Source organism: Schistocerca piceifrons, chromosome 8 (genome assembly GCF_021461385.2).
Source record: "Schistocerca piceifrons isolate TAMUIC-IGC-003096 chromosome 8, iqSchPice1.1, whole genome shotgun sequence".
Taxonomy (NCBI): Eukaryota; Metazoa; Arthropoda; class Insecta; order Orthoptera; family Acrididae; genus Schistocerca; species Schistocerca piceifrons.
Window position 1 is genome coordinate 129,919,270 of NC_060145.1, and position 144,179 is coordinate 130,063,448.

Below are 144,179 nucleotides of genomic sequence, written 5' to 3' on the forward strand. Positions count from 1 at the left end.
ATTGTTGTCAATGAGAAACATCGCGTCTATGTTTTATTTCTACCAACCTGTGCTGTGGTGGCTGTATAGTTTATGCCATGCGATGTTCAGTTTTCTGTGAGAGCCAGAGGATCGAAACATGTTAATGTCGGTTTAGCAGCAGCTGACACAGGTCTCTAAGTCGTGGTAGGAAAAACAAAGTGTATGACGGTGTACACTGATTGGGTGTGTTACAAACAACAATGTATTAAACTGCTTATGAAGGAGCAATACAGGAACCTCTTGTGTGATTGATAGTCTGTTGGATATGGTTATCCTACAGTACAGGTGATGAAACTTTACACTGGTTTTTGGAAGCGACTTCGATCACCTGCTCCAATGATCCAATACCTGTATATTTAATAGATTCGATAGGATCGCCACATATGTTTGGGTGATAGACATGAATGCACCATGAGAGACACAGGTCTCCTTCGGACTACCTGTATATGGTTTGGAGATGTGTCACAAAATCTTTGCCCTTCCTCTATGCTATGTATGATGTATAGTCTTCCTAATTTTCCCAACAAGAAACACCACCGTAACTGCTCATACTAGCTTTTCTACTACCTCGTGTTGCAGGGGAATGCTTCGTTTGGCGCTGGCCTTACACACTGTACACGGTTGGCGGAGCTATGACACCATGTTCCCATTTCCACCAAGTGGTGAAAACGCGCTCCTGTTGCATTAACTCAGTTCTTCCTGTTTCCCCACAGGATGCAGAAGGTCTTAGATATAGCGCTCTCGGACTTCTGTACAGGTCAGACTTAAATTGGGACGATCACATTGACTAAACTTCAGGGAGGGTGAGGCAGAGATTTAGGAGCAGTTACAAGATGCAGAGGGACTGTCCAAAAAAAGCGCTGGAGTTCTTGGTGTATGGGATCCTTAGCAGATAGGTTAAAAAAAAGTGAGTCGTTGTGAGATACGAACACGATTCACCAGTGGCTGTAATCATTAAATGACATCTCTATAGGATCCAACACAAATACGTGGTTCAACAGATAGACTTGATTCCAAATTGCGGACAGCATTTCGAACAGTATTTCTACCTGAAAGCATAACACTATCAGCGACCGTGTGTACCTGTAGACTCAAGACCGCTTTTTATGCAGGGTGATGGTAACATACGCGTTATGATCGTGTTTTTTAATAGCGCGGCCCTTACGCGAAATGTATGTTGTGGGTTGTATAATCCCTCTGTGGTCAGATTCAGATGTCATTTCTCGAAAAGAAAAATGTGTTCCCTCCATGGATTCTCAGTTCTCCTACTTGGCGAGTGTAATCCGACTGCTGAAAAAAAAATTACTGGTCATACAAAGTGACTCTCATGATCAATTTAATTAATTAGCCTATCAAATTGATATCAATGACGTGTCGAATGGCGGATGGAAGAGATGGCTAGGGCAGTACGGAATGATTCTTGGCAAGCGCTTCTTTTTTCTATTTTTCGTTGCGGCGATATCTTTTAACGAAATTTAAATCTCCCACCTACACAGGGTGACATTAGCTCTCACGATTTGTTTTGTAAACACTAGTATGATACAGCATTGCATTGGTAAAAGGGGAACTATCACAGTGTACAAAACAGTTACGTTCTCTTGAATTATAGCTTCTTCTTATCTAATGTTAAAGGACTGTGTTTTTTTCCGACATGTGTGCCAATGACGTGAAAGATTGTCTGAAATGTTTGTAATACACATGTGCATGAGAGTTTATTTGCAGACATTGAAAGCAAGAGACACTCTCAAGTCGTGTAATATGTTCAACAAGCTGGAAGAAATTGCCAAATATAGATTTTTTTCGTTGGAGTTTAAATTCTCGCTTTTCTTTACTCTGATGACGGTTTCGAATTAACGAGGACATTCTGCGGTGATCCGTAGTTCTTGCATCAAAAAAATAGTAAAAGTTTTTTTCCTGATTTTTATGCAGGGTGGGCCTGTCTCTGCTTGTCATTTGTGATCGGTGGCAGAACACTTCTCTGTAGCCACAAAATAATGAGATGCGACTGCAGACGAACGTAAAAAGTATACGGATTTGCTCATAAAATTAAAAGAAAATGGACTTTACCTATTTTCGTGGAAAGAAGACATTTATTGTGGTCGCAATGTGTTTTGCTTTTTTTTTAAATAGATGCTTTATTATAAATGCGTTGATGTCAAATACAGTTCTTCTCCATCGCTGAATTGTGGGCTGCAGCGGAAGAGGGGGTGGGGGGGGGCAGGGCGTGTCTGCTGTGGTGGTTGCTGGACACAGCTGCTCTCTGTCCTGGGGGCAGCGTTTGGGGGCTCTGTCACTAAATTTTAGACAAACAAGTTGCACTTGAATCGGCCATCCTTTTGTCTCCTATTGTTTGGTTGACTATACATGCTACTGTGTTCACATCTTAAGGCAGCGGCCAGATGATGGAAAGCCAAGTGCTGATCTGGACCATTCTCCAGATGGGCCGGGTTGTGCCTGTAAATTTCCTTTTGTGCTAAGTGGCGCCATATCAAAGGCATACCGCATATCTTGAGGGCCTGTCGGGTCTATAGCCATATGCGGGTCATCAGAAAAACAGAAAAAGGGCATGACTTTTGAAATAGCCATCTGGAGTGTCCTCGGTATGGGTAGGGTTATGATACTTAATGCTTTAAGGTGGCGGCCAGATAGTGGAAAGCCGAGTGCGGCGAGCAACTGCAGATGGTGGCAGCAAAGTGTGGACAACGGCCTGCCCACGCCGCGAGGTGGTCGGTGGAGCAGCTGGCCATTTGAAGGAGCATGTGTCGTCCCCCCCCCCCCTTCCGATGGAGGGAGGGAAGGGTGGAGTGAGGGAGGAAGGGGGCTTCGATTTTCGGCAGATTATGGACGCCAATCAGGGAGAAAACATGTAACAACCACCGCCTCCTCTGCAGTCTTTTAGGGTGACGATTTTCCCCAATACATGTGCTGCATTGTGACCCGTTCATTACAGGTGCTGGTTTGTTCACATTTTCGTAGTGTAATTAGAACTGTGACGAATTTTTTTTCCATCAGTTGTGGTAGCGGGTATTGGCTTCGATTACCTGGGCTGCAGGATGGATTTTTAGCAGACATCTGTAGTGAACTCTGACGTCAAACAATGACAGATACTGTATGCTTACAGGTAATACACTTCTTAAACTCCTCTCTGTCCAACACCAGCATCTCGTCAGCTCAACGTATTTTCTGCCAAAAAGGATGAAGATAGTACCTTACACCTCAGTCTTTTTCCTCCAGCTTGTAGGTGTAGGGTAGAGTTTGAGTGTGTCTGTCACTACTTTCGAGTGGTATTGCGAAATTATTTCCCAGCAGGATAACACCAGTTGTATGGTATTGTTAGTTTTTGAGTTTTATTGCGATTATGTGCCGTCCTAGTGTAGCACTCTGCATATGGTTATGTAATTAGGCCCAATCTTTGTGATTAATTATGAAATTAGGATCGATATTTGCGTCAGTTTCCCGACCAAAATAAATAAAGTGCACTAACTTAACCTTCCTCTCCAACATCTGGACAGTTTCCATGTGTTAGGGGGTGCACTTGGGCTTTCCATCCACAAGAATCAGGGTTCGAGTCCCAGAAAGGGCACAGCCATTTTTAATTTTCTGTCAGTTCCAAGCGCGTCTTGTGATTTAATTGTGTTACGGGGGCACACTTGGGCTTTCCACCCAGGAGGACCAGGGTTCAAGTCCCAGACAGGGTACTGTCGATTTTTATTTCCCATTAATTCCCTGATGGGGTGTGGGGTGGGATGTCAGCACAGGCCTGGGACAAAGAAGTTCTCGTCAAAATTAGAAATACCCACCAAAATTCGAAATATCCCACCAAAATTCGAAATTCCGACCAATATTCGAAATTCCCGCCAAAATTCGAAATTCCTGCTAGAAGGATAGGTTGGAGGAGTGAGGTGGTGGAGTGAGGAAGGGGAGGGGGAGGAGATGCTGGGGCACACGTGCAGCTGAAAAAACACATCATGTCATCTGGAGGTGGAGGTGGGTGTGGTTGGGAGCGGGGATGAGCGTGGTTGGGGGCGGAGGTGGTCGGGGTGGGGGTGATTAATTCATGACATTCATTAATTTGCATGTCAATTTGATAACAAAATTATGCTGCAAACCCCACTATACTACTACTACCGAAATGTGACCAATGAGCTAGATAACAGCCCAGTTACCTTCTGCAGGTATATATGAGTTTTCCTCGACGAGAGATTAGGCTTTTCAGCACCCTTATATACATTCTTTTTTTACATACAGTGTATCTGATGTCTGTTCTTTCGCACATATCCGAAGGAGAAGACACCACACAGACTGATCACCCAGAATATTATCACCACCGACCTGATATCGATATAAACCCACCCAGGCGATTGCAGCTTCACCTAGCGAGGAATGACTGCTAGTCAGACACACACGTGGTACATTTAGTATTTGTGAGTGTGCTCTCTGGTTGTAGAATGGGAAAGGCATATAATATACCTGAGTTTGTGGTGAAACCATGTCCAGTCGTTGTGGAGTTGAGTGGCCACCCCGCATTACTGATGTTGGACGTTGTAGGCTGGCAGACTGGTAAAACAGTACAGGTGTCGAACTGTGGTGGAACTAACATCATACTTTAATGTTGGGCAGAGTATCATAGTATCTGAACACATAGTGCACTGAACGCTCCTAACGATGGGCCTCCGCAGCCAACAACCCATGCATATACCAATATTAACACCACGACATCTGCAATTACAACTGAAATGGCCATGTGATTTTTGGCACTGGACGTTGATGCAGTGAAAGAGAGGTGCATGGTGTGATGAACATTGATACCTTCTTCATCAGGAGGATGGGAGGGCGCGAATCAGTCGTCTTCCAGGAGAACAGCTCCTTGACACCTGTACTGCAGGATGGAACAAGCTGTTGGCGGCTCCACTATGCACTGGGGAACATTCACGTGGGAATCCTTGGGTCCAGTGGAGCTCGTGCAAGGCACTGTGGCGGCCAAGGCGTATCGTACACTGGTTTGAAGTCCACGTGCAGCCGTTGTTGATGGGTTTCCCAATGGCAGTGGCATTTTTCCACAGGATAATCCGCCATGTCAAAAAGCCAGGAGTGGTGGTTCTAGGAACACATTGGCGGATTACAATTGATGTGCTGGCCCCCCAACTTGCCAGATCTGGATCCAGTCGAGCACATGTGTGATGTGATTAAAAGCGGCGTCAGAACTCCTCGTCGCCCTCCCCGGAATTTACGCGAGCGGGTTGACTTGTGTGTGCAGATGTGATGCCAACTCCCTCCAGGGATGCCTCATTGCTTCCATGCTACGACCTGTCGCCCCTGTTATCCATGCCAGTGGTGGACGTACCGGCTATTAGGTAGTTGGTAATAATATTCTGGTTGACCACTGTACATAAATACATAACTCTTGACGACCATTAAGAATATATCCGTGTGGATGCACCCTCATGCGCTCGCTCTCCCCCCCCCCCCCCCCCCCCCCCTCGCTCTCTCGCTCCCGAACTCTTGTGGAAATCAGTGTGAGGCTGCCAGCAATGAGTCTAACGAACAGGGGGCGGTACGTAAGTAATGTGCGACGATTTCGGAATTTGGGTTGTCTGGAAAGCGTGCTCGGATAAGGAAGTGGTTAAGGTGACCGCTCGCATAAAAAAGGAAATCCGGGTTCAAATCCCAGTCCTGCACAAATTTTCACTTGTCGCCATTTAATTCATACCAATGCTAAATTGTGACCAATGTCAGAACTTCTATTTCATTTCATCATAGATACATCCTATCAGAAGCCAGCTAATATGATTGACCACACTGACAGTGCAGGCATTGCCAGCCTCATCTTAATGCTAGAGGCTATAAAACTAGACCACAGTGCAATATTAACTGCTATTGTGGATTTTCCAGCAAGGGATTAGGATCGTCTGCACCGTCTGGTACAATATACAGCTACACTAAGCAAAAGCAGAGGCAGATTCTCCTAAAGATGACGAGAGCCGTCAGCATTACACCAGGAAAACCTAGTCTCGTTATTCTGGGACTGTGCTGTATGACCAAATGCATCCGGACACGCCTATGTAATGCGGAATTGACTACCACATGTTACGAGAGACGGACCCGCCAGTATAAAAGGAGGACTAACAGCAGGTCAGGACAGCTCAGCGACAACAAACGGAGAGTAGTCATGGATGTCATCTGACTAACAGATCCGTCAGGGAGGTTTTAACCCCTCTAAAGCTGCCCATGTCCACTGTTGGTGGTGCGACTTGAATTGAAAACGCTAAAGAACAACGAAAGCTACACAAGGACAAGCAGACTTGGGCAGAAATTACCGAGCACTGCGGACGCTGGTTGCAAAAATTTACTTGACATCAGCGGCAGGAATCGCTGGTGAGTTCCGAATTACTTGCTGTACTTTGGAAGTTAACCAGAATGGAGTACAATGGTCGAGCAGCTCCTGATGAGCCACAAATTTCTGTAGTCAATACTTGCTACTGGACAGTGGATGACTAGAAACGATTTACACTACTGGCCATTAAATTTGCTACACCAAGAATAAATGTAGATGATAAACGGATATTCATTGGACAAATACATAATACTAGAATTGACATGTGATTACATTTTCACGCAATTTGGGTGCATAGATCCTGAGAAATCAGTACCCAGAACAACCACCTCCGGCCGTAATAACGGCCTTGATACGCCTGGGCATTGAGTCAAACACAGCTTGGATGGCGTGTACAGGTACAGCTGTCCATGCAGCTTCAACACTATACCACAGTTCATCAAGAGTAGTGACTGGCGTATTGTGACGAGCCAGTTGCTCGGCCACCATTGACCAGACGTTTTCAATTGGTCAGAGATCTGGAGAATGTGCTGGCCAGGGCAGAAGCCGAACATTTTCTGTATCCAGAAAGACCCGTGCAGGACCTGCAACATGCGGTCGTGCATTATCCTGCTGAAATGTAGGATTTCGCAGGGATCGAATGATGGGTAGAGCCACGGGTCATAACACATCTGAAATGTAACGTCCACTGTAAAAAGTGCTGTCAAAGAGAACAAGAGGTGACCGAGACGTGTAACCAATGGCACCCCATACCATCACGCCGGGTGATACGCCACTATGGCGATGACGAATAAACGGTTCCAATGTGCGTTCACCGCGATGTCGCCAAACACGGATGCGACCATCATGATGCTGTAAACAGAACCTGGATTCATCCGAAACAATGACGTTTTGCCATTCGTGCACCCAGGTTCGTCGTTGAGTACACCATCGCAGGTGCCCCTGTCTGTGATGCAGCGTTAAGGGTAACCGCAGCCATGGTGTCCTAGCTGATAGTCCATGCTGCTCCAAACGTCGCTGAACTGTTCGGGGAGATGGTTGTTGTCTTGCAAACGTCCCCATCTGTTGACTCAGGGATCGAGACGTGGCTGCACGATCCGTTACAGTCATGCGGATAAGATGCCTGTCATATCGACTGCTAGTGATACGAGGCCGGTGGGATCCAGCACGGCGTTCCGTATTACTCTCCTGAACCCACCGATTCCATATTCTGCTAACAGTCATTGGATCTCGACCAACGCGAACAGCAATGTCGCGATACGATAAACCACAATCGCGATAGGCTACAATCCGACCTTTATCAAAGTCGGAAACGTGATGGTACGCATTTCTCCTCCTTACACGAGGCATCACAACAACGTTTCAGCAGGCAACGCCGGTCAACAGCTGTTTGTGTGAGATTGTAAACTAAGCTCAGTATGTTTCCCTTCGCTTTCTGGCTGACCACTAAATTACTTGCCAGGCTCGCGTGAATAAGACGGCATTAATTATTTTTTTTGACCCGCCGCCCCACAACTGCAGTGCCTCTTTCTTCGGACATGCATGCACTACAATATCGCGCAAACAAAGTTGTTTTATGTTTGTGTACGGGCACCCCGAGACCCACGGGAAAGCGACAGACGAGACACACTACAGGCACTTCCCAGAAAGAAGGTGTGACTGCAGGTCCGTAGCTTGTTGTTCTCCCTGCACGTCAGTGATTATGTGTGATGGGGGAGCCTGGCAATAAACAGATATACAACGAACAAGGAGGTTTGCAGATTTTTAGAGATATCAACTGACTGAAGATTACACAGACCGGTTTACTTTTATAACGGTGATTTTATGTGGTTAAATATAATCAGGTTTACGAGCTGAAGAATCTAAGCTGACAAATCAAATGAAAGGGAACACCCAGGGCAAGAGAGAAGTCAGTGATGCTTCTCCACTCTTGCCGTCAGGCGTGATACGAGGTGGTTCAGTGTCTGCTGGGACGTCGTTCAACGAGATGTAAGCAAGGACTGTCAGCCAGAACCATTGCTGATGAATTAGACCACAGTCTGGGCACCGCCTTGACGCATTTGCATCAGTCGCTGTTCAGGTATCTAGTCACATCGGACAACCAATGCTCGATGTCATACGAGGGCTGTTCGGAAAGTCGCGAAATGGAAACCACAGTGAACATCAAAACTGTTTATTCGCAACAGTTAGCCACACGTTCCGGCTGCCACTCTAAATAATGTAGTGGTGTTGTACAAACTTTCCAGTGCCCTCGTCACAGAAAGCAGCCGTCTGCACTTTCCGCAAATTCTCTACACTAGTCTGCCTTTCGTTGCTTGTGACAAAATGTAGTCTTCGTAGCTAGTGGTTCAAGAACGGAGGCATCCAATTAAGGTCTATATTGCGGTTGATCAAACACTTCGCATTGAGAACATTGTAGGATCGGCTGAAAATTATATTGAAGAAAGAAACGCGTGGCATTTATGTTATGTGGACTGCATAGCATCAGGTAAAATCTCTCCCCAGATCCACATACACTCCTGAAAATGGAAAAAAGAACACATTGACACCGGTGTGTCAGACCCACCATACTTGCTCCGGACACTGCGAGAGGGCTGTACAAGCAATGATCACACGCACGGCACAGCGGACACACCAGGAACCGCGGTGTTGGCCGTCGAATGGCGCTAGCTGCGCAGCATTTGTGCACCGCCGCCGTCAGTGTCAGCCAGTTTGCCGTGGCATACGGAGCTCCATCGCAGTCTTTAACACTGGTAGCATGCCGCGACTCCGTGGATGTGAACCCTATGTGCAGTTGACGGACTTTGAGCGAGGGCGTATAGTGGGCATGCGGGAGGCCGGGTGGACGTACCGCCGAATTGCTCAACACGTGGGGCGTGAGGTCTCCACAGTACATCGATGTTGTCGCCAGTGGTCGGCGGAAGGTGCACGTGCCCGTCGACCTGGGACCGGACCGCAGCGATGCACGGATGCACGCCAAGACCGTAGGATCCTACGCAGTGCCGTAGGGGACCGCACCGCCACTTCCCAGCAAATTAGGGACACTGTTGCTCCTGGGGTATCTGCGAGGACCACTCGCAACCGTCTCCATGAAGCTGGGCTACGGTCCCGCACACCGTTAGGCCGTCTTCCGCTCACGCCCCAACATCGTGCAGCCCGCCCCCAGTGGTGTCGCGACAGGCGTGAATGGAGGGACGAATGGAGACGTGTCGTCTTCAGCGATGAGAGTCGCTTCTGCCTTGGTGCCAATGATGGTCGTATGCGTGTTTGGCGCCGTGCAGGTGAGCGCCACAATCAAGACTGCATACGACCGAGGCACACAGGGCCAACACCCGGCATCATGGTGTGGGGAGCGATCTCCTACACTGGCCGTACACCACTGGTGATCGTCGAGGGGACACTGAATAGTGCACGGTACATCCAAACCGTCATCGAACCCATCGTTCTACCATTCCTAGACCGGCAAGGGAACTTGCTGTTCCAACAGGACAATGCACGTCCGCATGTATCCCGTGCCACCCAACGTGCTCTAGAAGGTGTAAGTCAACTACCCTGGCCAGCAATATCTCGGGATCTGTCCCCCATTGAGCATGTTTGGAACTGGATGAAGCGTCGTCTCACGCGGTCTGCACGTCCAGCACGAACGCTGGTCCAACTGAGGCGCCAGGTGGAAATGGCATGGCAAGCCGTTCCACAGGACTACATCCAGCATCTCTACGATCGTCTCCATGGGAGAATAGCAGCCTGCATTGCTGCGAAAGGTGGATATACACTGTACTAGTGCCGACATTGTGCATGCTCTGTTGCCTGTGTCTATGTGCCTGTGGTTCTGTCAGTGTGATCATGTGATGTATCTGACCCCAGGAATGTGTCAATAAAGTTTCCCCTTCCTGGGACAATGAATTCACGGTGTTCTTATTTCAATTTCCAGGAGTGTACTTGGTGGGAGACACCGTTGTTTTAAAAATTTCTACGTGATCACTTTGCGCTCTGGAGTGAAAGAGCGACGTGAAGAGATCAATAAGCACACTAAAGACACTGACCAACAATCTCTGCAAATTTCCATCGGATCTTCACAGTGGCTTCCATTTCGCGCCTAATCGGACCTTACTTTCCAAATACGCTTCGTATATTGCTGCCCAGCATCTGACAATGGAATGCACTACACCTTGAGACCATTTTAAATATAAGAGGCGATCAAAAAGTTCTCGTTCGAAGGCCATACAGCCCAGAATCGGTAAGCCAGTAACGCACCAGTGCCTGTCGGAGCTCCTGAAGTGTCGTAGGGGTTTGAAGACGTGCAGCGATACGTCGACCGAGAGCATCCCATACGTGCTCGATGGGGTTTAGGTCTGGAGAACAGGCAGGCCACTCCATTCGCCTGATATCTTCTGTTTCAAGGTACTCCTCCGCGATGGCAGCTCGGTGGGGCCGTGCGTTATCATCCATCAGGAAGAAGGTGGGACCCACTGCACCCCTGAAAACGCGGACACACTGGTGCAAAATGACGTCCCGATACACCTGACCTGTTACAGTTCCTCTGTCAAAGACATGCAGGTGTGTACATGCACCAATCATAATCCCAACTCACACCATCAAATCACGACCTCTATACAGCTCCCTTTCAAGGACATTAAGGGCATGGTATCTGGATCTTGGTTCACGCCAAATGAAAACCCGGCGGGAATCACTGTTCATACTATACGTGGACTCGTCTGTGAACATAACCTGAAACCACTGTTCCAATGAAATGTACTGTGTCTTGACACCAGGCTTTACGGGCTCTCCCGTGACCAGGGGTCAGTGGAATGCACCTTGCAGGTCTCCGTGGACCATGTCTGTTCAGTCAAATGGCTCAAATGGCTCTGAGCACTATGGGACTCAACATCTTAGGTCATAAGTCCCCTAGAACGTAGAACTACTTAAATCTAACTAACCTAAGGACATCACACACACCCATGCCCGAGGCAGGATTCGAACCTGCGACCGTAGCAGTCCCGCGGCCTGTTCAGTCGTCTGTAGACTGTCCGTCTGGAGACAACTGTTCCAGTGCCTGCGGTAAGCTCCCAAGCAAGGCTACCTGCAGTACTCCGTGGCCGTTTGCGGGCACTGACGGTGATATATCGGTCTTCTTGTGATGTACACTGTGGACGTCCCGTACTGTAGCGCCTGGGCACGTTTTCTGTCTGCCGGATCGTTGCCATAATCTTGAGGTCACACTTTGTGGCACACGGAGGGCCCATGCTATCACCTTCTGTGTTTGACCAGCCTCCAGTCGCCCTAGTGTTCTACCCCTCATAAAGTCATCAATATGTGTTCTTTGAGCCATTTTCAACACACAGTCACCATTATCACGTCTGAAAACGTCTGCACACTTTCTCTCTGCATCGTACTCTAACATGCACCAACACACCTCTGCGTATGTGGACTGCTGCCAGTGCCACCGTGCGACGACCGCAGGTCAGATGCATCGCATGGTCATACCCCGAGGTGATTTAAACCCGCAAACCGCCCTCCAGAGTGTTGTTTCACCATGCATCAACATTACCCTTAATTTATGAGCATGAGTGTAGGTTGAAGATATATATTTGGCAAAACATCGTGTCCTGCTGCGTGAAGAAATCCTGTAACAGCCTGCTGCACATCCTCGTACGACAGATGTTTAGGACGGGTGGTAGGGACAGAGCATCGAGTGACATTATACTGAGTGCACTATCCGAAAATTACCTCCAGCAATTAAACAGAGAACCGACTCGTGGAGATAACATCTTGGACCTACTGATAACAAACAGACCCGAACTTTTCGACTCTGTATGTACAGAACAGGGAATCAGTGATCATAAGGCCGTTGCAGCATCCCTGAATATGGAAGTTAATAGGAATATAAAAAAAGGGAGGAAGGTTTATCTGTTTAGCAAAAGTAATAGAAAGCAGATTTCAGACTACCTAACAGATCAAAACGAAAATTTCTGTTCGACACTGACAATGTTGAGTGTTTATGGAAAAAGTTCAAGGCAATCGTAAAATGCGTTTTAGACAGGTACGTGCCGAGTAAAACTGTGAGGGACGGGAAAAACCCACCGTGGTACAACAACAAAGTTAGGAAACTACTGCGAAAGCAAAGAGAGCTCCACTCCAAGTTTAAACGCAGCCAAAACCTCTCAGACAAACAGAAGCTAAACGATGTCAACGTTAGCGTAAGGAGGACTATGCGTGAAGCGTTCATTGAATTCGAAACTAAAATTCTATGTACCGACTTGACAGAAAATCCTAGGAAGTTCTGGTCTTACGTTAAATCAGTAAGTGGCTCGAAACAGCATATCCAGACACTACGGGATGATGATGGCATTGAAACAGAGGATGACACGCGTAAAGCTGAAATACTAAACACCTTTTTCCAAAGCTGTTTCACAGAGGAAGACCGCACTGCAGTTCCTTCTCTAAATCCTCGCACAAACGAAAAAATGGCTGACATCGAAATAAGTGTCCAAGGAATAGAAAAGCAACTGGAATCACTCAACAGAGGAAAGTCCACTGGACCTGACGGGATACCAATTCGATTCTACACAGAGTACGCGAAAGAACTTGCCCCCCTTCTAACAGCCGTGTACCGCAAGTCTCTAGAGGAACGTAGGGTTCCAAATGATTGGAAAAGAGCACAGATAGTCCCAGTCTTCAAGAAGGATCGTCGAGCAGATGCGCAAAACTATAGACCTATATCTCTGACGTCGATCTGTTGTAGAATTTTAGAACATGTTTTTTGCTCGAGTATCATGTCATTTCTGGAAACCCAGAATCTACTATGTAGGAATCAACATGGATTCCGGAAACAGCGATCGTGTGAGACCCAACTCGCTTTATTTGTTCATGAGACCTAGAAAATATTAGATACAGGCTCCCAGGTAGATGCTATTTTTCTTGACTTCCGGAAGGCGTTCGATACAGTTCCGCACTGTCGCCTGATAAACAAAGTAAGAGCCTACGGAATATCAGACCAGCTGTGTGGCTGGATTGAAGAGTTTTTAGCAAACAGAACACAGCATGTTGTTATCAACGGAGAGACGTCTACAGACGTTAAAGTAACCTCTGGCGTGCCACAGGGGAGTGTTATGGGACCATTGCTTTTCACAATATATATAAATGACCTAGTAGATAGTGTCGGAAGTTCCATGCGGCTTTTCGCGGATGATGCTGTAGTATACAGAGAAGTTGCAGCATTAGAAAATTGTAGCGAAATGCAGGAAGATCTGCAGCGGATAGGCACTTGGTGCAGGGAGTGGCAACTTACCCTTAACATAGACAAATGTAATGTATTGCGAATACATAGAAAGAAGGATCCTTTATTGTATGATTATATGATAGCGGAACAAACACTGGTAGCAGTTACTTCTGTAAAATATCTAGGAGTATGCGTGCGGAACGATTTGAAGTGGAATGATCATATAAAATTAATTGTTGGTAAGGCGGGTACCAGGTTGAGATTCATTGGGAGAGTGCTTAGAAAATGTAGTCCATCAACAAAGGAGGTGGCTTACAAGACACTCGTTCGACCTATACTTGAGTATTGCTCATCAGTGTGGGATCCGTACCAGATCGGTCTGACGGAGGAGATAGAGAAGATCCAAAGAAGAGCGGCGCGTTTCGTCACAGGGTTATTTGGTAACCGTGATAGCGTTACGGAGATGTTTAATAAACTCAAGTGGCAGACTCTGCAAGAGAGGCGCTCTGCATCGCGGTGTAGCTTGCTCGCCAGGTTTCGAGAGGGTGCGTTTCTGGATGAGGTATCAAATATATTGCTTCCCCCTACTTATACCTCCCGAGGAGATCACGAATGTAAAATTAGAGAGATTAGAACGCGCACGGAGGCTTTCAGACAGTCGTTCTTCCCGCGAACCATACGCGACTGGAACAGGAAAGGGAGGTAATGAGAGTGGCACGTAAAGTGCCCTCCGCCACACACCGTTGGGTGGCTTGCGGAGTATCAATGTAGATGTAGATGTAGATGTAGACAGGAACCGTCGACGCTTCAAGCCCTTTTTTAAGGGACTGAAAATCGCATGGGGGGAAATCAGGAATACAGGGCGGCTGCTCGAGTGTCTCCTATTTGTGGTGGCGTAACTTCTACGATACATTTGCGGCGTGGGCACGTGGGTTATCATGAAGAAGCCCACCATTCACAACGGTGCATTATCTCGGAACAGGTTTTTTGAGTGGTAACTGCCACTAATTTAGTCATGATCCCAGTTAAGATCATTTTTGACGAAACAAAACCAATTATAAAATACTGTAATAACAATCCTTCAGCATGCATACCAACACTTATTTCGTGTAGACAGCAAATGCTGCAGTCAAGTGTAATTTACAGAATAAATAAATATGATTACACATAACAGATATTATCCCAGAATACAATGACAATGATACCAAAGAAGAACAAACTAGTTAAACGTGAATATCAATGGATTTTGAGCATTGTAACTCGCTCTTAGAAAGTGCCAACAAAAGTAATACACACATGAAGAAGAAAATTTAAGCCAGTTTAGCTGAATACCATTTAGACTTTCCAGAAGGCATAGGCTCAAAGAAGCTATTTTAAGCCTATGCTGTACAACTGGAAAGGGTTTAGGGTCAACAAAAAAATGTAGCTTTCGAAAGTATTCGACACTGTCTCAAGGAAAAACTAATGCAAATTCTTTACATGATTAAACTAGACTGTAAGACAGAGGAATAATTAAATAACTATACAAAAAAACAAATAGTGACAATAACGATAAGAAATTCACAGAGAGAAACAATGATTATTGAAGGCGTTAGAGAAGGATACAGTCTGTACCAACCCCTTATCAATATCTACGTAAGACAGGCAGTAAACGAGTGCAAATAATATGCATAGGTATAAGAATAAACTGAGAGAAAGCACAGATGTTTAGGTTTACGGAAGGACGTAGCTGTGACAGCTTCACATGACGAATCTCAAATAATATTAGCAATTATAGATACAGCACTAAGGGATGAGTGCAAAATTGAAATTAAGTCAAAAGACAAAAATACTCATGTGTTTCAAGAAGCCTGAAAAAGTTAACAAAAACAGAGAAAATAAAGTAAAACAAACAAAATCATGCTAAGGTTTAGGAAGATAACTGAATACAGAAGAAGCTATTAGAGGAGGAAATGCTGTGTTCATGAACAAAAGAAAAACGCTATGTTCGAAGAAACATAAATTTTGAAGAGAGGTAAAAGGCGATTAACATGGTGACTATCACAAGACCGCCAGCGTGTGTGTGGCGGTCAACGCGTTAAAGGCTGCAGATGGAGCACAGCAATTTATGTCTGTGGAACACAAACGCTAGCCAAAACTGAAGCATTTCTGGTTCGGTGCTGGAGATGGCTGTTAGAGATAAATTGGACAGATAAAGTCACCGACATGGAAATCGTGCAAAGATCTGGTGAAGAATTATCATTTAGGAGAACCACGGGGCGAGGAAGACTAGAGCTGAATGTCCAAGGAAGAAGATTACATGAAAAGAAAGCCCAAGGAAGACTGCGACTGACAGTTACACATAACAGAGAGGTCTCTACATATATAGGAATGAAGCAGTTGACTTTTAATAGATCCACATAGAGAGTTGTCTGCAAATAGAAAGACTAATGTTGAAAAATAACTTCCATTAACAGAGATAAGTTTTTCAAACTGAGTAAAAGAATTACTCCATCATCACAAAGAAAGAGCTTACCAAAGTGTGAGGTTAACGACAAGGTTTCATACAAAATTCTAGTTCCATCGATTTATTGACTTGCGTTGGTCTGTGTAGGAAGATTGTCAAGCTGAATTATCGAAAATGAAGACACGATTCAATCATGAGCCTTGTGATCCATGCCTCAAATTTTTTAGATATGCAAGTGTGCTACGGAAACTCCCAACAAATTTCAGAAAAAGGCTCCACGAGGCAGTTGTCGGGCATCACAGATACAACAACTTGAGTAATGATATTTTGTACCATATTACTTCGCCGTACTGAGTATACTGTAAATAAGGAAAAACACAGCGCTTCGCTTACTTTGCTGCTCCAAAGATATTTCAAAAATCACATATTTCAGCCAACTTTTTATTAATAAACCAGCTGTTACCCGAGCTGGACTCACATGTTAGTAGCTTTGTTACAAGTGATTGTAAGCTACGTTACATGCAGTAATACCAGCTGCCCTTATGCCTTTGCTTGTTTGACTAAGCAAAGCACATGATGTGTGCCCCACTCTCTCCCCTCCCAAGCTGTCCCAATGCGCACTGCATCGGCATGTGCTGCATCAGTGCCAAGCAGCGCTTACAGAGGGGCATGGGCAGGAGTGTGCATCTTTGAATTGTGGTGTTGAAATAGCTGTACGTTATACAACATATCTTGTGAAAGTATAGATTAAACACACTGAAGACTGTGGAAGTATTGTATTCACTATTCTGAACCATATCAATTAGCATATGTCACCCAATAAAAGCATTTTCACAAATATGATAATGGCAAAAGCCAAAGTCTAAATAGCTTTTTCAAAGAGTAAATATTTTTCCCTAACTTGTGTAATATTCTTCAAATCAGTATCGTGTACTAAAAAATTTCTAAAATAGCCCACATTCCTCCTCATCAGGGTTCAACCTATCTCTATACAAAATGTCACAAAAATTCGTTTGGTGGATTAGGCATGAAAACGTAACAGGCAGAGTTAGTTACCCACTTATAATATTATTATCGATATTGATAAAACCTTCAGTTACAATATTTTGTCAGTGATCTGGCTTTGAAGGAGTACCGCGTATATGGTGCCCAAGCTATGCTCATGTTAGCTGTGGATGTCCCGTGAAAATTCATGTAGGAGTTTCAGAGCTTCGCATGTGCAAACAGGGAAACAGACAAATACGATGGTTTTTGAAAAAAACTTTAAATCACGAGATCTTTTTATGTCTGTTTGATGAAATAAAGCCTATACAGCGCCCTAAGCTATATTCAAGTTACCTGTGAAAACCTCATGAAAATTCGTTTAGTAGTTTTGGAGAGTCTTGTTCAGACAAACAAACTGTTTTACAGATTTATTATTAGCATATATATTTTGGTTTATATAAGTGTCAATATTGTTTATAGACTTTGCTTGTGTCATCATAAAAATAGGGCTGGTACAAAATGACCTTGATATTGATAGATGTGGTAATATCCCCGTTCCTTCCCATCCACAACATGTGGAAACGTCATCAAACCACCGTGCAGGTGCTAGATGACCATTACGTACATGAGACTCTCTTCCCTCTCCCCCTACCTATGCCAAATCATGTTCCCCCATCAATCGCCCTCTTTTATTACTCTAATTTTGTGAGTTTAATCATACATTTGATGTCTGTAATCCGCAGTGAATTGGTAACCATGAAACATCAGCAGTAGCAGAGGTCTCATAATAAGAAGAGGAATAATAAACTGTCCATTCTTTATTAGTATAACAGAAATTATTGTTAGCAACCTATCCATTAAATGTATGTATTGTTTTTCCAACATCATGACGGTTATCTGATGGGGTACTAACAGAAATTTTGACTTACAAATGCCAGTGCTACAACAGCAGTCAACAGATGGTCTTCCAGATTTATGGGACTATTCTGTACCATCGTAGCAGCAGCGGCTGTGGGAACTACAACAACTCACTGGTTGTCAGTCAAGTGGCTCCAATATACTGCTGTTCGCCAATTTCACTGATTAGCAGACTTAAAAGTGTGAATGTAGGCCTGGTACCTGATAATGACTTTGACATATTAATTGAAGTGGAGAATGTCCAATGGCTTGATACTAGAGAATATGTGGTACGATTTCAGCTACCTCTGCAGTAAGATTGAGAGGAAGGTGACAACTGAGTACAACCCATCGCATACTTGTATTAATGTCCATATGTTCCGAAGGAAGGTATCCATAATCGATATGTATGGAGAAGCAAAGCTCAAAATACTTTCAGGAGACACCTGCACATACATTAAACTTGCTAGTGTCATCGGTTAGTGTGAAGTTGCTGTGTGTTAGATATTGTGACAGATTATATCACTTCTGCCGTTACGTCAGAGCTGTGTATTATGATTTTATAGACTATTTATTCAATCGTAGTGTAACAGTGATTCAGTTATAAGAAAGCATAAATACTGGTACCCTTACATTAGAGCTGTGTATTACGATTTTATAGACTATTTATTCGATCATAGTATAAAAATGAGTCAATTATAAGAATACATAAATACCTGTATTCATCCAGCACCAAAGGCTACAACTTCACCCCACATGCAGTGAGCTTTGGAAGCAGAATATGCAGATACTGTACTCATGTATGTTGTCACTTGTAAAGGATTGACCTTAATTCAGGCCGAATTTAAGATCTATATAAACCGCTTACATGAAAAATACTGTAAAGAAGAATATCTGAAAATAATTTGTGATGGTGTATATATGAAAATAAAAAAATATTTGGTACAAAATTGATCTTATTTCCCTCATCCCAATTATATCACACAAATGTTTTATAGCTTGTATGGAGAGACTTGAGTTTGTCCAAGCATGTTAAGAACAATTATAATAAAAATTATTGTTATTTACCGAGTATCACTATCTCCCATCGTTGCCTCCAACAGTGTCAGCGGGCTGTGCAGAGCAGTGAGGTCTAGGCATCTCAATGCTTGGGGTGCTACTGAACAGTACTTGGACTCAGTGCCATGCAGTGCTGCTCCTGTGAAAACCTGTCCCACTCCACCAGCCCGCATACTGCATCTGTCGTTACATGCACTGCAGCCAAAGCTGGTGGGAGCAATCCAAGGCAGGAGAGCCAGCACGGATGGAAGTGTTGCACCCAACTATCTATCTATCTATCAAGCTTATCTATGAAGGAATTTGAAATAATGAATATTTCTCGAAGTCGGGTGCCAGCTTTATGTGACTTGGAATGCGTGTTCCTAGCTTGTAGCACAACTCACAGAGTAAACATGGTGATACGCACGCTGTTGCTAGTGAAGCCATGCAAACCTGATCACATGTATTGATATCCAAACTGCTTGGCAGAGCAATATTCATTCAGGATATGGTTAATGATGGCAAAGTATAATGGTGACCCTAGCGGTGCACAAATATAATCATGATCGTAATAGAGGTGGAATGGTGAATATGACTATGGGACCATACGGAATCGCTGGTAGTAACTAAAAGTCGCAGAGACGGAGAAAGAAGGAGAGAAGTAAATGGAAGGATGGTGTGAGGTGGAACATTGTCACTAGAGCTCGAAAGAAGGGTATATCTCGGGAGCCATTTCATCGTTGCATAGTGGAAGTTGCTTGAAGTTCTTACAAGAGAGGATTGCTAAGGTATGAAGGCGCATAAGAAGGTGGGCTGTGGATGTAGTAGTGTGCTGGGGTATTTGTATTGGTGATTAGCAGGTAGGATATTCGGTGCAGGGAGTGCATTTTGTGTGCAGATGTGCCAAGAAGAGAAGATGTGTGAAGTAAACGATATGTCAAGTCATCCCTAAAAAGAGTTTCACACAGCCACAGTAGGTATGGGCACAACCTGTATATATATCAATATTTCACATCAAAACGTCAAAGTAGTCCCATAATCACATGGGAGCAGATGCAGGAGTCCTGCATCGCCCCTCATGGCAAGGTCCTATTCGAAATGTATTGCTATTTCCTTCTTCCGATCTGTTAAGAAGCGGCAAGTGTGTGTCTGTGTGGTGTGGCTGACTGTAATGAGTACTTCTACAGTGTAGTGTTGGTTTTAAGTTGTTATGGCTTAAAGGAAAGGAGAAGATCATACATGCTGTCGGCAATTAGCCTAATGTTCTCGAAGAGCACCCAGGCTGTTGTCGAGCTTAACGTAGAGCGAGGTGGTGCAGTGGCTGGCACACTGGAAGCGCATTCAGGAAATGACGGTACAAATCCACGCCTAAGCATACTGAATGAGATTTCCCGTGATTTCACAAAATCGCTCCAGGCAAATATCAAGAAAGGGCACAGCCAATTCCCTTCCCCATCCTTGAGACAAGCCGAACGTGTGAAGCATCTGATATCGATCTCGAAGGTATATTAAATCCTAATTCTCCTTCTGAACTCAACGTCCTCATCTGATGGGCAGATCACCATCAACATTGACCTATGCCCATACTTCATGAGGCCGTGAGGACATGTTTGGAATTTAATACGGGACAACTACTTAAACCTAACTAACCTAAGGACACCACACACATCCATGCCTGAGGCAGGATTCGAACCTGGGACCGTAGTAGCATCGCGGTTCCGGTCTGAAGCGTCTACAACGGCTAGGTCACAGCGGCCAACTGATACAAGACATTGGCACAAAAACGTGATCAAGAGCCACAATGAGATTTTCACTCTGCAGCGGAGTTTGCGCTGGTATGAAACTTCCTGACAGATTAAAACTGTGTGCCCGACGAGACTCGAACTCGGGACCTTTGCCTTTCGCGGGCAAGTGCTCTACCAACTGAGCTACCCAAGCACGACTCACGCCGCGTCCTCACAGCTTTACTTCTGCCAGTACCTCGTCTCCTACCTTCCAAACTTTACAGAAGCTCTCCTGCGAACCTTGCAGAACTAGCACTCCTGAAAGAAAGGATATTGCGGAGACATGGTCCCGAGTTCGAATCTCGGTCCGGCACGTAGTTTTAATCTGCCAGGAAGTTTCATATCAGCGCACACTCCGCTGCAGAGTGAAAATCTCATTCTGGAAATATCCCCCAGGCTGTGGCTAAGCCATGTCTCCGCAATATCCTTTCTTTCAGGAGTACTAGTTCTGTAAGGTTCGCAGGAGGGCTTCTGTAAAGTTTGGAAGGTAGAAGACGAGGTACTGGCAGAAGTAAAGCTATGAGGACGGGGCGTGAGTCGTGCTTGGGTAGCTCCGTTGGTAGAGCACTTGCCCGCGAAAGGCAAAGGTCCCGAGTTCGAGTCTCGGTCGGGCACACAGTTTTAATCTGCCAGGAAGTTTCACATGATCAAGAAGTTTACGACACCTTCTTTGCTTCCCTTACCGACCAAATACCTGCAGTCAAAATTATCCATTACCAGGTTTTGAATTAGCTTACCTCTGAGTCGAGTGCTGCCGCACAGGCGTACGTTAGTGACCTCAGGTCTTTTTTTAGTGGGGGGGGGGGGGGAAGAGACCAAACAGCGAGGTCATCGGTCTCATCGGATTAGGAAAAGAAGTCGGCCGTGCCCTTTCAAAGGAACCATCCCAGCATTTGCCTGGAGTGATTTAGGGAAATCACGGAAAACCTAGATCAGGATGGCCGGACGCGGGATTGAACCGTCGTCCTCCCGAATGCGAGTCCAGTGTGCTACCACTGCGCCACCTCGCTCGGTTGACCTCAGTTATCGAGGCAACTTTCAGCAAAGTTTTGGGAACCTGGGTGAGGGAACCCACATGCGGCTGGGTAATGCGTAACTCCTATGGCTGTGGGTTTGCCGGTTCATCTTCCCGAACGGGTAGTGAAAATGTCACCATGGACCAACATAATATAATGAGATATTACTTGCCAATCTAAAAAGGCACTTGCACATACGACAGGTTGCTGCAACGTAACCTGTTGCCGTGGTACATTCGTACAAATTTGTCCATCACATTCAGATACTGTTTGCACACATGGGAACATCGAGCGTGATTTTCTGGTTACCTGTAAGCATGATCTTTCCAAATATGATGAGTTTAAAATCAATTATGGAAAACAAATTTCCTAAAAATAAATTGATTGTGATCTATTTTTGTAATTTTTATATAAATCAAGTCTGAACCGATTTTGTAGAAATTTGGAAATCAGTAGGTGAAGGATATTTTATATTGGAAAACGTTATGTGGCTAAGAAATTGTGCAAAGTTTCAAGTTTATCGTGCTTTTAATCAAACATATATGAAACGCCGAAGTTAAATCTTTACTTGCAGCGCAATTTTTCCAGCTACTTTGCCTCAATTTATCTCGGACTCTTAGTCCTTGTTGGAAATTAATCACGCTGACTTGGGGAGAGGGGGCTTAAAACACATTGTTTCGTATGAAACTGGTTTTGACGCTTTAATAGCGTTCTCTTTTGACAAAACTTACTTTGTATGACGCGCACATTCATAATTTTAGAAGTGTTGTATTGTTGAATACTCTCGGCGAATTTCACTAAAATGGTTAAGGTTTCTGAAGCCACAGCCCAAGAGACATGAATTGTATGTCTTTTCTTCAGAAGCGTTGTATTGCTTGCTACTCTCCGCGAATTTCGTTAAAGTGTTAAAGGCTTCTGAAGACTCAGCCCATGAGATACAGCGATTCTTCTTCGTCATACTATTTCTAGTACCTCCTGTTAGGTTGAAAACGCTTTGTAATCGTCACATCGTCATTCAGTTCTTCTTCGAGAGCTAAATTTCTGTGAATATAAATCTGTTTCTCAACTTCTGCTGAAAACGCAATGTTCATTGGTGGATTTCAGAGCGGTCTGTTGTCGACTTATCTTTGCTTTCCATCTCTGCTTCTTCGACCAGTCTTGGTCCTGTAAGATACTCTATTTTTTACAGAGGTTGCAAGATCCCCTCGCTTCTAAACTGATACTATTATTATTCAGCTTAGCCGCGAGTCCGTAGACGGTGGTATATGTGACGTACAGTATAACTGGTCAGCATTTCCACCCGGAATTTGCGAGTGTTAAGTCGGACCTTCCTTGATCCGCCTTGGTGGGTCGTGTCGTCGGATTTCCTCCTACCTGTGCGCTGTGCAGCTCTCGTAAATGTCGTCCCGTGCAGATTCTTCGTTGGCGCATTGGATGTCTCTGTCGGTGGAAGCTAATTATCAGAAATTGCTGGCGATCAACTTTGGGGTATCTGTTTACTCGAAATTAACATTCAGAATGCCATAATATCACTTTTATTCCTATTAGATCAATAATAATGTCACAAACTACTCGTAACCGAGAGCATGGCTATCATCGAACAAGATAGGAAGAGCTCTTAAGGCCGACTGCCTTTAACATTTTAATGTTCGGATAATAAGTGGCCGTCTCTTTAATCTAAGAATAGATGATCAATGCAGCTAGCCGCTATCTCTGTGTAATGTCTTGTCTGTATAGACGTGTATCTGTTGTCTTTAAGATACCTTCACCTTCACACATAAGTCTATACAGTAAAGTAAGGCCCTCCCAGTTCTTGGCTGATCCGTGATAAGACAGGCGAAAAATTAGACTAATGGAGGATTATTAGTATTATCTCTATTTTCATTCGCTCTCTCTCTTTCTCTCCTTTATCTATGTACAGTTTTTAACATTATATTTCATTACGTGATATAGCGATAAAAGAAATCAGCCAAATAGAATATTTGGTGGAGTCCTTCGTCTTGGTAATCAGCGGCTGGCTTGCTGTAAGAGATCTTTACATTTATTATTACTATTAAACACTGCAGTCAGTCGGGAGAATCAATCGTTTGGACAATTTGTTCCTTTTACGAAAGATTGCGAATTCCAGATGTGTACGAAGCCTTTTTGGACGATTTAACACAGACTCAGTGATTGCAGGCTCTCTTCGACACAGCTGAAACTTCCCCACTAATTACAGGGTCAACGTGATCAACAAATGATTCAGAAAAAAAACTCATTCGTTCATTCACTCCAGAATAAAAAAGTCACAAACCTTATTTATGGAGGAAATCGTGTATTAAATCCATCTCCATTATATGTCCAGATCTCCGGTGATTCCACGCCTTAATTATTTTCCTTTTACAACCTCTTTCTCTTCAAAACACACCGCTAGCGACGGAAATGTTAATTGGCTCGCTTTAGCGAGAAGAAAAGCAGAATATGTATCTCTCAGAAACACGTCAATCCTTCAACAGATACTCAAGAAGCTGTCCTAGTTACCACTCCAACAACCATGAAGAATGCATATATGAATCACTGTTATTTCAAAGAATAAATGCACTAGAAAATACACTCCTGGAAATTGAAATAAGAACACCGTGAATTCATTGTCCCAGGAAGGGGAAACTTTATTGACACATTCCTGGGGTCAGATACATCACATGATCACACTGACAGACCCACAGGCACATAGACACAGGCAACAGAGCATGCACAATGTCGGCACTAGTACAGTGTATATCCACCTTTTGCAGCAATGCAGGCTGCTATTCTCCCATGGAGACGATCGTAGAGATGCTGGATGTAGTCCTGTGGAACGGCTTGCCATGCCATTTCCACCTGGCGCCTCAGTTGGACCAGCGTTCGTGCTGGACGTGCAGACCGCGTGAGACGACGCTTCATCCAGTCCCAAACATGCTCAATGGGGGACAGATCCGGAGATCTTGCTGGCCAGGGTAGTTGACTTACACCTTCTAGAGCACGTTGGGTGGCGCGGGATACATGCGGACGTGCATTGTCTTGTTGGAACAGCAAGTTCCCTTGCCGGTCTAGGAATGGTAGAACGATGGGTTTGATGACGGTTTGGATGTACCGTGCACTATTCAGTGTCCCCTCGACGATCACCAGTGGTGTACGGCCAGTGTAGGAGATCGCTCCCCACACCATGATGCCGGGTGTTGGCCCTGTGTGCCTCGGTCGTATGCAGTCCTGATTGTGGCGCTCACCTGCACGGCGCCAAACACGCATACGACCATCATTGGCACCAAGGCAGAAGCGACTCTCATCGCTGAAGACGACACGTCTCCATTCGTCCCTCCATTCACGCCTGTGCGACACCACTGGAGGCGGGCTGCACGATGTTGGGGCGTGAGCGGAAGACGGCCTAACGGTGTGCGGGACCGTAGCCCAGCTTCATGGAGACGGTTGCGAATGGTCCTCGCCGATACCCCAGGAGCAACAGTGTCCCTAATTTGCTGGGAAGTGGCGGTGCGGTCCCCTACGGCACTGCGTAGGATCCTGCGGTCTTGGCGTGCATCCGTGCGTCGCTGCGGTCCGGTCCCAGGTCGACGGGCACGTGCACCTTCCGCCGACCACTGGCGACAACATCGATGTACTGTGGAGACCTCACGCCCCACGTGTTGAGCAATTCGGCGGTACGTCCACCCGGCCTCCCGCATGCCCACTATACGCCCTCGCTCAAAGTCCGTCAACTGCACATACGGTTCACGTCCACGCTGTCGCGGCATGCTACCAGTGTTAAAGACTGCGATGGAGCTCCGTATGCCACGGCAAACTGGCTGACACTGACGGCGGCGGTGCACAAATGCTGCGCAGCTAGCGCCATTCGACGGCCAACACCGCGGTTCCTGGTGTGTCCGCTGTGCCGTGCGTGTGATCATTGCTTGTACAGCCCTCTCGCAGTGTCCGGAGCAAGTATGGTGGGTCTGACACACCGGTGTCAATGTGTTCTTTTTTCCATTTCCAGGAGTGTATTTTGGCGTCGACGAGCTGTCACAGCATATATTACGAGAAAATCAGATCAGATAACTTTTCCAAAGTGAATGAATGTGGATGGTTTTATTGAAAATGATTAATTGGTGCGTGGTACAGGGTATTTGCTGTGGGGACATTACAATGCCCCTCGCAGCGAGCGAAGTTTGTGAGGATAATTTCGATTTACCGAACACACTTCGCGAGCTATCTATTAGTGTGGGTAACCCGGAAGTGAAGAGTGTCAGTCCTCCGACTGAAAAAAAAATTATGTATAAGACAGACGAAGAAAAGAAACATTGAAAACAGAAGAAATGAAGAGACAGGTACCGCGGCTGTATTGCTTTTACGTGCATCAAGGTGTTATGTCTGCTGTGCACAACCAAGGAAGATGATCTTTCATGAAACTATTTTCAGGGTCTACCCATTCGGGAACTTTCTTAAGCAGGGAAACCTTGGAAAACCTCTTAAGCCTAGACCCCCAGCCTACGGTACATAGAAGATAGGAAAGCCTACAGAAGAGAAAAAATAATTTTGAAAATGATCTCTAAAGGAAAGAGAGGGATAGATTTATATAACGATTTGGAGGAGAGTGATTTGTGCCTCTAGCTAAAAAAAAATTACAACCAATAACTCAAGTTTTTTTTTCTTTTTTTTCTTTTTTTTTTTTTTTTTTTACAATCTTTTTCCCAGGACAATATCTTGCGTTGCTGAAACTCCCCCCGGATCTTGCATGTCCCCGACGTCCAAATTTGTAGTCCGTCTTCTACGCGGCCCACAATGGGAAGAATAGAAGGGACAGGGATGCCAGATTTTACATGCAACATTCATTCCAAAAGAATTAGCAATGACCGAAAGGGAAACTCTTCCTGTAAAAGAACTGGTTAGGTTGCACCGTCCAAGATTCTCCTTTTTGAAAACAAAATCCCTATGGCTTCATGCATCCTTTTTCTTACTATGTACTGCAAGGAATTTAGCCATTGACTTAAGGTCCCATTTATCCATTGACTAATGCTGTTGCCGAAAACATCATAATATTTACTCTAGTTTGAATTTTCTTTTGGACTTCGCATATCAGTTAGTCACCACTTGTGCTTATAAGTCCAAAAATTCTGACACATTTTCTGTCAATGATTTACTCTTCGTAATTTAAAGGATTCATGCAACTTGCAGTAGATTTTGGATACACATCATCGAATAATGGAAAGTGTGGTTCATTTTATACAAAGACATAATCCATCATTTCCTTGAAAACTCATATCATTTACCTATACTCATAAAAAATTTAATCTAAATACATATATTTCTCCGCTTGATTGCTGTAATCTAAAAGTTATTAGTGGCGAGGAATGTGGATTCACTCCTTTCATTTATTCTCTGATTCATCCGGCATTCATACATGCACATATATGGAAACGGATTTTCAAACAAAATTCCAAAGTGAACAAGACCCATTAAATAATTACTAATTCTATGAATATTAACTTCTTTTGACATTCAACAATAAATCAAGAACTCTTAACCTCTAATTATGACACTTTTTTGAAGATGAACATCAATCAGTTTCCCCTCGCGTTTGATGCGAGTCTCTTACAAAGCATATCTGTGTCGTCTATATCGATTCTAACTCTCGCGCCGACGTCAATTGTTTTGCGCGGGAAATTATCTTTGCGGCGTTAACCGTCACTCATGATTCACTGCCTAAACGCATCACTTCACTTCACACGTTTACACATCTCAGCGTGCACTTGACATTATATATGAACATTCACTGGGAACCTCTTTTGATTATGCAGCGTCATTTTCGGGAAATATTTCTTTCTTCTTGAAGGTCATTCAGATCCTTTATAATTCTTGATGACATTAGCAATGCTAAAGTTCTATGTTTACCCAAACACAGGTGAAGCCTATCTCCACTATCTTCTTTACAGCACTCGATAGTTATAGTTATTCACTATTTCTACAATCTGTGTCACTGATTAATTATTTCAGTTTAAAGTTTTCTAACACTAAACACACACAATTTATTGTTATGTTTTTACGAGCGTTCATCTCTGTCACTCGCAACACCATTCATCCCAATCTTCTAACCTTCACTAAATTTTTTCAAGTCGTTACGGGAAAATAACCCTTTAATTTTGTTAGATCCCGGGTATGCTAACAGATAAGCCCCAGGGTTCGGAATTTGTAGAATGATGTATGGGCCAGTATATAATAACTCCCATCTCTTTTACTCTTCTTTATTAAGGATGATTTGGTACGTCTTTTGACTAGTACCTTCTCTCCGACGTGGTACGCCTGTACCCTCTTGATTAATTTGTCATATTGTTGTTTTCCCTGATCAGCCCTTTGCGTCATATTTATGATGGCTTGTCTTATTTTTTCTTCCCAAGGCATCTCAGTTTCCTGAGTTTTGGGCATATGTTCAGTCCAGAAGTTTTCTTCTTTTGCCTCGAACATCAATTCATGAGGTGTATAACCAGTGGAGGAGTGGGGCATGTTGTTGTATATCTGCTCAAATTCTTCTACCTAATTTGCCCACGCAGTCTGCTTATTATGGCAATAGGTCCTCATAAAGCGATTGAACTCTCTAAAAATTCTCTCAACCAAATTGCCTTGTGGGTGGTAAAATGATGTTAGTATGTGTTTCACACCGACTTGAGACAAAGCCTGTTTCCATCGGAGTCCCGTGAATATCTTAGCATTGTCTGTTATTATCGCCTTAGGTATACCAATATGTGGAAGATAATCCCCTGTCAATCTTATTACAATTACTTTGGCTGTAGCCGCCTTTAACGGGTATAGCTTTACGTATTTCGTACACACATCAAGAAATGCCAACACATATCTAACACCTCCTCTCGAAGTAGGTAACGGTCCACACAGATCGCACGAAATTAATTCTTTTGGTTCTCGGACTAATATAGAGCATAATGGGTGCTTACTCCCTTTTGAATCCGGCTTTGTTTTTTGACAGATTATGCATCTCTTTAAGACCTCATGCACTCTGCCCTTTATGTTGGGAAAATAACAGTACCCACTTATCTTGTCTGCACATTTTGTCGCACCGAAATGTCCCCAGGTTAAATGGGTGAACCATACGAGTTTCTCTATTTGCGCCTCAGGTATACAAACACACCAACGGACTTTGGCCTTCCACAGCGGAAAAATAATACGCCATTTACCAACTTGCAATAATTTGCCATCTGATCCGAAGGTTTCTGTTGTAACCTTTGAATGACACTTCCCCATCGAGCATCTCTTTTCTGTAACTGTGCCATATGCGCACACAAATTGACGTAGTACGTCTTATATGGATTTTCCTGCAGCAGCAATACAGGGAATAATGAGTTATTATTTACTTCAATCTCTTTAGTCAAACCCTGTGATGACCTTGATAGAGCGTCAGCAATAATGTTTTGCTGTACTGAGACATGCACGATCCTAAATTGGTATTGTTGCAGAGCGAGAGTCCATCTAGCCAGTCTGGGGTGTAACAGTTTACACATTTGTAAAAACGTTAATGATTGATGATCGCAATATACGACAGTCTTTGACCCATATAGATAATAATGACATTTTTTAAATCCCCAAATGACCGCAAGAGCCTCTAATTCTGTCGTCGGTAAATTCGTTCACTGTTGGACAAAACACGACTAGCAAACGCAATAGGACAGAAGGTGAGTTGTCCATTTATCTTGCGTACTTGGAAAAGCCACGCTCCAATACCCACATTCGAAGAATCTGTTGACAAGTAAAATTCTTCTTGCATGTCCGGATGGTACAAAAGCGGTGCATTGACTAATTGCTTCTTTATCTCTTCGAATGCTTCTTGACACTCTAATGTCCAGAGCCAGGGCACATCCTTCTTCAACAGACTATTTAGAGCTCCTGCGTTCATCGCCTGATTTGTTATGAATCTTATAAAAAATGAGGCAAGGCCCATAAATCCTTTTAATTGCCTCCTATTCCTGGGTGTTGGAAACTTACTAATTGCAATTAGCTTCTCCTTGGTTGGCAAAATTCCCTTTGCGTCATTTATATGCCCCAGGGACTTGATTCTGTTTACTGCAAAATGGGATTTCCGTAGGTTAGCAGTTATTCCCGTGGTTTTGAACACGTCCAACACTTGGTTCAGTAAGGTAATATGCTCCTCCCAAGTTTTCGATGCAATAAGCAAATCATCAACAAACACTGTTATCCTGCTTCTGAGTTCTGGGGTTAGTGCATAATCTAGAGCTGCTATAAAGATTCCAGCACTAATGTTGAGTCCGAAAGGATCTACAGTAAATTGGTAACTTCTTCCGGAATAAATGAAAGCTGTATACTTCCTTGATGACTCATCCAGCTTGACTTGCCAATAAGAGCTCCGCAAACCAATGCTCGTCAAATATTTGACATCCTGGAACCGTTGTATAAGTTCGTCTACGTTTTCCGGATGTGTTCTCACTGGAATTATGATTTTATTTATTTCTCTGGCGTCGAGTACCAGTCTAACAGTCCCATTTGCTTTTGGCACGACTAACAATGGGGAGCAGTATGGGCTTGTAGAGGGTTCGATCAAACCCCATTTCAACATGCGATCTATTTCCTTTTGAACTTGAGCCTTTAACCTCCAGGGAACAGGATAGAAAGTTCTACAATACGTTTCGTGCGGCTTAACGTAGAGATGGCATATGTATCCCTTAATAACTCCTGGCCTTTCATCAAAAACGTTTTCGTACGTTAATAATAATTCATTGAGCTGCTTCTTCTGATCTTCGATAATGCAGTCGGATCCATCTAACTTTTCAAATACTAATTGACCGAAATCTTCTTTGACTTGGAACTCATTAATTACGTGCTGTTTAGAATTTTGGGCCGTCCTGATTACTTGCACACTGATCCCACAATTATATTTTCTCGTAAGGCTTTTTTTTTTCAACAACTCCAACTCAATTTCTTGTTTATTAACATTCAACCAAATGTTAACTGTTTTGAAATCTATTCTGCATCCATATTGACGTAGGCTGTCGACTCCGATAATGCAATCTACCACCAAATTTTTCACAACAAGGAATGTGCTTAATATTGCTACATTTCCGAATTCCACACCAAGTAGTGACTGCGCCTTTACATTAGCCGATCGAGCCCCGACGGCGCCTATTATTCTGCAATTTTTAACTGGAAAAACTTGTACTCGTCTTATATTTCTGATCCTGTTGAATAGTGCCTCCGAAATAACATTTGTGGTTGCAGCTGTGTCTAAAACCGCCACTATAGGTACGGTCTCCATAATGACTTGCACTTCGGCTACTGCCGCCTGTTCCTTATCCTCATCTTGTGGTTCTAAGTCCTCGGTCAGTTCAACTGCCAGTAATCGTCCATCATTATACATTAGCATGGGTACACATATCCTGTTGCCCCTCAACCAATTGTTGACCGATCCTCTGGGGCACGAATGGGTCCTTACGAGTTTGTTGGATTTTGATTTGTCTGCTGGTTGACATCATCCGTCACTTCGGTAATTACCGGTTGATTCGGAGATGTCCGTCCCCACTGATGTTGGCTATTTGAATTCATTCCTCCCGGTTGATTCCAAAAAAAATGTGTGTGAAATCTTATGGGACTTAACTGCTAAGGTCATCAGTCCCTAAGCTTACACACTACTTAACCTAAATTATCCTAAGGACAAACACACACACCCATGCCCGAGGGAGGACTCGAACCTCCGCCGGGACCAGCCGCACAGTCCATGACTGCAGCGCCTAGACCGCTCGGCTAATCCCACGCGGCCGGTTGATTCCACTTTCTATTATTGTTATTATTCCAGGCTTGGGGTCTGAAATTTCTTTCGTTATCCCACACGGGATTGTATCTTTTCCCGTTCCTGTTGTTCCTTGAATAGCCCCTCGCAAGACCATTGTCGGGATTACTATTGAGATTTTGAGCGGTTCCTCCATTATTTAACGATCTCTGTTCAATCCTTCTAAGTGTCGATTGATCGCCATTGGTATAACCCATACTTCCACCTTGCCTACCGTTTGGCGGAGGTTCTATCGCCCTATATTGAAATCTCTTATTACGGGCTTTCTGGTTGTTCTCTTCGATAATATCTATATGGTCTAACGTCGTGATGAACGACTCCAAGTCTTTGTCGTTGCCGTAAATCAATTGATTCCGGATGCTAGTTGGTAGTCTTGCCTTAAGTATGTTTATTATGTCTGGCAAGGGCATAGGTCTGTCCCAGTGTCTCGTTTTATTTATACATTTTTCGAAATACCTTCTAAGGCTTCCTTTCGAAAAGGAGAAAGGCTCTGGGTAGAGCACCTCCTGCCTTAGGCGTTCCTGTACCCCTTCTGACCAGAACTTTACTAAAAACGCCTTCTCAAAATCGTCATATGTCGGGCAAACAGAAGTCATGTCCGAGGCCCAGATCGCCCCCGAACCTTGTATATATCCTGTAACAAAACTGATCTTCTGCCACTTCGACCAATTTCTGGGTAGCACTCCTCTGAAACTTCGAATAAAAACAATTGGATGAACAATTGGAATTGCCGATGCTTTATCATTTTTTCTTCGGTATGGCAAAGGCTTTCGTAATCTCCGGTAGATAAGAATTCACGCGAACAACCAGCTTGTGGCAATTTAATGTTTGAATTACTTGCACAAATCGGTATTGTGTGCGAATGGGCAGTAACTGGCTCTATAGTCGTTGCCAACTTCTGCTGCTGCCCTGTATTCATTTGTTCTGAGCTTTGTTGAGAAGCGCGCATCGACTCTTCTATCGTTTGTTTCCAATGCTCATAATCAGCACCTAACTGCTGTCGCACCTCCTCAAGTCCTTTCGCAAACAAATTCTCTTCCTGTTTGCCAGATAAATTCTGGAATGCTGCCTTAACATTTTGCTCAACTTTTTCACACATTAGCCCTTTGTTTTCTAATGTGATTTTGGATAATTTACCCGTTAATACGTTAATTTGGTGGTCTATAACGTCTTGACGCTCTGTCAGATGTTCAACGCTTTCCTTTAGGTTAGTCTGTGTACGTGCCAATTCAGGAAGTTGCGTAATTGCACATGCCATGGCGTCTTGCTTTTGTACTAATTGCGGAACCATTTCGACTTGTTCCCGTACGGTATCTATCTTAATAGCCACATACTCCTTCATTTCGACACGTACGCGCTGAGTAGATTCCTCACATTGTGCTTTCACCAATTCTATTTGTGCAGTTAATTTTCGTTCCGTCTCTTCGGCCTAATCTTTGAGTTCCTTGGTCTTCGCCTCTATCCGCTGCTCTAATTCGGAAAAACTGTCATGTAACTGCTGCTTAATCTCAGTGTGGACTAATTTCATCTCTTCTTGAGTTTGAGTGACTGTCACTAATTGTGCTTTAATATCGGTTTTCAGATTTTCCTGCCCTTCAGTAACTGAGGCTAATTTCGTATTCAAATCATTTTGCCCTTCAGTAACTGAGGCTAATTTCGCATTCAAATCAATTTGCCCTTCAGTAACTGAGGCTAATTTCGTATTCAAATCACTTTGCCCTTCAGTAACAGAGGCAAATTTCGCATTAATGTCTGTTTTCAAAGTATTCTTGCTCTCGGTTATTATCTGCATCTGTCTCATTATAATTACCAATGGATCTAATCCCTGCTGCGTACTCGCTGTTACACCAGCAGCCGTGTCTACAGGGCGTTCTGTTGCGCTATCTGTAGCCATCGGTCCTACAACACTTCTTACTACTTCGTTATTATCAGTGCTAACAGCTGAAGGCTGATGCGTGCTGCTTTGCTCTGCTTGACTCATCCTAAACATTGCCCTAGTTAAAACCATATAAATGTTCTACTGTCACTAAACGTAACTTCCTTCACACGAGAGTACTTCTGTGTCTAAATACTTAAAGTACACATACAGATAAATGCAACTGGGACAGGTCAGTCAAAACACTTCCTATATCTAACACGAACACAAATATTCAATGTTCAAATTAGACTTGGCCACTGTTTCTATGTGTTCGATACAGTGTATCGATACGTGGAACTGTTACAGTGTTTCGGAACAGTTGTGGTTCACTGTTTCGAAACAGTGGTGTTTCATTCCGCCCCTGTCTCGGATAACAGGACCAGATTCGATCTCGAGCCAGACACAGAAACTGTATCGTTGTTTCAAAATAAGGATGTTTCAGTCCGCCTGTGCTTGGAACGGACTAATTGTATCGAAACAGTGATGTTTCATTCCGCTCTGTGTCGGACGAGATTCGGGCCGGCACAGGTACTGAAACATAACACACCACTTCATGAAATACTTTCAAGAGTGTCGAAATCTTTTTGACAGGCAATAGCATGAAGCTTAAGATATCCGAAAATAAAGCTTCGTTTCTAGCTGACTGTCCTATTCCGAAATGGCATAACATCTGATTTATAAACACTAACCAAACAATAAAACAACGCATACTATTCACATTCAAAATAATAAATATGTGAAAATCATTCAGTTAAATTACACTTTTTTTACAACATACGCTTCTCTGTTCATGTACAGTAATCATATTAAGAAACACAAGCAAACCTACAACATTCTGAATAAAAAAGGCGTAGAGTGACAGTTATTAGAGACATACATAAATTTGATGTAGGTATAATTGCAATCAATCTGTTTGACATATCACTTATAGTGTAATGGTGAACGGGAAGGGCTGGGGAACATGGTGAATTTATAGTAGCGGTTCGAGACACCTTGAAAGACAAAATTTTTTACTGTTATATTTTGTTATTTATTCGAATTATTTGTGAGTCTATAGACAAGGTGCCTATTATCCACAATGATTTTCTTTGTGTGCATGTAAATTAGCAGGATGGGTATATTACCCATACTAACGGAATGTGGGAATCCCAGTAGCATATCCGCAGTTTCTGCAGTTTGCTCCCACCTCCAGTTCCGTTATTGGTGGTTCTTCTGTCTTCAGCTGTGGCTGTCCTCAGCCAATTGAAAAGTATGAAAGTCACACGACACGAAAGCAGTGGATTTGCTGCAGGAAATACGAAATGCCTATACGCCTAAGTGATAGTTTCATACTTTCTGCAATATGATTAGCGCTCTCGCTCCTCATTTGTGTTTATATGGACATACTTATACAGTAGACATTCAAGATGATAAAATGTGTAGGATTATTAGATTACTAAACACAAACTGTTTCACTGTTTCGAAACAGCGTATCGAACATTACATTGTACTGTTCCATTTGTTTCGAAACAGTTACGTGTTTCAGTTTGCCCAACTCTAGTTCAAATATCAATTAACACTAACTAATAAAGCATGTACAACTGTACTAGGAAGCTTTGATATTATACAGTAGACATTCAAGATGATAAAATGTGTAGGATTATTAGATTACTAAACACAAACTGTTTCACTGTTTCGAAACAGCGTATCGAACATTACATTGTACTGTTCCAATTGTTTCTAAACAGTTACGTGTCTCAGTTCGCCCAACTCTAGTTCAAATATTAATAAACACTAAATAATAAAGCATGTACAACTGTACTGGGAAGCTTTGATATATATTTGGACTTTTCTGTGCGCCCAGCGTGCTGTCGTTCGACTTTATTTGTGGATCCCATTATATCACCTGCGAGTCTTTCCTCTCTTTTCGAAGCGTCAGTTAAGTTAGCTCGTCGTAGTTCACATGAAACAGAGAACAAAATTATTTTAGCAACGTCCAAAAACGTGTCCTGTCACGGATTGGCCATTTTAACATTTTAATGTTCGGATAATAAGTTGCCGTCTCTTTAATCTTAGAATAGATGATCAATGCAGCTAGCCGCTATCTCTGTGTAATGTCTTGTCTGTATAGACGTGTATCTGTTGTCTTTAAGATCCCTTCACCTTCACACATAAGTCTATACAGTAAAGCAAGGCCTCCCAGTTCTTGGCTGATCCGTGATAAGACAGGCGAAAAATTAGACTAATGGAGGATTATTAGTATTATCTCTATTTTCATTCGCTCTCTCTCTTCCTCTCCTTTATCTATGTACAGTTTTTAACATAATATTTCATTACGTGATATAGTGATAAAAGAAATCAGCCAAATAGAATCTTTGGTGGAGTCCTTCGTCTTGGTAATCAGCGGCTGGCTTGCTGTAAGAGATCTTTACATTTATTATTACTGTTAAACACTGCAGTCAGTCGGGAGATTCAATCGTTTGGACAATTTGTTCCTTTTACGAAAGATTGCGAATTCCAGATGTGTACGAAGCCTTTTTGGACGATTTAACACAGACTCAGTGATTGCAGGCTCTCTTCGACACAGCTGAAACTTCCCCACTAATTACAGGGTCAACGTGATCAACAAATGATTCAGAAAAAAAACTCATTCGTTCATTCACTCCAGAATAAATAGTCACAAACCTTATTTATGGAGGAAATCGTGTATTAAATCCATCTCCATTATATGTCCAGATCTCCGGTGATTCCACGCCTTAATTATTTTCCTTTTACAACCTCTTTCTCTTCAAAACACACCGCTAGCGACGCAAATGTTAATTGGCTCGCTTTAGCGAGAAGAAAAGCAGAATATGTATCTCTCAGAAACACGTCAATCCTTCAACAGATACTCAAGTTGCCACTCTAACAACCATGGAGAATGCATATATGCATCTCTGTTATTTCAAAGAATAAATGCACTAGAAAATACTTTGGCGTCGACGAGCTCTCACAGCATATATTACGGGAAAATCAGATCAGATAACTTTTCCAAAGTGAATGAATGTGGATGGTTTGATTGAAAATGATTAATTGGTGCGTGGTACAGGGTATTTGCTGTGCGGACATTACATGCCGACTTTGGCGAGCAGTCCGTATCTCTTACTAATTTCGTCATAGTTCGTGGATTTCCGATCAAGTTCGTACTTACTAATATATGCATTTGTTAATGAACGGGTGTGAATTTTAACGAGGCAAAATTATGATAAATAGTTTCAAATATCCAGAGGCTCCTCCTAGTATTCATGTTGTCATAAATGACTTTAATTATTAAATATAAATAAACAAAATCGGTGACTTTGACTCCAAGATGGCGGTACTTCCCGTCATGTATATTTCCCAGGCTAAGGCCCGTTTCACACTTACGCGGATGGTCCGCGCTCCGCGTTCCGCGCGTTTGGCGGATCCGCGTGATGGTTCACACAGTCGGGCGGATGCGCGCGGATCTGCGCAGTCGAGTGGACGCGGTCTTCCCTGCGCTGGGCTGGATCTCATCTGTGGTGTAACACATCGTTCTGTTTGATCGCATGTATAGAGATGAGCTCGCTGCAAGTAAAAGTCATTTTAGTCTATATGATATACAAAAAGAGAAATTCCACGCGCGAGAGACGGTTTTGGGTGCATCCTATGGTGGAACAAAGATGTACGAAAGGAGCGTTCGTCACATTGTATTCCGAATTGCGCAAAGACGAAGACAAATTTAATACATATTTTCGTATGTCTATTCGTTGCTTTGACGAGCTTGTCGGCAAAATACAAGAAGGATACCTATTACTCTGACAGAGCGAGTAGCAGTAGCCTTACGGTAAGAATACGAATATGTATACGGATGACGATTAATTTTAATAATATATTTAATCATCCAAAGCTTTGCTACAACTATGTATTACATTCGTTTGGCAATAGACAATTTTACATTTGTACTGTATTACTACTGAATTCCAATAATTTTTATAACATCTCCCAAGATGATGATGACGTTGATTGGGCTGGAGGGGGATGGGGAGTCGCACCTTGTGTCTGTACGGACGAATCCTCGCGGTACTGCATTGATTGGTTAGGATGCTGTTGGGATATTGAAGGTGGGGCGTAGGTAAAAGAGGTCGGTGGATAGTGGAGAGAGCTGATGGGAGCTGGGGAGGGGAGGGGGGGGGGGTTGTATGTTTAAATTAGCCCGATTTGTTTGCTTAATCGACATAAGCAGTTGAAGTACCTGAGTACGAAATAATAGCTTCTGATCAACATTTAATGTCTTCACAGAGGGCAACAGCGAAACAAAGAATGCTCGGTCGTCGTCTTCCTCCTTTTCCTTACCATCTTTTAATAATGTGAGTGAATTATCTTCAAATGTTGTGTTCTTGATAGGCCTCTTCCTCTTGAAGGATTGTTTTTCGGTGTTGACATTCAGTCGGACATCATCGGTTTGTTCTTCAGAGGGTTCGTCTCGACTGTTTTCTCCGAGTGCATTGTTGTTATACACATTATCTTGCACGACCGATGCTGAGTCAAAGTTACTGTCTGCTGGTGCATCTCGGAGACGGTCAAGAAAGTGTAACCGCTCATGGTAGATGAATTTTGGTATCTTAGTTGCTGCTGATCAGGAACTCGTTTGCTTTTAAAATAGGCATCCCGTGCAGTTTTCCATCTCGTCTGGACCTTGTCAACTGAAATAACAAGGCCGACAAGTCTTTTATTACTGAGGACGCGTACATATATTATTTTAAGAAGAAATACATGTAAGGTTTTATGTCAGCGTACGGCTACGCTGACATAAAACCTTACATGTATTTCTTCTTAAAATACCTAGAAGTAAGTCTACTTTCCTCTGTGAATGTACATATGTATCAAATATATGCTTTACACGTTACAGGTATCTTGGAAGCGGAAACACATTTACAGATCTGCATTACTCTTATTTAATGGGTGCATCAACAATTGGACAGATTACAAGCCAGGTCACGCCACTATTTGGACTACATTAAGAGAAGAATGCATGCCTGAGCCCCCAACAGACAAATGGAACGAAATTAGCCATGGTTTCCAAAATGTCGCCAATTTTCCTCATTGCATCGGAGCCCTGGATGGAAAAAAAATTCGTCTAGTAAAACCTATCAAAAGTAGATCACTTTTCTTCAATTACAAGAATTATTTCTCCATTATTCTTATGGCCATCTGTGATACTAACTATTGTTTCACATTCATTGATGTCGGAGGATACGGAAGGAACTGTGATTCAAATATTTTTAAAAACAGCGTCTTTTGGGGGAAAATGGAAAAAGGAAAATTAGCGTTACCCCCACCAAAGCCACTGCCAGGTACACACGACTCTCCAGTTCCATATGTTCCTGTGGCAGACAAAGGCTTCGCATTAACACAACATGTGTTAAGGCCGTATGCGCGAAAAAACATGACTCACAAAAAGAAGATTTTCAATTACCGTCTTACCCGAGCCCGGAGGTTTATTGAATGTATTTTCGGAATATTAAGCCACAAGTGGAGGGTTTTTCACCGGCCCCTGAACGTCAATCTTGATCTAGCAGTATCTATTGCCAAAACGTGCTGCATATTGCATAATATTGTTCGAGTAAGAGACGGATACAACTTTGAAGATACCCTGTATGTTACAGGCTTCGAAGATGTGGCAGAAACTACACCTGTCAGTAAATCGGGTAATACTGTACGAGATAATTTGCGGAATATTTTGTCGGTAAAGGAGCTGTGCCCTGGCAGGAATCAAAAATTCACTGAACACAGGCCACTTATCTCAATGACAGACATTTGCGGTTGTGTACAGTTTTTCTACATAATCAATGTTTGTACTGTGCATAAACTGAACTTGTGAATGTCTATAATTCTATAATTGTAAATCATTGTATTTTGTATTGAACTGCAATAAAAACACACGGAAAATATACGCTTTTTGCTACCGTCCAGCGCCAAGCCCCACCCCACTACGCGCGACATGTGGTCGCTTCGTCACCTAGCCACCCGCGTGGGAAACGCTCTCCGACTCATGGCCGGCTACGGACTACAGCACTTCCTAACTATCGCGAATACATCAATAAGAGACAATAATTTATTAAAACTGATAAAAATGTCTTCCTCACGTAAGAGGCACCTTCCAAGGTCCAAGCTACTAAACAAAACCGCGCAGCACCAATGAAAATGTAAGAACAGCAAATTCGTTAATACTAGCATAAAGCTAACAACGCAACTGCTCTACCTTGGCAAGGATATAAGCTCTCAGGGAGCTCTGAGGGAGGCAGGCCACTGATAATGACGAGATGCAGCGCCGAACGGGTCCCTTCTATCTCGAAGGCGTCCATCTGTACAGCCAACCCTGCCGAGCGCAAAATATTGGAAAGATGCCTTCCGGACTATCGAGTGTGCCGGATTATCGGGTCCCGGATTACTGCGGTCTTACTTTATACGTGATAGAACCAGAAAATTTGTAGATGAGAAACTCATATTATGTACCATAATGGATTTAAGCTACGTTTCACAATGTTTGCAGCACATAACCTGGAAGAGTGAGCGAGCTGCTGGTGCAGTAGCTGTATGGCAGATGTGCGTTCGTTTGCCGGGACGAGGTTAGAGCAGCCCTCGCCCCCCGTTCTTCGCTCCCTGGCCCCAGGAGACGCGCCAGCGCCGGCGGTAACCCGAGACGCAAACCCGGGCCCAGAGCGGAACGCGGCGACAGCGCCAGCCGCCCTAATGAGGCGGTCAATCCTCGCTAATTGAGCGGCCAGCGACCGGCAGCGCCACCGCTAAATACCACCGCCCACCGCCTCGCTGCCTCAGAGCCACGCGCACCTCCGCCACCTCCCCCCCCCCCCCCGGTCGCACCCAACATTACTGTGACAGCCATTAGAGCGAAGCAAGGAATGGACAGGAGGGGGGGGCGAGCAAGTGAGCGGCAGCAGAATAACGGTCGTAATTGTTGCACTCCACTGATTACTTCCACCCATCTGCTCCGTCCTAATCCACGAAGAAATTTTCCCCGACGTTTTCTCCGTCACCAAAACTAGCTACCTTCGTTCACTGACCCAGAACGCAAATACACTACTGGCCATTAAAATTGCTGCACCACGAAGATGACGTGCTACAGACGCGAAATTTAACCGACAGGAAGAAAAAGCTCTGATAAGCAAATGATTAGCTTTTCAGAGCATTCACACAAGGTTGGCACCGGTGGCGACGCCGACAATATGCTGACATGAGAAAAGGTTCCAACCGATTTCTCATACACAAACAGCAGTTGATCGGCGTTTCCTGGTGAAACGTTGTTGTGATGCCTCGTGTAAGGAGGAGAAATGCCTACCATCACGTTTCCGACTTACATAAATCTCGGACTGTAGCCTATAGCGATTGCGGTTTATCGAATCGCGACATTGCTGCTCGCATTGGTCGAGATCCAATGACTGTTAGCAGAATATGGAATCGGTGGGTTCAGGAGGGTAATACGGAACGCCGTGCTGGATCCCAACGGCCTCGTATCACTAGCAGTCGAGATGACAGGCATCTTATCCGCATGGCTGTAACGGATCGTGCAGCCATGTCTCGATCCCTGAGAGAACAGATGGGGACGTTTGCAAGACAACAACCATCTGCACGAACAGTTCGTCGACGTTTGGAGCAACATGGACTATGGCTGCGGTTACCCTTGACGCTGCATCACAGACAGGAGAGCCTGCGATGGTGTACTCGACGACGAACCTCGGTGAACGAATGGCAAAACGTCATTTTTTGGGATGCATCCAGGTTCTGTTTACAGCATCATGATGGTCGCATCTGTGTTTGACGACATCGCGGTGAACGCGCATTGGAAGCGTGTATTCGTCATCGCCATACTGGCGTATCACCTGGCGTGATGGTATGGGGTGCCATTGGTTGCAAGTCTCGGTCACCTCTTGCTCGCATTGACGGCACTTTGAACAGTGGATGTTACATTTCAGTTGTGTTACGAACCGTGGCTCTACCATTCATTCGATCCCTGCGAAACTCTACATTTCAGCAGGATAATGCACGACGGCATGTTGCAGGTCCTGGACGGGCCTTTCTGGATACAGAAAATGTTCGACTGCTGCCCTGGCCAGCACATTCTCCAGATCTCTCACCAATTGAAAGCGTCTGGTCAATGGTGGCCGAGCAACTGGCTTGTCACAATACACCAGTCACTACTCTTGATGAACTGTGGTATCGTGTTGAAGCTGCATGGACAGCTGTACCTGCATACGCCATCCAAGCTGTGTTTGACTCAATGCCCAGGCGTATCAAGGCCGTTATTATTGCCAGAGGTGGTTGTTCTGGGTACTGATTTCTCAGGATCTATGCACCCAAATCGCGTGAAAATGTAATCACGTGTCAGTTCTAGTGTAATATATTTGTCCAATAAATACCCGTTTTATCATCTGCATTTCTTCTTGGTGTAGCAATTTTAATGGCCAGTAGTGTATATGGACATCACACGCTCAATGCTTATTGCAAAATACAGGGTGTACCAAAAAGAATCATCCGATTTTTAAAAAATCGTAACTATCATGATATTTGAAATTATGGGTGAACAACGTACTGTTGGAAATGGCAAACTTTAGAGTTTTACATGGTTCCCGCTAGGTAGCAGCACTGTGCACCGATTTCAGTTCCAGTAAGAATGGTGTGGGGACAACAGAAAGCGTTTTGTGTTCTATATTTTGCGCAGTGCGGGTCATAATAACTGTGCAGCGTGACTTTCGTACTAGGTATGATGTGTATCCTCCTACAGCACAGAAAAAAATGTTCAAAAGTGTGTGAAATCTTATGGGACTTAACTGCTTATGTCATGAGTCCCTAAGCTTACACACTACTTAACCTAAATTATCCTAAGGACGAACACACACACCCACGCCCGAGGGAGGACTCGAACCTCCGCCGGGATCAGCCGTACAGTCCAAGCATGCAGCGCCTTACACCACTCGGCTAATCCCACGCGGCTACAGTACAGAGCATTAGAGGATGGCTTGAACAATTCCGAGAAATAGGTTGTTTGTGCAAAGGCAAATTGCAGAACCTTCCCCGAGTGTCTGACACAGACGTCGAACTGATCCGCCATACTTTCGCAATGAGTCTTCAGAAATCCGTTCGCCCTCCAGCTCGACAGCTCAACATGCCCCCGATGTCCGTCTGGCGTGGTGTTGCGTCGATGTTTACAAATGAAACCGTACAAAATACAGCTACTGCAGGCTCTTCGTGAAGGCGACAAACAAGAACGTGTGGAGTTCCGTAATTTCATTCTTGGCAAGATGGAGAATGATTGTTTTCTTCCACACTTAGTGTTAAGTGACGATGCAACACTCCATTTAAATGGAAACGTAAAGCGTCATAATGTGAAATATTAGAAACAGACAGAAACAAACAAGCCGCGCTGGATTAGCCGAGCGGTCTGAGGCGCTGTAGTCATGGACTGTGCGGCTGGTCCCAACGGAGGTTCGAGTCCTCCCTCGGGCATGTGTGTGTGTGTATGTTTGTCCTTAGGACAATTTAGGTTAAGTAGTGTGTAAGTCCCATAAGATTTCACACACATTTGAACATTTTTTTGAAACAAACAAAGTAATTTAACTAAAAGGTCAATTTAACTAAAAGGTCAAAATAATTTTTCTCACTCATCATTCTAAATTAAGTTGCAAACACTTTAAATAAACGATTGTCTTCGAGTGTAAAGCACATCTTCTCGAAAAATGAACATTCCTTTCTTCTCAACTGGTATGGGAAGTATTCTCGAAATTTGTAGTTTTTGTATTGTGTCTTCATAGGGGACATTAGGAAACGTAAATATGTTTTTACTGTTCTCGTGTGGGCGCAAGAGTTTCACACTTACTTCCGTAGCACCAACATTTGTGGCCACTCCAACATACTACCTTGTTTGCTCCATGTTTCCACGTTTATATTTGTACTCTGCAACAAGAAAAGCCTCTTCTTTCAGCAGTAAAATTTCATTGGATGATGCGTCGTTTCCACTTTCACTACCGCTAGAAGCACTGTCACTTGTTTGAGCACTGTTTTCGTTTCCTTGAAAATCTCGGCCAGTGACTGATTTTCCAGGTTGAACGTCTAGTTTGCGGCGGGAGGAGCTACCAAGCTTATTTGGAGGATAACGAATTTCTCTGAACATTTCTTCAAAAGTGGAAGACCATGCGTCTGCGTTGCTTTGCTGGCTCTCCTCATTATCAGGCAATTTTCGTAAGACATGATCTGGATCACAAGTGATTAGGCCCGTGGCGCGAAATCCACCCTTTCTGTTTTTCTTGGAGTCAGTGACTGCTTCAGAAGAGATGGGAAGGCATCCTTGGAAATGGTCCCACGAGTGTGTTTCTCCCAATCAGTTAATACAGCTCGCCAAGCAACTTTCATTGGCCTGAAGAAGCTTACATCGAGCGGTTGGCGGAGGTGCGTGCTATTGGGGGGAAGGAGAATAAATGAAATATTGTTCCGCTCACACTCTTCAATAACACGTAAAGACACGTGACTCGATAAGTTGTCTCCAATCATGACTGTTGGCCCGTTTTGCCTCTTCAAATAGGGCAAAGCGATTGTAAAGAACCAGTCTTCAAATACTGGCAGGTCTAACCATCCACTTTTGTTCTTATTGAAACGGGTTCCTTGTGGTCCACCTTCTTGCCACGTGTCCCACAAATGCTCTGATTTTTAAAGGACGTACGGAGGAAGCAGTTTACCATCAGCACTAGCTGCCATCATTACTGAGACACTAGGTTTTGATGAGTCCATCACTTTTTCAGTATGCTTACTCCCTCGTTTCGTAATTATCTGCTGCTTGCCTGGATCATCTGACATGTTGGATTCATATAGTTGGTCATGTTGATAGATGGGAGATTTTCCAGATTTGCCTTGATATTGGAGAAAAACATCTTAACAGTCTCGTTGTTCACTTGTGCACGAGCTCGTTTAATATTTTCGCTTAAGCGAACAGAAAGATCTTCTGAGTGTCGTCTGAGGAATAAATGCACCCATTCTTCTCCTGGCAAATTATTACGAAATTTATTCTCTTTTCGGCCAGAATTATCAAGGTAGCCTTTAACTAAATATCTAATATCCAATTTAGTGAAGGGCAATCCCCAATGTGCAGGCCTCAAGATACCTTGCTCCAAAATTTCTTCTTCTTCTTTATTTAGCACTGGCTGTCCTCCCATTTTTTCGGATGCGTTTCCTGCACTTTATTTTGTAGGATTGATTTAGGTATACCACACAAATCACACGCTTTTCTGTGCGATAATTTACCATTCTGAATATCACGAACAGCTTTATCTAAAAGTCACGGGTCACAATTACACCGTACTGTAGCACCTCTCCTGCTCTTATACGTTCTTGGCATTGTCCGAAATCACCCCACACAGTACACAGTTTTACAAAAACCGTCGTTATTTTACAACCTTGCACGAGAAACTCGACAAACTTGTACAGAAATTGTCTCAATGCTGTTAGCTACTGAGCGCGTCGACAATTACGGTTACAATAACTTCCCGCTCGGCGTAACAATAGAAAGTTTCCACTTTACGACAATGCATGGATTTTTAACACTGAGACTGTTCGTCAATTATTCACCTAGGGAAACAATTGACGCAAAATAAAAGTTGTGGAAATCGATAAATGCAATCTTGCGCTTAAAATAACTGGCGCACGGACTTTAAAATAAGTAACTCTTTGTTTCTATGCAGTAGCAAAGAGCAAATAAGCCATACTGTCCTAATTCGCCCCGGTGTCCGAAATTACCCCGTTTGACGGTACGGAACAATCGCATGAAGTTGTACAACATAAGAGCGACTCTCCAAAATTTAATGCGTTTGATTAGGGTGACCATACGTCCCGATTAATCGGGATTGTCCCGTTTTTTGAGGCTCAAAAATTTGTCCCGACTTTTTTTTTAAACAAGCAATTTGTCCCGATTTTCAAGGATTATTTGCAGATCTTTACAAAGGAGTTAAAATATTTTCTGAGTGTCGATTTTATAAACTATCAATTGAAACCGACATTCCGTACGTTGGTACCCCCTGATAATGTACAGCTTAAGCACTATAATTGTTGTGTACTCTTATTTTCTTTGCTTTTGCTTGCCATTGTTGTCAGCACTCAATATCAGTTTCGTGAAGTGCTAGTACGTCGTGGCGATGCCGAAACGAAAATCAATGTTTTCGGAAGAGCTTCAGAGGAAATTTCCTTGCTTCACTGCTACAGACAATGACTGTTCAGCAAAATGTAACGTATGTAACTGTGCTGTATCCGTCTCTCACGGTGGCGCTGCAGATCTCAAGCATCATATGGAATCAGAGAAACACAGGAAGAATCTTCGATCGGCAGGTTCCTCGAAAAAAAATGACGAGATATTTTGTAACTTCAAATACACAGGAACAGAAAAACGTAGCTGCAGCAGAAGGAACCCTGTCATTCCATGTTGTTAAACACCACCAAAGCTATCGTTCTAATGACTGCAGTGTTCAACTAAACAAAAAAAATTTTTCCTAATTCTAAGATTGCAGAAAATGTTTCGTGTGGAAGAACAAAGTGTGAAGCAATTATTAACAATGTCATAGCTCCGCATTCCCAGAAACAGGTAATAGCTGCTGTAAACAGTGCAAAATACTTTTCAATATCTACTGATGCTAGCAACCATGGGCATCAGAAAATTTTTCCTGTGATAGTTCAGTATTTTTCTGTAAGTGAGGGTGGACTGCAGACTAAATTGCTTGATCTTGATGAATTGCAGAACGAAAAGTCCGAAACAATTTCCAATTATCTTTCTCATGCTATACAGTCACTCAGTATCATCTCAAAGTGTGTTGCATTTGGTGCAGACAATACTAACTGTAATTTTGGGGGGTTAATGAAGAAAGAGGGTAAAAATGTTTTCACACATCTGAAAGAAAAATTAAAAAAACTCTAACATTGTTGGCATAGGTTGTCCAGCACATGTTGTTAATAACACAATTTAAAGTGCTTGTGATGTTTTACCTGTTGACATTGACTGCATTGTCATGAAGTTGTACAACCATTTTCAAATTTTTCTATTCGTGTTGCTGAACTCACTGAATTCTGTGAATTTGTTGGTGTCACTTACAAAAATTTACTTTCCTTTTCCAAAACAAGGTGGCTTGCATTGTTGCCAGCCATAGAAAGGATCTTGAAAATGTATGAACCTTTGAAATCTTACTTTTTGTCACAGTCTAACTCAAAGTGCCCTGCAATCTTAAAGAGTTTTTTCAGTGATGCTATAAATGAATGTTATTTACTTTTTGTACATTCACAAATGAGTGTTTTCCAAGAATCCATTCTGAGCATTGAGAAACAGAATAATTCCATATGTGAAGTATCAGCAGTCTTAAATAAAGCTTTGACAAGTCTAAAATCAAGTAAACATGAACATTTTGTACCACTAAGTGCAAAAAAAACTGCTGAATGATTGTGATGACCAGTCTGTTAAGAAATTTGATATAGCAGTATCAACGTTTTATGATGCTTCAGTAGACTATTTATCCTCCTGCTTACAGGGAATAGCTGAGTTTTCTGTATTCTCATGGATGATGCTCACAGAACCACCAGAATGGTCAGTAGTTGAAAATACTTTAATGTGGCTATATGAAAAGGGCATTCTAGTAAATGACAGCCTCTTATTTGATGAAATAGTTCATGTACAGTCATTTGTAAAACAACAAGTGGAACCAGACAGTGAAAAATGGAATCAGTTGATGGCACATGAAAAATGGTGTAGGCTTTTCAGATCTTGCCAGTGTAATGAACAGTTCAGAGAATAGCTTAATATAGCACAGTACTTCTTTTCACTCCCTGCCCACAGCGCAAATGTTGAAAGAGTTTTCAGCTTACTATCGTCACAGTGGACAGATGAGAGGAATAGATTTACGGTGAGGAGCGTTAAGTGTATTTTACTGACCTGTTTAAACTTCAGTAAATACAGTTGTACTGACTTCTATTCATACCTATTAGGCAAACCTGAGTTGCTGAATGAAATTTCATCTTCGAAGAAATATGATTGCAGTGTGGAATCCACATAACCATAAATTCCTTGTGTTCACTAAGAACTTTTTTTGTAGTGATTGTTACTGTATGTCTTTCTACATTCTGTGTTATAAATGTTACATTTCTTAATAAGTAAATTTCTGAAAACTTGAAATGTACTTCTTTCCAGTCTTTCCATTCCTTGTTTGGTTTTGTACACACACACACACACACACACACACACACACACACACACACACACAAATATCAGTGAAGGCTATATTTGCAGAGGAAGGAGAAATGTTAGCATTAAAAGTGATATTAACGAGAAATAAAAATTGTCCCACTTTTTGGCCAAGAAAATGTGTGAAAGTCCCACTTTTGTCCGAAGAAAATGTGGTTACCCTATGTTTGGTGCAGTTTCACGGGAAAAGGTGTATGGTCCATTTTCTTCGCTGAGAAAACTGTTACAGAAACACATGTCTTGATATGCTTGAAGACTTTCTTTTCCCATAGTGGGAGACTGATTCGAACAGCTTCGTTTACCAACAGGATGGGGCACCGCCACACTGGCATCTGGAAGTGTAGGAATTTTTAAATCAAAGGATTACTGAACGATGGATCGGTCGCACTCGACCAAATTTTTCAGCCTCCAACGTCACCAGACCTGGCTGTATGTGATTATTTCTGAATGTGGTTTATAAAAGACTGTTGATGTGCATCCGTTACCAACAACAGTGAATGAACTGAGGCATCCCATAACAGCAGTTGCGGAAGTTGTCACTCAAGACATGCTCGCTGCAGTGTGGGAAGAATTTGAACACCGCATTGACATATTCCGCGCATCACAAGGGAGGCATATTGAGCACCTATGAAAAGGTATGAAAATAAAAAAAAGGTTTTGAGTTTCCTATTCACCAAAAACAGAATTCATGGTATACGTTCATTAGGTTCAGAAATATAGAACTGCCAAATCAGATTTTTTTTAATACAGCTTGTATATTGCGCGAAAATGCGACGTCAATATTGGCACAATATACTGAGATGACAAACGTAATGGGATGTGTTGTGTCTAGACAAGACAGCCTAGACACAATGAGAGGAAGCCGAAAGGCACGCGCTTAAACTCATGCAGGCTGGCGTGAGGTCTGAAACAGGATACCTAATGAATGCTATAAAGAAAAGTACGTAGCTTCTGGAATACTTAACTTTAATCCACGTTTGTAGAACATCGCTCTTGATGATACATGTTATAACCACAATATATATAGCAAAGGATTATGGCGCCTTGCTAGGTCGTAGCAATTGTAGCTGAAGGCTATGCCAACTATCGTCTCGGCAAATGAGAGCGTAGTTATCAGTGAACCATTGCTATGAACGTCGGCTGTACAACTGGGGCGAGTGCCAGTACGTCTCTCTAGACCTGCCGTGTGGTGGCGCTCGGTCTGCTATCACTGACAGTGGCGACACGCGGGTCCGGCGTATACTAATGGACCGCGGCCGATTTAAAGGCTATCACCTAGCAAGTGTGGTGTCTGGCGGTGGCACCACAGGATGGACGTTATGCACATTAACAAATGGCGTAAGTACACCGTAGACAATGTATAAAAGGGCAGTGCATTGGCGGAGATGTCATTTGTACTCAGATGATTCACGTAAAAGGACTTTCGACGTGATTACGGCCGCACGATGGTAATTCAACGCGAAATAGTAGTTGCAGCTTGACACATGGGACATTCAATTTCGGAAATCGTTAGGGAATTCAATATTCCGAGATCCAAAGTGTCAAGAGCATGCCAAGAATACCATATTTCACGTATTACCTCTCTCCACGGACAACGCAGTAGCCGACGGACTCCACTTAACGACCGAGTACAGCGGCGTTAGCGTAGAGTTGTCAGAGCGAACAGACAAGCAACACCGCCTGATGTGGGACGTACGACGAACGCATCTGCTAGGGTAGTGCGGCGAAATTTGGCATTAATAGGCTATGGAAGTGGATGAGCTACTCGATTGGCCGCCCAGTGTGGCAGAGCGGTTCTAGGCGCTTCTGTCTGGAACCACGCAACCGCTGCGGTCGCAGGTTCGAATCCTGCCTCGGACATGGATGTGTCTGATGTCCTTAGGTTACTTAGGTTTAAGTAGTTGTAAGTTCTGGTGGACTGATGACCTCAGAAATTAAGTCCCGTAGTGCTCAGAGCCATTTGACCTACTCGATTGCGTTTGTTAACAGCACGAAATTGTCTGTTGCGACTCTCCTGGGCTCGTGAATATGTCGGTTGGACGCTAGACGACTGGAAAACAGTGACTTAGTCAGACGAGTCCTGATTTCATTTGGTGAGAGCTGAAGGCAGGGTTCGAGTGTGCCGTGGATCCAAGTTGTTAACAAGGCAACATGCATGCTGCTCGTGGCTCTATAATGATGTGGGCTGTGTTTACATGGACTATACTGGGTCTTCTGGTCCAACATAACCGATCACTGCCTGGAGATGGTTATGTTCCGCCACTCGGAGACCATTTGCCGCGATTCGTGAACTTAATGTTCCCAAACAACGTTCCAACTTTTATGGATGACAATGCGCCGCATCGCCGGGCCACAATTGTTCGCGAGTGATTTGAAGAACATTCTGGATAGTTCTAGGGAATGATTTGGTCATCCAGATCACCTGACATGAATCTATCGAACATTTATGGGGTGTTTCCGAGAGGTCAGTTCGTGCACAAAACCCTGCACCGGCAATACTTTTGCGATTATGGACGGCTGTAGACGCAGCATGGCTCGATATTTCTGCAAGGGACTTTCAACGACTATTGAGTCCATGCCACGTCGAGTTACTCCACTAATCCAGCCAAAAGCAGAGCCGACACGGTATCAGAAGGTATCCCATGGCTTTTGTTGGTTGGTTGGTTGTTTCGGGGAAGGAGACCAGACAGCGAGGTCATCGGTCTCATCGGATTAGGGAAGGACGGGGAAGGAAATCGGCCGTGCCCTTAGAAAGGAACCATCCCGGCATTTGCCTGGAGCGATTTAGGGAAATCACGGAAAACCTAAATCAGGATGGTCGGACGCGGGACTGAACCGTCGTCCTCCCGAATGCGAGTCCAGTGTCTAACCACTGCGCCACCTCGCTCGGTTGGCTTTTGTCACCTCAGTGTGTTATTGAGCAGTATTTACGTCCGGGCCGCGTCAGTTATACCTCAGTCTTCTTAACGAAAATGTCGGACCCGAAGATGTAGACCTCGCATGTAACGCAACTGCAGTCGCTGCACTCTGCAAAGAGGAAAACAAGAGGATTTTAAGCATGAACTAGGAATCTATCTAGGAACAGGCGAACCTTATGCGCGCAGAAAAGATACTATTCGCATAATCATTATATTTGACTTTTAACAACGCTGGAAATCATCTATAAACCCGAAACGAATAAGAAACATTTTTGTAGAAGGTAGGTAGATACAACTTTTACGTATGCCGCAACAAAACATTCAATTTTCTGAAATGAACAAATAAGCAGATGCGGTGTTATTTCCTTGCATTTAAACAATTTTCAGGAATACTTCTACAGTTAATTACTGAAAAAGTATTAAATATCTTATCAAACTACTCAACTGAATGCACTTCAACAGATGATTCCCTTCATCTGTCTTTACTGGTGTACTCATATTCATCTCATATTCATATTCCGCCACTGTATCAGTCCTTTACACATCCGCAACTCACAGTCTCAGCAGAAACAGCCGTGTTTTGCGCAGTATCACCGTACGCGGGACAGTATTGAGTGAGCGTCAATATTTTTAAAGCTCTGTACTCTCTTTCAACATATTTCGCGAACCGTCAATACTGCTCTCAGACGGTCAGTATTATTGTGCAATACTCCCTTTTTTTTTATTCATCAGTCTGGTCACGGGTCTGTTGCGTAGCAACTACAATCTACGTCCTCAGTTATTTGCTGAATGTTTTCCAATTTCTGTCATCCTCTCAGTTCCCTTTAGTACAGTGGAAGTTATTTCCTGAGCTCTTAGCAGATGTCATATCATCCTCTACCTCCTTCTTGTTAGTGTTTTCCACACACTTCTTCCCTCACCGATTCTTCTGCGAACCTCCCCATTCCTTATCCACCTAATTTTCAACATTCCTCTGTAGCAACACATCTCAAATGCTTCGATTTTCTTCTGTTCAGTTTCCTCACTGCCCATGTTTAGCAAGGTTTGGGCGTGGTTAAAGTAATTGTCTAGCGTGGCCAGACTGTCTGTATAACAGACTTACGGGTGCGGTAAGTCAGATTTTTGAGAAGAAACTACCGTGCATTGCCGTAGCTGCGAGAGTTGTTGCCCCGTCCCCCCACCAAAGGCCCATTTTGGAGTATTTAGTATCTTATGAGTTTTCTTAATAGCAGTTGAGCCACTAAGTTGGTGAAAAAAGGCAGGGGTAATCTTTTCATAGACTTTTAGTGCTGTGGGCGATTATAATGAATTGTGGTAAATTTACGCCGCGGAAGGCAGAGCTGGAGCAGAGTTTGATGCGATAATCGTAACTGACTTCTGTGGTGACAACGGAGGCATCAGAATTTTTGGCCCACGACGTATTGTTAGTGGCTTACAGCTCGACAAGAGGTAACTGCGTTGTTTGCTAGTCTGTCAGTGACGGATTAGGCTGTTTGAAGCGCATCGAGCGAGGTAACGACTCGAGTGCGTTTTGGTGGAATTTTGAGTCCTAACGTATGAGGCGGATATCATTTGGATCGTTAGTTTGAATTTTCCCACAAATACATCGTACCCTTAGTACGTTTGGTGTGCAAGTGGAATCATTACAGAACCACACTTAACTAAAGTGAGGCTTGGAGAACGAAAAGTGACGCGCGGCCTGTTTTCAAATAGGGAATTGTAGCGGGCTGCGTCACGCCCATGTCTGAAGAGGGAGAGGTTTGCTTTGATTCCTAATTGTAGAGGTCAAACAGGCGGTCGCATTTAGGGTTTTGTTTTATTTTTGTTGATTGTGTTATTACCGATTTTCCCGTTCCTCCACCTGCGTCGTGTTGCGGACCGATCCCCATTTGGCGCTGTTACGCCGGTCACACGCCATGTGACGTAAAAATTTTCGTATACGACTGGATGATGACTGGTAGCATGATCTCGCAGTTTCATTTATTTCCACCTACTTGCGTTACTTTAGCTAGCTCGTCCTTTTCTTTCCAGGGAAGTGTAATTTACTACTCTTTGGTCGAATTGTTTGCAACGTAAGACGTGTGCCCTTTCTGTTATAAACTGTTATATTTTCTACTCCGTGACGAACAAAAAGTAAGATAATACGGACGAACGAGGGTAACTGTGGCTATCGAAGCAAACGTAGAGGAACCTCGTCTCGAGCAGCGAGAGTCCTCAGCTACGCCGCGCTGACATATTGGCTCTTATTTGCTGCGTCTCCGATCGGAAGAGAAGCATCCCTTCTCCCAGCGGGCCCCTAACCGTGTTCCGTTCGCCTCGAGGCAATCGCCTTTGAGCTTAAGCCTGTCTGCGCCGACGCAGTATTAAAACTAATTTGGAGGAGCTTACACGGGATAAAATTAGAACGCGGACAGCAGTTTTGTGCTTTGCTCGTACAGAGGCCACTGAACGCGGTATCATGGAAACCGTAAATGAGGACGTACAGTGCCGTGCCTAATCCAAAAGCCAATTCTCTACGAGTATAGAGTTTTAGCGCTGTGCAATTCCAGCGAGGTTGTGACCGAAGACACAGGACTGTTGTTCTCTCTGTTAGTTGTTTCTCGTTGCAAGACTTCGTCAGCGAACAATGCACGAGGACCGACAAAATAAAGCTTGTTATGTATATAAAGTACAAAAATACACTCCTGGAAATTGAAATAAGAACACCGTGAATTCATTGTCCCAGGAAGGGGAAACTTTATTGACACATTCCTGGGGTCAGATACATCACATGATCACACTGACAGAACCACAGGCACATAGACAAAGGCAACAGAGCATGCACAATGTCGGCACTAGTACAGTGTATATCCACCTTTCGCAGCAATGCAGGCTGCTATTCTCCCATGGAGACGATCGTAGAGATGCTGGATGTAGTCCTGTGGAACGGCTTGCCATGCCATTTCCACCTGGCGCCTCAGTTGGACCAGCGTTCGTGCTGGACGTGCAGACCGCGTGAGACGACGCTTCATCCAGTCCCAAACATGCTCAATGGGGGACAGATCCGGAGATCTTGCTGGCCAGGGTAGTTGACTTACACCTTCTAGAGCACGTTGGGTGGCACGGGATACATGCGGACGTGCATTGTCCTGTTGGAACAGCAAGTTCCCTTGCCGGTCTAGGAATGGTAGAACGATGGGTTCGATGACGGTTTGGATGTACCGTGCACTATTCAGTGTCCCCTCGACGATCACCAGTGGTGTACGGCCAGTGTAGGAGATCGCTCCCCACACCATGATGCAGGGTGCTGGCCCTGTGTGCCTCGGTCGTATGCAGTCCTGATTGCGACGCTCACCTGCACGGTGCCAAACACGCATACGACCATCATTGGCACCAAGGCAGAAGCGACTCTCATCGCTGAAGACGACACGTCTCCATTCGTCCCTCCATTCACGCCTGTCGCGACACCACTGGAGGCGGGCTGCACGATGTTGGGGCGTGAGCGGAAGACGGCCTAACGGTGTGCGGGACCGTAGCCCAGCTTCATGGAGACGGTTGCGAATGGTCCTCGCCGATACCCCAGGAGCAACAGTGTCCCTAATTTGCTGAGAAGTGAAGGTGCGGTCCCCTACGGCACTGCGTAGGATCCTACGGTCTTGGCGTGCATCCGTGCGTCGCTGCGGTCCGGTCCCAGGTCGACGGGCACGTGCACCTTCCGCCGACCACTGGCGACAACATTGATGTACTGTGGGGACCTCACGCCCCACGTGTTGAGCAATTCGGCGGTACGTCCACCCGTCCTCCCGCATGCCCACTATACGCCCTCGCTCAAAGTCCGTCAACTGCACATACGGTTCACGTCCACGCTGTCGCGGCATGCTACCAGTGTTAAAGACTGCGATGGAGCTCCGTATGCCACGGCAAACTGGCTGACACTGACGGCGGCGGTGCACAAATGCTGCGCAGCTAGCGCCATTCGACGGCCAACACCGCGGTTCCTGGCGTGTCCGCTGTGCCGTGCGTGTGATCATTGCTTGTACAGCCCTCTCGCAGTGTCCGGAGCAAGTATGGTGGGTCTGACACACCGGTGTCAATGTGTTCGTTTTTCCATTTCCAGGAGTGTATTTCCCAATGATGTCTACTGGACAGCAGGAGAGTAATCAACGAATTTACTGCCTGGGCCACGTTGGGGTGCCAGGCTGTACACCAGGACTAGAGTTGTAAAACCACCGTAGACTATTGTAGACTGTTGTAGGTGAGTATAGACTACGAAGTTTTCCTCGTAGCTTTGGTCAATTAAAATCGCAACGACGTCACCTGTGTGTTAAGTGTGTTGTATACCTATCGGGCGTTAACTCATTTCGATCACTTTGTACATGCGGTCAGTGTCTTACTAGATACCTATAGACGTCGGAAGTTGTGCACCGTCTAGAAACTGAGTGAGGATACATATTAAGGGCAGCATAATCTACGGAACATTTTTGTTCCACACAGTTATCCTCCTTCCTGTTACTTATAAATAAATGATATTTCTAGAAAAACTGGAATTGTCAAAGTGTAATTCAGGTTTGACTCCAAAACTGTAGATTTGTAAAGTGAAACAGAGCGACGTTGTAAAAATAAAAAAAAAACCTACCGATTTATCTTATAGCTCTAGAAGACAATTTCGTAAAAAAATCCAAAATTAAAAAAAGAAAGATGCAAAACAAAAACATATCAAACATCGCTTCATTACTTCGTCGAGCTTGTATAAAACACGTTTCTGTTATTCCTAAAAAAACTTTCGTAATTGTTCGTATTCATATCTGGTCTCCAGCCGGAACATCTCGTCATCTGGACACAATATTTCGGCGGTTCACCTGGCCCCCATCTTCAGGTGAGTAAGCCTTCGCACTATCTCGCCGGAACTGAAATGAAACACACCGCAACAGCTCCTTTTATACACCAACTGCAGGTCCACAGCGCGTGTGCGAACATAACTGCCCACTAGCGACAGGCATAACAGCGCACTGGTGGTGAAAGCTCACGGAAATGATAAATCGATATCAAACACTACTGACAATTTTGCAAGACCGAGACAAGGACCGGTGTTTCTAAATGTCAAACAGAAACTCTTACTTAAAGCACACCCCTTATCTCTGTTTATAATATTGTCAGATTGACGGATTTCAATGGCTTCTTTTACTACACGGTCCCAATACCGCGACGCGGGGGCAACCACATGTGTCTCATCGTACAACATTTTATATCCTTCAGTAAGACAATGTACCGCTACTGCAGATTATTGTGCGATTCAGTTGAATACAAAATAACAAAAATAAATTATATAGATTTTGTTATGTCTGTGCGCCTAAACTATACTTGGATCAAAAGTAATTGCTTTGGTAACATAAAATAAATTACGCGAGCAGCTAATTTTTATTACTTATAAAATGCAATTTATATTTTGTAAGGATATAAAATGCATAATGGACTTACAGTGAACGATGTGGGGTTCTAATTACGTGAAAAACAAACGAAGAAAGAACAAACAGAAGCCGTTGGTTCTCCCACTCGTTCATTAATGTTTCCTTTCCTACCAATGCTACCAACCGAACCGTAGTTTTGGTAGAGCACAACTCTAACCAAGAGACGCCCCTCACTGAATTGTGGTCTTGTAGCGTAATACCACAATATTTTGTACACTGAAGGACCAAAGAAACTGGTACACCTGCCTAATATCGCGTAGGGATCCTTCGAGCATGCAGAAGTGCTGCAACACGACGTGGGGTGGACTTGACTATTGTGTGAAGTAGTGCTGGAGGGAATTACACCCTGAATGCTGCATAGCTGTCCATAACTACGTAAGAATGCGAGGAGGTGGAGATCTCTTCCGGAAAGCACGTTGCAAGACACCCAAGACGTGCTCAATAATGTTAATGTTCACGTCTGGAGAGTTTGGCGGCCAGCGGAAGTGCTCAAACTCAGAAGAGTGTTTCTGGAGCCACTAAGTAGCAATTCTGGATGTGTGGGGTGTCACATTGTCCTGCTGGAATTGCACAAGTCCGTCGCAATGCACAATCAACATGAATGGATGCAGGTCAGCAGATAGGATACTTACGTACGTGTCAGCTGTCAGAGTCGTATCTAGACGTATCAGAGGTCCCATCTCAATCCAACTGCACACGTCCCACACCATTACAGAGCCTCCACCAGCTTGAACAGTCCTCTGCTCACATGCAGGGTCCATGGATTCATGAGGTTGTTTCCATACCCGTACACATCCATCCGCCCGATACAATTTGAAACGAGACTCGTCCGACCAGGCAACATGCTTCCAGTCATGAACAGTCTGATGTCGGTGTTGACGGTCAAGACGAGGCGTAAAGCTTTGTGCCGTGAAGTCATCAAAGCTACATGAGTGGGCCTTCGGCTCCGAAAGCACATATCTGTGATGTTTCGTTGAATGGTGCGCACGCTGACACTTTTTGATGGCCCACCATTAAAATCTGAAGCAATTTGCGGAATGGCTGCACTTCTGTTACGTTGAACGATTCTCTTAATTCGTCGTTGGTCCCATTCTTGCAGGATCTTTTTCCCGCCACAGCGATGTCGAAGATTTGATGTTTTTACCGGATTCCTAATATTATGGTACACTCGGAAATGGTCGTACAGGAAAATCCCTTCTTCATCGCTAACTCGCAGATGTTGTGTCCCATTGCTTGTGCCCAGACTATAACACCACGTTCAAACCCACTTAAATATTGATCACCTGCCATTGTACCAGCAGTAACCGATCTAATAACTGCGCGACACTTGTGTTATAGAGGCGTTGCCGACCACAGCGTCGTATTCTGCCTATTTACATATCTCTGTATTCAGTGCGCTTGCCTATATCTTTTTTTTTTCTTTGGTGCTTCAGTGTGTTAGATATCTTTTTCACTGAATTATCATATAGGTTACGTCCTATACAGGGTGGTCATAAACAGTCAGAGAAACTTGTACGGTTCTAGGCGCTACAGTTTGGAACCGCGCGACCGCTACGGTCGCAGGTTCGAATTCTCCCTCGGGCATGGATGTTTGTGATGTCCTTAGGTTAGTTAGGTTTAAGTAGTTCTAAGTTTTAGGGGATTGATGACCTCAGAAGTTAAGTCCCATAGTGCTCAGAGCCATTTGAACCATTTTTGAAACTTGTAACAGTCAACATTTTGAATGTCCTTACAAGACTTGTAAGGGTGTTGCAGGATAGGTTGCGCTCGGAAATAACTGTTAAGAAAAAAGCTTGATTCCCTGCGCCATTTGCTAATTAATTAGCACTGAAATTAGCCCATCAGGCCGTTGCGCATGCAAATTCACGCCGCGCGCCAGATACAATCAGAGTCAGTTGTTCTCATAGCGTAGACGGTAACGCACAGGACTGCTCAGCCTTTGGCTCAGGTTCGATCCTTACAACCGCCCCATGTATAATTTTTGTATTGCTCCCTTGTTCGGTTTTAGGAGATCAAACGAGGTACACGTTTGGCGACATCGTCTTTGGCAGACCGCTTGAATCTGCGCGCGCAACGGCCTGTTTGGGTAACTTCAGTGCTAATTAACTCATAATTGCCGCAACGTATCGAATTTTTTCTTCCTCACCACAACCTAACCTGCAACGCCTTCACAAGGTTTTCAAACTGTTGTGTCGGTATCTGGGCCGACACCGTGAAGTGGAGATGGCTGAAAATGCACGCTAGACTAACGCAGACGGGCGTGATGTACTGGAACAGGATACGTAATTAATGTTAGGAAGAAAAGTACGGAGCAGGATTAATACTTATCTTTAATATCATTGTGGTACATCGATCTTGACGATATTAGCTGATGGCTATTCTGTCTCTCGGCTAATGAGAGAGAAAGGCTTCGTACATCTGGTCGGTAGCTAGGTTCTCGTACAACTGGGGCGAGTGCTCTCTCGTATCACGAGACCTGCCTTGGTGGTGGCGCTAGGTCTGCGATTACACAGTGGCGACACGCGGGTCCGACATGTACTAAATGGACCGCGGCCGATTTAAGCTATCACCTAGCAAGTGTGGTGTCTGACGGTGACACCACACAAACTATTTGTCATCACTCTGTGTAAAAGCATCTTCTACAGTAACTGTACAAATGATGTTGTACTCTTATAAGTCATGTGTGTATAATATGTTTAACGATAACTATTTCTTTTTCAAGGTCCTGTTGATCACGAAGTAGAAACCACAACGAAAATAAAAATTCTTTTATTTACAACATTTAGCTACATCTTCCTGATAGTTCTCTACATAGTCGCACTGCCACACTTTGCTGTCACGAATTACAGTTGCGTCATGTGGGGTGCATGAAATGAGGATGAACATCACAGCATGAACAAATCGAATGACGACGCTTGCTCTAGGCCTCTTTTCGTGCTCATTGTGAGCTCAGAATCGATAAGTGCGACGTGACGCGATCGACGGAGGCAGTAGAGGCACTGCACAACACATCAGCGCAAAGCTTCATCGGATTCTCACTGTGGTTTTAATTTCGCGACCGAGTGGACCTTTACCTCAAGGTTCATAATACTAATTCTGGAACGTGGTCTTACGTAATTCGAGTAGGATAAGTACAATGCGTTTTACTTTCGAGTCTTTTCATGTCTAGTCAGGGCGTTCAATGTTAAGGGAATACTTGTAAGCCAATAGTGATCAGACAGTAATGAAGTCAAGTCGCTGGCAGGCGTCCATAACAAGCGGTACTGGTGTTTGTCTGGCTGTACTATGCACTAAAAAGTATTTAGGATAGTCAAATTTTCGGTTTAGAGATTTGTACTCATATTTTGGTAGGGATGCAAATCTTCAAATGTCGCATATCTTTGGAAGTAACTGTCTTTGTACGGCTACAAGCTCTGATGTATGAACTGTCTGCTCAGTTAAGTAGCCTTATGATGGCCGAAAGAGGTCAGCCGCGAAATATAAATATTATCGTGCAATTTTAATAACTGTATGTTTTAGTTTTTAATAAAATAACATCCTTTGTTTTCTGTGAATGAAGATTTTTTCTAGTGACGTAATAGTGATTACCTGATTTACAATTCAGCATTGCGAAGTAGTAGTCCTGACACTGTACTTCAAATATTATTAAAATCTTCTTTTTCTTTCTTTTTTTTCCTCGATTGTTGCTGTAGCTTAATGATATTCTGGCACAGCCCATTAACTCCTAATGCAGAAATGGTAATAAACTGGTAAACCCGGAGTACTGTAAACGGGACATTCATAGAGGCAGTCCCTTTGTTGTACAAAAATTCATTAAAAAGCGAAATCGGGAGACGACGGCGAATGGTGTCCCTAGAACTACACTGATGAAATCGCTTAGTGGTTGCTTTACAGTCAGACTTATAGCATTCTCAGAATACAGCTGCAGAGTATAGTGTTGTTACGATTTCCCATCTCCATTATGAACGCGAAACTTTTGAATGAATTTTTGCTAATACCCATAATAATGCGGTACTTTTCGAACGGCCTTCTACGTCGATATGTTCATGACTACTCTGTAATTCACACTTACGTGCCTGGCAGAGGATTCTTCGAACCATCTTCTATTTGTCTACCACATTGCAGAGCCTCTGTTGGCTTAATGTACTCAGCAATGTCATGCATTTCTGAAGGAACAGGCATTGCTGCAATCGCCAACTGTATGACATACAAGAATTATACTCATGTTCAGAAAAAAAACCGAATACCCTGAACGACTAGAGACAGGACATTCATATTCACGGGATAAGTATATTGATACACTACTGGCAATTAAAATTGCTACACCACGAAGATGACGTGCTACAGACGCGAAATTTAACCGATAGGAAGAAGATGCTGTGATATGCAAATGATTAGCTTTTCAGAGCATTCACACAAGGTTGGCGCCGGTGGCGACATCTACAACGTGCTGACATGAGGAAAGTTTCCAACCGATTTCTTATACACAAACAGCAGTTGACCGGCGTTGCCTGGTGAAACGTTGTTGTGATGCCTCGTGTAAGGAGGAGAAATGCCTACCATCACGTTTCCGACTTTGATAAAGGTCGGATTGTTCAAAAATGGCTCTGAGCACTATGGGATTCAACTGCTGTGGTTATCAGTCCCCTAGAACTTAGAACTACTTAAACCTAACTAACCTAAGGACATCACACACATCCATACCCGAGGCAGGATTCGAACCTGCGACCGTAGCAGTCGCACGGTTCCGGACTGCGCGCCTAGAACCGCGAGACCACCGCGGCCGGCAAGGTCGGATTGTAGTCTATCGCGATTGCGGTTTATCGTATCGCGACATTGCCTCTAGCGTTGATCGAGATCCAATGACTGTTAGCCGAATATGGAATCGGTGGGTTCAGGAGGGTCATACGGAACGCCGTGCTGGATCCGAACGGCCTCGTATCACTAGCAGTCGAGGTGACAGGCATCTTATTCGCATGGCTGTAACGATCGTACAGCCACGTCTCGATCCCTGAGTCAGCAGATAGAGACGTTTGCGAGACAACATTCATCTGCACGAACAGTTCGACGACGTTTGCAGCAGCATGGACTATCAGCTCGGAGACCATGGCTGCTGTTACCCTTGACGCTGCATCACAGACAGGAGCGCCTGCGATGGAGTGCTCAACGACGAACCTAGGTGCACGAATGACAAAACGTCATTTTTTCGGATGAATCCACGTTCTGTTTACAGCATCATTATGGTCGCATCCGTGTTTGGCGATATCGCGATGAACGCACATTGGAAGCGTGTATTCGTCATCGCCATACTGGCATATCACCCGGCGTGATGGTATGAGGTGCCATTGGTTACACGTCTCGGTCACACCTTGTTCGCATTGACGTTACATTTCAGATGTGTTACGACCCGTGGTTCTACCCTTCGTTCGATCCCTGCGAAACCCCACATTTCAGCAGGATAATGCACGACCGCATATTGCAGATCCTGTACGGGCCTTTCTGGATACAGAAAATGTTCGTCTGCTGCCCTGGCCAGCACATTCTCCAGATCTCTCACCAATTGAAAACGTCTGGTCAATGGTGGCCGAGCAACTGGCTCGTCACAATACGCCAGTCACTATTCTTGATGAAATGTGGTATCACGTTGAAGCTGCATGGTGCAGCTGTACCTGGACACGCCATCCTAGCTCTGTTTGACTCAATGCCCAGGCGTATCAAGGCCGTTATTACGGCCAGAGTTGGTTGTTCTGGGTACTGATTTCTCAGGATCTATGCACCCAAATTCCGTGAAAATGTAATCACATGTCAGTTCTAGTATAATATGTTTGTCCAATGAATACCCGTTTATCATCTGAATTTCTTCTTGGGGTAGCAATTTTGATGGCCAGTAGTGTATGTTCTGGAGAAATGATTAGCATTCGAACCGTGTTGGCCCACGGGTTCAAGGTCAACATCGGTAACGCGGCGCAACACCACCTACAGGTAAAATGTGGCTGCGGCTCTCAGTGTAGCTATAAACCGAAGATAATGGATCAGTGTCACTTGAGTAGACGTGCAGGATGCCTCGCAGACGTATGCGCGAACCCTATATTCAAATGAGTGCGTCTGAAAGAGGGCGCATAACTGGCATGAGAGAATGTGATGCATCCATTCGGTAAACTGCTCCTCGTGTTTCGGCAGAGCAATGGGCGTGTGCGCGATGGTACACGGAAGACCGCAGAACACGACGAGATGGGTCAGGTTGCAGCAAGATCAACGCCACATACGAATGGCATTGCAGGACAGTTCTGCGTCATCGTCGGCTCTGGCACCACAATGGAACAGTGTAACACACCGTACTATATCAGGGGTGACCGTCCACCGCCGTTTATTATGGCCCACCTTTGATGAGAGTGCGTAAACATGCTAGACGGCAATGGTGTATGCAACGACTTCTCTGGGGACAGGAATGGCATCAGATCATATTTTTGGAAGAATACAGGTTATGTTTGTTTGAAAATGATGGCCGCATTTTGGTTCGCCACAGACAGGGAGAGCGACATTACAGTGACTGCATTTCCACAAGATATGCAACCACAAATCACAGCTGGTGGGTGTCAATGGCCGCTGTGACCAGTGTTACCAACGTGAACAACGTCCTGCGACCCATAGCCATACCCTTTCTGCCCAACACCCTAGTCACTATTTTTCAGCAAGGCAATACACGACCACATGTTGCTGCACAAACACATGCCGTCTTGGTGTGACAGGATGTCAGCCTCTTTCACTAGCCCGTCAGATCACCAAACTTGTCTCCAATCGAAAATGTGTGCGATATGGCGAAACGACGGATGCTACGCTGTGAACCAATGCCAACCACCATAGATGAACTTTGGAACCACGTGAATGCAGCGTGGATGACTGTACCACAGGACGTCATTTGTGCCTTATACGCGTCGGTGCCATCATGCATGGGACAAGGTATCAGGGTCCATGGCAGATTCTATGCCCACTAGGCAACAGGACTCATGCTGAACGGAGGTGATTGAAATGCTAATCATTTTTCGTAGAACGTACTAATGTACACTACTGGCCATTAAAATTGCTACACCACGAAGAAATGCAGATGATAAACGTGTATTCATTGGACAAACATATTATACTAGAACTGACATGTGGTTATATTTTCACGCAATTTGGGTGCATAGATCCTGAGAAATCAGTACCCAGAACAACCACCTCTGGCCGTAATAACGGCCTTGGTACGCCTGGGCATTGAGTCAAACAGAGCTTGGATGGCGTGTACAGGTACAGCTGCCCATGCAGCTTCAACACGATACCACTGTTCATCAAGAGTAGTGACTGGCGTATTGTAACGAGCCGGTTCCTCAGCCACCATTGACCAGACGTTTTCAATTGGTGTGAGATCTGGAGAATGTGCTGGCCAGGGCAGCAGTCGAACATTTTCTGTATCCAGAAAGGCCCGTACAGGACCTGCAACATACGGTCGTGCATTATCCTGCTGAAATGTACGATTTCGCAGGGATCGAATGAATGGTAGAGCCACGGGTCGTAACACATCTGAAATGTAACGTCCACTGTTCAAAGTGCCGTCAACGCGAACAAGAGGTGACCGAGACGTGTAACCAATGGCACCCCATACCATCACGCCGGGTGATACTCCAGTATGGCGATGACGAATACACGCTTCCAATGTGAGTTCACCGCGATGTCGCCAAACACAAATGCGACCATCATGATGCTGTAAACAGAACGTGGATTCATCCGAAAAAATTACGTTTTCCCATTCGTTCACCCAGGTTCGTCGTTGAGTACACCATCGCAGGCGCTCCTGTCTGTGATGCAGCGTCAAGGGTAACTGCAGCCATGATCTCTGAGCTGATAGCCCATGCTGCTGCAAACGTCGTCGAACTGTTCGTGCAGATGATTGTTGTCTCGCAAACGTCCCCATCTGTTGACTTAGGGATCGAGACGTGGCTGCACGATCCGTTACAATCATGCGGGTAAGATGCCTGTCATGTCGACTGCTAGTGATACGAGGCCGTTGGGATCCAGCACGGCGTTCCGTATTACCCTCCTGAACCCGATTCCATACTCTGCTAACAGTCATTGGATCTTGACCAACGCGAGCAGCAATGTCGCGATACGATAAACCGCAATCGCGATAGACTACAATCCGACCTTTATCAAAGTCGGAAACGTGATGGTACGCATTTCTCCTCCTTAAACGAGGCATCACAACAATGTTTCACCAGGCAACGCCGGTCAACTGCTGTTTGTGTATGAGAAATTGGTTGGAAACTTTCCTCATGTCAGCACGTTGTAGGTGTCGTCACTGGCGCCAACCTTGTGTGAATGCTCTGAAAAGCTAATCATTTGCATATCACAGCATCTTCTTCCTGTCGGTAAATTTCGCGTCTGTTGCACGTCATTTTCGTGGTGTAGCAATTTTAATGGCCAGTAGTGTACATGTCCTGTGAATTTAAAAGTCCTATCTCTTGTCGTTGAATGTGTCCTGTTTTCTCTGAACATGAGTACATATTCGCATTTGCGAGTATAGTGTAATTCGAGATACACTTTATTGGTGGCGATGAAAATTTGTGCCTGATCGGGACTCGAACTCGAATTTCCCTCTCCACGCGAGCGGTCGCCTTAACAGCTTCGGCTGTCAGAGCTCGCTCCCTAGACAGAGCCAGACTTCCATTTTTCAACGTCTTGTCTACATCCTGCTCTCGCACAGATACAGTGAATCTTGCACGGGGAGAACAGTGTGATGAAAGGCAGCTGCCTTGTTATTGGACATGAAATATCATATTGCTGTGCCTTTGTATTGCTGTGCAATGTCCTTCAGATATTTCCAATAAAAAGAAGGAAACTGATTAGTGAATACAAAAAGGTACTTCCTAATGTCCAACAATGAAAATGAATATTATACTTGCTTATCTACTACTTACAATATGTACATCTTGGAATACAAACATAAAAAAATTGCGGGTGTGAGATTAGGGTGTGTGTGCCTGCCCGCGGTGTAATTTGCACTTAGAAAACTTCCAGGTCCCGCTATTTACATTACGGCAGCACGTGTACATACTATTAATTTGCATCACCCATAACACATTGCTCCTTAGATTAATGCTCTTCCCTCCACTACTAAGCTACAGTCGTCTTTTTCCAACGTGCACGTAACAATAACTTTGAACTTCCCTCCACTACTAAGCTACAGTCGTCTTATTCCAACATGCACGTGACAATAGCTTTGGCGTTAAATTACAAATTACGACGTACCTACGCAAAACCTCTTCTGGCTGATTCAATAAATTGATTTGAACGTCCGCTTTTGTGGTGTACACGGTCGGACAGCAGCAGTGCAACCTGTGGACATATTCACACACACAGACAACAAACAATGGTAACAAAATTTTATAATTTAGTTTCAAACTGACGTAACCATACAACTTGTGGCCTTAGTCACACCAAAGTAATGATAGGGGCTAAAGGCTTACGATAAGCTATGTGTTCTCATAGCTTCTAACAACAGATATGCCGGCCGGTGTGGCCGAGCGGTTCTAGGCGCTTCAGTCTGGAACCGCGCGACCGCTACGGTGGCAGTTTCGAATCCTGCCTCGGGCATGGATGTGTGTAATGTCCCTAGATTAGTTAGGTTTAAGTAGTTCTAAGTTCTAGGGGACTGATGACCTCAGATGTTAAAGTCCCATAGTGCTCAGAGCCATTTGGCCATTTGAACCATCTCGAACGTGTATTGCGACGAGGGGGGGGGGGGGTGGTTCTCAAGAAACACTTAACGATGGGGACCCTTCGTTACCAAGCTCAATAGTTGAGATTGTGTCAGACACCCGTCCAAGGTTTGTACACACAACGAAATGCAGCGAAAACGTAGGCACACACGCATCTCTGGCGTGGCCAATTACAGCAACACAAACAAATGGCAACACCAAGAGAATGGATGACAAAGTTTATGAAATACTCTGAAGTTGGTGTAGGACAATAAAGAATCTGGTTCTGTCAGACAAAGGAGATCTACAGAACACACGGGAGCACACCTCTGTATAATCTTGTGACTTAAAACAAGCAAGTATGAAGACATGCACCACACTTCGGTTCTTTCAATCTGAATCAGACCACAATAACTATTGCAACCCTGCGACGATTCAAACTGCTAGTGAAAGGTAACCGTCCACTAATACTAATTTCTTACACAGGGTGTCCCACATAAAACGGGTAAGATTCATGTACCCGTTAAGCATCTCTAGTCGAATTGCTTGTGAAGTGGCAATGCTGTCTCGAAAGTTGGCTACACTCAATTTTATCGAAAAGTTGAGTGCAACTGTGTGTTTTCGTGCATCAGTTGTTGTGAGAAGCTCGTATTGTTGAGCTGTTCCGGAATTGGGGTAGTCTGCCTTAGAACAGCGAATTGATATCGTGGAGTGTTGCATAAAGACATGCTCCATCAAGGAATGTAAGGAAATGTTTAAAGCGAAGTATTCTGGTAGGAAACTCCCCACGACCAGAACTGTTCAAGATCTGCACAAGAAATGGAGGGCTGTAGGTTCTATTTAGAGTTTACAGAGGAATATGCGACGGACAGTGAGGACCCGTGAAAAAAATGGTTCAAATGGCTCTAAGCACAGTGGGACTTAAGATCTGAGGTCATCAGTCCCTTAGACTTAGAACTACTTAAACCTAACTAACCTAAGGACATCACACACATCCATGCCCGAGGCAGGATTCGAACCTGCGACCGTGGCAACAGCGCGGTTCCGGACTGAAGTGCCTAGAACCGCTCGACCACAGCGGCCGGCTGAGGACCCCTGAAACTACAGACATAATTCTCATGGACATTACGAGAAGCTCTCACAACTCAACAGGGAGATTATCGCAGCAGGTAGGTGTATCTCGGACATCGTGTCATCATCTACTAAAAGATATGAATTTAAAAGCCTATCGCGTGAGTGTGATGCAAAAGTTGAAATTTGAGGATCAGAAAGAGAGAGCTCATTATTATAACAGGCTGTTAACACCAATTGCTAATGCTTACTTGGGTGCCTTTCTTTACTTCATGTCAGATGGGGCTCCCCACATATTCTACATGAAGAACCTCTCCGCTCAGAAAAGATAGGTGTTTGGTGTGCGCTGCCCCGCATGCGCATTATTGGCTCCATATTTTTCACTTACACCTTAGACAGTGTCGGATATCTAGAGATCTTTGAGTATGTATCAAGTACTGCAATAAGATGGAGCAACTTGTCGCATATACAGCCAAAGTATGGCCCACATCAACAATGTGTTCCCTGAGGACAGACTTGTCAGCGAAGGCCTCTGGCTCCCAAGATCCCTGACTTGACATTCTGTGATTTTTATTTATGGGCACACTAAAAACCAAAGTCTATATTGACATTCCTCACTCGCTGCACACGATCTTAAACGGAATATTGCTAGAGAAATAAAGAAACTTATAGACTTCTGAGCAGCGCGGCGTAGCTGTGTTGTCACGGTTCACGCGGCTCCCCCGTCAGAGGTTCGAGTCCTCCCTCGGGCATGGGTGTGTGTGTTGTCCTTAGCATAAATTAAAGTTAGAGTAAATATGTGTAAGCCTACGGACCGATGACCTCAGCAGGTTGGTCCCATAGTCCTAACCACAAATTTCCAATTTTCGACTGCAGAATAACAGCGTGTTGCTAGTAACGTCATTACATGAAATCAGCGATCCCTGGATGCCGATGACCACGGCTTCCAGCTTCTCTTGTAAATAAGCAACTAAATGCTGTTAACGATGCTATTATCTATTTTTTCAGTCAGTTAATTGTTACTTGAATCTGAGTAATGGGGCGTGCTAGTTTTATGTGGGAAACCCTGTACAAAAGCAATATAAACTTAAACGAAATACTCCTGAACTAATTTGAATCTCTATCATCTTACTCTGTTAATCACAGAAAGGGTGTTCATTACCATGTTCGACTGCTGGATTCGGAAGCCACAGTTCCACAATTTCGACTTGTTGCCTTCTGTCTGGTTCTCCCCAGTTTCGTCCGAAATACCAATCAGTATTTCCTCCACGAAAGTTGTTCACGGTATTCTATCTATCTGCAGGGAGTATCTCTGTTTATTGTCGCCCATGACTTTGTACTCCCGACAATTTGTGTCTGTTATTATTATTCCTTCTCTTGTCATTCCTATTCTCCAGACAGCGTAAGTTTGCATCATAGTTCTTCCTGTTCTCTCGTGCATTGTAACTTTCGTTTGCGAACTTCAGTTCTCGGAGAATGTTTTTAAATGCTTCAGTATTGTTTCCGCACCTTCCTGTGAGTACCTGTTGCTAACTCAATGCCACTTTCATGTGGCAGAAACGAATAATTTAACTGTTTCTGCAGTGCTCGTCAAAAAATTCGTTCTTCTTGACAAGCGATTCGAAAAGTTTCAGAGGACTCTTGAATCCTCATGATTCTAGGCCCCAACACATCATTATTTCCTGTTTTATCCTGTCTTGTGTCTCCCATCACCAATATCTGGCGAGGAATGCGTCTCTGAATTCTTTGTAAGTCCTGCAGGTGGCGGCAATACGATGCATCTTTTCCGCTACCGAATCTTCCGTACGTCCAGAGACAAATTCAAGTTCAGATGCTAATGGCCAAGAACGGGGCATCGACCTATGAAATGGCGCAATCCAACGCTTAGGGTCCAATGTATCTCCACTCTCCTGATAGTTCTGAAAATTTTGAACAGAGGTGAAATGTTTATAGTCAAATCCCGCATCGTTATTTTCGTTAGTCCATTCTCTTGCTTCAGAGATGCGAATTTTTTTTCTGTAGTGTGTGACATCATTATACAAGTGGTTGCTATATTCCTGCACTATTTTCCTCTCCAATGTGTGATGCACGTGTCTGTATTGGTATAAAGTTATGCGATGGTTCGGACCCTTAGTCGCGCCTTCTGACTGGTAGTGGGCTCATTTGTACGCAACATCCTAGAAACACACCAGTGATTCTGTTGCATGCAAAGATACCGTGCTATCGGAACGTGGTACTTCTCTTTTCTCTTCAAGTCTCATTTGCTTCCGGCGGTCATGTCCCCCATCAGTGTCTTGACGTATCGATCAATGCGTTTTATGTGATCGTTTGTCTCTTTAGCATCTTTAATAATTTCGCCCTGCCTGTGTTTGTGAGTGATCCGCACGTTCTTCCATTAATCTTTCCTGCTGTTGTTCCAGTTGATTTACCAGCTCCGAATTTTTCGACATTTCTTTCTGCGTTTCTGTGGCTATTTTCTTTCCACGTTCCTGTAGTGTAGCTACCACCTTCTTCATTTGACAAACTGCAATTTTTGCTTGTTTCGGGCGTTTCTTCGCGACTAGTACCTCTTTTCTTGCTCCTCATGCGTCATTATGAGCTACCCTTGTGCCTTTCTTCGTGTCAGTTGCTGTACCTTTGGATTCCCTTGCCCTCGGTTGAATTTTCGTCATTTAGCTTCTGATTTCGCCTGTCTGTCTTTAATTCTTTCTCCTGATTTTTCTTTTCTGCTTGTCTTAAAAATTCAGTATTTTCTTTAGTTTCCTTCTGCCTCCTCTCTTCCTTCTTCTGTTTTTTCTCTTCCGTCTTCTGCCTTCTCTCTTACGCCTGCTTCAAGAATTCGAAAACTGCGTCGACCCGCATCCTCTTCCCTTTCACTAATTCCGGAGTAGGTGCATGTGAACTCACTGCACTACACCACTTCGGTGACGAAACCGATCTCTCACTGTCTCACGCTGTTGCATTTTGGATGATGACTACTACCTCTACATGTTGGGAACTTATTCTTCCTTCATGCTCACTGTCATCGAATACACTGGTCAGTCGCTCAAAGCCTGATCCTACCGTCTCCATACATTCATCTGCCGTGTCATACTGTTCTGCGCCGGCGGGAGTGGCCGAGCGGTTCTAGGCGCTACGATTTGGAACAGCGCGACCGCTACGGTCGCAGGTTCGAATCCTCCCTCGGGCATGGATGTGTGTGATGTCCATAGGTTACTTAGGTTTAAGTAGTTCTAAGTTCTAGGGGACTGATGACCTCAGAAGTTAAGTCCCATAGTGCTCAGAGCCATTTGAACCATACTGTTCTGCACGAAAATTGATCACTTCCTCACCGGACTCGTCTGCATCCCCATTTGGACTTTATGCGTACGGATATCTCTATTTATATTCTCCTCGCACTCTAACTTCGCTTTAGTCCTTGTATGATTCGTTTATTCCTCTAATATATCATTATTATCAACCGCAATGAAATTTCCTTCCAACCGAAAAAAAATTCCCCTATACAACAGATAATCCTTCCAAAAGAACAAAGCTGGTACCGATACCGTAAACACCGAACACATGGTGCAGAAACTACAAACAACTATAGACAAAAATTATTCACCTAATAAAAAAACCACGTGGGTTAGTAAAACTCGAGCCAGCCACTTATAGTTACCACAGATCTAACGGCTTACTGTGCTGTAGCATGAAACTAACTGATAATCCAAAAGGAAATTACCAGTCTGAAAATTAAATTTGTCAAACAGAACTCGGTCCTTCTAGGCAATGACTTCTATGCAAGATTACTTCATCAATAACGGTCTGAGTACATCACAAAAGTTCTGAAAAGTTCTAAACCCTTTCAGGATCGCTGATTTATGCGGAATGCCCTGTTTGGTGAGCAGGTATTTGGGTATTTCTGATGAACTACTGCATTTGAATATCTGTAAGACACAGAACCACGCTTTAGTTACACTACTGTAAAATTTACCCGCAATGGAAATTAAACGTGACTGAAACGATATTTGGCTCGGTGCAGAAAAACTGAAGATGACATAATGTATTTTATACGTAATCCTATTACATCCCACACAGATAAAGGTGATCAAGGAATCCTACCTACCTGAATGACAAATAGAATTCAATGTAATTACCAATTTATTTCCAAAAGACAAGAATGACATGAAACATAGCTCATCATAACATATTAATTATGTTTAATATTTTATTTGTTAAATGGAGTGTACTGATGTACATTGACTCTAATTCTGACTATAAAGCAATGGATAACGTGATCTGACTTCAACCAATACGACTGACAGTGATTGGTCACTGTTGACTAGAATAAACTACCACAATGCACTTAAATCGGATAGCGACTGCTGCTGCTTTGAGCTCACACTGCAGTGAGTGAAATTCACTCTAAAGGTTCCTACCGCCGGTGCTGCAAAATGCCCTCGATGCGCATGTAGAGATCCCGAATGTGATGGCCAGAAGACCTCTGTGTCAATTGAATAGTGGATCTCTCTCTTCTCCTATCCTATCCTTATCCTATGTAGTTCCTGCGAATTATTATGGGTGGAGGTTACACTCAACAACCGAGCTAGGTTAATAATTGGCTCCTTTTACCGACCTCCCGACTCAGCAGCATTAGTGGCAGAACAACTGAGAGAAAATTTGGAATACATTTCACATAAATTTTCTCAGCATGTTATAGTCTTAGGTGGAGATTTCAATTTACCAGATATAGACTGGGACACTCAGATGTTTAGGACGGGTGGTAGGGACAGAGCATCGAGTGACATTATACTGAGTGCACTATCCGAAAATTACCTCGAGCAATTAAACAGAGAACCGACTCGTGGAGATAACATCTTGGACCTACTGATAACAAACAGACCCGAACTTTTCGACTCTGTATGTGCAGAACAGGGAATCAGTGACCATAAGGCCGTTGCAGCATCCCTGAATATGGAAGTTAATAGGAATATAAAAAAAAGGGAGGAAGGTTTATCTGTTTCGCAGGAGTAATAGAAGGCAGATTTCAGACTACCTAACAGATCAAAACGAAAATTTCTGTTCCGACACTGACAATGTTGAGTGTTTATGGAAAAAGTTCAAGGCAATCGTAAAATGCGTTTTAGACAGGTACGTGCCGAGCAAAACTGTGAGGGACGGGAAAAACCCACCGTGGTACAACAACAAAGTTAGGAAACTACTGCGAAAGCAAAGAGAGCTTCACTCACAGTTTAAACGCAGCCAAAACCTCTCAGACAAACAGAAGCTAAACGATGTCAAAGTCAGCGTAAGGGTGGGCTATGCGTGAAGCGTTCAGTGAATTCGAAAGTAAAATTCTATGTACCAACTTGACAGAAAATCCTCGGAAGTTCTGGTCTTACGTTAAATCAGTAAGTGGCTCGAAACAGCATATCCAGACACTCCGGGATGATGATGGCATTGAAACAGAGGATGACACGCGTAAAGCTGAAATACTAAACACCATTTTCCATAGCTGTTTCACAGAGGAAGACCGCACTGCAGTTCCTTCTCTAAATCCTCGCACAAACGAAAAAATGGCTGACATCGAAATAAGTGTCCAAGGAATAGAAAAGCAACTGGAATCACTCAACAGAGGAAAGTCCACTGGACCTGACGGGATACCAATTCGATTCTACACAGAGTATGCGAAAGAACTTGCCCCCCTTCTAACAGCCGTGTACCGCAAGTCTCTAGAGGAACGGAAGGTTCCAAATGATTAGAAAAGAGCACAGGTAGTCCCAGTCTTCAAGAAGGGTCGTCGAGCAGATGCGCAAAACTATAGACCTATATCTCTGACGTCGATCTGTTGTAGAATTTTAGAACATGTTTTTTGCTCGATTATCATGTCGTTTTTGGAAACCCAGAATCTACTATGTAGGAATCAACATGGATTCCGGAAACAGCGATCGTGTGAGACCCAACTCGCTTTATTTGTTCATGAGACCCACAAAATATTAGATACAGGCTCCCAGGTAGATGCTATTTTTCTTGACTTCCGGAAGGCGTTCGATACAGTTCCGCACTGTCGCCTGATAAACAAGGTAAGAGCCTACGGAATATCAGACCAGCTGTGTGGCTGGATTGAAGAGTTTTTAGCAAACAGAACACAGAATGTTGTTATCAATGGAGAGACGTCTACAGACGTTAAAGTAACCTCTGGCGTGCCACAGGGGAGTGTTATGGGACCATTGCTTTTCACAATATATATAAATGACCTAGTAGATAGTGTCGGAAGTTCCATGCGGCTTTTCGTGGATGATGCTGTAGTGTACAGAGAAGTTGCAGCATTAGAAAATTGTAGCGAAATGCAGGAAGATCTGCAGCGGATAGGCACTTGGTGCAGGGAGTGGCAACTGACCCTTAACATAGACAAATGTAATGTATTGCGAATACATAGAAAGAAGGATCCTTTATTGTATGATTATATGATAGCGGAACAAACACTGGTAGCAGTTACTTCTGTAAAATATCTGGGAGTATGCGTGCGGAACGATTTGAAGTGGAATGATCATATAAAATTAATTGTTGGTAAGGCGGGTACCAGGTTGAGATTCATTGGGAGAGTCCTTAGAAAATGTAGTCCATCAACAAAGGAGGTGGCTTTCAAAACACTCGTTCGACCTATACTTGAGTATTGCTCATCTCTGTGGGATCCGTACCAGATCGGGTTGACGGAAGAGATAGAGAAGATCCAAAGAAGAGCGGCGCGTTTCATCACAGGGTTATTTGGTAACCGTGATAGCGTCACGGAGATGTTTAACAAACTCAAGTGGCAGACTCTGCAAGAGAGACGCTCTGCATCGCGTTGTAGCTTGCTCGCCAGGTTTCGAGAGGGTGCGTTTCTGGATGAGGTATCGAATATATTGCTTCCCCCTACTTACACCTCCAGAGGAGATCACGAATGTAAAATTAGAGAGATTAGAGCGCGCACGGAGGCTTTCAGACAATCGTTCTTCCCGCGAACCATACGCGACTGGAACAGGAAAGGGAGGTAATGACAGTGGCACGTAAAGTGCCCTCCGCCACACACACGGTTGGGTGGCTTGAGGAGTATAAATGTAGATGTAGATGTAAATCCACTTTTGCCCGCAGACTCTATGGACCAAGCCCGTATCGACTTCTCTCCTCCATAGCACAAGACCGAATCCACTTCTCCACAGCACCTGACCAAATTCCACTACCCTCTTCCATGCTACAAGACTGAGTCATTACTTCCTCACACTAAATGCGAATCCGCGAAACACTCTATGTAGAGCACAGATCAAAACACTAAAAGCATCCAATAGAAAGTGCACCAATCGTATATCACACCATGTACTGCACAGCCTCCCTCCATAAGATGGGGAAAAACCTTTTTCTTCAACCCTAACACATACTGAGGTATCGAACATGCATTCAGTGTTACCCTTTCTGGCTGCACGGTCAGCGTTCCTGTCAACACACTCTTCCAGTGACACAGCGTCTGGCGCCCCGCAGTACCGCTCCATTTCAGCTACTTCGGTGACATGTTTTCAAAAAATGGTTCACATGGCTCTAAGTACTATGGGACTTAACATCTGAGGTCATCAGTCCCATAGACTTAGAACTACTTAAACCTAACTAACCCAAGGACAGCACACACATTCATACCCGAGGCAGGATTCGAACCTCCGAACGTAGCAGCAGCGCGGTTTCGAACTGAAGTGCCTAGAACCGCTCTCCCACAGAGGCCGGTGAGATGTTTCCACAAGCCTATTTGTTACTGTTATAACAGGAAGGTTCGCAAGAAACAACGGGACGAGCCGTGCAGAAATTGCAAAGTGCACTTCTCCTAGGCCGAGAACAACTGTCAGTGCCTCGCTGCATTGTAACTTTGTGAAATCAGTCGTAAAATGTTCTGCATCTGGCCTCTGGGCTCGGCGCTTCCCATGGCCAGTGGAACCCCCTGTGGCTTAGGCCATCTCCTCTGCAGCACTTCCGCTGTCGGAAAGCACCGGCCAGAGCCTCCCTTTGCTCTGTCGATACCTGCTCTCGCAACCCACCGTGTTCCTCAAACTGGCGCAATGAATCTCCCCTGCCAGAGCCATGGCTGTCCATCATTGACAAGGGCTTCGCTCCACCACCTCTAATAACTTCGCGAACCTAGCTACCATTAAATTCAGTCACCCCCTCTCATTGACCATAGAGTCCGCACCTGGTAGCTGAGTGGATGTCGGCACGGTAGCTCAGCGTGTTCGGTCACAGGATTATCTGCCCTCTGTAATAAAAAAACTGAGTGAATGGATCAATAACGAACTTCAACGGGCGTCAGGGGACGTCCGCCACGAACACTTGCAACGAACTATATCGAACAAAATGAAATTTAAAAAAAAAAAAAAAAAAAGTTGTCAGCGGGACGGAATGTCAGTCCTAAGGGCCCGGGTTAACATATAAAATGACAGTAATATTAACCAATACTAGGAATGTAATAGATTAATAGAATAAAATGTCTTTTTTTTAATGTATCGTTGTTAATATATTTAAATAAATATACATGGTTACAAAAAAAAAAAAAAGGTTCGATTCCCGGCTAGATTGGAGATTTTCTCCACTCGAGGACTGGGTGTTGTGTTGTCCTAATCATAATCATTTCATCCCCATCGACGCGCAAGTCGCCGAAGTGGCGTCAAATCGAAAGATTTCCACCAGGCGAACGGTCTCCCTGACGGGAGGCCCTAGTCACACGACATCTTTTTTTATTGACCATAGAGCCTTCCTAACTTAATGAAAACGCCCTAATTGCATGTGCTCAATTAATAAATAAAACGGAAGAAAGGCAGGTCCAAAGAACTTGCCGTTTCAGGTCCTAGAAAGAGATTTCTTCCATGAAGCATGCCTCCTTCGTAATTACGACGGTTGCCCAGAAAGCAATGTACCACATTTTTTTCTTCAATGAAAATTACACACACGAAAGAATGGTGTTTTATCTACAAAGCCTATTTTTCCATGTCACCTCCATGCCGTTCTATGGCTTCTTCCAGCGCGAAACAAGGCCGTGTATGCCCTGTCGGTACCAAACCTCGTCCTGGTGGCGGTGCCAGTGCTTCACTGTGTGAGTCACCACCTCATCGTCCTCAAAATGTCTTCCACGAATGGCATCCTTTAGTGGCTTAAGCAAGTGAAAGTCCGAGGGGGCGAGGTCAGGGCTATCAGGTGTGACAACCTTGGATGGTCTCCCCGACCGCTGCAAATCGTGGAGCTCCGCCGCACTGCCTTCTGATGACGTCACCCTCTGTGCCCAGTGACTAACTGTACTTCTGTCGACAGCAGGTGCTCCATAGACTTTGCACAAGCGTGTGTGAATATTCACCACAGTGTCTTTCTTTGCTGTGACAAATTTAATGACGGCACTCTTTTTGTAAAGTACATCAACTACAGACGCCGTTTGAAACTATCCTGCAGCTACGCTATCTGCCGGAAGTGACGGAAACTTCGCGCGCTCGCTCAGGAGACTTCAGATAATACGTACGTATCGTTTTGCATTCGCAGCATTGTTTTCGGATAAGAACAAAATACGGTGCGTTGCTTTTTAGGCAACCCTCGTAATTAAAATTGCCTCGATTTTCGTGTGGATATTCCGCGGCCATCTTGAAAAGACAACACTTAATTTTAACCCTTTTGTCAGTTCTCTCCCAGTATGGAAATTATTTAATTCAAAAGTGCACCAATACGTAAAATATAAGGCATTAAATTCTGAGCGGATTAAGCGCTAACACGTTTCAGTTCGATGAAGGGATGTTGTACAAAAACGATGTTGTTGTTGTTGTTGTTGTTGTTGTGGTCTTCAGTCCTGAGACTGGTTTGATGCAGCTCTCCATGCTACTCTATCCTGTGCAAGCTTTTTCATCTCCCAGTACCTACTGCAACCTACATCCTTCTGAATCTGCTTAGTGTATTCATCTCTTGGTCTCCCTCTACGATTTTTACCCTCCACGCTGCCCTCCAATACTAAATTGGTGATCCCTTGATGCCTCAGAACATGTCCTACCAACCGATCCCTTCTTCTGGTCAAGTTGTGCCACAAACTTCTCTTTTCCCCAATCCTATTCAATACTTCCTCATTAGTTATGTGATCTACCCATCTAATCTTCAGCATTCTTCTGTAGCACCACATTTAGAAAGCTTCTATTCTCTTCTTGTCCAAACTATTTATCGTCCATGTTTCACTTCCATACATGGCTACACTCCATACGAATACTTTCAGAAATGACTTCCTGACACTTAAATCAATACTGGATGTTAACAAATTTCTCTTCTTCAGAAACGCTTTCCTTGCCATTGCCAGCCTACATTTTATATCCTCTCTACTTCGACCATCATCAGTTATTTTGCTCCCCAAATAGCAAAACTCCTTTACTACTTTAAGTGCCTCATTTCCTAATCTAATTCCCTCAGCATCACCCGACTTAATTCGACTACATTCCATTATCCTTGTTTTGCTTTTGTTGATGTTCATCTTATATCCTCCTTTCAAGACACTGTCCATTCCATTCAACTGCTCTTCCAAGTCCTTTGCTGTCTCTGACAGAATTACAATGTCATCGGCGAACCTCAAAGTTTTTATTTCTTCTCCATGAATTTTAATACCTACTCCGAATTTTTCTTTTGTTTCCTTTACTGGTTGCTCAATATAGAGATTGAACAACATCGGGGAGAGGCTGCAACCCTGTCTTACTCCCTTCCCAACCACTGCTTCCCTTTCATGTCCCTCGACTCTTATAACTGCCATCTGGTTTCTGTACAAATTGTAAATAGCCTTTCGCTCCCTGTATTTTACCCCTGCCACCTTTAGAATTTGAAAGAGAGTATTCCAGTCAACATTGTCAAAAGCTTTCTCTAAGTCTACAAATGCTAGAAACGTAGGTTTGCCTTTCCTTAATCTTTCTTCTAAGATCAGTCGTAAGGTCAGTATTGCCTCACGTGTTCCAGTGTTTCTACGGAATCCAAACTGATCTTCCCCGAGGTTGGCTTCTACTAGTTTTTCCATTCGTCTGTAAAGAATTCGTGTTAGTATTTTGCAGCTGTGACTTATTAAACTGATAGTTCGGTAATTTTCACATCTATCAACACCTGACTTCTTTGGGATTGGAATTATTATATTCTTCTTGAAGTCTGAGGGCATTTCGCCTGTTTCATACATCTTGCTCACCAGATGGTAGAGTTTTGTCAGGACTGGCTCTCCCACGGCCGTCAGTAGTTCCAATGGAATATTGTCTACTCCGCGGGCCTTGTTTCGACTCAGGTCTTTCAGTGCTCTGTCAAACTCTTCACGCAGTATCATATCTCCCATTTCATCTTCATCTACATCCTCTTCCATTTCCATAATATTGTCCTCAAGTATATCGCCCTTGTAAACACCCTCTGTATACTCCTTCCACCTTTCTGCTTTCCCTTCTTTGCTTAGAACTGGGTTTCCATCTGAGCTCTTGATATTCATACAAGTCGTTCTCTTATCTCCAAAGGTCTCTTTAATTTTCCTGTAGGCGGTATCTATCTTACCCCTAGTGAGATAGGCCTCTACATCCTTACATTTGTCCTCTAGCCATCCCTGCTTAGCCATTTTGCACTTCCTGTCGATCTCATTTTTGAGACGTTTGTATTCCTTTTTGCCTGTTTCACTTACTGCATTTTTATATTTTCTCCTTTCATCAATTACGATCAAAAACGATGTAAAACAAAGAATTCATCAACTCTAACTTTATGGCCTGTTCGTGGTAGTTCACTGATTCAGACCACACTGCTGAAAAGTTGTAATTGAAATGTATAACTGTGTAAGCACTTCATTGACCAAATGTATGTACATGTTTTAGAGTGGACCGATATGGAATTCACGTTCCAGCTTTTTTATTTGCTGTGTAATATTCTTATTAACAATCAAACTGAGAAAGTGTAGGTTGATGTATTAGTAAATTTTTATTGGTTAAGTCTGCGTACCTAATTGCTTTTATGAGCTACTGTGTGCTCGGTGTATGAAGAGAAAGACGCACAAGAACCACAGCATAGGGAGCCAATGTGGCCAAATTCACGACACTGTCGGTGGAGGGGAATACATGGTGAGATCCCTGGACGACGCAACAGGGAGGCATCGGATACAGCTCGGGTTCCTAGTCTTGAAGCATCCAGAACAATAGCTCACTGATACGTTTGCCAAATTTACGTCGTACGGACAGTTTCCTTGCGAGGACGCCCTTTCGCTACAACAAAGGGACCGTACGTTTTCACTAACAGGGGGAAGATGCGAAATAGAGGGCGATGTTTTTGATGTGCAAAACTGAAAGACCAATGCTACTTGGCTTTCATTACGCCTCGCCATACAGTACCTCCTGGAGCACCAAGACGATTACGTTCGACAATCTTCCTGGGTGCATTATGTGTTCCCACCTCTTGGCATACGAAGGTTGGTCCAGAATCACTACACAGACTGAAGCTGCTCTCGTCTGAGAATAGTATGCGACCCTACTTCTCATTGGTCGACCACCTCCTTTCTTTGGGACAGCATATCCTGTGTTTCGGAACGCTCGCCATGCACTCGGAACGATGCTGTGCACAATACCAAAACCTGGGCTACTTGTCACACGTCATCCTTCTTTCAGCTTCTCAATGGTTCTTCCCCATGTGAAGTAGCAGGCCGGTTCTAGGTGCTTCAGTCCGGAACCACGCTGCTGCTATGATCGCAGGCTCGAATCCAGCTTGGGCATTGATGTGTGTGATGTCCTTAGGTTTGTTAGGTTTAAGTAGTTCTAAGTTCTAGGGGACTGATGACCTCAGATGTTAAGTCCCATAGTGCTTAGAGCCATTTGAACCATCTGAACGCATGTGAAGTCATGCGAAAGTTGTCTCTAGGCCATGTTGTGATGAAGAACAGTGTCGCAGCTCACGGTGACTGCCCGTTGATTGACAAACAGTGTCCTTTACCGTTCTCTCACCCACCTCCTTTTGCGGAGCCAGTTCCATTCGGTGCTGCAGTGACACTGACCTCACGCCATATGGCGCCCTGGTTTCTGTGCACGATTCGGAGATCACTGGCAACTTACTCCCGTACTTCTAATCTTTTCCACCGAGCTATTAATATACGAGGGTCGTCCACAAAGTAAGTTCCGTTTCTATTTCTATCCGCGGCGGCGCTACGATCACAGTTCCGTGCATGCGCGGCAGTTACTCTGACTCAAGGAGAAGACATGTATGTCATTTTCAGATCGCTGCTGCGGAGGTGTGCTTTGTAGTGCTTCTTTATAATGTTAGCCGTAATTGAAAATGCCAGCGCGTGTGAAATCAGACCTGTGATTCGTTTTCTAAAGGCAAAGAAAGTTAAACAAAAGGAGATTCATCGGCAAATTTGCGAGGTTTACGGACAAAATGCTATGAGTGATTCAATGGTTAGAAGATGGGTCAGACTGTTCAATTAAGGACGTGATCAAGTGCACGATGAAGAACGAAGTGGACGCCCGTCTGTGGTTACTGATGAACTGGTTCACACAATTGAAGATTAAGCACTACCGTAAGTTCACACTTAATGTCCTTGCTATGGAAGTTCCGGATATCTCACGATCACTAATCCATGAAAATGTTGCTGAAAAACTGAAATTTCAAAAACTTTGCTCACGTTGGGTACCCAAAATTCTTACTGAACAACAGAAAAAACAAGGGATGGGCAGTGCACTTCAGTTTTTGACACGCTTAAATGAAGAAGGCGATGGTTTTCTTTCTCGAATAGTCATGGGGGATGAAACTTTGGTATCGTACGACACTACGGAAAAAAAAGGGCTACCACTGGAACGGAGGCGCACTTCATCCCCAACGAAGGATAAGCCTAAGCAAATCTGACACCTCGAAAAGTCATGTGCACCGTTTTTTGGGACATAAAAGGAATTTTGCTCATTGATTTCTTACCACGAGGCCAAACAATCAATGCACATGGTTACTGCGAGACCATTAAGAAATTGCGCCGCGCAATATAGAACAAGCGCCGAGGATTACTATCAAAAGATGTTGTTTTTTTCCACGATAATGCTCGATGTCACACGGCGAATATGACTAAACGACTCTTACGGGAATTTCACTGGGACGTCTTTGATCATCCTCCGTACGGCCCGGACCTCGCTCCTAGCTACTTTCATCTCTTCTTACATCTAAAATCTGTCCTTGGTGGTCAACACTTCAACGATGATGACGAGCTGAAAGAGCATGTTACCACATGGTCGAATACACAGGCGGCAAACTTCTATGAAGAAGACATACAAAAACTTGTGCCACGCTATGACAAGTGCCTACAAAATTTCGGAAGCTATGTAGAAAAGTAGTTTAACAGCTGTAGATTTTTCTACAATAAATATTTTTCTGTATCTGTACACGTTTGTTTTTTATAACTAAAGGGAACTTACTTTGTGGACATACCTCGTATTTGTTATTTTATACACTACTGGCCATTAAAATTGCTACACCACGAAGAAGACGTGCTACAGACGCGAAATTTAACCGACAGGAAGAAGATGCTATGATACGCAAATGATTAGTTTTTCAGAGCATTCACACAAGGTTGGCGCCGCTGGTGACACCTACAACGTGCTGACATGAGGAAAGTTTCCAACTGATTTCTCATACACAAACAGCAGTTGACCGGCGTTGCCTGGTGAAACGTTGTTGCGATGCCTCGTGTAAGGAGGAAAAATGCGTACCATCACGTTTCCGACTTTGATAAAGGTCAGAATGTAGCCTATCGCGATTGCGGTTTATCGTATCGCGACATTGCTGCTCGCGTTTGTCGAGATCCAATGACTGTTAGCGGAATATGGAATCGGTGGGTTCAGGAGGGTAATACGGAACGCCGTGCTGGATCCCAACGGCCTCGTATCACTATCAGTCGAGATGACAGGCATCTTATCCGCATGGCTGTAACGGATCGTGCAGCCACGTCTCGATCCCTCAGTCAACAGATGGGGACGTTTGCCAGACAACAACCATCTGCACGAACAGTTCGACGACGTTTGCAGCAACATGGACTATGAGCTCGGAGACCATGGCTGCGGTTACCCTTGACGCAGCATCACAGACAGGAGCGCCTGCGATGGTGTACTCAACGACGAACCAGGGTGCACGAATGGCAAAACGTCATTTTTCGGATGAATCCAGATTCTGTTTACAGCATCATGATGGTCGCATCCGTGTTTGGCGATATCGCGGTGAACGCACATTGGAAGCGTGTATTCGTCATCGCCATACTGGCGTATCACCCGGCGTGATGGTATGGGGTGCCATTGGTTACACGTCTCGGTCACCTCTTGTTCGCATTGACGGCGCTTTGAACAGTGTACATTACATTTCGGATGTGTTACGATCCGTGGCTCTACCCTTCATTCGATCCCTGCGATAATAATGCAGGATAATGCACGACCGCATGTTGCTGGTCCTTTACGGGCCTTTCTGGATACAGAAAATATTCGACTGCTGCCCTGGCCAGCAAATTCTCCAGATCCTTCACCAATTGAAAACGTCTGGTCAATGGTGACCGAACAACTGGCTTGTCACAATACGCCAGTCACTACTCTTGATGGACTGTGGTATCGTGTTGAAGCTGCATGGGCAGCTGTACCTGTACACGCCATCCACGATCTGTTTGATTCAATGCCCAGGCATATCGAGGTGGTTGTTCTGGGTACTGATTTCTGAGGATCTATGCACCCAAATTGCGTGAAAATGTAACCACATGTCAGTTCGAGTACAATATATTTGTCCAATGAATCATCTGCATTTCTTCTTGGTGTAGCAATTTTAAAGGCCAGTAGTATATGTCTCGTCCTTAAGTTTGTACAACAGTGTATTTCTTGAGAGTTGAAGAACTGAAAGACTGGCGAGATGCTTGAACGTACATGTTGCAAGTACGGGTGCCATCTGTTGTGTCGGGGAGAAGGCGTTGCAACGTTATGTCGAGCTGCTCTCAAGAAAACGACGTGGGTGATAATGAAACGTATCTTGGGCCACCTGCTACCACGGGTTTGAGAGAAGCTGTAACACCACCGCATTCTTTTGTCTCGGAGTGTTATGCCGAGGACAGATGCAGCGTCGTCAAAGAAATCCAGCACCTGAGGTTGCGCCATCCATTGGTGGCGAAGATGACTGCACACTGTAATGAATCTTATTGTTTTTTGCTCTTTTCTTTTTATTTATTATATATAAGAAATATAAACAGAACGAGCTATAGACACCGCCAAAGGTAAATTAACGTGTTGTTTTGTGGCAAGGATAATGTTTTGATGCATCGTTAAACATTTGTATGAAACAAAGCTAGAGATACGCTCTTCAATTTATTAATTCATGTGTCTTTATGCTTTTGTTTCTGGAAGTGGCGCCGTACAGACATATGATTAGATGCGTCGTACCAGCATTGTTAAAAATGTGTATTTTAACTGTTCATTAAAAATGTTGTACAAAATTTATTAGAAAAGAAATATTTATTCGCACGATTATGAGGTGAACTCCTGTCCGTTCCTCATTTCACTCGCCTCCGAGATCATGCATCAAGAGCTTCGGTGCTGACAAGAAGAATTTACGCGGTATCCGGAGCAGCGTTGCTGCATTGACATTGTAAGAATCAAGACAAAAACACAGTGGAATTAATGTGAAGATCGACAGTTTCAATGGTTGCGGTGATTATTTGGTACTGCACACTACTGGAAGCAGCAGTGCGTAATGCAAATTATGTTTATTGGCCTTGAATGTAATGATATTAAATGTCTGTTGATATTGGTACCAGTTAAAGTTCACCGAAGATTGCGCACAGATTCATAAATTACCTTCAAAAGCCGGCCGTAGTGGACGAGCGGTTCTAGGCGTTCCAGTCTGGAACCGCGCTGCTGCTACAGTCGCAGGTTCGAATCCTGCCTCGGCATGGATGTGTGTGATGTCCTTAGGTTAGTTAGGTTTAAGTAGTTCTAGGTTCTACGGGGACTGATGACCACAGAAGTTAAGTCCCATAGTGCTCAGAGCCATTTGAACCATACCTTCAAAATTTCTTGTCAACTATTCTTTCCAGTAAATTTTTCCAATTATTAAAGCAATTATTAACCCGTTTCCACTGCCACATACAGGGTTATTACAAATGATTGAAGCGATTTCACAGCTCTACAATAACTTTATTATTTGAGATATTTTCACAATGCTTGGCACACACATACAAAAACTCAAAAAGTTTTTTTAGGCATTTACAAATGTTCGATATGTGCCCCTTTAGTGATTCGGCAGACATCAAGCCGATAATCAAGTTCCTCCCACACTCGGCGCAGCATGTCCCCATCAATGAGATCGAAAGCATCGTTGATGCGAGCTCACAGTTCTGGCACGTTTCTTGGTAGAGGAGGTTTAAACACTGAATCTTTCACATAACCCCACAGAAATAAATCGCATGGGGTTAAGTCGGGAGAGCGTGAAGGTCATGACATGAATTGCTGATCATGATCTCCACCACGACCGATCCATCGGTTTTCCAATCTCCTGTTTAAGAAATACCGAACATCATGATGGAAGTGCGGTGGAGCACCATCCTGTTGAAAGATGAAGTCGGCGCTGTCGGTCTCCAGTTGCGGCATGAGCCAATTTTCCAGCATGTCCAGATACACGTGTCCTGTAACGTTTTTTTCGCAGAAGAAAAAGGGGCCGTAAGCTTTAAACCGTGAGATTGCACAAAACACGTTAACTTTTGGTGAATTGCGAATTTGCTGCACGAAAGCGTGAGGATTCTCTACCGCCCAGATTCGCACATTGTGTCTGTTCACTTCACCATTAAGAAAAAAATGTTGCTTCATCACTGAAAACAAGTTTCGCACTGAACGCATCCTCTTCCATGAGCTGTTGCAACCGCGCCGAAAATTCAAAGCGTTTGACTTTGTCATCGGGTGTCAGTGTTTGTAGCAATTGTAAACGGTAAGGCTTCTGCTTTAGCCTTTTCCGTAAGATTTTCCAAACCGTCGGCTGTGGTACGTTTAGCTCGCTGCTTGCTTTATTCGTCGACTTCCGCGGGCTACGCGTGAAACTTGCCCGCACGCGTTCAACCGTTTCTTCGCTCACTGCAGGCCGACCCGTTGATTTCCCCTTACAGAGGCACCCAGAAGCTTTAAACTGCGCATACCATCGCCGAAAGGAGTTAGCAGTTGGTGGATCTTTGTTGAACTTCGTCCTGAAGTGTCGTTGCACTGTTATGACTGACTGATGTGAGTGCATTTCAAGCACGACATAAGCTTTCTCGGCTCCTGTCGCCATTTTGTCTCACTGCGCTCTCGAGCGCTCTGGCGGCAGAAACCTGAAGTGCGGCTTCAGCCGAACAAAACTTTATGAGTTTTTCTACGTATCTGTAGTGTGTCGTGACCATATGTCAATGAATGGAGCCACAGTGAATTTATGAAATCGCTTCAATCATTTGTAATAGCCCTGTACCTGTTCAACACTACAGCAACCTGCCACACACTTCCCAGGTAAGTCTTCAACCCACTAGCGCTTCTAGTCTCTGTTGTCTTGCCAGTACTAAAGACATTGTTCATGGCCGCATGATCACAGCACCATTAGTATCGTTCTCCTGTAAGTGTTCACATATTTAATGAGATTTTACGAGTCTTGAAATGCAATAGGTTATAATGAAGACACGATGTTCCTAGTGTGTTTTCATGTGTAAGACACTCGAGGTTCCATACAGGTTAACGTGATCAGTGTAGGAAGAACGTTTAGTACCGATCAGCAGGTTGTATCGGACAAGAGATGTTTCTAAACTCTAGCGCCAGCGATGGCATGCATCGGGCTGCTGCGGGGTTAGCTAGTGAGGAACGTTAAGGTAATTCTTAATCAAAACAACAATGTGCTTCATAGTGGCACGAACTTAGGTTAGAAGTGTTGGGTTTTGTTTGCAAATAAGTAATATTGTATCATCGTATCTTTAGATGCAACTAATATTATTTTTTGTACTTTAGGCTGCGACAATAGCTAGCTCAAGTAACAACAATGGGAATGCTAAACAATCACAGCGATGCGTTCGAGATGTACCGTAAAATACAGATAGCATAAAAAACTGAAGTTTTAAGTGTTTTTTTGTTTTGTTTTGTTTTGTTTAAAAGACAAAGATGGAGTATTGAGGATACAAACTGGACGAAAATAACACAAAGGGAACTGTAGAAAGGGTCAGACTTCTTGAAATGACAGTCTGGGAAGCGAGTGGGAATATTCAGTTTCAAAAAGTACATTAGGTGATAGACATAAAAGTTGAGAACACAAAGAGGTTGGTATGAATTCTTTTTTGCAAAATGTGAGTCTCTTCCCTAGCACAGCCAGTTATGAACAGAAAACAGTATTGTACAATCATGTCAAAAATTTAGATACTCATCTTATGTCTTTGAGTAAAGAAGACTTCTTAAATATGGTGTAAAAATATGCAGAGCAACAGAAAATAAAGGGTCATTCAGTAAAATCTAAATGAAATCAGGTAAAAACATTTTATACTGCATTACGAAATACCATACAGACTTAGGCTCAGAAAGCTGAATCCACGAATTTGCAATGAGCAGCAGGTTTCAGCAAGGAACAAGTTGACAGATTCTTTGACAGATCAGGTGAGCTGATGAATAAGTCAAAGTAGATAACTAATTACGATGCAACTAATCTTTTTTTGCAACAAAAACGACCATTTTTCCAATCACAACACTTCAAAAATTTTAACGTAAAATTCAAAAAATAAGAAATCAACGAACGACAAGTATATTCTTATGAGATCAAGGTCTATAATTTTGCTAAGCAATGCGTCTGTGGTGTATCGTAGCAAGTGTAGTTGGGTAGGAGGCCAAGAGGATACTACAGCACTCACACAAATTATTAGTAATTTGTTAAAACCTGAAATGATAAATACTCAACAATGAAAACATTTAGTTTCACACACATGACATGAAACTGATACTGTCGTTGACCCTTACAACATTAGCACTTCATTACAGAATGATAGTATCACATCAGAATACAATTCTTTAACCGAACTTACAATGTTCAGTCGATCTGTTCTAGTCGCACACCGTCGAATCTGTACTGTCGTCGTAAGCAATGATTACGACTGATACCTGAGTACATAGAGACAGAGATGAGCAGCACTGCACTAGGACGTAAATAACTTTCCGGTTGCGGCAGCGTAAGGAAACCAGGGGCCGTGGCTATGCCGACGTCCCCAATTAGTTGCTGCGTATCGCAGCGACTGTCTCTACATGTCGTGCCGTTTTAAGCTACCAACTTATGCATGATAGCCCGTTCTGTGGACGACACCACAGTATGATAGTATTGTTTAGTGTGAAGAATATTCCAAAACAGTTTTCAAGTCATGAGCTAGAAAAAGGTTACGTGTAAAAAACTGCCTGAACTCTCCTACTTTTCATTTATCAGTTGTTACCGCAGATCCAAATTTTACTCTGCCTTGATAGTGCTAACAGAAGCTTATCTGGGACTATACATGTCCAGCATTAAGTCAGTTTGAATCTCTTTGCTGCCGGCCGGAGTGGCCGACCGGTTCTAGGCGCTACAGTCTGGAACCGCGCGACCGCTACGGTCGCAGGTTCGAATCCTGCCTCGGGCATGGATGTGTGTCATGTCCTTAGGTTAGTTAGGTTTAAATAGTTCTAAGTTCTATGGGACTGATGACCTGAGCAGTTAAGTCCCATAGTGCTCAGAGCCATTGGGAACCATTTGAACCATCTCTTTGCTTCCGTATGAGGCATAAGCTTATTTCGGGAAGCATTATTTCTGTTATGCACAGTAATGTGAACCCATCTTGTTTGCAAATGCACTGAAGAGCCAAAGAAACTGGTACACCTGCCTAATATCGTGCTATGCCCCCGCGAGCAAGCAAAAGTGCCGCAACACGACGTGGCATGGACTCGAACAATGACTCCATGAATCCTGCAAGGCTTTCCATAAATCCGTAAAAGTATGAAAGGGTGGAAATCTCTTCTGAACAGCACGTTGCAAGACATCCCACATATGCTCAATAATGTTTACATCTGGGGAGTATGGTGGCCAGTGGAAGTGTTTAAACACAAAAGAGTGTTCCTCGAGCGAGTCTGCAGCAATTCTGGACATGTGAGGTGTCACACTGTCCTGCTGCAATTACCGGAGTCCGTCGGAATGCACAATGGACATGAACGGATGCAGGTGATCAAACAGGATGCTTACGTACGTGTCACCTGTCAAAGTCGTATCTAGACGTATCAGCGGTCCCATATCACTCCAACTGCACACGCCCCACACCATTACAGAGCCTCCACCAGCTTGAAGAGACCCGTGCCGATATGCAGGGTCCATGGGTTCGTGAAGTAGTCTCCATACCCGTACACGTCCATTCGCTCGATACAATTTGAAACGAGACTCGTCCGACCAGGTAATATGTTTCCAGTCATGAACCGTCTAATGTCGGTGCTGAGGGCCCAGGCGAGGCGTAAAGCTTTGTGTCGTGGAGTCAAAAAATGGTTCAAATGGCTCTGAGCACTATGGGACTTAACATCTATGGTCATCAGTGCCCTAGAACTTAGAACTACTTAAACCTAACTAACCTAAGGACATCACACAACACCCAGCCATCACGAGGCAGAGAAAATCCCTGACCCCGCCGGGAATCGAACCCGGGAACCCGGGCGTGGGAAGCGAGAACGCTACCGCACGACCACGAGATGCGGGCTGTCGTGGAGTCATCAAAGCTACATGAGAGGTCTTCGGCTCCGAAAGCCCATATTGATGATGTTTCGTTGAATGGTTCGCACGCTGACACTTTTTGATGACCCACCATTGAAATCTGCAGCAATTTGCGGAAGGGTTGCACTTCTGTCATGTTGAAAGATTCTCTTCAGTTGTCCTTGGTCCCACTGTTGCAAGATCTTTTTCCGGTAGAAGCGATGTCGGAGATTTGATGTTTTACCGGATTCGTGGAACCCTCGTGAAATGGTCGTACGGGAAAATCCCCAGTTCATCGCTGCCTCGCAAATGTTATGTCCCATCGCTCGTGCGCCGACTATAACACCACGTTTAAACTCACTTAAATCTGGATAACCTGCCTCTGTAGCAGCAGCAGCCGATCTAACAACTGTGGCATCCACTTGTTGTCTCATATAGGCGTTGACGACCGCAGCACCATATTCCGCCTGTTTACATATCTCTGTATTTGAATATGCATGCCTATACCAGTTTCTTTGGAGCTTCAGTGTAAATTCAATTTCTTTTAAATTGATATATCTGTTGTCATGTGACTACCTTTAGAAATCATTTACTTACCAAACCAATGGTTATCCTCTTATGATTTGTGTAATGGAGGGAGCGGGCCGTGTGAGTATTGTGCAGTGCTGAATAATCAGGTAGTGTTGCAGGACGCCAGTCCCCTCGCCAGCGGGGTGAAACGTGGCGATGCGGAAAGTGCGTTTAGCAAGGGCTTTGAACTGACCATTGTGTGGGCACCAGCGAAACAGCAGTGATATATGTATTCCTCACTGGCCCTAAGCTAGCATTGCCCTTATTCCTCCTCCACGCCCCCTTTCATCCAACTATTCTTCACGATACAAGTTGGAGGCTATAGATATAACACATGAAAGCATTAATGCATTAACTAACAAAATAAGTGAAACACCCAAACGACATTGTCCGAGATCAATGGAACTTTGTACATTTGCGCACCATCGGCAGATCAGCACACGATAGGTGGAATGGCCGTCACAACCCACTAGTCTTGTCGTGTATAACAGTTTTCTCAGGCCCGTTAGGCTGAATAAGTGGCGTTAATAGCGTCAGATGTTAAGTGATCACGCAGTGTAGGACACGGAGATGCCATGTACTCGTTTAAGAAAGAGTTAACAGCACATGACGCAGTTTGGAAAGGGCCTCAGTGTGGGTCTCCATTTGGTCAGCTAGTCGATATTGCAATATCCATATTTCTGGAGCATTCAGAAGTGAGCGTGCCCTGATGTTGGACTGCATGGGAACATGGGGTTAGGAATACTCATCATGACTCCGGTAGTCCACATCTGACCATCACGAGAGAGGAATCCCATATTGTACACAAAGCACATTGTAACCGCTTCGCGTCTGTGCCTGCCATCTGAGCATAAATAACGGACTCATTGCAAAATTCTGTGCCATCCTGCACCATTGGTCGGAGACCAAAAGCCACCAGACTGGGGAATTACCGTTCGGTGCGTTAGCTGCCATTAGCACAACGCAAACGGCTGCATTTGGCGTGATACCATAACTGTGGAGCGTGGAACGCAGATGAATGGCGTCAAGTTGTGTTTAGGGATGAATCACAGTTGGGCACTAACTCGGATGAGCAATGTCGACGAGTATTGTGGCGACCTGGGAAGAGACTTCATTCTTTCTACGTTTAGAAGAGTCACGGTGGTGATGCTCGTCGTGTCTTGGTGTGGGGAGTCACCAGCCATATATTCAGGCTACCGTTGTCAGTGATTGAAGGAACCATGACAGAATAATGGTACGTTCCAGGCATTCTTCGTCCTCAAGTGTTACCTTCCATGCGACAGTACTACGCTGCCATTTTTCAGCTGGACTGCACGTCCACATATGGGACCAGATTAGACGGCAACTGCACCCCAGTGCTAGCGACTAGAGTATCGAGGACTAGTTACAAAGCTGTAGACCAGCTTACCTCAGGACAAGACCCCGCGGTCTTGACGCTCTTCCCAGCCAACAGAGTGGGTGCAAAGTATTACTGATAAATGGGCTCATAAGGCTAAGTTCTTCGTTAATTTAACTCAGTTTTGTAATTACTGGAGTAACACCACATACCCCTCCTCTTACTGGGTGGTTGTCTTTTTCTCAGGCACTGTATTTTACAGCAGAGTTACGTTCCCACAGGAGAGTTATATCAAACGAGTCTTCGGACTGTAGGTATGAAACGAGCTCGCCCAGCTGTCTTCCATCAGCGGGATGTCCGCCGGTTCCTTGGGCGGGCCGCCTCCGCACGCTCGTGCTGGAGGCGAGAGCGGCGGTGACCCGGTTAAGGCTGGCACCCATTGTGCTCGCGCCGCGGCCGGAACTCGCCGCAAACTGACTTCGCTTAGGAGAGCCCGGCGCCCCATTGTTCGCCAGCGGCTTTTGTGGACGGCCGTTTGAGCGCGTGGCGTCAAGCCATCAGGCGTCCCCTATCCTCGTCTCTCGCCGCTCTCTTTCCACCTCCACCCCACCCCAACTGCCCTCACCTAACCTCCATTCTTTCAGTGGAGCGCTCTCGTCGCTTCCTGCCAAATGCGAGACCTCGCTGGCAGGTGTCACGTGTTCGGAAATGCCCCTTAGGGGAGTACTTCCCGCGGCGCAGCACCTGCAACGTCGAGTGTTGGATATTTGCGTGGGCTGCGGGAGGGGTCAGGTGCGTCACGCACTAGAGGTCACGTGACACCAGTGCACTAGTCTGTGTCAGAGGTCCAACCTACCGCAGTGTGGAGAGTAGGGACTTTTAAATATAATTACCGTGGATATGTCTACAGTTATACTCCAGAAGCCACCTCATGGTGTGTGGTGGACTGCAATTTGTACACCAGAGTTACTTCGCATCTGTCCTCTTCCAGTCGTGAACGATACGTGAGAAGGCCAATTCTAGTAAGCCTGTGTGTTAGTTCTAACCTCTCTAATTCTAGAGTACCTTCAGGGTCTTTTCGCCAGATATACGTGGGAGGAAGCTAAATGTTGGTTGATTCTTCTGGGAACGTCCGCTCGCAGACTATCAGGTAAGGAAACAGCGTGATTAAAATCTTAGCAGCAACAGTACCTGTACACTTTTTTTATTATTTATTTTTGGCTTTGGGCAGCAAAGACAGTACAGTAAACGGTAGTTGCAAAAGTGACCTATTAACATAACTGCAATTTCCACAGTACAAGAGTTCGGCAAACAAACACAACGTGAAATAAAAACATTAAAAGACAAAACCATGCAGGCAGCAGTAGTTAGACCAGCGCCAATTTAACGTTAGTGCAATTTTCAAAATGTGTAGAAGAATGTTAAGAATATGAAGTACAAAGATAACTCCGTTACATAAATTAAAAAACACAAAATTACGGACCAGCGTTCGAACTGGGCCAGTTCCGGAGGGGAATAACATCCACAGTAACTTATAATTGAAAGGTGGACAACAACGTCCTTTACACAGAAAGGCCGGCCGCTGTGGCCGAGCGGTTCTAGGCGACGATTTCCAACATGTAGAGGTTGCCGTGGTAACAGCCGTGTCCCAGCCTCGTGAGGATGAGAGGAGAGGTCACATGACGTCTGCTAAGTTTCACTGGGGTGAACTATGGCCGAGAAGAGAGGATCAGCTGTATGGCTGCCAGGTGGCCACCCTTATGGTGCTGGGATCCGTGCCATTCACAATTCCAATAGTAATAAGCAGCTTTTTTAACGACCCAGTTAAATTCCGTACATGGGATTGATGCTGGGCGGAACCGTCCTTCCGTAGCGAGGCATTCAACAGTTCCATTATGGAGCGTACCTTGATGCAATTTTATCCACAGTAAGCGGACGTCAGTATCCAATGTCCGCGCATCTATTATGTTTTTCAAGGCGTCCAAAAAATATCTGTTAGTCTGTTTATCGAACACCGGATGTTGTACTTTTTGCACCACACTTTCGGAGTCCATGAGGAATCAACACGAGCCAGAAAGTATGCTTGGCATAGCAAATAGCCTCCCTGATGGCCAGTAACTCCGCAGCGTAGATAGCCGATTCAGGCGGCAGTGCAAACATTTGGTATGCTAAACGTAAGCCGGCCGGTGTGACCGAGCGGTTCTAAGGGCTTCAGTCTGGAACCGCGCGACCGCTACGGTCGCAGGTTCGAATCCTACCTCGGGCATGGATGTGTGTGATGTCCTTAGGTTAGTTATGTTTAAGTAGTTCTAAGTTCTATGGGACTGATGACCACAGATATTAAGTCCCTTAGTGCTGAGAGCCATTTGAACTAAACTTAAACTGAAGCTGGAAGGGAGGGGGGGGGGGGGAAGGAGGGGGAGAAGGGAAAGGAAAGGAAATACTGATGTCAGCTGCATCGCGACATTACGCAGAATCAGCAGCGAAGAGCGAAAATGTGTGCCTGACCGGATTTTCGAACCCGCGATCTCTTGCTTACTTTTTTTGTTGATCTTATCTTCTTATTGTTATTGTTCGCTGCATTTGTTCGGGACGAACATCCCCACATACTCGTTCAAGTTCATCGTTGACCCATTCACTGAGTTTTTTAGCTTCAGAGGGCAGCTAACCCTCTGACCGCAATCCTTAGGTTAGTTATGTTTAAGTAGTTCTAAGTTCTATGGGACTGATGACCTCAGATATTAAGTCCCTTAGTGCTGAGAGCCATTTGAACTAAACTTAAACTGAAGCTGGAAGGGAGGGGGGGGGGGGGGGGGGGAAGGAGGGGAAGAAGGGAAAGGAAAGGAAATACTGATGTCAGCTGCATCGCGACATTACGCAGAATCAGCAGCGAAGAGCGAAAATGTGTGCCTGACCGGATTTTCGAAACCGCGATCTCTTGCTTACTTTTTTTGTTGATCTTATCTTCTTATCGTTATTGTTCGCTGCATTTGTTCGGGGCGAACATCCCCACACACTCGTTCAAGTTCATCGTTGACTCATTCACTGAGTTTTTTAGCTGCAGAGGGCAGTTAACCCTCTGAGCGCAATCACTGAGCTATTCGTGCCGGGATGTTACTAGGCACGTGCGTTAACCACCGCGCCATCCGGGACGCAGTGTTACCGCAACTGCGCGGACTATAGCGGCACAGCTCACGGCCGACCCACACTCCCGCCGAGTACCACCTATAGGCAGTCCCTGTCCATTTGCCCCATGCTCGCTACTCTGAGATTCACACAGGAGGTCAGACATACTAGCGCTTCAGCATTGAAGAAGGTGGATCCACTGTCCATCTATGCAAATCAGTTATATGTGGTGTCTTGGGATATACCTGAAAGAACAGACACTACGTGCTCATATAACATTTGGTTAACCCACCTGCCTAGTAAGCAGGAGATTCCGGGTTGGAATCTCGGTCCGGTACACATTTTCACACGTCGCTGCTGATATCTCGTAATGCCCCGATGCAGCTGACATCAGTATTTCCTTCTCTTTCCTTTCCTTTCTCCCCCCCCCCCCCCCCCTCCCTCTCTCCTCCACCATCAATTTACAGATAATGTATCACAGCTGCGGAATTCGCGTGGTATTTGTTTTTCCGGACACGTCAAAAAGAACAGACGCCACTCATTCATATAAGTTTGGTATGCATCATCAGGGAGACTGAAGAAGGCGTATCCCACACGCGCCTCGCTTTCAGACCCATCCGTATAGATGCAAGCATACTGTACTCGATGTCGGGTAATGAAGTGTTTCCGCTCGTGATTAATATTCGTCCTCATTCCAAAATCGGACCACCGGTCGGGGTAACAGCGCGGTTAAGGCGCCGATCCTCGCGGCTCCCCCATTCTGAGGTTCGAGTCCTCACTCGGGCATGGGTGTGTGTGTTGTCCTTAGCGTAAGTTAGTTTAAGTTACATTAACTAGTGTCTTAGCTTAGGGATCAATGACCTCAGTAGTTTGGTCCCATAGGACTACCACAAATTTAAAAAAAAAATCCAAAATCGGAAGCAAGTACGACACTGTCGCTGGGGGAAGTAAGTACCGAATGGAGTGCGAAAGCAAGAGGTTTCGAGTCTTCTGGGGCTAGCGGTAAAAGATATCGCCATTTCTCACAGCTGCCAATTCGGAACGTCTTTCGTCTGTGAAATGCTGCGTGAGCCCCCAGAATTGTACCATAGTCTTGAGGGAGGTACAATCAAATATCGAAGATCAACTACAGAGAAAATCATCGGACACCGTCTGCTGACGTACGGCAGGCGGAAACTCAGACGCTTCTACTAATAGTGAATTGGTGGGCGCCGATTTTATGGATCCTAGAACAAGACGAACCACCTTACAATGGAGGACATGGATTTTACACAAAGTCGATTTCGTAGCATTGCCACGGACGATGTTGCCATAATTGATAATAGCGCGGACCAAGAGCTTATACGGAGTTAAGAGGGCTATCAATCCGTTCCCCACCAAACTCTAGCAAGTATCCGTAACATAGTGAAGCGCCAAAGAAATCGATACAGGCACGCGTATTCGAATACAGAGATATGTAAACATGCAGAATACGGCGCTGCGGTCGGCAACGTCTATATAGACAACAAGTGTCTGGCGTAGTTGTTTGACCGGTTACTGCTGCTGCAATGGCAGCTTATCTAGATTTAAGTGAGTTTGAACGTGGTGTTATAGCGATGGGACACAGCATCTCTGAGGTAGTGATGAACTGGGGATTTTCCCGTACTGCACGAGTGTACCGTGAATATCAGGAATCCGGTAAAACATCAAATCTCCGGCTCGCTGCGGCCGGAAAAAGATCCTGCAAGAATGGGACCAACGCCGACTGCACAGAATCGTTCAACGTGACAGACGTGCAACTCTTCGGCAAATTGCTGCAGATTTCAGTGCTGGGCCATCAAAAAGTGCCAGCGTGCAAACCATTCATCGATATGCGCTTTCAGAGCCGAAGGCCCACTCGTGTACCCTTGATGACTGAAAATGAGCAAAGTAGACAAGCCTTTGTGTTTCACTACCAGAGTCTGTGGGGATCATTTTCACAGTGAAGGAAGCTCCATTCAGTTTCTGCTCAAAATCTTGAACGTGATACTTCCAGGAAAGCCTTCCATCTACCCTTAATCCTAAGATTTTAAAATGGTCGGCTTCACTGACTGTTGACCACTTACGCACATCCCCTCCCTGGTGTGAACTGTCAATAGGCGCTGTGAAACCTTATCGTGGTGTAGAGCGCCTCTCTTGCTACGTGAGCTTTGGAGTTTGTTGAGCATCTCTGTGAAGTTTCCGTGCCTGCTAAGCGATCCCGCGACGAACTGCGCTATTCATCATTGGATTTTCACTATCTGGTATGGATACCAGATTGACTATCAGTACTCCAGTACCGGTCGAATAAGGGTTTTGTAAGCTATCACATTCATCGACGGATTACACTTTCTGAAAGTTCTTCCAGTGAATCTGACATCTGCCTTTCCGTTGATTTGTTTTATCTGGTCGTTCGACTTAAAATCGCCCCTCACGGATACTCCCAGATACTTACCAGATGTGACTGGCTCCAGTGTTAGGGCGGAAATCGTATAATCTTACAGTAACTTCCGACTATTGAGGCACAATTCGTTACATTTGTTTATGTTGGTGTTAAGTGCCAATCCCTGCACCAAACGTCGATTTCTGTACGCTTCCTGCATTTCCCTACAATGTTGTAGCGTTGCCAAGCCTCAATGTACAATATTTTCATCAGCGAACAGTCTCGCGGAGCTTCTGATGTTATGCATTTGGTTATTATATAGCATTTGGGTACGCGTTAAGTTACTTTTACCGCTGTATTGATATTCAATTTGTTAACTACTGCTACCATGACTGCGACTGAAGCTATACTTTTGCTCGCTGTCATGGTTCAGAAACTTGGGGGTAGGAAAACTTTAGTTATTGAATGTTGCAACTGAGATTAGCAAATAAGAACGTTTTTGCTGGTGATGTGCATGATCCAAGCGAAACTGGTACTACATCGATATATTATTCGTAACTTAATAATTACGGACGCTTTAGGCACAGGTGAGAGTGCATGGAAGACGTTGAGTTTTGGTATCTGCCTTCCCGGCATGTGTTAACGAGAGAGTCGCCAACCATGCTGGTAAAAACAAAGGAAGAGACTATTAACGTTAGTAGGAATGCAATTAAACGGCAAAATACAGGATGGAACCAGTTGAATTTATTTAAACGCAAAATAAACACAACACACACGACTTTCTACTGTTCCGACGGATGAGTACATGCCCTTAACCCTTCTAGAACAACCTTTCTCTCACTTGCATAGTCTGTTATTATTATAACCACAGAAAACATAACTTAATCACGCGAAATATAGGCTACTAGCATGTGCGAAAGTTTAGTAACATCAGAAATTTCACAGATGTGAAGTGAAGCACAGAAATTTCTTACCCATGCCGTGATTGCAGCGTCAAGATTTGTTAAAGTGAACTGCACTCGTCTTGAAGAGCTGAACGGGTGAAGTTACATTGTTTCACAACAAAATTTCGCTACCCGACACGTTACTGACCTATATACACCCAGAGCTCATTCCTACCTTTTGTCAGAATATGCTTGCAACACTCATCATAGTATTCTAGACTAATGTATAAATGTTCATTTTCGGCATTGAAGTTAGTACTGTACGGAGCGTTGTGAACAGGTACGTGCCCTGTGCAAGCTGACCATCAGCTTACCACGGCCAGCATACCTAAGTGTCAGCACTCGTCCGCAGTGTTATGCGCTCCTTCTCGGGGTTCTGCGCTTGTATGGTGTATTAAAATTCAGCAGAACGTTAAAGTATTGGGCTTACTATGGTCTCGTAACACTTGGCTTCACGCAGCTAGCGACATGCGGTGTCTGCGTTTAATTTTCACCCAGGTATTATACAACTGAATAACATAATGGAGCTGCCTTAAGTGCGTAATCTACAATATAACCCCACTAATTTCATTAAAAACTGTTAATCATTACCTTTCGTCCTCTATGTGAATAGAAAAATTTTTACTAAAATATTAATGTTGTTTCTGCAGAAATTTTGTCAAGTTTCTTTTCCCCTTTCAAAGAGTATGTATAAAATCCATCATCATTATATACATTTTAGGACCAGATATCTTTGCCTGTTCCGTAACCAAGTGATTTAAAGCTGATTGCACCAGCTTCTCAGTGGTCGTGCTATCCTTCTATCACTGGGTCTGTATTCATGGCTTTCCTTTGGTATCCGGCTTTGAGCCATACTAATTAGATGGTCTGCTATTCCTTTCTACATCGCTGGATCTTTTCTATTATTCCTAGAACATGGAGCTTCTTTTCTATTACTCCTATAAGCTGGAGCTTCTCTCTTATCTTACTGTCAGTCTTATGATCTAAGTTGTATCCTGTCAGAGGTCTTAGACGTCTAATTTCCGTCTTTTCAATTCTCTGTAATTGTTTGGTGGTTGAAGTCGGATCCATAGAGCAGTAAAGGTACACTCGTAGTATCATAAAATTTAGGTACTGTTTCTTTCCTGTAATTTTTTTCCGGGACATTCTCTTAATTGTACCTACCATGCAGAGCATTAAGGTACACTCGTAGTAATATAAAATTTAACTACTGTCTCTTACTTGGTTTTGTCTAGGAGCGTTCTCGTAATCGTACCTAACATGTGTTAGGTTCCTTTTCATGATCGTGTGTGGTTCCTTTTCATGATCGTTATCATGAGTATGAAAGTATCAATTTGTTGAATATATGGACTTGTTGCAATATTCACGGTTATGAGTTTAACTCATATGTTCTTTTCCATGAAAGGCCTTGACCGTAGTTTTCTTTATGGATTTTGTTAGTTTATATATTGTAAGTAGGATGTTTAGGTTTTTATATTGGTAACGCCACGTAGCGCTCTGTATGAAAATCACTGGCTGTGCTGCGCGCAGTCTGTGGCTGGTTTGCATTGTTGTTGGCTATTGTAGTGTTGGGCAGTTGGCTGTTAACAGCGCGTAGCGTTGCGCAGTGGGAGGTGAACCGCCAGCAGTGGTGGATGTGGGGAAGTGAGATGGCTGATTTTAGAGAGCGGATGATCTGGACGTGTGTCCATCAGAAACAGTACATTTGAAAGAATGGATGTCATGAACTGCTATATATATTATGACTATTGAACACTATTAAGGTAAATACATTGTTTGTTCTCTATCAAAATCTTTCATTGTGCCTATCAGTAGTTTGAATCCTTTATTTAGCTGGCAGTAGTGGCGCTCGCTGTATTGCAGTAGTTCGAGTAACGAAGATTTCTTGTGATGTAAGTGATTTGTGAAACGTATAGGTTAATGTTAGTCAGGGCCATTCTTTTGTAGGGATTTTTGAAAGTCAGATTGCGTTGCGCTAAAAAAATATTGTGTGTCAGTTTAAGCACAGTCATGTACAATTTTTCTAAGGGGACGTCTCAATATTATACGATTAAACAGCTCTCTGAAGGTTGACTTCTGAGTGCCTGAGAAAACGTGTTCGACGGCAAAAAGGACGGCATTGAATATATGGACTTGTTGCAATATTCACGGTTATGAGTTTAACTCATATGTTCTTTTCCATGAAAGGCCTTGACCGTAGTTTTCTTTATGGATTTTGTTAGTTTATATATTGTAAGTAGGATGTTTAGGTTTTTATATTGGTAACGCCACGTAGCGCTCTGTATGAAAATCACTGGCTGTGCTGCGCGCAGTCTGTGGCTGGTTTGCATTGTTGTTGGCTATTGTAGTGTTGGGCAGTTGGCTGTTAACAGCGCGTAGCGTTGCGCAGTGGGAGGTGAACCGCCAGCAGTGGTGGATGTGGGGAAGTGAGATGGCTGATTTTAGAGAGCGGATGATCTGGACGTGTGTCCATCAGAAACAGTACATTTGAAAGAATGGATGTCATGAACTGCTATATATATTATGACTATTGAACACTATTAAGGTAAATACATTGTTTGTTCTCTATCAAAATCTTTCATTGTGCCTATCAGTAGTTTGAATCCTTTATTTAGCTGGCAGTAGTGGCGCTCGCTGTATTGCAGTAGTTCGAGTAACGAAGATTTCTTGTGATGTAAGTGATTTGTGAAACGTATAGGTTAATGTTAGTCAGGGCCATTCTTTTGTAGGGATTTTTGAAAGTCAGATTGCGTTGCGCTAAAAAAATATTGTGTGTCAGTTTAAGCACAGTCATGTACAATTTTTCTAAGGGGACGTCTCAATATTATACGATTAAACAGCTCTCTGAAGGTTGACTTCTGAGTGCCTGAGAAAACGTGTTCGACGGCAAAAAGGACGGCATTGAATATATGGACTTGTTGCAATATTCACGGTTATGAGTTTAACTCATATGTTCTTTTCCATGAAAGGCCTTGACCGTAGTTTTCTTTATGGATTTTGTTAGTTTATATATTGTAAGTAGGATGTTTAGGTTTTTATATTGGTAACGCCACGTAGCGCTCTGTATGAAAATCACTGGCTGTGCTGCGCGCAGTCTGTGGCTGGTTTGCATTGTTGTTGGCTATTGTAGTGTTGGGCAGTTGGCTGTTAACAGCGCGTAGCGTTGCGCAGTGGGAGGTGAACCGCCAGCAGTGGTGGATGTGGGGAAGTGAGATGGCTGATTTTAGAGAGCGGATGATCTGGACGTGTGTCCATCAGAAACAGTACATTTGAAAGAATGGATGTCATGAACTGCTATATATATTATGACTATTGAACACTATTAAGGTAAATACATTGTTTGTTCTCTATCAAAATCTTTCATTGTGCCTATCAGTAGTTTGAATCCTTTATTTAGCTGGCAGTAGTGGCGCTCGCTGTATTGCAGTAGTTCGAGTAACGAAGATTTCTTGTGATGTAAGTGATTTGTGAAACGTATAGGTTAATGTTAGTCAGGGCCATTCTTTTGTAGGGATTTTTGAAAGTCAGATTGCGTTGCGCTAAAAAAATATTGTGTGTCAGTTTAAGCACAGTCATGTACAATTTTTCTAAGGGGACGTCTCAATATTATACGATTAAACAGCTCTCTGAAGGTTGACTTCTGAGTGCCTGAGAAAACGTGTTCGACGGCAAAAAGGACGGCATTGAATATATGGACTTGTTGCAATATTCACGGTTATGAGTTTAACTCATATGTTCTTTTCCATGAAAGGCCTTGACCGTAGTTTTCTTTATGGATTTTGTTAGTTTATATATTGTAAGTAGGATGTTTAGGTTTTTATATTGGTAACGCCACGTAGCGCTCTGTATGAAAATCACTGGCTGTGCTGCGCGCAGTCTGTGGCTGGTTTGCATTGTTGTTGGCTATTGTAGTGTTGGGCAGTTGGCTGTTAACAGCGCGTAGCGTTGCGCAGTGGGAGGTGAACCGCCAGCAGTGGTGGATGTGGGGAAGTGAGATGGCTGATTTTAGAGAGCGGATGATCTGGACGTGTGTCCATCAGAAACAGTACATTTGAAAGAATGGATGTCATGAACTGCTATATATATTATGACTATTGAACACTATTAAGGTAAATACATTGTTTGTTCTCTATCAAAATCTTTCATTGTGCCTATCAGTAGTTTGAATCCTTTATTTAGCTGGCAGTAGTGGCGCTCGCTGTATTGCAGTAGTTCGAGTAACGAAGATTTCTTGTGATGTAAGTGATTTGTGAAACGTATAGGTTAATGTTAGTCAGGGCCATTCTTTTGTAGGGATTTTTGAAAGTCAGATTGCGTTGCGCTAAAAAAATATTGTGTGTCAGTTTAAGCACAGTCATGTACAATTTTTCTAAGGGGACGTCTCAATATTATACGATTAAACAGCTCTCTGAAGGTTGACTTCTGAGTGCCTGAGAAAACGTGTTCGACGGCAAAAAGGACGGCATTGAATATATGGACTTGTTGCAATATTCACGGTTATGAGTTTAACTCATATGTTCTTTTCCATGAAAGGCCTTGACCGTAGTTTTCTTTATGGATTTTGTTAGTTTATATATTGTAAGTAGGATGTTTAGGTTTTTATATTGGTAACGCCACGTAGCGCTCTGTATGAAAATCACTGGCTGTGCTGCGCGCAGTCTGTGGCTGGTTTGCATTGTTGTTGGCTATTGTAGTGTTGGGCAGTTGGCTGTTAACAGCGCGTAGCGTTGCGCAGTGGGAGGTGAACCGCCAGCAGTGGTGGATGTGGGGAAGTGAGATGGCTGATTTTAGAGAGCGGATGATCTGGACGTGTGTCCATCAGAAACAGTACATTTGAAAGAATGGATGTCATGAACTGCTATATATATTATGACTATTGAACACTATTAAGGTAAATACATTGTTTGTTCTCTATCAAAATCTTTCATTGTGCCTATCAGTAGTTTGAATCCTTTATTTAGCTGGCAGTAGTGGCGCTCGCTGTATTGCAGTAGTTCGAGTAACGAAGATTTCTTGTGATGTAAGTGATTTGTGAAACGTATAGGTTAATGTTAGTCAGGGCCATTCTTTTGTAGGGATTTTTGAAAGTCAGATTGCGTTGCGCTAAAAAAATATTGTGTGTCAGTTTAAGCACAGTCATGTACAATTTTTCTAAGGGGACGTCTCAATATTATACGATTAAACAGCTCTCTGAAGGTTGACTTCTGAGTGCCTGAGAAAACGTGTTCGACGGCAAAAAGGAGTGACGTTAAGTACTGTACATCTCGGTGCATAGAAATCTTCCACCTTATTTTGCCATTTATTGAAGATGTCATTTATAACATTAACAGAATTTTAAGTCGGTGCCTATCAGAATATGACAATAATGTTAAATAGGAAAGCACTTCCTAATTTTCTTTAAAATTGTATTTATTTGGCCACGAACTGGCTTGCGGCTTCTTAGGCCATATTCAGGTTTTAACTAAATGTCGCGAACACTTACATGCATACATTCACGTTCAGAAAAAAAAACAGAACTCCCTGAACGACTAGAGATAGAACATTCATATTCACAGAATACGTACAGTGTACTGCATTGTATGTTAACCGGGGGCCTAGAAACGACGGAGAGGCTCCGTCCCCGCCGCAGCCGCAGTGGTCCACAAACCCACAACGACTACCGCAGTCCACTTCACCCCTCCGCCGCCCCATACCGAATCACTCTTTCAGGTTTATTGTGCGGTTCGCCCCCCGGTGGACCCCCCTCCCCCCCCCCCTCCAGGGAACGTCTCACACCAGACGAGTGTAACCCCCATGTTTGCGTGGTAGAGTAATGGTGGTGTACGGGTACGTGGAGAACTTGTTTGCGCAGCAATGCCGACATAGTGTAGCTGAGGCGGAATAAGGGAAACCAGCCCACATTCGCCGAGGCAGATGGAAAACCGCCTAAAAACCATCCACAGACTGGCCGGCTCACCGGACCTCGACAGAAGTCCGCCATGCGGACTCTTGCCGGGGACCAGGCGCTCCTTCCCAATCCGGAGAGCCGTGCGTTAGATCGCACGGCTAACCAAGCGGGCCAATACGTACATTAGTATGTTCTGCAGAAATAATTAGCACTTCAATCACCTCAGCTCAGCAAGTGTCCTACTGCTTTGTAGGCACCATGGTTCCTGATAACTTGTTCCAGGCATGATGGCATCGACGCATATAAAGCCCAAATGGCGTTCTGTGGCTTCGCCGTCCATGCTCCTTCACCTGATTCCAAAGTTCATCTGTGGTGGTTGGCATTGGGTCACAGCGCTGCCCCTGTCGTTTCACCATACCCCACACATTTTCGGTTGGTGACAGGTCTGGTGATCTGGTGGGCCAGAGCAAAAGGCTGACATGCTGTGACGCCAAGAAGTCACTTGTTCGTGCAGCAACATGGGGTCGTGCATTGTCTTGCTGAAAAGTGGCTTTTGGGGTGTTGTACAGAAGGCTATGGCTACTATTAGCAGGATGTCATTCACTTAGGTCACAGTAGACACAGTGTCCTGAACACGCGCGAACTGTGATTTATGGTTTTACCCAATAGCACCCCACGTAATTAAGGCCTTGAGTTGGCGCTGTATGTCTTGTGCGAATGCTGTCACTGTTGATGTTCTGTCTGCGGCGACACAAAATGCGGCCATCATTTTCAAACGAACAGGAAATGGGTTCGTCCGGAAACACTATGTGATGCCATTCCCGTCCCCAGTGATGTCATTCCATACACCATTGCCGTCTACCATGTTTCTGCACATTCGTCAAAGGTAGGCGGATAAGCGGACGACGTGCGCATAACACAAGCCGTAATAAACGGCAACGGACTTTGACCCCTGTGTACACATTGTTACACTATTACGCTAAAGCCCAGGAGGACGCAGATGTGTCCTGCAAAGCCATTCGGAAGCGGTGTCGGTCTTCTCGAGTTGTGGTCAGTGTGGTGTAACCCGACCAATCTCCTCGTGTTCTACGGCCTTCCTTCAACCATTATGGACACATCCATTGTATTGCCGATACACTTTGTCTCACACGAGCAGCAATTTCCAGGATGGATGCATCACATTCTCTCATGCCAGTAATGCGCCTTCTTTCAAACTCACTGAGCTGACGGTACGGTCCGCGCATACGCCGAGGCATCCTGCACGCCTGCTAAAATCGCACTGATCCATTACCTTCGATTTATGGCCTCAACGAGAGCCACAGGAACATTTTACCTTTAACTGGAGTTGCACCGCGATGTCGATGTTGACCTTGATCCCGCAGGCCGACATGGTTCAAATACTATTTATTTTTCCAGAACATACTAATGTGCATATCCTGGGAATATGAACGTCCTATCTCTAGTCGTTCAGGGTGTTCTGTTTTTTTTCTGACCGTGAGTGTATTATTTGTACAGAAGATACAAAAATGACGTAGACTTTTCTTTTTGTCACATAGGAGCAATTTAATTAACTAAAAAGGGTGACAAGCAAAGTTTTCTGTGTGGAGATACACTTAACAGCTGATGAGAAATGTGATGAATTTACAGTCTGAAACTACTATTTGCAACGAAACTTAATTTAACAAACGTTAAGAATGAAACTGAGTATGAGCATTTAATACTGAGCTGGTATATGTGTCATGTGTTTGCTGATTTCTAGTACTTCCAGTAGTGTCATCTTCCAGAATGCAAAACTTCACATTTTGCATTTATATACAGGGTTCATCACTGCCAACTTTCAGAGGTTGTTCAGGGATATATTCTGAGTATTTTGGTACAAGTATCCATTGTCTCACTGGGTCTTTGCAGATTAATAATATAATTATGATTTATTCGGTTCGTTACCGCACATGCTCTTGTTTCTGTGAAAATACCTTCACAACAGTGACCAAGTCCGTTATATACAATAAAAGAAACTTATAGCGCATGACACAGAATAATACAAAAGTATAAGACCGAACACGTACATTTTTATCACAGCGTGTTCACTCTGATCTGACAGTGCACGGTAGAGCACGTAAAAATGCAGAGCTGTTCCCCTGCAGATATTGTTCAAAACGAAGAACACCATGATCACGGCAGAGTGGACAGCAACGCACCAGCGACTGACTTACACTCTCAAGAACTCCAAGAGTTCGGCGTACTACTTCCGCGACTACGACAATCCAAGCAACCAGATCCGTGCGAGTATCGATCACAGTTTTGCAAGTATCAAACAGGATGCTTACGTAAGCGTCACCTGTCAAAGTCGTGTCTAGACGTATTAGGGGCCCCATATCACTCCAGCTGCACACGCCCCACACCATTACAGAGCCTCCACCAACTTGAATAGTCCCCTGCTGACATGCAGCGCCCATGGATTCATGAGACTGTCTCCATACCCGTACACCTCCATCCGCACGATACAATTTGAAACGAGACTCGTTCGACCAGGCAACATGTTTCCAGTCATCAACAGTCCAATGTCGGTGTTGACGGGCCCAGGCGATGCGTAAAGCTTTGTGTCATGCAGTCATCAAGGGTGCAAAATTGGCCTTTGGATCCGAAAGCCCACACTGGTTGAATGGTTCGCACGCTGACACTGCAGTAATTTTCGGAATGGTTGCAGTTCTGTCACGTTGAACGATTGTCTTCGATCGTCATTGGTCCCGTTCTTGGTTCAAATGGCTCTGATCAAAAAAATGGTTCAAATGGCTCTGAGCACTATGGGACTTAACATCTATGGTCATCAGTCCCCTAGAACTTACAACTACGTAAACCTAGCTAAGCACACAACACCCAGTCATCACGAGGCAGAGATAATCCCTGACCCCGCCGGGAATCGAACCCGGGAACCCGGGCGCGGGAAACGAGAACGCTACCGCACGACCACGAGCTGCGGACTGCTCTGATCACTATGGGGCTTAACATCTGAGCTCATCAGTCCCCTAGACTTAGAACTACTTAAACCTAACTAACCTAAGGACATCACACACATCCATGCCCGAGGCATGATTCGAACCTGCGACCGTAGCAGCAGCGCGGTTCCGGACTGATGCGCCTAGAACCGCTCGGCCACAACGGCCGGGGTCCCGTTCTTGCAGGATCTTTTTCCGGCCGCAGCGATGTCGGAGATTTGATGTTTTGCAGGATTCCTGATTTTCACGATACACGCGTGAAATAGTGGAACGGATGTAAGATGTGTATATTTCTATTGTATATTGACAAACCACAATTTTTGAAAGATGTTTATATTTTATTAATAGGATTAAGTAGGAATAATTAATATTTGTCATGTTGGAAATAGTTGTGGTAGCAGGGAATGTCTGTACTAAAGTACAGGGTGATTCAAAAAGAATACCACAACTTTAAAAATGTGTATTTAATGAAAGAAACATAATATAACCTTCTGTTATACATCATTACAAAGAGTATTTAAAAAGGTTTTTTTTCACTCAAAACAAGTTCAGAGATGTTCAATATGGCCCCCTCCAGACACTCGAGCAATATCATTTTCATCACTCGTTCTCGGCCGTCCAGAACTTTTCCCTTTGCACAGACACCCATTCTCTGTAAACTGTTTATACCAACGTTTAATACACCACCTATCAGGAGGTTTAACACCATACTTCGTTCGAAATGCACGCTGAACAACTGTCGTCGATTCACTTCTGCCGTACTCAATAACACAAAAAGCTTTCTGTTGAGCGGTCGCCATCTTAGGATCAACTGACGCTGACGCCTAGTCAACAGCGCCTCAAGCGAACAAATGTACAACTAAATGACACTTTATAGCTCCCTTAATTCGCCGACAGATAGTGCTTAGCTCTGCCTTTTGTCGTTGCACAGTTTTAAATTCCTAAAGTTGTGGTGTTCTTTTTGAATCAGCCTGTATTGTTGGCAGGAGAGACCGCACATTGATATAATTGTAAAAAGGGCGGGAGAGACCGCGTATGGATACATTTGAAGAAAAGAGCGGGAAAGACCGCGCATTGATACATTTTGTAATGGTAGCAGGGATTGTCTGCACCAGAAAGTATTGTTGCCGGGAGAGACCGCACTTTAGAGTTCGTAGGAAGTCAGTAGTAAGCGAGATGTTAAGCGAGTCGGTAGCAGGTCTGAAGCGAGAGGTTGAAAGGAGCGGTGTGCCTGCCAGCCACCAGCTATCATTTACAAGAGATTATAAACGTATGTACAGATACATCAGCTAACTATCATGATAAGAGGAACCAATATTATTGCATTATTTTTTTGAGAAACTCAAGACTACTGAAGGTATGTTTGCGCAATGCTAGTTGTAAAATTATTGTAAAAAGTAAGTCCCATTTGAACGTTTGTAAAATCATTTCATTCAGAATATAATTAATTTTTGCCAGCAACATTGCATTAATGATTATAATCCATCCCAAAAACCATCAAAGTTTATTGTTGTCAAGAAAAAGTTTAACCATGAATTACGTAACTTCAGTCAAATTAATTAAAGAATAACGTCAGCTTTGCTATTAAAGAATAACGTCAGCGCCGGCCAGAGTGGCCGAGCGGTTCTAGACGCTACAGTCTGGAACCGCGCGACCGCTACGGTCGCAGGTTCGAATCCTGCCTCGGGTATGGATGTGTGTGATGTCCTTAGGTTAGTTAGGTTTAAGTTGTTCTAAGTTCTAGGGGAGTCATGACATCAGAAGTTAAGTCCCATAGTGCTCAGAGCCATTTGAACCACTTTTGAATAACGTCAGCTGGTAATAAACACAGCCACTTATTATGACAGCCCACAAGCAGCTAATAGAGTATAGTAAAACAGAGTAAGTATATTCCTGTCGCAGCTCGATGTAGCAGTCAGATGGCGATCCAGTAACAGTAAAAAATGTAAGGAACTGTTTTGGGTTATTGCAGATAACGATTGAGGGCCACGACGACGACACATTCTGTGTTTCGTCGAAATAATCAGAAAATCACTTTTAATAAGCAGCATTTAAATTTGTATGCGAAGATTGAGAAAGAGTATTAATTTCAAAGGGAAGATTTCATTTGTTATTACTAAGCAAGAGATAGAAATCCTAAGGGAAGGTTTCATAGGTTATTGTAGAAGTGAAGGTTGCGTAACAAAAGAGATATAGAGGAGGCGGGAAGGTTTCACGGGAAAATCCCAACTTCGTCACTACCTCAGAGATGCTGTGTCCCATTGCCCACGCGCCGACTATAACACCACGTTCAAACGCACTTAAATCTTGATAACTTGTCATTGCAGCAGCGGTAAGCGATCTAACAACTGCGCCAGACCCTTGTCTTACATAGGCGTCGCCGACCACAGCGCCGTATTCTGCCTATTTACATATCTCTGTATTTGAATAGGCATGGCTATAACAGTTTCTTTGGCGCTTCAGTGTTCATACGCTGAAAGATTCTCAGCAGCACATCATCTAAGAAATGTGGGAGGACATGTTAGAGGAACATTTTGTACGTGACTTAGGTAAGTTTACCAAGAAGTAGGTACGGTTAAATTGCAAAATTGTTGATAATGCCAGGCCATACATTCAGAGCAGACGTCTGTTGATAGGATCGACATACTAGTACATGTGGATATTCGTTATCCCATACATGGCTGTTCTTACCGTTGAACGTGCCCTATCTTGTAAACATGACCCAGTCTGTAAGAGGCAAGAAAGCGGGAAAATGGGGGTTTTCTATACAGTTTTTTAGGAATTAATTTGCAAACACCATTCGAAATGCAAGTCCGCGGGCTGCATTGATTACACTTTCTGTAGATGATCCGGGTGCAGTTGTTCATGCACGACTCTCAAAATTGTTAATCAAAATATCCACGGGTGTGCTGCCGGTCAATAGTGTCCAACGGGCACAATATTTCGGCGATCATACATGTTGCCATCATCAGGTGAACTGACGGACTGAGCTCCTGTGAACGTGCCGGCACGGAGATCCGTACGCTATAGCTGCTCAGAGGGAACTGGGTTCGGTCGCGGCGGCGGCCGATTTAAATACCCTCCGCCCGCGGCGCGCTCCCTCCGCCGTCCGCGCCCCGCGCCACGGTCGCGCGGTGGAACAGATTGCGACGGCGTCCGAGATGACGTCGGTGTGATGGCTCTGTCCGCGGACCGGCAGCACACCCGTGGATATTTTGATTATCAAATACGCCGGGAGAAACTCAAGAATCACTCAAAATTGTTGATTGGCTTGCGTCGAGAGCTCGTGCAACGCTCCGACTCCTAGAGGCAGGATTGTCACCAAACGCATGTAAGACATTCTCTTTCACACTGGGTGTTCTAGCACACCTCATGCAGCCAGTATCTTCCATTCGAGCAAGGGAGGCTCGTATGCGCTTATGTACAGATGCAAAAATACTGTAATGTGCTGTCATGGCTGTCGAATTTTTCTAACGTAAAAAGTGGTATGGTTCCGAGGAAAGGAGAGAAACTTTATTAAGAGTATTATCTAAGATAATGCACAAGGCATTATGTCAGGCAGACATCAGAAAGTGGGCCAGCGCTCCATATGGAGCCAGACTTGTTGACAATCTCCTGAGGAAGCGGCAGTGCTGTAATGGTTAGGCGGGGATGACACTCTCGGGCACCACGGCTGGCATATAGTAGAATGTTCGAGAACCTTCTGGAAGGTTCTGGGTGAATCTTTAGGAAGAGCTATGAAACAGTCAAGGAAAACATCTGTTTTGCATATTTCCATTCAGAAATTGTTATGGAAAAATTTTCTTTGGTAACTCATCACTTAAAAAGAAAGTATTGATTGCAAAAAAGCGGGCAGTAAGAACAGTATTTGGCGTTCACCTGCGGACGTCACGTAGATACTTCTTCAAGGAACTAGGTATTTTAGCTAAGTCGTCACAATACATATAGTCGCTAAGAAATTAGTCATAAAAAGTGCATCACAGTTTGAGATGGGCACTGATGTTCATACCTACAACACTAGAGGGAAAAATTACCTTTATTACCAATTGTTAAAGCGGTCATTGGCTCAGAAAGGAGTTCAATATGCAGCAACAAAAATTTTCGATCATTTGCTCTAAAACATAAAATGTCTGACATATAGCGAAGCAATTTTTAACTCTAATTTAAAATCATTTCTCCTGGGTTACTCCTCCTATTCTGCTGACGAATTTCTACTTAAAAACTGATAGCTAGTCAAAAAATAAAATACAGACATTAAGTGTAGTTACATGTGCAGGACTAAAAATAATGTTATATTGACTGATGTTAACACTATTCGCGTGTACATGTAAAACGGGCTCGTCCCATTTCATTTAGATAAAATAATCATTCAAATAATCTATGCAACAAGCAAATAACTGAAACTAGTATATAAATGGCCAGTGCAGGGGCAAGGACAGTGATTACCAGGAAGCAGCTAGGAGCACTACAACAGCCAAGCCGGTAGCAGTTACTGTAGAGTGATACTTTAATGCTAGTGTAGTAAAGGAGACGAGAAGTCTGTACACATTCGGGGGAAGGCAATTGAATTTCAGATAAGCATACAGCAGTAGTTATTACCTTTAGTTTTCTGCCTATTAGTAAAAAGCAAGGTCTGTAGAATTGGTCTCTACAGTAGTAGCAAAGAGTAATAGGTGATAGTAATCAAAATTCTTCTGGGTATTATGCTGCGTCATTGCTAAAAATTAACAACAATAATAAACTAAAACCGACGTTTTGGCCGAATTGCAACGGCCTTCCTCAGGGCACGACTGGTTTTGCTTGGGGATTGGTGCTTCTATTTATTAGAGACTATCGATGTCTGACGTCACTGTTGTAAAACTTTTAATTGGCCCTCTAATATGATTGGCTAGTCATGACGTAAGGGAAGATGGAAGGAAAGAGGCTATTCGTGGATGTCCATTTCGTCAACGATTGGTAGCTGTCCGCCAATCAGCGTTCGGCTTCTGATCGGCAAGTTTTCCTCCTGGTGTGCGCGCAAGTGGACTGACAGTTGCTCTACAGCTGTTTGTGCAGATACGTCCGTGTCCCGTGTAGCTTCTGCCCCGCGACCGCTCGCGACCCGTTGGACTGGGATGGCCGGCAGCCAGGACGCCGGGAGATTGTAGCCATCTTCTCTGTTGATGTTGTCAGGCTGCTTAATAATTTCGATCGCCTCCCGTATTTTGCGTTCTCGCATCCACGATTCTTCCGCCAGTACTCGGGCTTCCTGTAACCTGATAGGTTGTTCACAGACACCACGGTGGTGTTCCGCTAACGCCGATTTGTTATGTTGTTGTTATCGTTCATAGCGTTCGTGTTCTGCTACTCGTAAGCTGACAGGTCTCCCTGTTTCTTCTATGTAGGCAGCTCCGCACTCACACCGTAGTTCGAAAACACCTACAGTATTGAGCTTGTTGACTACATCCTTGGTGGAACCTATCATTTCGTGGATCCTGTGACTGCTTCGAAAAATCGGTCTGAAACCTCGTCGGCGGAGGACGTTGCCTAGCCGTTCACTGACGCCTTTTGCATATGGCAAGTGTACCAGTGGAAGCTTCTCTTCTTTGTCTTCTTCTCGTGTTCTGCTCCCTTTGGTTTTAGCTACCTATCTTATGATGTTGTCATCATAGCCGTTGGCACGAAACGTGTGTTGTAGCTCCTTTAATTCTGCTTTGATGTTATTTTCATCGCTTATCCGGAAGGCTCGGGCAGTTAACGTATGCAGAACAGAATACTTATGAGCTGGTGGTGGTGGCTCTCCGCTTGCAGGTACCGATTAATGCGCGTTGGTTTCCGGTACACTTTATGTCCCAGTTTACCTTCGGCAGCTCTGTATACTTCCACATCCAGAAATGGCAAGGCACCACTGTTTTCAGTCTCATGTGTGAACTTTATATTTTTGAGCAGGCTATTTAAGTGCTGGAGGAAGTTTCCCAATTCCGCTTCACCGAGAGGCCAGATAACGAATGTGTCGTCCACACATCGTAGCCAACAACTGGGACGTAACGGAGCAGAAGCTAGGGCCGTTTGCTCAAAGGCTTCCACGAAAATGTCCGCAGCTACAGGGGAGAGTGAGGAACCCATTGCCACTCCATCTAACTGTTCGTAATATTTTCCCCGCCAGATGAAGTACGTAGATGACAGGCATAAGCGCACCAGACCACAGATATCTGGTGGGATCCGATCCTGTAGAATGCACATAGTCTCCTCAATAGGTACTTTAGTGAAGAGAGACTTGATGTCAAAATTGACCATAATGTCTGATGGCTTTATGTGGCGTCACCGCCAGACACCACACCTGCTAGGTGGCAGCCTTTAAATCGGCCGCGGTCCGGTAGTATACGTCGGACCCGCGTGTCGTCACTGTCAGTGATTGCAGACCAAGCGCCGTCACACGGCAGGTCTAGAGAGACTTCCGAGCACTCGCCCCAGTTGTACAGCCGACTTTGCTAGCGATGCTACACTGACAAATACGCTCTCATTTGCCGAGACGATAGTTAGCATAGCCTTCAGCTACGTCATTTGCTACGACCTAGCAAGGCGCCATTACCAGTTATATTGAGATTATACTAGGGCAGTTCAATAAGTAATGCAACACATTTTTTTTCTCGGCCAATTTTGGTTGAAAAAACCGGAAATTTCTTGTGGAATATTTTCAAACATTCCCGCATCATCTCGTATAGTTTCATTGACTTCCGACAGGTGGCAGCGCTGTACGGAGCTGTTAAAATGGCGTCTGTAACGGATGTGCGTTGCAAACAACGGGCAGTGATCGAGTTTCTTTTGGCGGAAAACCAGGGCATCTCAGATATTCATAGGCGCTTGCAGAATGTCTACGGTGATCTGGCAGTGGACAAAAGCACGGTGAGTCGTTGGGCAAAGCGTGTGTCATCATCGCCGCAAGGTCAAGCAAGACTGTCTGATCTCCCGCGTGCGGGCCGGTCGTGCACAGCTGTGACTCCTGCAATGGCGGAGCGTGCGAACACACTCGTTCGAGATGATCGACGGATCACCATCAAACAACTCAGTGCTCAACTTGACATCTCTGTTGGTAGTGCTGTCACAATTGTACACCAGTTGGGATATTCAAAGGTTTGTTCCCGCTGGGTCCCTCGTTGTCTAACCAAACACCATAAAGAGCAAAGGAGAACCATCTGTGCGGAATTGCTTGCTCGTCATGTGGCTGAGGGTGACAATTTCTTGCCAAAGACTGTTACAGGCGATGAAACATGGGTTCGTCACTTCGAACCTGAAACAAAACGGCAATCAATGGAGTGGCGCCACACCCACTCCCCTACCAAGAAAAAGTTTAAAGCCATACCCTCAGCCGGTAAAGTCATGGTTACAGTCTTCTGGGACGCTGAAGGGGTTATTCTGTTCGATGTCCTTCACCATGGTCAAACGATAAACTCTGAAGTGTATTGTGCTACTCTTCAGAAATTGAAGAAACGACTTCAGTGTGTTCGTAGGCACAAAAATCTGAACGAACTTCTCCTTCTTCATGACAACGCAAGATCTCACACAAGTCTTCGCACCCGAGAGGAGCTCACAAAACTTCAGTGGACTGTTCTTCCTCATGCACCCTACAGCCCCGATCTCGCACCGTCGGATTTCCATATGTTTGACCCAATGAAGGACGCAATCCGTGGGAGGCACTACGCGGATGATGAAGAAGTTATTGATGCAGTACGACGTTGGCTCCGACATCGACCAGTGGAATGGTACCGTGCAGGCATACAGGCCCTCATTTCAAGGTGGCGTAAGGCCGTAGCATTGAATGGAGATTACGTTGAAAAATAGTGTTGTGTAGCTAAAAGATTGGGGAATAACCTGGTGTATTTCAATGCTGAATAAAACAACCCCTGTTTCAGAAAAAAATGTGTCGCATTACTTATTGAACTGCCCTCGTATTAATGTCTAAACAAGAGCGATGTTCTCCAATTGTGGATTAAAGTTAAGTATTCCAATAACTACGTTCTTTTCTTTATAGGATAATTACTTTACCTTGTTCCAGACCTCACGCCAATCTGCGTGAGCTTAAAAGCGTGCATTTCGGCCTCTTCTAGCAACACGGTGTTGGCTCTTCTGCCAACACTTCACTTTATTCGCTGTTCCCTAATCAGTTGTACGAAGTGGGAAGAGTCTTTCACGTAGGAGTCTGTTTGTCCCACAAGACGGTGTAGCTTACGTGCCAGGTGTTTCGCAATATAATACGTAGGTGAATCTATTCCGTTCACTATGGTCCTTAGCGGATAACCCTCCTTATGGAGCTTAGGTACTCCGTAGATTCTAGGAGAAATTCCTCCCTCGCATCCCCGCGTCCGATCCCCCACAGTGACGCCGCTTGGCAACAGCCTCAGGCTGTGTGACGGAAGCCAACGCAGCCCGAAGCTGTGAGCGAAGGGTCGCCAGCTCAGCTCGCAATTGTACACAACAATCACAGTTCCTATCCATTACTACAGTCGCTCCTGTTTGAAGCTCGTAAAAATATGTAACAAGTGAACAGTGTACTCGGCTTATTAATAGCAGGAACTAGCGGTGCGCTCTCACTGACTGTATAACTGCCGGCCGCTGGTGGCCGAGCGGTTCTGGCGCTACAGTCTGGAACCGCGCGACTGCTACGGTCGCAGGTTCGAATCCTGCCTCGGGCATGGATGTGTGTGTTGTCCTTAGGTTAGTTAGGTTTAAGTAGTTCTAAGTTCTAGGGGACTTATGACCTCAGCAGTTGAGTCCCATAGAGCTCAGAGCCATTTGAACCATTTGACTGAATAACTGACACTGATCTGAGTGAACATTTGTGCAGTTTTTTAGATAGTAGTTCATTGTAGAAAACTGTATCAGCTGCAAAATGTCTGAGGTTAGTTTTAATATTGCCTGTTTGGTCATTAACATACAACATGAACTGCAGAGGTCTTGAGTCAGGACTCCTGACACACTTCCCTGGATCACACTCTGAGCTACTCCCACGTTTGTCGACGACTCTCGATTCAAGGTAACATGCTGCGGCCTTCCTGCCAAAAAATCGATCCAGTAGCAAATTTCGCTTGACACCCCAAGAAATCTTATTTTTCATTTTAATCCACAATGCGGTATTGAGCCTGACGCATTGCGGAAATCTGCCTGATTGCCTTGTTCCCTGGGTTTCAGTAGGTCGTGTCATAAAAGTGCGAATTGGGTTCCACGTGACCAATTATTCCGCAGTCTATGCTGGCTGGCACGAGCACGTCATTCTGTTCGAGGTACCTCATTACGTTTGGTCTCAGAGAATGTTCTAAGATTTCGCAACAAATGGATGTCAAAGATATTGAACAGCAGTTTTGCGGATCACTTCTGTCCCTACTTTCTTCCAACTACTGGGCATCACTTTCTATTCGAGATACCTGCAGTCGATTATATTTAAAATAGCGGCTAACTCTGCCGCAAACTCGGTATTCAATCTGAGACATGTTCGATCGGACCCTCGAGTTGTTTCAAATATTTTATTTTTTATTTTTAGAGATTTTAGTTGTCTCAGCACCACTGAGAGTAACAGCTATATTACTCATCTTCGAAGCGGTGTGATAATGACATTGGGACAATACTTCTGGATTTTCATTTGTAGTGAAAGCCTCGAAAACCGAGTTCAGCATTTTTGCTTTAGTTTTAATATCCTCAGTGTCAGTCCCTGTCTGGTCTATGAGTGGACGCTAACTTCGGTACTATAAACATACCTTCACATACTACCAGAAATTCGTTGGGCTTTTGAGACATCCTTCGATAACATTCTGCTACGATAGTCGTTGAAGCCTTCATGCATTGCCCTTTTGAAAGAGAAACGCGTTGTATTCTGTGTCTGCCTATACGTATGTAGTACTATGCTTTGTTTTACAATTACAGGGTTATTACAAATGATTGAAGCGATTTCACAGCTCTACAATAACTTTATTATTTGAGATATATTCACAATGCTTTGCACACACATACAAAAACTCAAAAAGTTTTTTTAGGCATTCATCAATGTTCGATATGTGCCCCTTTAGTGATTCAGCAGACATCAAGTCGATAATCAAGTTCCTCCCACACTCGGCGCAGCATGTCCCCATCAATGAGTTCGAAAGCATCGTTGATGCGAGCTCGCAGTTCTGGCACGTTTCTTGGTAGAGGAGGTTTAAACACTGAATCTTTCACATAACCCCACAGAAATAAATCGCATGGGGTTAAGACGGGAGAGCGTGGAGGCCATGACATGAATTGCTGATCATGATCTCCACCACGACCGATCCACCGGTTTTCCAATCTCCTGTTTAAGAAATACCGAACATCATGATGGAAGTGCGGCGGAGCACCATCCTGTTGAAAGATGAAGTCGGCGCTGTCGGTCTCCAGTTGTGGCATGAGCCAATTTTCCAGCATGTCCAGATACACGTGTCCTGTAACGTTTTTTTCGCAGAAGAAAAAGGGGCCGTAAACTTTAAACCGCGAGATTGCACAAAACACGTTAACTTTTGGTGAATTGCGAATTTGCTGCACGAATGCGTGAGGATTCTCTACCGCCCAGATTCGCACATTGTGTCTGTTCACTTCACCATTAAGAAAAAATGTTGCTTCATCACTGAAAACAAGTTTCGCACTGAACGCATCCTCTTCCATGAGCTGTTGCAAACGCGCCGAAAATTCAAAGCGTTTGACTTTGTCATCGGGTGTCAAGGCTTGTAGCAATTGTAAACGGTAAGGCTTCTGCTTTAGCCTTTTCCGTAAGATTTTCCAAGTCGTCGGCTGTGGTACGTTTAGCTCCCTGCTTGCTTTATTCGTCGACTTCCGCGGGCTACGCGTGAAACTTGCCCGCACGCGTTCAACCGTTTCTTCGCTCACTGCAGGTCGACCCGTTGATTTCCCCTTACAGAGGTATCCAGAAGCTTTAAACTTCGCATACCATCGCCGAATGGAGTTAGCAGTTGGTGGATCTTTATTGAACTTCGTCCTGAAGTGTCGTTCCACTGTTATGACTGACTGATGTGAGTGCATTTCAAGCACGACATACGCTTTCTCGGCTCCTGTCGCGATTTTGTCTCACTGCGCTCTCGAGCGCTCTGACGGCAGAAACCTGAAGTGCGGCTTCAGCCGAACAAAACTTTATGAGTTTTTCTACGTATCTGTAGTGTGTCGTGACCATATGTCAATGAATGGAGCTACAGTGAATTTATGAAATCGCTTCAATCATTTGTAATAGCCCTGTATTTTGATGAAGTCTGTGACGCTTTAAAGGTTTCTTTAAAGTGACTGTATGTCGTGGAGGATCCCTCCCATAATGAACTGCTCAACAAACTATACGTCTATCAAAAGCATGGTCCACTATTCTTCTAAACCCAAGTCACAGTTCTTGTATATGCCCCTCTCCATAACTGGTGTGTCAGTGGTGGCTGTTCACAGAGCTGGGCACGAACCACAACGGCTAAGGCCACTTCTAACTAATTTATGCTGGTTAAAACCGGTCATTCACCTACCAGACTTCGAGGAACGCGCCGCAACATTACTTGTAAACAAAAACTGCCTTCCCAGAATTGGCTGCGTAGTACGTAATTACTCTGTATTCATCAAGAACACGAATTGAGAAAGCAAATTCTCTCTCATGACAAATTTGTTATTGTCTGTCCGCCCCCGTTAGCTGGGTGGTCAGCGTGGCGGAATGATACGCCAAGGGGCCCGGGTTCGATTCCCGGCTAGGAGCCGGAGATTTTCGCCGCTCAGGGACTGGGTGTTGTGTTGTCCTAATCATCATTTCATTCCCATCTCCGACTCGCAAGTCGCCCAATGTGGATGCAATAAGTACTTGCCCTCGGCGGCCGAACTTCCCCGAGTGGGGGACACCCGGCACACAAGGCCGTACGCACATTTCCATTCTTGTTATTGTCTTTTCTTTTGTAATTGAAGTACACTAAAGAGCCAAGGAAACTGGGACACGACGTGGCAAGGACACGATTAATGTCTGAAGTAGTACTGGAGGGAATTCACCCAATGAATCCTGCAGTGCTGTCCATAAATCCGTAAAACTATGAGGAGGTGGAGATCTCTTCTGAACAGCAGGTTGCAAGGCATCCCACATATGCTCAATAATGTTCGTGTTTGGGGAGTTTGGTGGCCAGCGGAAGTGTTTAAACTCAGAACAGTATTTCTGGAGCCACTCTGTAGTGTAATTAGCAGTCTTCGAAAGGGAGGTAAGAAGGAAATGACAAGTATTTTGGACAGGTCAGGAAAACTACTGGTGAATCCTGTGGATGCCTTGGGCAGATGGAGGGAATATTTTGAAGAGTTGCTCAATGTAGGTGAAAATGCGATCAGTAATGTTTCAGATTTCGAGGTAGAATGGGATAGGAATGATGATGGAAATAGGATCACATTTGAGGAAGTGGAAAAAATGGTCAATAGATTGCAGTGCAATAAAGCGGCTGGGGTGGATGAAATTAAGTCGGAACTCATCAAATACAGTGGAATGTCAGGTCTTAAATGGTTACACACGATAATTGAAATGGCCTGGGAGTCGAGACAGGTTCCATCAGACTGGACAAAAGCAGTAATCACACCAATCTTTAAACATGGAAACAGAAAAGATTGTAACAACTACAGAGGTATCTCTTTAATCAGCGTTGTGGGTAAAATCTTCTCAGGTATTTTTGAAAGGAAAGTGCGAGTATTAGTTGAGGACCAATTGGATGAAAATCAGTGTGGGTTTAGGCCCCTTAGAGGTTGTCAGGGCCAGATCTTTACCTTACGGCAAATAATGGAGAAGTGTTATGAGTGGAACAGGTAATTGTATCTATGCTTTATAGATCTAGAAAAGGCATATGACCGGGTTCCTAGGAGGAAGTTATTGTCTGTTCTACAAGATTACGGAATAGGAGGCAAACTTTTGCAAGCAATTAAAGGTCTTTACATAGACAGTCAGGCAGCAGTTAGAGTTGACGGTAAATTGAGTTCATGGTTCAGAGTAGTTTCAGGGGTAAGACAAGGCTGCAACCTGTCTCCACTGTTGTTCATATTATTTATGGATCATATGTTGAAAACAATAGACTGGCTGGGTGAGATTAAGATATGTGAACACAAAATAAGCAGTCTTGCATATGCGGATGACTTAGTTGTGATGGCAGATTCATTGAAAGTTTGCAGAGTAATATTTCAGAGCTAGATCAGAAATGTAAGGACTATGGTATGAAGATTAGCATCTCCAAAACGAAAGTAATGTCAGTGGGAAAGAAATATAAACGGATTGAGTGCCAAATAGGAGGAACAAAGTTAGAACAGGTGGACGGTTTCAAGTACTTAGGATGCATATTCTCACAGGATGGCAACATAGTGAAGAACTGGAAGCGAGGTGTAGCAAAGCTAATGCAGTGAGCGCTCAGCTACGATCTACTCTCTTCTGCAAGAAGGAAGTCAGTACAAAGACTAAGTTATCTGTGCACCGTTCAATCTTTCGACCAACTTTGTTGTATGGGAGCGAAAGCTGAGTGGATTCAGGCTACCTTATCAACAAGGTTGAGGTTACGGATATGAAAGTAGCTAGGGTGATTGCAGGTACTAGTAGATGGGAACAATGGCAGGAGAGTGTCCACAATGAGGAAATCAAAGAAAAACTGGGAATGAACTCTATAGATGTAGCAGTCAGGGCGAACAGGCTTAGATGGTGGGGTCATGTTACACGCATGGGAGAAGCAAGGTTACCCAAGAGACTCATGGATTCAGCAGTAGAGGGTAGGAGGAGTCGGGGCAGACCGAGCAGAAGGTACCTGGATTCGGTTAAGAATGATTTTGAAGTAATAGGTTTAACATCAGAAGAGGCACCAATGTTAGCACTGAATAGGGGATCATAGAAGAACTGTATAAGGGGGGCTATGCTCCAGACTGAACGCTGAAAGGCATAATCAGTCTTAAATGATGATGATGATGATGATGATGATGATGATGATGATGATGATGATGACTCTGTAGTAATTTTGGACGTGTGAGGTGTCGCACTGTCCTTATGGAATTTCCCAAAGCCGTCGGAATGCACAATGGACATGGATGGATGCAGGCGATCAAACAGGATGCTTACGTACGTATCACTTGTCAAAGTCGTATCTAGACGTATAAGGGGTACCATTACACTCCTACTGCACACGCCCCACACCATTACAGAGCCTCCGCCAGCTTGAACAGTCCTCTGCTGACAACCAGGGTGTATGGATTCATGAGGTTGTCTCCATACCCATGCACGTCCATCCTGTCGATACAATTTGAAACGAAAGTCGTCCAGTCATCAACAGTCTAATGTCGGTGTTAACGTGCCCAGGCGAGGCGTAAAGCTTTGTGTCGTGCAGTCATCAAGGGTATACGAGTGTGCCTTCGGCTCCGAAAACCCATGTCGATGATGTTTCGTTGAATGGTTCGCACACTTACACTTGTTGATGTCCCATCATTGAAATCTGCAGCAATTTTTGGAATGGTTGCCGTTCTGTCACGTTGAACGACTCTCTTCAGTCGTCGTTGGCCCCGTTCTTACAGGATCTTTTCCGGCCGTAGCGATGTCGCAGATTTGATGTTTTACCTGATTTCTCATGTTCACGGTACAATAGTGAAATGATCGTACGGGAAAATCCCCACTTCATCGCCGGCCGGTGAGGCCGAGAGGTTCTAGGCGCTTCAATCTGGATCCGCGCGACTGCAACGGTCGCAGGTTCGAATCCTGCCTCGGACATGGATGTGTGTGATGTCCTTAGGTTGATTAGGTTTAAGTAGTTCTAAGTTCTAGGGGACTGATGACCTAGATGTTAAGTCCCACAGCGCTCAGAGCCATTTGAACCAACCCACTTCATCTCTACCTCGATGATGCCGTGAACCATCACACGTGCGCCGACTATAAGACCACGTTCAAACTCACTTAAATCTTGATATCCTATCATTTTAGCAGCAGTAGCCGATCTAACAACTGCGCCAGTCACTTGTCGTCTTAAACAGGCGTTGCCGACCGCAGCGCCGCATTCTGGCTGTTCACATATCTGTGTATTTGAATACGCGTGCCTAGACTAGTTTTCCTGGCGATTCAGTACTATACGATATTGCCATTGCTATAAAGTAATATAATAGCAACGTATTTGATTACCTTACGTGAATAATAAATAGTGTATCGGATCAAGAGTATTTCGACAGCTCTACGCGATGCAGAAGTAACCACAAGATGTCACGAGAGGCGGATGGTTAGTAAAGAGCGAGGTGAGGAGTAATGTTTTCGCAATAGTGAAGCAGTAATAGCAGAATGGGTTGGTGAGGAGAGTTCATTCATTTCCAACTTGGCCTAGTCGTTCGATGGCACATGAGTAACAAATTCATCAAGGGACATTGCAACCCTTCTAAAGCTGTGAAAGGAGGCTCTTGGTGATGTGACTGTGAAGTGGAAACACGAAGAAAGAACCACAGCTAAACCAAGAGCACGCAGAACTTGTCTACTTACACAGAGGGACCGTCGAGCATTTCAGGTAGTAAAAACCTTGCATGAAATAAGCGGAATCACTCGTTCTTCCAAAGTGCTACCAGCAGTCTACACCGACGAGCCAAAGAAGCTGGTGTAGGAATGCGTGTTCAAATACAGAGATATGTAAACAGGCAGAATACGGCGCTGCGGTCGGCAACGTCTATATACACCACTGGCCATTAAAGTTCTTACACCACGAAGATGACGGGCTACAGGCGCGAAATTTAACCGACAGGAAGAAGATGCTGTGATAAGCAAATGATTAGCTTTTCAGTGCATTCACACGAAGTTGGCGCCGGTGGCGACACTTACTACGTGCTGACACGAGGAAAGTTTCCAACCGATTCCCTGGCGAAACGTTGTTGTGATGCCTTGTGTACCCTTCATTTGATGCCTGCGAAACCCTACATTTCAGCAGGATAATGCACGACCGCATGTTGCAGGTCCTGTACGGGCCTTTCTGGATACAGAAAACGTTCGACTGCTGCACTGGCTAGCACGTTCTCCAGATTCCTCAACAACTGAAAACGTCTGGTCAATGGTGGCCGAGCAACTTGCTCGTCACAATACGCCAGTCACTACTTTTGATGAACAGTGGTATCGTGTTGAAGCTGCATGGGCAGCTGTACCTGTACAAGCCATCCAGGCTGTTTGACTCAATCCCCAGGCGTATCAAGGCCGTTAATGTGTCCAGAGCTAGTTGTTCTGGGTACTGATATCTCAGGATCTACGCACCCAAATTGCGTGAAAATGTAATCATATGTCAGTTCTAGTATAATATATTTGTCCAATGAATACCCGTTTATCATTTGCGTTTCTTCTTGGTGTAGCAATTTTAATGGCCAGTAGAGTAAGACAACAAGTGTCTGGCGCAGTTGTTAGAACGGTTACTGCTGCTACAATGGCATGCTATCGTGATTTAAGCGAGTTTGAACGTGGCCTTATAGTCAGCGCAGGAGCAATGGGACAAAGCATCGCTGAGGTAGCGATGAAGTGGGGACTTTTCCGTACGACCATTTCGCGAGGGTACCGTGAATATCATGAATGCGGTAAAACATCAAATCTCCGACATCGCTGCGCCGGATAAAGATCCTGCAGGAGCGGGACCGACGACGACTGAAAAGAATCGTTCAACGTGACAGAAGTGCATCCATTCCGTACATTGCTGCAGATTTCAATCATGGGCCATCAACAAGTGTCAGCGTGCGAACCATTCAACGAAACATCATCGATATGGGCTTTCGGAGCCGAAGACCTATTCTTGTACGCTTGATGACTGCACGACACAAAATTTTACGCCTTGCCTGAGCGGGTCAACACCGGCATAGGAGCAGAGGACTGTTGATAGCTGGAAACATGTTGCTTGATCGTACGAGTCTCGTTTCAAATTGTATCCATTGGATACGACAGCGTCATCTGCAAACAACCGAAGACGGCTGCTCAGATTGTGTCCAAAATCGTTTATATAGATAAGGAACAGCAAAGGGACTATAACACTACCTTGGGGAACGGCAGACATCACTTCTGTTTCACTCGATGACGTTCCGTCAATTACTACGAACTGTGACCTCCTTGACAGGAAATCACGAATACACTCACATAACTGAGACGATATTCCATAAGCACGCAATTTCACTACGAGCCGGTTGTGTGGTACAGTGTCTTCCGGAAATCCAGAAATACGGAATCAATATGAAATCCCTTGTCAATAGCACTCTACACTTGATGTGAATAAAGAGCTAGTTGTGCTTCACAGGAACGATGCTTTCTAAACCCATATTGACTGTGTGTTAATAGGCCGTTTTCTTCGAGGTAATTCGTAATCAGTGAAGTGCAGAGGAGGTAGTGTTACAGCATGGGGGTGTTCTTCGTGATTAGGTTGTGGTACACTCATTGGCCTCGCTAAATGCGAAGGATATGAACACATTTTAGCATTGTATACTATGTACAGTACATACCCTTTGGTCCGCTTCTTCCCGCCTCATCTGCGTAGCACGTGGAGTGCCTGTACGGTAATTGCTGGTAGCTTAGTTAGGTGTTTTATTCGCAGGTTGCGCTCGATGCCGCCCGTATTTCCCGCGGGCTCTAGGAACACGCCCGAGCGGAGCAGAGCAGGCCAGAGAACCCTCGACGCGCTCCTTTGTGCGCGCCCAGGCCCCGCTAAGAGGCTCTCCAATTAAACCTTCGCGCGGCGTGACGTCACGCTGGCAACGGCCGCCGATTGGCCATTAGGAGGCGCCTCATTAGCGCAGAGCAGGGTGCGCTGAGGGCGCACGCGCGGCTCCGTCCCTTCCTCCCCAACGCGTCTCAAGGAATCTCTACCGGGCGCCAGCTAAATATTCTAATATCCGGATGCACGCTCCCACGGCGATAAGCAAAGTTTTCTCGAGCTACCAGCCGCGTCACGTACCTAAACAGTCAGGCGACTGCTCCTCGGCCACTGTCACGTAGCGACTATCGTGTGGACAGACGGAAGCAGTAACCGCACAATACTCACCATTCGACAATGGACAAGGAGGACTCGGCAGAAAGCTGGTGGATGTTTAACACTTGACGCGACTAGAAACTCGAGGAAAATGTATTAATCTAATATAACTTCCACAGTCTCTATGAGGCAAGTGTCCAATCTCAGTCCTCGAAAAGGAGATGCTGCATGTGATTTAGAATCAATTCTTCTCTGATTTTCGTGAGACTATAAGCATTTTGTTCATAAAACGGAATAATTTTTATATATTTTTATAGCAATTTTTCAATAAGTACACATTTATTACACATTAAATTTAATTTTCATTCACCATTTTTCCTAAATATACTTATATGGATGTCCGAAAGTACAGACACCATTGATGACCTGCAGCCGTCGATAACGAAATTAGAATTATATTAATACCTTCAGCTGCTAGCGGGTGTTGATATAAATCAAGGGGGACAGGTGAAAATGTGGGCCCTGACCGGGACTGGAACCCGGGATCTCCTGCTTACATGGCAGAAGCTCTATCCTTTTTTTTTTGTAATTCATTTTGTTCGATATTGTTCGTTGCGTTTGGTCTGGGCGGACGTCACAAGACATTCGTTCAAGTTGATTGTTGATTCTTTGACTCAGTTTTTTTTATTAGAGAGAGCACGCAGCCCTCTGACCGAACACGCTGAGCTACCGTGCCGGCTCTGAGCCACCGAGGGCACAGAAAATAGCGCAACTCCAGGGAATATCTCGCGCACGCCTGTTCTGGCAACGCCGGCCATGACCTTCTTCTTCTGTGCGGATGCACACATATTCCCCGAATTCTTACGGGACTTGGTACGAATGTCTTCCACGAGTAATGAGTGTGTTGGGGTGGGACACTACGAATGTAGTGTGTGGACGTACAAGGCGGGAATGTGGGTCTCGCGGGAGGCGTGCGCGAGATAGTCCCTGCAGTCGCGCTATCTTCTGTGCTCTCGGTGGCTCAGATGGATGCCGGCACGGTAGCTCAGTGTGTTCGGTCAGAGGATTAGCAGCCCTCTGTAATAAAAAAAACTGAGTTAATCGATCAACAACGAACTTAAACGGATGTCTTACGACGTCCGCCCCAAGAAAATGCAACGAACGAAAAAAAAAGGATGGATAGAGCGTCTACCATGTAAGCAGGAAGTACCTGGTTCGAGTCCCGGTCGAGGCACACATTTTCACCTCTTCCCGTTGATATATATCAACGCCCGTTACCAGCTGAAGGTATTAATATAGTTCTAATTTTTCCTATATGTCCTTAAATTTTCTTCAACATTTCTTATTCTTATTAATATCTAAATTCGTTACATCCATGTGGCCGGTGGTCTGCCTCTTTCCTTTTTTCCTAGTGGCTCCTATTCCGTGATCCGTCCTGGAAATCTCTCCTCTGAAAGCCTTTTTGCATATGTATACTATATAAGTTGTTTTTCTCCCACAAAATCGACACACAAACACTTGGCGTAGATTTTCTTCCTAATGACTTCATTTGTGACAATTTCTCACCTGGATATCTCTGCAGATCTTCAGTGATGATCGATTCCAATTTTCATCAATATTTTCATTAATGGAGATGTAACGGGGGATGTGATGGATTTTGGTCCAAAAATCGATTTTAAAAAAATATTATTTTCTTGATCTACGGTACATAGTTTAATCTATATTGTTTGTGAATTTTATCGTGATAGCAGCTTTAGACATGCCTTTAAATTGTTAAATTGATTAACTCTGCACTGGCGGCCACTCCCAACTTTTCCGACATTCGGGAAACTGTTTGCTTCAGTGGAATTTTTGTCAGTGAACGGTATTTTCTTATGATGTCTTTAGCTGAAATCGATATCTCTGGCTGACATCTACATCTTTGCCTGAACACTTTCTTGCATGTCGTTTATTTACGTATTGACAATACAAACACATGTTAGTAGGCCGAACGTTGAATTCGTAAACTGCGGTATCGATAGCAACGATGCCACGTCTTAGGTGCCAGTTAAGTTGGCACTACGATACCGACTCCGATGACAGCGCCCTCAAGCCGGCGCTGGAGAGCTCTACGAGCATCGCTACAGATTCTCCCCATTTGATCAGGTGCATCCAGCCAGGACACTTCGCTTCAACATCGTACATACGTACAAAGTTATGTAATCGTTTATCACCTTGTTTTTACAACAGTAAACCATTTTCTTGCAGTACCGACTTGCATTACCTTTTCCCGTTCCTACCCACGCGCCGCCTCCCAGGCGGGATCCAAAACAAACCTTTACGTGGGAGTCAAGATTTATGCATAATGGATGGTGGAAAAACTGTATGTAGGAAACGGAGGTTTCATGGAAATCGGTTTATCAACAAAGAAGAGGAAGCAGCTCGAAATGAAGAACATAAACTCTCAGCTTCAGCATCGAAACTTGGGACAGGAGAATTGTACAGGTGCGTGAATGATGATGATATGGATTCCACTGGATCCAGACTTATTGATTTAGAGCTTCTCTGCCAGGCTACAAAGTTTTCATGTTCAAGTGTAGTTGTAAAAATACGGAGTGCATGATCGTAGTTGAAGAAAAAAGAGTGCGAATAGCTTGTGATTTTAAATTAATTTGTAATTCGTGTGGCCGTGAATTTTCATTTTCTCGTCCAAAAAAACTTGGCACTGGTACTTATGAAAGCAATTTTAAGTTAGAGCATGCTCTGAGATGCCTTGGACAGGGCTGGGAAAGAGGTAATTTTGTGTGTGGTTTCCTAAACATGCCTTCACCTTGTGCGGGGTTTGAAAAAATAAATAAAGAAATGTCTGCTGCTGTATGCGGTACTGCCAAAGTTTCTATGAAGAGAGCAGTAGAGGGAACTGGTGGAAATGAACCAAAAAGAAATAGATCCTGGGGTAGATATTCACGACAGTGAGTCTCATACAAATGTTACTGACCTGTGTGTGTCTGTAGATGGGACCTGGATGAAAAGGCGTCACACATCTCTGTATAGTGTTGAATCTGTTGTTGGCATTGACTAAGGTAAAGTTTTAGATGTAGAAATTATGTCTAAATACTGCTATCAGTGTGCAACAAGGAAGATGTCCAACAATGAAGACAGTGAGAAACTGTGGCAAGAAAATTATAGTGGCTCAAGTGGGGGCATGGAGCCTGGTGCAGTTGTGATTCTCCAGATCTGAGGACCAGTATGGTGTTAGATACACTAAATATCTTGATGATGGGGACTCCTCTTCATTCAAAGCAGTAGCAGATAAAAATCCGTACAATACAACAACAGAAAAGTTGGAAAGTGTTGGCCACATCCAAAAGAGGCTTGGTGATAGGCTTCGTCGCTTGCTGAAAGAGAAAAAAGGTGAAGTAATTGAGGATGGAAAACCACTACGAGGAAAAGGCAGGTCAGCTCTGAAAAAAAACTGATTCTCTTCAGTTATTTTATGGGAGAGCTATCAGGAAAAACACACATAATTTAGAGGCAATGAGGCGTGCTGGGTGGGCAATTTTTTTCCGCAAACTATCCACTGACCAAACACCAGTCCACAATCTGTGTCCGAAAGACGATTGGTGTAAGTTCAACAACGGAAATGAGAAGTATTCCCATAAACACTCATTACCAGAACTTGTTATGAATGCAGTTAAGCCCACATTAAGGTTTCTTGCAAACCTTAATTTGTTGAGGAAGTGTCTTCACAGAAAGACAAAAATGCAAATGAAAGCCTCAATAATTTAATCTGGATTGGCTTCTCAAAAAGGACATTCTGTGGACTTGAAGTACTCAAAATAGGTGTCTAGGATGCAATTTTATGTTATAATAACGGAAGTAATGGCGGAAATGAAGTGCTGATGTGGGTTGGTCTAGATCCTGGTGTGTTTACAACAAAAACATATAATACCATCGACGAGAGCACGGTCAAGAAAGGTAACAGATCAGTGTCTTACCTGAAAATAGAGGCCAGGCAGATTCGAGGAGGAGAGAAGAGAAACCTGGAGGATGAGGAGTATCAGTATGGAAGATTTTAAAATTGAGGTAAGCTTATCACATGTAGAAGTATGAGAAGAAAATCTTTAAGCCTCATTTTCTCTGTTTTACATTTTTTACGTTATTAGAAGTCTTTTCTCAAAACATATAAGCGCTAATGCTATGAAATTTATAGGAACAGTTCTCAATGTGTTGCTATCTCCATGGAACTAAAAAATACGAAGTCCTGCAATTACATTTTGATTTTTAGATGATTGTATGTAGAAAAAAATTTAATTTTGGATGTGCAAAATTAAAATCTCTGTTAATGATACAATTTGTACTATAAATTAATAACTGTAGTTCAGTGGTCTTATAACCTTCTCAGGACACTACAATAAAATTTTGAGATTAATTGCATGAGTAGAATTTGAGTTATGGCTTTTTATAAAAATGACAATAAAAAACAAAAACTCAAATTTCTGGCAAAATATTAATCCTGCACATTTTATTATATTTTTGCGTTAAAATACAGATCTTTTAGTTTACACATGCAAAATTGTAGATTTGTACATTTATAAATATTGGTGTAATGATGTTTTAAGTAAATGATTACATTTTCCGCTACATTCCTCCGTAATTGCCATACCCATAAATCACAATGCTTCTAATAATTGTTTTAAACGCTTCTTCTTTTCTTTCGTTTCTAATCTGTTGATCCCATGTTCTAAAAGTGAACTTTCTCGATTGTATTCTTGAATTACGCGCGGCGCGGAGGGGCCGCGTGGTATGAGGCGCCATGTCAGGGATTGCGCCGGAGGTTCGAGTCCTCCCTCGGGCATGGGTGTGTGCGTGCGTGCGTGTGTGTGTCTGTGTGTGTGTGTGTGTGTGTGTGTGTGTGTGTGTGTGTGTGTGTGTGTTGCTATTAGCATAAGTTAGTTTAAGTCTAGGGACCGGTGACTTCAGCAATTTGGTGCCTTAGGAATTCATACATATTTGAACATTTTTTGAATTACGTTCCTTATCTTGTTTACAGTCTTTGTAGTTTTTACTCATGCATATTTGTACTCTCAAGTAGGTGCAATCGTTCACATTCCTTTTTCCAGTGTCAGATCTTGATTTCTTCCCTCTATTCACATGCATTATGTTTAACACACATGAAAAAAAGTTTTGCATCACCCCGGTTCCCAGAACTCCTAGAGACAGATGTTGAATGTGGATATTGTATTACAGACACAGTCCCTTTAACTGTTCAGAGATGTCATTAAACCCGCACAAAGATGTAAACAACCACGCACGAGCATCGCCTATTAGACGGAGTTGGTCCGACAGCCGATCAGTTCCAGTCATCCCAACTGGAAGGAGGTACACGGCTCTTGTTGTCTGTAGTTCAACCAAGGCTAGACGGTCAATACCGTGGTTCGATAGCGTCCGCATTGCTACATTGTGCCAGGAAGGGCTGTCAACAAGGGAAGTGTCCAGACGTCTCGGAATGAACCAAAGCGATGTTGTTCGGACATGGAGGAGATACAGAGAGACAGGAACTGCAGATGACATGCCTCGCTCAAACCGCCCAAGGGCCGCTATTGCAGTGGATGACCGCTACCTACGGATTATGGCTCGGAGGAACCCTGACAGCAACGCCAGCATGTTGAATAATGCTTTTCGTGCAGCCACGGGACGTCGTGCTACGACTCAAACTGTGCGCAATAGGCTGCATAATGCGCAACTTCGCTCCCGACGTCCATGGCGAGATCCATCTTTGCACGACACCATGAAGCGCGGTACAGATGGGCCCAACAACGTGCCGAATGGACCGCTCAGGAATGGCATCATGTTCTCTTCACCGATGAGTGTCGCATATGCCTTCAACCAGACAATCGTCGGAGACGCAGTACAGATGGGCCCAACAACATGCCGAATGGACCGCTCAGGATTGGCATGATGTTCTCTTCACCGATGAGTGTCGCATATGCCTTCAACCAGACAATCGTCGGAGATGTGTTTGGAAGCAACATGGTCAGGCTGAACGCCTTAGACACACTGTCCAGCGAGTGCACCAAAGTGGAGGTTCCGTGCTGTTTTGGGGTGGCATGTGGGGCCTCATACACCGCTGGAAGTCATGGAAGGCGCCGTAACGGCCGTTCAATACTTGAATGCCATACTCTGACCGATAGTGCAACAATATCGGCAGCATATCGGCGAGGCATTCGTCTTCATTGACAACAATTCGCGTCCCCTTCGTGCACATCTTGTGAGTGACTTCCTTAAGGATAACTACATCGCTCGACTAGCGCGGCCAGCATGTTCTGCAGACATGCACCCTATCGAACATGCCTAGGGTAGATTGAAAAGGGCTGTTTATGGACGACGTGACCCACCAACCACTGTGAGGCATCTACGCCGAATCGCCATTGAGGAGTGGGACAACCTGGACCAACAGTGCCTTGATGAACTTGTGAATTGTATGCCGCGACGAATACAGGCATGCATCAATGCAAGAGAACGCGCTACTGGATATTAGAGGTTCCGGTGTGTACAGCAATCTGGACCAAAACCTTTGAAGGTCTCGCTGTATGATGGTACAACATGCAATATGTGGTTTCCATGAGCAGTAAAAAGGGCGGAAATGATGCCTATGTTGACCTCTGTTCCAATTTTCTGCACAGATTCCGGAACACTCTGAACCGAGGCGATGCAAAACTTACATCTGACGTGTGTATGTAAATTGAAGGGGATCACTGCTGTAGCGGCAGCGGCACCTTACGCGGAATCAGCGACCACGAGGGAAATTGTGTACCGGAATAGCATTCGAAGACGGGATGTTCCGCTTACAATTTAGGTGCGTTAACAATTGCAGCATCCGAGACGCAGTGTTATCGCAACTATCTCGACACGCCTCATGGCCGATTCACACTCCAACCGAGCGCCATCTGTCTGCAGTCACTGTCCATTGACTATATGTTCGCTACTATGAGATTCCCACAGGAGGTTTTTGTGCATCCGCCAGCTAGGCGTATCAACTATATGAATGCGTTTAAAATAACAGACACTATGCACCTTCGGACTCTTCGGACATGTCCGAAAGAACAGATGCCACGCATTAATATAATTGACACGCCTAGCTGACGGATGCAAAACTACGTTCAGTCTCCTGTGGGAATCTCAGAGTAGCGATCATGGATTCAATGAACAGGGACTGCGTATAGGAGGCGCTCGGTAGGAATGTGAATCGCCCGTGGGGCGTGCCGATACAGTCAGCACAGTTGCGATAACGCTGTGTCCCGGATGCCGCAGTAGTTACAGCACCTGCATATTATGCAGAGGATCCTAGATTCGAATCCCTGTGCGGTACACGTTTTCTCTCGTCGCTGATTCCGCGTAACGCTCCGCTGCAGCTGGCAGCAGTGGTCATAAAGTTTTAATTAGCACCTCGGAAACAATAATAATAATAATAATAATAAACGAATTGTTGTCTTAAAACTTGATGGTGGTATTGGTACTTCTCTACATATTCTTCCTTCGGTGTTACATACTTTTCCTAAAGATGGATCACTTGTTGCAGACATTGGTTGCGAAAGTCTGCGTTTTGTCTCTTCAGGAAACGCTGCACCTCGAAAATGAAGTCCTCATCTTTCTGGAAACAGGTTCAAATGGCTCTGAGCACCATGGGACTCAACTGCTGAGGTCATTAGTCCCCTAGAACTTAGAACTAGTTAAACCTAACTAACCTAAGGACATCACAAACATCCATGCCCGAGGCAGGATTCGAACCTGCGACCGTAGCGGTCTTGCGGTTCCAGACTGCAGCGCCTTTAACCGCACGGCCACTTCGGCCGGCTGGAAACAGGTGTCACGCAATGACTTACTCGTCTGGGGAAGGAAGAAGATGTGCTGCGTGCCTTATGGGGTGTTGCGGAAGAGAGGTAAAATGTACTAGACCAAAGAAGCAGCATGTGTGACTGTCTCCTGTGGAAGACGAGCTGGGGCATTGCTACGTACCGGAAACGTGCCCCGTACTACTTCACACGATGGTTTATGTTGACTGACTCCCGCACCCTCTTCAAGATATCTTTGTAGGATGCTTCTGTGACATTTTCAACCTTACGTACATAATCCGTTGGCTTCCCCACACGGCACTCCCAAAAAATGCAGCTTCACTTTGGCTATTGATGGATGGGTCTTCATCTTTTTTGTCGGCGGTGAATCCCTATATTCTTCTCTTTGTCTCGGGTTAATAGTACCAAACACGGCACTCGTCCATGGTTAGTAGCCGGCTAAACAAATGATCTGGATTGGCATGCCACAGCTGCAGCGTCCTCACTGCTTCCTCGTTCAGCGGACTTTTTGGCTAGGTTTGAATAGTCGCGCAACACAGCGGAAGGCGTCCTTTCTCATTTCCAAAACATCGCGCAAGATGATGATAACTGATCCATCACTGATTTTCACTTTGTCCGCCGTCGTCTCGATCGTGATACGCCGTTCTTCGAGCACCGGGGCGTCCATTTCCCTTGCAATTCCCGGCTGTTTACAGAGAGTCTGCCACTTCATTCTTCATCATTCAGACTTGTTCGACTGGAAGCGTCCGCGCTACCTAACCGCTGTGCCATATGACTGTTTACTGTTACCGTACACTTTCGCCAACTCAGAATGGATTGCTGCAACGTTGCTCCACGTCAAATACAGAAAACGAATTCTCGCTCGATACCTCGCTTCATCGTCTAGTTGCGCTCTTTTCTTTCCTGTTGTCGCCTGATACGGTACTGAAGGATAGAGACTATAACGTGTATTGTGGTGGGGTGGGTCACAACTTCTCATCCTTATGTGACATTACCGTCGACCTACTTCGGTAAGCTTCTTGCTATCCGTCCCTTTCACTCTATATTTGTAGATAGGCACTCAGCCAATGAATAGCAGCGTTGAAGAAATGCCGTCTAAATACGTACCAAACAAAGACCGCATAACTCGAGCTTGGAGGCAGAATCTGTAAGTTCGTAAAAAAATCGTGCACTCGGGAAACAAAGTAATTTTTACGAAAAGATTTAAAGTTCAGTTAGGTATGCTTTATTGCCTCCAAAACAATTTGTAAAGGCTATGAGATTCATATTTACTGCCAAACTATTACTTGTGCAAGTTAGTTACTGTTTTTACTACAAAGTTTCACGTAGAAGCAGCCAGAAGTCTACCAGTCCGAACAGAATGATTTTCACGTTCTGTACAGTCCACTGACCCATAGTTATTCGGGAGCTAGTGCACTAATTCGTTGAGCGGTCTTTTTAAAAAGAAGTGCTCGCTCAATCGTTCCGAGATGTTCACGGAACACGCCACGCGGAGGTTGAAGTATGCTAAGAAAGTTCTCACGCAAAAAACTTTTAAACTAAGTTACTCGAAGTTCTCAGATCTTCACTAAAATGTTCCAGAACTGTAATCGTTTCACAATTACGATAAAAGAAGCGACAGAATGCATCTGAACAAATACGGTTGCAAAGCGACTCTTAACAGACACAGAACTGTAGCACAAAGCCCTACGCAAAGCCCTTAATCCCTATTGATTGATGATTTATGCAGCCAATCATAAAAACTCGAGCACTCTTATAGTGGCAGTATTTCCTAAGTAACCCAACAGAATCACAGAAGGCATTTTGTAGAAGAAACTTTGTATTTCCGAAACCAAATTTAATTTAAAGAAAACAAAATCACTGTAAATTAATCTCTAATTGAATTAAGTCCAAAGCCCTCTGCCGGCTGCTTTTATACAAAAGCATGCACACTTGGACATACGTCACATGATTCATGAGTGCATAACAACTTTCCCATACACACATTTTACATAGTTTTATTAAAATGAAACAGCTACACTTTACGTCTGTCTTCCGTACACTCTCTCATTCTCTATACAATATTTACACGGCAACACGTAGTTATACAATAACTAATGGAAGTGGTTATTATTAGGTCAGCAGTTTTTGTAACGGCCGGCCGAAGTGGCCGAGCGGTTCTAGGCGCTACAGTCTGGAACCGCGCGACCGCTACGGTCGCAGCTTCGAATCCTGCCTCGGGCGTGGATGTGTGTGATGTCCTTAGGTTAGTTAGGTTTAAGTAGTTCTAAGTTCTAGGGGACTGATGACCTCAGAAGTTAAGTCCCATAGTGCTCAGAGCCATTTTTAGTTTTTGTAACGAAAGCAAAGAAAAGTCAAAAAAATTAATTCTATGAACTGAAGTTTTTTTACAGTTTCCAGTGGTACTACAAGTGAACACACCACAATTCCTAGCTCAGTTTTGTAATACTAGGAAAGTTATTAAGCGATTTAGGTAAGATTTTATGCCTCTGAAAGTAAAAGAAAAGAAAAGAAACTGCTCTCCTTCCGGCTACACGACACGACGCATTTTATGATCGCTTACTTCATTGCAAGGCGGAAGGACTCTCAATAATTTGCTTTGTTACAGTACCAGCGCAGCGGACAGTATTGCGTAGTTCTATCCTTTCGAAGTGATAACTAAATCCTTATGACTCCCCTTAGGCTGCGTTCACACTGCCGGCCGGGCCGAGCCGAGCCTGGCCGGGCCGCCGCCCGCTTTGATATCAAACACATGGTTTTGAATTGCGGTGTTCACACTGGCGGCCGGGCCGCGCCGACACGGCGTACGCCTCCCGGAGCCGAGCCGGCGACATCTCGAATGTTTAATATTGCCGGCGCGAGCCGACCGCAGGCGCGAGCCTGTGGCGCAGCACTACTGCTCCTGCAGTACACGCATCACACGTCTCCCTTCTGCTTTCATCACAAGTGTGACTGCACGCGTCTTATATTTTAAGATGTTACCTCACATTTCACAATCAGTGAGGAAAAATTACGTTTATTATAATGATACATGAGAAATTACTTTTATTTCATTTATTTAATCTACCGTATTTACATTCAAATTTGTGTCCTGTTTCGAAATTATGTCTTGAATGTTCTGCAGCACATACCAAAATGTATTATGATTCATTCTGTAATATGAATAAAATTTTTCAGGATAGTTTTTAAGTTCTTCATGTAAAGAAAAAAACTCTCCTAAATGTCTGTCGCTATTTATGGGATGAATCCATAACCTCCTAGTTCTTCTGTACTTTAAAACTCGACGAGTTACAGCATATTCAAAACAATACAAATAAAAGAGTGAAGACATTGTTCTACACGACAGCACAGACTAGCTAAAGGCGAGCAGCTGTTGGCTGCAGCTGCGTTTTCTACTGACTTGCTTGTCAGCTGTCGAAGGGTGGGGATTTTTTAAAATTTATTTATTAGGTCTCCGGCAGCTGACATCCATTTAGCCAAAGAGTGGGGATTACCTTGACAGTGCGGCGCAGCCCGCCAAGGAAGAAAAAAAAAACAATGAAGAACAATGAAACGCACATCTATGTCGATGTACAGTAGTTTCATTAACTCTCCATTATTTTTTCTGTCAAAGTAGACAACGAGACTACAGAATTGCGCTTCAGTTTCTGCAGTAAACATATCACAAATCTCCAGTTTGTTTTTGTGATTAGTTTTACACCACTGATCACTGGTAATTAGTTTTTTTCTGTCCTGCATTATATGACTACATTAAACCAAGCTGTAACCGCTCGAACTCCGTGGCTTGCGAACGCGGCACTGACGCCACTGAATATCTCTCATTACTTGTGACCAGAGACAGATATCAGTGTCATTATCATTTCAAAAACTTTTTGGTACTTTTAGCTACATTTCATTCGCAACAACGTATGGTCTAAAACGGATCTAACAGTAAGCTACCCGCTACATAACTTTTTCACTACAAGATTTGTAAATCAAGTGCACAACGTTGACAAATAGCATCATTTCACAATGACTGTTAAGAAATATGAAAAGATAAATCATTCAATACGAAGCTAAGATGTTACACTAGCACGTGTACAAAAATCAGATTTTTTAGCCGCATACTTTCTTCAAAATCGGTTGGGAAGCGTTACGAAACTAAGAAATCATGCGAAACGAAAAGTAGACTTTTTCTTTTTTCACGACGTAAGTAACGCTTTTAAGGAAAAAATGAGTTCATAAAACGATGTGGTGCAGTCTTATATACCGCTAAGAATTTTTAGAACATGAAAATCGGAGAAGTGGATTTTCCCCCATTTCGCCGTCCCGGCTCGGCGCGGCGCGCAGTGTGAATGCACTACACGTCGGCCTGATCGGAAACAAATACATTGCTCTACAAGAAAGTGAAGCACTCAGAACACATGGCCGCATGTCAGTGTGTACACACAAACGTCATCGGTAGGTACTCATAATGATTAGTGTTACAATTCTCTGTGATAGAACGGTCACCTAAATGAATTAGCATTGTTTGTGTTTAGAGTTGTTACCAGTTCTCGTAGAGTCTATAAGCGGTATGGCTAGTGTCAGCTGTTCAGTGACCAGCCTGAAACACACGGAGATGCCGCATACTACTGTGAGACACCGTTATTAGCATCTGGCAGAGTTTGAAAGGAGGCTCATTGTGGGTCTCCATTTAGCCAGATGGTCGAACCCACATATGTGGGGCATTCGGATGTGACTGTGACAGTGGCCCGATGTTGGACAGGATTGGAACATGAAGGCAGGCATAGTCACTGTCAAGGCCCCGATTGCCGTACTGAGTGCCATGAACATCGTAACTCCTTCACATTTGCACCTGCCATCCCAGAACTAATAACAGACTTCCTGTAACATTACATTTCATACCACACGATTGGTCGGAGATTAGCAGCAGGCAGGTTAGGGAATTACCGTAAACTGCGTAGGCTGGCTTCAACAGCCCAACACAAACGGCTGCGTCTGGAGTGATGTCGTGACCGAGAAACTGATGAAGGGCGTCGCATTGTATTCAGCGGTGAATCTCGATTCTACACTACCCCGGATACACATTTTTGGGTCAGATATCTTTGCCTGCCGCGCGGTCGTAGCTCCTTACACGGTTCGCGCGGCTTCTCCCGTCGGAGTTTCGAGTCCTCCCTCCGGCATTGGTGTGTGTGGTGTCCTTAGCGTAAATTAGATTAAGTAGTGTATAAGCCTAGGGACCAATGACCTCAGCAGTTTGGTCCCATAGGAACTTACCACTACCACGACTATATAAAGCAATCCCCACGCTTTTTAAGACATTTATCCTTTTGTTTCGTAGAACGAGCATTACTGGGTTTTTAGACTTCATGGCGTGCCGCAGTTTTTGCAAAGTTCCCCCATAGCGCTGCTCAATGATTGTGGTTCCACGTTCGAGGGACTCGACGAACAGAGTACCACTGAAGTTGAAGGAGGTCATCATGCTAACGGAACTTGCGTGAGCTGTTTTTGACTTCTCTGGTGGGGGAGACGCTGGATGTTTCCACTAGCGGTACTGCCGTTTGCCCTCGAACTGTCGGGATTCTTTCGGACGGAATCATCGTGTTGCACGATAGCGCCCGTCCCCACACTGCAAATTGGACGAAGGCTAAGCATCAGTGATTTGTAACTCTTCAGGCTTTCCCGGTGAGATCTTGACATGTGGAATAATCGGGTCTACTGCTGGATGTTTGTGTCGCTCTGGCACAATATTTCGGCCATGTAACTCGTTGCCTTCTTCAGGTGCTACTTGAGACTGCCGTATCCGAGGATCTTGTGCAGTATTTATGCCCAGAGGGCGCTGGGTGCTCTCTTTGCCGTCGGCGCCCGCCTGGCGCTGCTTATAATGTGTTGTCTCTTCCCCAGTGCTCCCTCGGACGTCCGCGCCCTATTTAGTCACCATCTGTGGCAGCTCTCTGAGGCCCGTCCTTTGTCAGGCGCTCCGTTCGCGGTCCGCGCCCGCCTGGCGCTGCTCCCGAGGTGTTGGCACTTCGCTGGTGCTCCGACGGTCGTCCGCGCTCGGCTCGTCCATCATCAGCGGTCGTGGTGGCTGTCAGTGGCCCGTCCCGCGTCGGGAGTTGCGTTTGCGGTCCGCGCCCGCCTGGTGCTGCTCCTGCGGTGTCACAACTTCTTGAACAGTTTCTTGGTTCCTTTCGTTGGGCCCTGATAAGCTCCAGAGCCCCGGACTCCACACCGAGTTGAGCTGGTAACCGCTGTCTCGGTTTATTAGGTTGTCTCTGACCTTGATCTCGATGGCCTCCTTTATGACACTGTCCCAAAATCTTGGCGTCTGTGTCACAAGTTTGGTGTTGTTGTAGTCCATTGAGTGACCGAGCTCTAGACAGTGCTCCGCAATGGCACATTTGGTTGCCTGTCCGAGTCTGGCGTGCCTCTGGTGTTCTTTGCACCTGACGACCACCGTCCTGGTTGCCTGGCCAATGTATGACTTTCAACACTGGCACGGGATGTTGTAAATGCCTGGTTTACGTAGCCCCAGGTAGTCCTTCACGCTCCCTAGCTTTGTCCCAATTTTGGAGGGTGGACAGAAGATACTCCTTATATCCGGCAGTAGACCCGATTATTCCACATGTCATCAGTGATTTGGTTGGGACACACTGCAACATCCTTCGTACAGCCGGGATCTTTGATAGTGCGATTTTCTCATCGTTGGTGAATTGAAGAAATACTTGTATGGACGTCAGTTTCAGTCGTTTAAGGAAGTGCAAGAGCAGGTACGGTAGTGGATTCGTCTGCGGCCGGCCACGTTCAACGAAGCAGTAATTGATCATCTCCAAATGGGATAAACGTCTGAACGTGTGAGGTGATTACTTTTGAATGTAACTATTCCATGATTCCGTTATGGTGGGCGTTCGGTTTCATTTGACAGCCCCTCATACAAGAACTTGCTGGACTGAAAGACAAACGAATGAGATAGTTATACAAAAAATAGGAGAGATGAATTAACTACTGAAAGTTACAGCCAACGCAAAGAATAAGACAGTTAACTAGACGTATATTCTTCTAAAAATCATTTTCTCAGGCAAGAGCGTAGCGAAGAAAACTAGGGGACAAATCCTATTTACACTCCTGGAAATGGAAAAAAGAACACATTGACACCGGTGTGTCAGACCCACCATACTTGCTCCGGACACTGCGAGAGGGCTGTACAAGCAATGATCACACGCACGGCACAGCGGACACACCAGGAACCGCGGTGTTGGCCGTCGAATGGCGCTAGCTGCGCAGCATTTGTGCACCGCCGCCGTCAGTGTCAGCCGGTTTGCCGTGGCATACGGAGCTCCATCGCAGTCTTTAACACTGGTAGCATGCCGCGACAGCGTGGACGTGAACCGTATGTGCAGTTGACGAACTTTGAGCGAGGGCGTATAGTGGGCATGCGGGAGGCCGGGTGGACGTACCGCCGAATTGCTCAACACGTGGGGCGTGAGGTCTCCACAGTACATCGATGTTGTCGCCAGTGGTCGGCGGAAGGTGCACGTGTCCGTCGACCTGGGACCGGACCGCAGCGACGCACGGATGCACGCCAAGACCGTAGGATCCTACGCAGTGCCGTAGGGGACCGCACCGCCACTTCCCAGCAAATTAGGGACACTGTTGCTCCTGGGGTATCGGCGAGGACCATTCGCAACCGTCTCCATGAAGCTGGGCTACGGTCCCGCACACCGTTAGGCCGTCTTCCGCTCACGCCCCAACATCGTGCAGCCCGCCTCCAGTGGTGTCGCGACAGGCGTGACTGGAGGGACGAATGGAGACGTGTCGTCTTCAGCGATGAGAGTCGCTTCTGCCTTGGTGCCAATGATGGTCGTATGCGTGTTTGGCGCCGTGCAGGTGAGCGCCACAATCAGGACTGCATACGACCGAGGCACACAGGGCCAACACCCGGCATCATGGTGTGGGGAGCGATCTCCTACACTGGCCGTACACCACTGGTGATCGTCGAGGGGACACTGAATAGTGCACGGTACATCCAAACCGTCATCGAACCCATCGTTCTACCATTCCTAGACCGCCAAGGGAACTTGCTGTTCCAACAGGACAATGCACGTCCCCATGTATCCCGTGCCACCCAACGTGCTCTAGAAGGTGTAAGTCAACTACCCTGGTCAGCAAGATCTCCGGATCTGTCCCCCATTGAGCATGTTTGGGACTGGATGAAGCGTCGTCTCACGCGGTCTGCACGTCCAGCACGAACGCTGGTCCAACTGAGGCGCCAGGTGGAAATGGCATGGCAAGCCGTTCCACAGGACTACATCCAGCATCTCTATGATCGTCTCCATGGGAGAATAGCAGCCTGCATTGCTGCGAAAGGTGGATATACACTGTACTAGTGCCGACATTGTGCATGCTCTGTTGCCTGTGTCTATGTGCCTGTGGTTCTGTCAGTGTGATCACGTGATGTATCTGACCCCAGAAATGTGTCAATAAAGTTTCCCCTTCCTGGGACAATGAATTCACGGTGTTCTTATTTCAATTTCCAGGAGTGTAGAAACTATGATCAGTGAGATTGGATGTTCTTCGTACATGTAGATGAAGAACAGTGCTGAAGAGAAAATGGCTGTGGCTTCAGAGACAAGGCTTAACGTTTGGAAAGAAGAAGAAGAAGAAGAAGAAAGCTGAATGCTGTGCTCTAGATGTCTCTGTGACATTGTATTTCAACAATAGAACGCAACACCGCATGGTGCTCGCGCTATTCTGATCCACCTCGACACAGAGGGAGATCAGCTGTTGCCCTGAGCAACACGTTCTGACCTCTCAACAACTGAAAACATCTGGTTATGGGATGCTGAGAGGACGGTAAGCCACAACTCGCCAGCGACTGCGATTATGAACTCTGGCACAGAGAGCATGGAATGTCGTACCCGTATCCGTCATCCAAGCTAAGTTACCCACCCGTGGTTAGGACCATTATTTTTACCAGAGGCGACGGCTGAGCATCATACACACCCCCAGATCACCTACAAATTTTATCATCTTCCTAATACTATGTATAGGCACAGTAAGTAAAATTTCGTAATTTCCTATCCTTCCCGATGTTGCAGTTTTAGTGGCCAGAGATGTACGAGGTGCTATCCAAAATTTTCGGGACTGGTGCTGCCATATGTTGAAAACCTTACTTTTGGACTAATGGTCACGAACACCCTCGAAGTAGTTCCCATCCGCACGTACACGCCGGTCCCAGCGCTTCTGCCACTGCTCAAACGTTTTCTGGAAGTCCTGTTCTTTGAGGGTGTTTATCACCGCCAGCGAAGCTTCCTGAATCCTCTTTAGAGGGTCGAACCGACGGCCTTTCAACTTGAGTTTCAGCTTTGGGAATAGCGCGAAGTCGCAAGGTGCCAAATCGGGCGAGTACGGTGGGTGGGGTACAAACGCCATGTTGTTTTTTGCCAAAAAGGTCCTGGTGGGCAAGGACTTGTGACAGGACGCTTTGTCGTGATGCAGCAGCCAGTTCCCAGCGAAAAGAGTACAGAACGGCGATCCGAGCTGTGCACTCGAGTCCTTATGCCTTTTTTTTTCAATCTTTATTTTACACTGCAAATAAAGCTTCTACCGGTGTTCCAGGCACATCAGTATTTTCTCTTGCACTGCCAGACATTTTCCGGTGACTCGATACTTTTCGCAGCATTCTTACTGAGTTCTCACAATATTCTTGAAAAATTCGCTTTACTCGGTCGACAGCTAGCAAGCGAATTAATTCCACAGCAGTAACGCTTTATGACATGACGGCAGCTCGATGGCCAAAAATGAAACTAAGGAAATACAAAGTCCCGTACGTTTTAATTACAATTCTTTCTTGGAATATTATTTACAGAATTCTCGCGGACGCTTTAATTTCAATACTTTCTCGGAAATTTATTTTGAAGCCCTAATTTTTCTTTGCCTGGCTTTTCATTCCTTTTAAGAAAATGTGAATAAACACAATATACTGAGACTTATTTCGGTTTATTTCCAGTGTAAATAACATAAAAAATTAAATCTAAAAGAAAAAAAAAAAAGATTCCCCGTAGGGACTCGATTACACAACACTCGGGTTACCGTTCTGTAATTTCTGCTTGCCTCATCTACTGCGTGGGAACCATGATACAACATAAATGGTTCATTCCATATCCGATACAACCAGAAAATGCTTTTTTTCAACGCTTGGCCGACTGGAGTTCCCGTTTCTGTCACTTTGATTTCTGTCCTAGCCTTGCAAGTGCCATTAATTTGGAGGAAATCCGTGATGATGGGTAGACACGGCCTCCATTTAAGTATAAACAGTGAGTGCGGTTGCGGGAAGCCCCTGTTGTCAGGCTTCACCGTGTAGCGCCTCGGTCCAGCACAATGCAGCCCTGCGCCTTCCATCAGACAGTTACTTCCTCGACAACGCATTAGAGAGGCACGACACCAATTTACGTTCTCCATTTTGGCTCTCTGTGTTTCCTGTAAATCCTTTCAGGAGAATACTGGTGTCTTTCCTTCACGAGATCCACGTCCAGTTTCCTTCTCCAATCTAGTTCTCCGACTGTAAAGTAATCAAGGTCGACAAGATATGACGATGCTATCTAGCATTCCGTCCGTTTTGTTTGCCTCCTTACGGAACTGTGCCTGTTTAGTGTACGAGGATATGTTTTAGTTATCATCTCGAAAAATTAAAGCACGGTAATTTTTTTTGTTGTCCCTGGCACATACTAACTTCGCGCGCCAAAGCACTGTGGTACGCCGCTACAGTAGTCAGACCAAAAGGGCACAGTTCATTGATAAAGTGGACTGTAGTGCGCAATTTGTTTTCTGCATTTGATGGGGAACAGCGGTTCAACAAATGATTCTCACATAGTGGAAGAGTACAGCAACAATTTAGCATCATATTAGATAATGGCTAGCTGTGCAGATTTACGGTATACTCAGACAAGACTGAAAGATGAAGAACGAATCGGCGGTCTGTTGTATTCACTACATGCACTTGGTTTCAAACATACTTATGTAGCGGGAAGAGAACTCCATACTACCGAAGTGGTTGCTGTTGTCAGGTGGCCTGCTTGCATGCAGCAACAACACGCATTCGTCACTGTGCCAAATAGGGTTAGGCAATAGCTCTGGAAAAAATTATGGCAACAAATACTAGCAGTTTACAATGATTTATTGATGGTTTTACAATACTCAGTTGCGCTATGAAAACTGCGTGTAGCAATATACACGGTCCACATTAATGTGACCACCCCCTATGTTCGACGTCAGCGTGCAATAACCACTCACAGACGGAAGGCGGCAGCGCCAGAGTGGAGGTTAACAACGTGTATCGGGGCGGGGAGGACGCGGAAACAGTGCAGTCGTTGTCGTAATGCGGAAACGGAGCGACTTATCTGGCGTTCAAAAGGGCACGATTATTGGTTTTCGGGCCAAGGGCAGATGCCTTTCCAAAATGGCTAAGTTTGTTTCGTGTGACACCGTGGTTAATGTATGCCGTACATGGCAAATCCAGCGCCGAGGAAAGTATTGTACACCAAGGGTCATGTGTGACAGGGGCGTCGACGGGTTGAGAGACGTGTACGGGTGTATAGAGGTGCTGAACAACTGATCGCACAGGTGAACCAAGAGGCTCCAACAGTGTCTCCTCAACGACAGTTCAGCGAACGTTGACGTGTATGGGCCTCTGCAGCAGGTGACTGGTTCACGCACTCATGCTGACCACTGTTCATCGGCGTCGAAGGTTGGAATTTGTTCCATTACCGCAACTGGACGTCCACTGAACGAAGACAGGTGGCCTTTTCTGGTGGATCACGTTTTATGCTCCATCGTACAGACGGCTGTTGGCGTGTACTGTGTGAAACGTCTGGAAGCAAACAGCCTGAAACAATCTCCGGAAGGATCCAGACCAGAGCAGGGGGTGTCACGCTCTGAGGAATATGGGAGTGGCATTCCCTTGTCATTTTGGAACACGCAATGTATCAACACAAGCATGTATCTCTTCTTGATGGCCGGGTCGACTCGTACATGAAGTTTGTTTTTCCGAGGTACAAAGGTCGTTCAAAAAGTTTTGCACAGTCGTTTCTAATTTTTTTATTTTTTGCAGGAGGAGAATGGCATTTTTTGTGAACATACTTGAAACATTTAGCTATAAGTTGGTGTATAAAAGTTTATATAGGTGAGCCATAATGGACCGTGAAGTAAATGTCAGGTTGCGACAACTGTCGGTGATGGAGTACCTCTTCAAGACCGGCGATGACTCTGCCACATTGATTCACAGGAAGTTGTTTAGGGGTAGGACACAATGGATCGCAGCAGTATCCAGCGGTGGTTGCAGAGGTTTAAAGAAGGTGATTTCTCTCTGCTGAAGAATCCACGATGCGGTAGAACATCGACGGCAGTGAGTGATGTGAATAAGGAGACCATTGATCAGATCATCCAAAATTACCGTTACTGTTTGTCACTGGACAAGCTGAGACGTGCCATCAAGACCCATAGACCACAGCTTCAGGGTCAGCTCATCAGACTACACCATGACAATGCCAAACCCCATA